The sequence below is a fragment of the Somniosus microcephalus genome, unplaced genomic scaffold (assembly GCF_052327205.1).
Source record: "Somniosus microcephalus isolate GS21.2 unplaced genomic scaffold, FLI_Smic_1.0 unresolved_chr1, whole genome shotgun sequence".
Taxonomy (NCBI): domain Eukaryota; kingdom Metazoa; phylum Chordata; class Chondrichthyes; order Squaliformes; family Somniosidae; genus Somniosus; species Somniosus microcephalus.
In genome coordinates, this window is record NW_028225179.1 from 151,169,311 (window position 1) to 151,313,489 (window position 144,179).

The 144,179-nt window shown below is 48.2% G+C and overlaps 1 protein-coding gene across 1 annotated transcript; it reads right to left on the reverse strand.

Annotated features, from left to right (window-relative positions):
- Positions 1 to 63,995: 63,995 nt before the first annotated feature.
- On the reverse strand, positions 63,996 to 120,923 carry LOC147096256 (butyrophilin subfamily 1 member A1-like). Its single transcript, XM_085975112.1, has 8 exons — positions 120,747 to 120,923; positions 118,724 to 118,809; positions 115,782 to 116,129; positions 99,902 to 100,186; positions 90,386 to 90,514; positions 80,708 to 80,734; positions 78,540 to 78,566; positions 63,996 to 64,591 (listed from the first exon to the last, which is right to left on the reverse strand). Exons 2-8 carry the CDS (start codon positions 118,779 to 118,781, stop codon positions 64,059 to 64,061), a joined length of 1,407 nt encoding a protein of 468 aa, XP_085831238.1. The 5' UTR covers positions 118,782 to 118,809; positions 120,747 to 120,923; the 3' UTR covers positions 63,996 to 64,058.
- Positions 120,924 to 144,179: the final 23,256 nt, after the last annotated feature.

Below are 144,179 nucleotides of genomic sequence, written 5' to 3' on the forward strand. Positions count from 1 at the left end.
TACAGATTACTACTCAGTGCTATATACAGGTGTGGTCACTGCCAGTACTACAGTATACATGAGCTGTAGAAAGTAGTTCCCCCCTTAAAGGTATATACATTACACTATCTTTCCATGTTAAACTGGGTTATCGGCCGGCAGGGGTTTCCCATCAGTGTACTTGTCACAGGTCCGCCTCCCACCGCCCCCACAGCTTTTGTCGTTGATTTAATTTACCCTGCCTGATTCTAATGCCACATATTCTGCCTTGAATGTAGTGTTGTGTTCCAAACTCCTCCCAGTTTAGCACAATTTGTATCCTTTCCTGCCAGGTCAAAGTCACCGGCAAAATGAATAGAGGTGAAAAAATCTCGAACAAGCTGAACTTTACACAAAATATATATTTTTTAAAACAGCCTCAAATCTGGCTGTCTGCAGTGGCCCTGAAACCACTCCCACAAAGACGAGTGAAATTTAAATCCAAGCTACCAAGGTTAAAAACAAACTATCAACTGTGTGGACACACCTTCCTTACTCTAGGTACTCTTGTACCAGAGGTATTGGCCGTTCTGTGCTCTCAGTACCTTTACAGCATCTATTTAACTGTTACCTTTTACAGCAGTTGTACGGCGGTGGCTCAATATATTTTTCAATAATTTCTAATCCTCTGTGTTCACATAAAGTTTTAGAAATTTGACAGAAAATTGTACTTTTTTCTAAGCAGGGAACGATTCTGTATCTTATGTTAGACGTGTAAAAACCTCACTCTGAAGAGAATTAACAGTTTAAACGCAAGGATCAGTGCTTGGGCCTCAGGTATTTACAATCTATATTAATGACTTAGATGAAGGGACCGAGTGCAATATATCCAAGTTTGCTGACGTTACAAAGCTAGGTGGGAAAGTAAGCTGTGAGGAGGACACAAAGAGACTGCAAAGGGATATAGACAGGTTAAGTGAGTGGGCAATAAGGTGGCAGATGGAGTATAATGTGAGGTTATTCACTTTTGTAGGAAGAATAGAAAAACAGAATAATTATTAAATGGTGAGAAACTATTAAATGTTGGTGTTCCGAGAGATTTAGGTGTCCTCGTACAGGAAACACAGAAAGTTAGCATGAAGGTACAGCAAGCATTTAGGAAGGCAAATGGCATGTTGGCCTTTATTGCAAGGGGATTCACAGAATCACAGAAACCCCACAGTGCAGATAGAGGCCATTTCGGCCCATCGAGCCTGCACTGACACATATCCCACCCGATCCCCGTAACCCCACGTATTTAATCCCCCTAACACTAAGGGTCAATTTATCATAGCCAATCAACCTAACCCGCACATCTTTGGACTGTGGGAGGAAACCGGAGCACCCGGAGGAAACCCACGCAAACACGGGGAGAATGTGCAAACTCCACACAGTTTGGAGTACAAGAGTAAGGAAATCTTACTACAATTGTACAGGGCCTTGGTGAGACCACACCTGGAGCACTGTGCACAGTTCTGGTCTCCTTTATCTGAGAAAGGACATACATGCCTTAGAGGCGGTGCAACAAAGGTTCACTAGATTGATTCCTGGGATGAGAGGGCTGTCCTATGAGGAGAGATTGCGTAGAATGGGCCGATACTCTCTGGAGTTTAGAAGAATGAGAGGTGATCTCATTGAAACATGTAAGATTTTGAGGGGGATTGACAGGGTAGATGCTGAGAGGTTGTTTCCCCTGGCTGGAGAGTCTAGAACTAGGGGGCATAGTCTCAGGATAAGGCATCGGTCATTTAGGACTGAGATGAGGAGGAATTTCTTCACTCAGAGGGTTGTGAATCTTTGGAATTCTCTACCCCACAGGGCTGTGAATGCTGAGTCGTTGGGTATATTCAAGGCTATGAAAGATAGATTTTTGGACTCTAGGGGAATCAAGGGGTATGGGGATCAGGCAGAAAAGTGGAGTTGAGGTTGAAGATCAGCCATGATCTTGTTGAATGGTGGAGCAGGCTCGAGAGGCCATATGGCCGGCTCCTGCTCCTAATTATTATGTTCTTATAGATGCTCTTGGCCAGAGACCTGTAGAAATGATGCTGCCTCCTGGCCCTGGGGCATCCTGACTGCTGCCCAAAAAACAGCAGACGAAAGGCCTTTGGTTCCAATGGGAGAACCAACAAAAAATGAGCTTACTTACCTGTTCGGGTCCTACAGGATATTGTCTTCTCAGACCAATTCCTGCAACTACACTTCATCCTGGAAAGTCCAACAGAGTCATAGATGCAACTAGAGGGGAGATATTCTGCCGAGCTCATACCTGTCCCCAAATATCCTTTCCCCCTCTGGGACTGGGTGGTGCAGTGGGTCAGACTACTGTCATTTCCCCCTCTGGTACTGGGCGGTGCAGTGGGTCAGACACTGTCCTTTCCCCCTCTGGGACTGGGTGGTGCAGTGGGTCAGACACTGTCCTTTCCCCCTCTGGGACTGGGTGGTGCAGTGGGTCAGACACTGTCCTTTCCCCCTCTGGGACTGGGTGGTGCAGTGGGTCAGACACTGTCCTTTCCCCCTCTGGGACTGGGTGGTGCAGTGGGTCAGACACGGTCCTTTCCCCCTCTGGGACTGGGTGGTGCAGTGGGTCAGACACTGTCCTTTCCCCCTCTGGGACTGGGTGGTGCAGTGGGTCAGGCACTGTCCTTTCCCCCTCTGGGACTGGGTGGTGCGGTGGGTCAGGCACTGTCCTTTCCCCCTCTGGGACTGGGTGGTGCAGTGGGTCAGACACTGTCCTTTCACCCTCTGGGACTGGGTGCTGCAGTGGATCAGACACTGTCGTTTCCCCCTCTGGGACTGGGTGGTGCAGTGGGTCAGACACTGTCCTTTCCCCTCTGGGACTGGGTGGTGTAGTGCGTCAGACACTGTCCTTTCCCCCCTGGAACTGGGTGGTGCAGTGGGTCAGACACTGTTGTTTCCCCCTCTGGGACTGGGTGGTGCAGTGGGTCAGACACTGTCCTTTCCCCCTCTGGGACTGGGTGGTGCGGTGAGTCAGACACTGTCCTTTCCCCCTCTGGATCTGGGTGGTGCAGTGGGTCAGACACTGTCCTTTCCCCCTCTGGGACTGGGTGGTGCAGTGGGTCAGACACTGTCCTTCCCCCCTCTGGGACTGGGTGGCGTGGTGGGTCAGACACTGTCCTTGCCCCCTCTGGGACTGGGTGGTGCAGTGGGTCAGACACTCTCCTTTCTCCCTCTGGGACTGGGTGGTGCAGTGGGTCAGACACTGTCCTTTCCCCCTCTGGGACTGGGTGGTGCAGTGGGTCAGGCACTGTCCTTTCCCCCTCTGGGACTGGGTGGTGCGGTGAGTCAGACACTGTCCTTTCCCCCTCTGGATCTGGGTGGTGCAGTGGGTCAGACACTGTCCTTTCCCCCTCTGGGACTGGGTAGTGCAGTGGGTCAGACATTGTCCTTTCCCCCTCTGGGTCTGGGTGGTGCAGTGGGTCAGACACTGTCCTTTCCCCCTCTGGGACTGGGTAGTGCAGTGGGTCAGACATTGTCCTTTCCCCCTCTGGGTCTGGGTGGTGCAGTGGGTCAGACACTGTCCTTTCCCCCTGAAGGACTGGGTCGTGCAGTGGGTCAGACACTGTCCTTTCCCCCTCTGGGTTTGGGTGGTGCAGTGGGTCAGACACTGTCCTTTCTCCCTCAAGGACTGGGTGGTGCAGTGGGTCAGACACTGTCCTTTCACCTCTGGGACACAAAGGTCATGAACACTGTATTTTGACCTGTCACATTTATATAACCCCATGGCAGCACCAACAAATCTCTGAAACCATGACTGCACATCTGCAAGAAAATATTTTGGGATAAAGATAATTTTACCAACCCAAGCAAGGCACCGTATCTCAATAGGCACATTTGTAATCCTGATGTTCCGCCACTCCATTGTCATATACTGTGACTGTTCCTATTTTCAATGGGATTTTTCAATGTAGTACTTCTCGTACATGCACAGGTTAATTATTTTTTACATTTTCTACAAAGTAAAATTTGCAGAAAGCTATGGAGGAAATTCTGGAAACATATTTGGAACAAAAATGTAACTGACAGGAATCCCTGACTATGATTTGAGATTTGTGAGAGAATAATAGTCGCATTATATCAAACAACTTGATAATGAATTGTTATTGCCAAGAAATAGCCTGATAAGAGCCTTAATATATAGAGAAGAATGATAATGAGAAGATTGTCATTTAAAATGTTATCAGAGGGGATTTCAAATAATCAGGGATTCTGATAGCAAGTGGTATAAGAGGGTAATTATCAGACTGCATAATGAAAGGATTATGATCTCAGCTATCTGATAATAAATGTGTTTTACTGTATTTCTTACCATTGATTTCTGTTTTTTAAATGTTCTAAATATACAGTGGGGCCTCCATTATCTGCACTCCTATTATTCACAATCCCAATTATCCAGCATTAACAAGATCTGTTGCAGAACAAAGCCTTGCTTGAGACATCAACCAAGGACACAGTTTCTCTTGTTATTTGTCTTTCATCTTGTTTCCCTAGTGAATAAAACTGCATCATATTTCTGAGACTATTCTCTTCATTCCTGTTTTGTTTATTCATTCTTGGGATGTGGGCGTCACTGGCAAGGCTGGCATTTATTGCCCATCCCGAGTTGTCCTGAGAAGCTGGTGGTGGGCATTCTGCTTGTAGCACTGCATGTGATTTGACACAACTGAGTGGCTTGCTAGGCCACTTCAGAGGGCTGTTAACTACATTGCTGTGGGACTGGAGTCACATATCGGCCAGACCGGATAAGGACGGCAGGTTTCCTTCCCTAAAGGGTATGAGTGAACCAACTGAAGTTATACAACAATCCAACAGCTTCATGGTCACTTTGACTGACACCTTTTTATTTCTAGATTTTTTAAACTGCGCTGGTGGGATTTTAAACTCACGTTCTCTGGATTAGTAGTCCATGCCTCTGAATTACTAGTACAGTAACAGAACCACTGCACTCCTGTACTTGGTGCCAAGGGTAATACTATGCCAAAGTTATTCTTGCACTAACTGAGCAAAAGCAACATTTCCAATTATCTGCTGATCTCCACTATCCACTGGGGAGCCTCTGTTGTGGTGCATCATGAAGATTCCATTATAAATCATACTGATGATAATAACCAATTAATAAAGCAAATGTTCCCCAAGTGAAGATGGTCTTTATTCACAAGTGACTTGTAAACAATGAGTTATAATGGACTTTTCAGAGGAATTAGTGCAGTGGGTCAGACACTGTCCTTTCCCCCTCAGGGATCGGGTGGTGCAGTGGGTCAGACACTGTCTTTTCCCCCTCTGGGGCTGGATGGTGCAGTGGGTCAGACACTGTCCTTTCATAAGAACATAAGAAATAGGAGCAGGAGTAGGCCAATCGGCCCCTCGAGCCTGCTCCGCCATTCAATAAGATCATGGCTGATCTGATCCTAACCGCCAATCCACTATCACAGAACCATCTCCTGAATCTAACAGAATTAGACACACGAAATAGGAGCAGGATCAGGCTACACGGCCCCTGGGCCCGCTCCGCTACCCACAGGGCCATGACCGATCTGAACCTAGACTCATGTCCAAATTCCTGCCCGCTCCCCATAACCCTTAATTCCCTTTACTTCTAGGAAACTGTCTATTTCTGTTTTAAATTTATGTAATGATGTAGCTTCTACAGCTTTTTGGGGCAGCATATTCCATGGACCTACCACCCTCTGAGTGAAGTAGTTCCTCCTCATCTCAGTTTTGAAAGAGCAGCCCCTTATTCTAAGACTATGCCCCCTAGTTCTAGTTTCACCCATCATCGGGAACATTTTCCCCGCATCCACCCGATCCAACCCCTTCACAATCTTATATGTTTCAATAAGATCGCCTCTCATTCTTCTGAACTCCAATGAGTAGAGTCCCAATCTACTCAACCTCTCCTCATATGTCCATCCCCTCATCCCCGGGATTAACCGAGTGAACCTTCTTTGTACTGACTCGAGAGCAAGTATGTCCTTTCTTAAGTATGGACAACAAAACTGTACGCAGTATTCCAGGTGCGGTCTCACCAATACCTTGTACAACTGAAGCAATACCTCCCTATTTTTATATTCTATCCCCTAGCAATGAAAGCCAACATTCCATTGGCCTTCTTAATCAATTGCTGCACCTGCATACTAACCTTTTGAGTTTCGTGCACCAGGACCCCCAGATCCCTTTGTACTTCAGTACTTTCATGTTTCTTGCCATTAAGATAATAACTTGCTCTACGATTTTTCCTGCCAAAGTGCATAACCTCACACTTTCCAGTATTGTATTCCACCTGCCAAATCTCTGCCCACTTACTTAGCCTGTCTATGTCCCCTTGCAGGTTTTTTATGTCCTCCTCACTCACTACTTTCCCCCCCATCTTAGTATCATCTGCAAACTTTGATATGTTACACTCGGTCCCCTCCTCCAAATCGTTAATATAGATTGTAAAGAGTTGGGGACCCAGCACTGACCCCTGCGGAACACCACTAGTTACTGATTGCCAGTCTGAGAATGAACCATTTATCCCAACTCTCTGCCTTCTGTTAGATAGCCAATCCTCTATCCATGCCAGAATATTACCCCCAATCCCGTGATTTTTTATCTTAAGCAATAATCTTCTATGTGGCACCTTGTCAAATGCCTTTTGGACGTCTAAATACACTACGTCCACTGGTTCCCCTTTATCCACCCTATATGTTACTTCCTCAAAGAACTCCAGCAAATTTGTCAAACATGACTTCCCCTTCATAAAACCAGGCTGACTTTGTCCTATTAAATTATGATTATCCAAATGTCCTGTTACTGTCTCCTTAATAATGGACTCCAAAATTTTACCTACCACAGATGTTAGGCTAACCGGTCTATAGTTTCCAGCCTTCTGTCTACTGCCCTTTTTAAATAAGGGTGTTACATTAGCAGTTTTCCAGTCTGCCGGGACCTTTGCCGAGTCCAGGGAGTTTTGGAAAATTATTACCAATGCATCCACAATCCCTACCGCCACTTCCCTCAAGACCCTAGGATGTAAGCCATCAGGTCCAGGTGATTTATCCGCCTTGAGTCCCATTATTTTACCGAGTACCACTTCCTTAGTGATTTTGATCGTGTTTAGCTCCTCCCCCCCCTTTAGCCCCCTGTTTGTCCAGTGTTGGGATATTCTTAGTGTCTTCTACTGTAAAGACTGATACAAAATATTCATTCAGTGTTTTTGCCATCTCCATATTTCCCACCATTAATTTCCCAGTCTCATCCTCTAAGGGACCAACATTTACTTTAGCCACCCTTTTTCTTTTTATACAGCTATAAAAACTCTTACTATCTGTTTTTATATTTTTTGCTCATTTACTTTCATAATCTATCTTCCCTTTCTTAATCAATCTTTTTGTTATTTTTTGCTGTCTTTTAAAGTTTTCCCAATCCTCTATCCTCCCACTAGATTTGGCTACCTTATATGCCCTTGTTTTTAGTCGAATACTATCCTTAATTTCTTTACTTAGCCACGGATGGCTGTCTTTTCTTTTACACCCTTTTCTTCTCAGTGGAATATATTTTTTTGGAAGTTGTAAAATAACTCCTTAAATGTACACCACTGATCATGTATCGTCTTACCCTTTAATCTGTTTTCCCAATCCACTCTACTCAATTCCGCTCTCATACCTTCATAGTCTCCTTTATTCAAGCTTAGCACGCTTGTTTGAGATCCAACCTTCTCACCCTCTAACTGAATATGGAATTCAACCATGTTATGGTCACTCATTCCAAGGGGATCCTTTACTAGGACATTTTTAATTAATCCTGTCTCGTTACACAGGACCAGATCTAAGGTTGCTTGCCCCCTGGTCGGTTCAGTTACATACTGCTCAAGAAACCCATCCCTAATACACTCAATGAACTCATCCTCAAGGCTGCCCTGCCCAATTTGATTTGTCCAATTAATATGATAGTTAAAATCCCCCATAATTATAGATGTTCCCTTATTACAAGCCTCAACTATTTCCTGATTGATACTCCGTCCAACAGAGTTGCCACTGTTCGGAGGCCTATAGACTATGCCCACTAGTGTTTTTTTCCCCTTATTGTTCCTTACCTCCACCCAAACTGTTTCATTATCCTGATCTTTTGGCCCAATATCATTTCTCCGTATTACAGTGATTCCTTCCTTTATTAACATAGCCACCCCACCTCCCCTTCCTTCCTGCCTGTCCTTCCTGATTGTTAAATAACCTGATATGTTTAATTCCCAGGCATTGTCACCCTGCAGCCATGTTTCTGTAATGGCCCAAGATCATACCCATATGTAGTTATTTGTGCCATTAACTCGTCTATTTTGTTACGAACGCTACGTGCATTCAGATAGAGAACTTTCAAAGATGTTTTGTGACACTTAGTTCCTGCTTTTGCCCTTTTTATTACTTTACCTTTTAATCCATACCTTCTGCCTCTTCCTGACACGCTCTGGTTTTCAATTTCCCCACTGCTACCTAAGTCTATGACCTTCTCTGTTGTCGTTTTTATTATTTGCTCTCTAGGAACCTCCCCCCACTAGTTAGTTTAAAGCCCTCTCTGCAGCCCTAGTTATATGATCCACCAGGACTCTAGTCCCAGCACTGGCCAAGTGAAGCCCGTCCCAACGGAACAGCTCCCTCCTGCCCCAGTACTGGTGCCAGTGTCCCAGGAAGCAAAACCCATTTCTCCCACACCAGTCTTTGAGCCACGCATTTAACTCTCTGATTTTATTTGTCCTAGCCAAATTCGCTCGTGGCTCAGGTAATAATCCATTACCCTTGTGGTTCTGCTTTTTAATTTGGCCCCTAGCTGCTCAAACTCCCTCAGCAGAACCTCTTTCCTTGTCCTGTCTATGTCGTTGGTACCAACATGGACTATGACAACTGGATCCTCCCCCTCCCACTCCAAGTTTCTCTCCAGTCCAGAGGAGATGTCCTTAACCCTGGCACCAGGCAGGCAACACAGCCTTCGGGACTCTCGCTCGCGGCTGCAAAGAACTCTATCTATCCCCCTAATGATACTCTCCCCTACCACTACAACATTTCTTTTAACTCCCCCCACTTGAATGGCCCCCCGCTCCACGGTGCTGTGGCCAGGTTGCTCATCCTCCCCGCAGTCCCTGTTCCCAACCTCACAGGGAGTAAGAGCCTCGAACCTGTTCGACAAGTGCAAGGGCTGCGGCTCCTCCAACACTACCTCCTGGATTCCCGTACCTGCCTCACTTCTAGTCACACCATCCTGACCCTGGCCACGGACTACATCTGAATTAATTAATCTAATTGGTGTGAATACCTCGTGATACACAGAGTCCAGGTAACTCTCACCTTCCCTGATGTGTCTCAGTGTTTGAAGCTCGGACTCCAGCTCTTCAACACGGAGCCGGAATTCCTCGAGCAGCCAACACTTACTGCAAATGTGATCACCGTGAGCATCAATGGTGTCCACCAGCTCCCACATATTGCAGCAGCAACACATCACCTGATCTCCCATTCTATGTAATTAATTAAATTTATTAATATTATTCTTAAATACCCTCTGCCCCGATTTTGGATGGTGAATGTCATACCTTAGAAACTATAAACCAAAGAGATTTAAGCTTCAAAAGGGAGAAATACTCACCAACCAATCACTTACCCGCTTTCTGGTGACATCACACTTGGATTACTTTTTACCTCTTTCCTTCCCTCAGAGTTCCCAGACTGGAGATTGGTACGCCTTACCTGGTCTCTGGGGCCTTTTATAGCCCCGCTCTGCCGCTGAGTTCCCGCCGATGCACTGAGGCCTTACCTGGTCTCTGGGGCCTTTTATAGCCCCGCTCTGCCGCTGAGTTCCCGTCGATGCACTTAGGCCTTACCTGGTCTCTGGGGCCTTTTATAGCCCCGCTCTGCCGCTGAGTTCCCGCCGATGCACTGAGGCCTTACCTGGTCTCTGGGGCCTTTTATAGCCCCGCTGCTGCCGCTGAGTTCCCGCCGATGCACTGAGGCCTTACCTGGTCTCTGGGGCCTTTTATAGCCCCGCTGCTGCCGCTGAGTTCCCGCCGATGCACTTAGGCCTTACCTGGTCTCTGGGACTTTTATAGCCCCGCTGCTGCCGCTGAGTTCCCGCCGATGCACTTAGGCCTTACCTGGTCTCTGGGGCCTTTTATAGCCCCGCTGCTGCCGCTGAGTTCCCGCCGATGCACTGAGGCCTTACCTGGTCTCTGGGGCCTTTTATAGCCCCGCTGCTGCCGCTGAGTTCCCGCCGATGCACTGAGGCCTTACCTGGTCTCTGGGGCCTTTTATAGCCCCGCTGCTGCCGCTGAGTTCCCGCCGATGCACTTAGGCCTTACCTGGTCTCTGGGACTTTTATAGCCCCGCTGCTGCCGCTGAGTTCCCGCCGATGCACTTAGGCCTTACCTGGTCTCTGGGGCCTTTTATAGCCCCGCTGCTGCCGCTGAGTTCCCGCCGATGCACTGAGGCCTTACCTGGTCTCTGGGGCCTTTTATAGCCCCGCTGCTGCCGCTGAGTTCCCGCCGATGCACTTAGGCCTTACCTGGTCTCTGGGGCCTTTTATAGCCCCGCTGCTGCCGCTGAGTTCCCGCCGATGCACTGAGGCCTTACCTGGTCTCTGGGGCCTTTTATAGCCCCGCTCTGCCGCTGAGTTCCCGCCGATGCACTTAGGCCTTACCTGGTCTCTGGGGCCTTTTATAGCCCCGCTCTGCCGCTGAGTTCCCGCCGATGCACTGAGGCCTTACCTGGTCTCTGGGGCCTTTTATAGCCCCGCTGCTGCCGCTGAGTTCCCGCCGATGCACTGAGGCCTTACCTGGTCTCTGGGGCCTTTTATAGCCCCGCTGCTGCCGCTGAGTTCCCGCCGATGCACTGAGGCCTTACCTGGTCTCTGGGGCCTTTTATAGCCCTGCTGCTGCCGCTGAGTTCCCGCCGATGCACTTAGGCCTTACCTGGTCTCTGGGGCCTTTTATAGCCCCGCTGCTGCCGCTGAGTTCCCGCCGATGCACTTAGGCCTTACCTGGTCTCTGGGGCCTTTTATAGCCCCGCTGCTGCCGCTGAGTTCCCGCCGATGCACTTAGGCCTTACCTGGTCTCTGGGACTTTTATAGCCCCGCTGCTGCCGCTGACTTCCCGCCGATGCACTTAGGCCTTACCTGGTCTCTGGGGCCTTTTATAGCCCCGCTGCTGCCGCTGAGTTCCCGCCGATGCACTTAGGCCTTGATGTAAGAAAAAGGAGGCTTACCATCAAGTAACTTTAAAGTAAGCTTTAAGTAACTTATAAACACACTATATACAAGAGAGGTCTTTACCATGCCTCTGGTAGAAGCCTCTTACAATACTGAACAGACCAGTATTTATACCAGTCCAACAGGAAGTGACACATGACAGGAAGTGAGGTATGTATACAGTTCATAGTTCACAGTTCACAGTTCACAGGAAGTGATGACATAACTTCCCGGAAGTTATTATTTTTATCACATTCTTCCCTCCTGCAGGTTTAGGAGGCTGTGGTCTACCATTTGGTCCGCAGCCGCCGAACAAGGAAGAGTCGCACCCGTTTGGATTCCCGTCGTAGAGGGTCGCTGGTCCGCTTACATGCGGTTGGCCATTGGCCAGAGTCCGTGTGGCCTGGATTGCCCTGTGAAGGGTCGGGGAGATCATGGCTTCGAGTACGAGCCCCAATAGGTTCAAAGTCAGACTGCCTCTGTTCAGAGGGAGGTGCAGAGCTGGTCTGTGGCAGACCAGTACTTTCATGCGTGGTACTGGGAGGGTCGCAACCTTGAGCACGGGGTTCTACCGGCACCAAGCTAGTTGGTGTCCGATCAGGATCCTGGAGAGGGGTACCCGATAGGTCCCAAGAGTTTCCTGGTGAAATGCCATCACCCGATGTCCCACTAGGTCCTGGTGGGCAGGGAGCCAGATCCCGTAATGATACGGTAGATTCTCGGCCGTCGGAATATCGTATGTTTGCATAGGTGGGGTTGGCATCGGTTAGTTCGACCTCGTCTACAAGAGGGTCATTTTTAGACGTCCGAACGTATCTTCGGAGTAATACAGGTCCAGGAGTAGTTAGCCATGATGGGAGTGATGTCCCATGAGATGAGCGACGCTGGAATCCAAAGAACCGCTCATGAGGTGTAGTATTTGTGGCTGTAGAAAGCAGGGACCGTATAGAGTGCAATGCATCCGGAAGCACTGTTTCCCATTGCTGGTCTGGTAGGCCCCGAGATCTTAAAGCGAGACGTACGGAATTCCAGATGGTACCGTTATACCTCTCTACCTGCCCATTTCCGATGGGATGGTATGGTGTTGTTTTGCTTGTAGCAATTCCCCGTTCTGAGAGGTAGTCCTTGAGTTCCCTCGACATAAAGGATGGACCCCGATCTGAGTGAATATAAGCCGGCATGCCACAGAGAGAAAATACCTGCTCAAGGCAGCAGATTACTGTGGACGCCAGCATATTGGAGCAGGGGAAGGCAAACGGAAAACGTGAATATTCGTCGATCATGGCGAGCAAATATGTGTTCCGAGTTGAAGAGGGCACTGGGCCCTTAAAATCGATGCTAAGTCGTTGCATCGGTTGGGTTGCATGTATGAGTATACCATCTGAGGGGCGGAAGAACTGAGGTTTTAATTCCGCACAAAGCCGGCATTCTGAGCATATTTTCTTTACATCTCCAGTGGAAAAAGGGAGATTCCGTGATCGTACGAAATGTAGCATGCGCGTAACGCCAGGATGGCACAAACCATTGTGGACATCCATGAGGGTGGAGGATGACATAGTGGAGCAGAATGCCCGTGTGAGGGTGTCCGGGGCCACATTCTCCTTGCCAGGCCGATAGAGAATGGTATAACCAAAAGAGGCCAGTTCCATCCTCCAAAGTTGTATTTTATTATTCTTAATTTTGGTTCGTTTTCGATTATCGAGCATGAAGGCGACTGATCGTTGGTCCGTGATCAATGTAAAGTGCTGGCGAGCTAGAAAATGGTTCCACTTCCGTACTGCCTCTATGATGGCTGTGGCTTCTTTCTCAACCGGAGGATAATGTAGCTCGGCACCTTGTAAGGTCCTGGACATAAATGCTACAGGACGACCTTCCTGATTCAGAGTAGCCGAGATCGCCACCTCCGAGGCATCACATTCAACCACGAAAGGGAGATTCTCATCAATGGAGTGAAGAGCCGCTTTCTCCAACTGTTTTTTGAGAAGGTTAAAGGCTGCAACAGCCGCTGTTCCCAGTGGAAATGATCTAGCATGCAGCAAGGGTTGGATTTTGTCCGAAAAATGAGGAATCCATTTAGCGTAGTATGCAAACAGACCGAGAGCCCGACGTAAAGAAGCCGGATTCTTAGGTGACGGGAGCTCTTGGAGCGGGCGAAGTCTTTCTGGGTCTGGCTTAATGATACCATTGCCTACGCAGTAGCCAAGGATGTTGATGGTCGGTTGCGACTCAACAGATTTGGATTCATTCAGGGTCAAATTACGGCGATGGAGGGCATCCCGAAATTTTTGGAGGTTGGAGTCGTGTTCCTGTTGATCGTGACCTGCAATGGTAATGTTATCAAGATAGGGAAAAGTGTCCCTTAGGTTTTCCTGCTTAACCAGGCCATCCATTGCCCGTTGAAAGACAGCCACTCCATTAGTAACCCCGAATGGGAGGCGACGAAATTGGTACAGCCGTCCATTAGCCTCAAAGGCTGTGTACTGCTTATCTGAGACCTTCAAGGGTAACTGATGATAGGCACTTTTTAAATCGTAAGTTGAGAACACTTTGTATTCGGCCAGTTTATTAACCATATCATCAATGCGTGGCAATGGGTAGGCGTCCAAGTCGGTATATTGATTGATGGTTTGCGAATAATCGATGCATAGTCGCTGTTTGTGAGGTTTTAGAGGGTTCTTGACAATGACGACTTGAGCCCGCCAGGGCGACGAACATGGTTCAATTATATCCTCTGCTAGAAGTCGAGAGATTTCAGCCGCAATAAAAGATTGGTCTTCCTGATTAAAGCGCCGCGATTTCGTTATTATCGGTTGGCATTGAGGCGGAATACTGGCAAATAATGAGGGTTCATCAAGTGAAGCTGCTGATAATGCACAAAATGGTAATTTAGACGGTATATTAGAAATAGTAAGTCCGGGTTTGGATCCACCAAACTCAATGGTGAGTTTCTTATGCTGTTTTTGGAAGTCCAGTCCTAAGAGGAGATCACTACATAAGTCCTTGAGCACCGAAAGTCGGGTGGAGGGATACATACGACCATGAAGTGTCATATCAACAACACAAAAGCCGGAGATTCTGGTATTAAGTGATGACTGGGCCATCGCAATTGCCTGGTCCGATGGGAAGACATGTAGTTTCAATTTCACAACAATCTGTTCCTTAATGAAACTATCAGTACTTCCTGAGTCAATTAAGGCATCTAAGGTATGCCCTTTAATTGAAATTTTTGTGGCAGCATGAGACAGGTTCTGTGGGCAAGCAGCTGTAATTGGTGTCGTTGCACAGAGAGTGGCTAAAACTCTCGGTGTGCTTCTTCGGGAGAGAGCTCGAGAGGAAGCTTGATAGGTCCTAGCTGGAGCATCTTGATAGGCCCTAATTGGGGCAGTTCGGTAGGCCTTAGCTGGATTGGCCCTCGTAGAGGCCCTTGATAGGCAAACTTTAGCAAAGTGTCCTTTTTTCCCGCAATAACTGCAGATTGCATTGCGAGCAGGGCAGGTTTTCCTAGGGTGAAAAGCATCTCCACAAAAGAAGCATTCCTTCCTAGATTGCCAAGAGGCTGCTAAAGTGGGGTCGTCCTCCTCTTCTTCATCAGAATTATCAGAATTAGATTCCCCCATGATAGGGTTCACCTGAGACCGCTTGAATTGTCTGGTTGCAGCTACAGCAGCAGATCGAGATCTGGGCAGCTGATAGAGGTCTGCATTTCTCTTTGCCAAATCCAGTGAACAAGCTAGGTCAAAAGCTTTTTGTAGCTCAAGTGTTTTACTTTCTAGTAGACGCTGGCGTATAAATGGAGAGGCAATCCCGCAGATGAAAGCATCACGAATAATTTCTTGGCGGTACAGCTCAGCTGAGGCTGCCTGAAAGTTACAATCTACGCTGAGCCTGCGAAGTTCTTGCAGGAATTCGTCAATTGATTCCCCTGGCCCTTGTCGGGCTGTGGCCAGTAGATGTCTAGCATAGACCTCATTTGGGGCCTTGGCATACAGTTTCTTAAGTGCCCGAATCACCTCATCGTAATTATCCCATTCATCAACATATTCGAACACTTTTGGGGTCACATAATTGATAAGTATCTTCAATCTAGCAGGAGCATCCGCTTCACATTCATCCAGAAAATTCTCAAAAGTACGGTACCAATGCTTCCATACCCTGCCAGCTGCTGGTGCATTCGGGTCCAAGTCCAGACGAATAGGTCTAAGGATTTTCTCCATGATGGGTGGTTCCCTGGATCCTTAATTCCGAGTTTGTCCGAAGGTCTAGTATTCGTGAGTGTAAATACTAAGTTACTTAAATTGATGTAAGAAAAAGGAGGCTTACCATCAAGTAACTTTAAAGTAAGCTTTAAGTAACTTATAAACACACTATATACAAGAGAGGTCTTTACCATGCCTCTGGTAGAAGCCTCTTACAATACTGAACAGACCAGTATTTATACCAGTCCAACAGGAAGTGACACATGACAGGAAGTGAGGTATGTATACAGTTCATAGTTCACAGTTCACAGTTCACAGGAAGTGATGACATAACTTCCCGGAAGTTATTATTTTTATCACAGGCCTTACCTGGTCTCTGGGGCCTTTTATAGCCCCGCTGCTGCCGCTGAGTTCCCGCCGACGCACTGAGGCCTTACCTGGTCTCTGGGGCCTTTTATAGCCCCGCTGCTGCCGCTGAGTTCCCGCCGACGCACTGAGGCCTTACCTGGTCTCTGGGACTTTTATAGCCCCGCTGCTGCCGCTGAGTTCCCGCCGATGCACTTAGGCCTTACCTGGTCTCTGGGGCCTTTTATAGCCCCGCTGCTGCCGCTGAGTTCCCGCCGATGCACTGAGGCCTTACCTGGTCTCTGGGGCCTTTTATAGCCCCGCTGCTGCCGCTGAGTTCCCGCCGATGCACTGAGGCCTTACCTGGTCTCTGGGGCCTTTTGATACGCTTATCAATTACTTCATAAAAGGTGATGAGTCGAAGAAGAGATGATGAGTCGAAAGAAGAGATGAATAAGGCTTTTATTAGCTAAGAAGAGACCATGCTTCTTCGTGAGTGACTGAACAAGTCTGAACGAAACCCACACAGTGGTGGGTGGAGTCAGCTGAGGCATGCCTCCATACACAGCGCCACCCAGAGGTGGCAATATACAATACAGTGGTTTACCACATTCACCCCTTGTTTAATGTGAAGTCCGGCGGGGTGAAGGGTACTACAAGTTAAGTCTATCAGGAGGCCTTGTCTGACGTCCTGATCGTCGTGGTGGCGGCGATGGTGTTGCAGCATCCGACGTCGGGTCTGGTGTCTGGGTGGTTGGCGAAGATTCCTGGGGCTTTGGCATGCCGTCTGCAGGGGTTGGGTTGGGAGGGGTGGTGGGGGATAACAGTGGTAAGGGGGATAACAGTGGTAAGGGGGATAACGGTGGTAATTCAGGGGTACCCGAGGGTGCGAGATCTCGTATGGAGACCGTGTCCTCCCGCCCGTCTGGGTATGTCACCCAGGCATACTGGGGGTTGGCGTGTAGGAGGTGCACCCACTCGACCAGGGGGTCCGTTTTATGCGTCCTCACGTGCCTCCGCAGTAGGACGGGTCCAGGAGAAGTCAACCATGCCGGTAGCGAGGTTCCCGATGTAGACTTCCGGGGGAAAACGAACATTTTCTCATGAGGGGTCGCATTAGTGGCAGTACAAAGCAGTGACCGAATGGAGTGAAGCGCTGCAGGGAGGACCTCCTGCCAGCGGGAGGTCGGAAGGCCCTTAGATTTTAGTGCTAAGAGGACTGCCTTCCAAACCGTCGCGTTCTCCCTTTCCACCTGGCCGTTCCCCCAGGGGTTGTAACTGGTGGTCCTGCTCGTGGCGATACCTCTTGTTAGCAGGTACTGCCGAAGTTCGTCGCTCATGAACGATGAGCCCCTGTCGCTATGTATATAGCTGGGGAACCCGAACAGAGCGAAGATGTCATTCAGACACTTGATGACCGTGGTACTGGTCATGTCTGGGCAAGGGATGGCAAAGGGGAAACGGGAGTACTCATCAACTATGTTGAGGAAGTACACATTGCGGTCAGCGGAGGGGAGGGGCCCTTTAAAATCGACGCTCAGGCGTTCGAAGGGGCGGGTGGCCTTGATCAGGCTTGCTCTGTCCGGCCTATAGAAGTGCGGTTTGCACTCGGCGCAGATTTGGCAGCTCTTGGTCATGGTCCTGACCTCCTCGATGGAGTAGGGCAGGTTACGGGATTTGATAAAATGGAAAAACCTGGTGACCCCCGGGTGGCAGAGGTCATTGTGGAGGGACTGCAGCCTATCACTCTGCGCGTTGGCGCATGTACCACGTGATAGGGCATCTGGGGGCTCATTGAGTTTCCCTGGCCGATACAAGATATCATAATTGTAGGTGGAGAGTTCGATTCTCCACCTCAAGATCTTGTCGTTCTTGATTTTACCCCTCTGCTTATTATTAAACATAAAAGCTACTGAACGCTGGTCAGTGAGCAGGGTAAATCGTTTCCCGGCCAGGTAATGCCTCCAGTGACGCACCGCTTCTACAATAGCCTGGGCCTCCTTTTCGACGGAGGAGTGTCTCGTCTCGGGGCCCTGGAGGGTCCTTGAGAAAAAGGCCACGGGTCTGCCCGCCTGGTTAAGGGTCGCGGCTAGGGCGAAGTCGGAGGCATCGCTCTCCACTTGGAAGGGGATGGACTCATCCACCGCGTGCATTGCGGCCTTCGCGATATCGTTCTTGATAAGAGTGAAGGCTGCACACGCCTCTGGTGTCAGGGGGAAGGAGGTGGCTTTGATGAGGGGCCTGGCTTTGTCTGCATAGAGGGGCACCCACTGGGCGTAGTAGGAGAAAAACCCCAGGCATCTCTTCAGTGCTTTTTGGCAGTGGGGAAGGGGTAGCTCCATTAGGGGGCGCATTCTGTCGGGGTCGGGCCCGATGACTCCGTTCTCCACCACGCAGCCGAGGATGGCCAGGTGCTTGGTGTGAAACATACATTTTTCCTTATTGTACGTTAGGTTCAGCCGTTGGGCCGTACGGAGGAAATTTGCTAGATTAACGTCGTGGTCCTGCTGGTCGTGGCCGCAGATGGTGACGTTATCCAAATAGGGGAAGGTTGCCCGCAGCGCGTTCTGGTCAACCATTCGGTCCATCTCCCTTTGGAAGACCGAAACCCCGTTGGTGACGCCGAAGGGGACCCTAAGGAAGTGGTAGAGGCGGCCGTTTGCCTCGAAGGCAGTATACTGGCGGTCCTCATGGCGGATGGGCAGCTGGTGGTACGCTGACTTAAGGTCGATGGTGGAGAATACTTTGTATTGCGCAATCTGATTGACCATATCAGATATGCGAGGGAGGGGGTACGCGTCCAGCTGGGTGTACCGGTTTATGGTTTGGCTGTAGTCGATTACCATGCGGCGTTTTGCAGTGGTTTTAACGACTACAACCTGGGCTCGCCAGGGGCTAGTGCTACCTTCGATAATGCCCTCCTTCAAGAGCCGCTCCACCTCAGAGCTGATAAAAGCTCTGTCCCCGGCACTGTACCGCCTGCTTTTGGTAGCGATGGGTTTACAGTCGCGGGTGAGGTTAGCGAACAGGGGAGGGGGGGGGACTTTTAATGTGGAAAGGCTGCAGGTGGTTTGCAGCGGGCGATTTAAAAGTTGTTGGTTGCAGACTGTGAGTGGGGGGAGGGGTCCACCGTATGCTAGTGTGACACTCTTAAGGTGGCACTGAAAATCCAACCCTAGCAGGACGGCAGCGCAAAGACGGGGCAGGACTAGCAGTTTAAATTTTTGATATTCAGTGCCCCCTACTGACAGGGTCACCACACAGTAGCCGCTGATATCCATTGACTGGGACTTGGACGCCATAGAAATGCGATGGTGCGTTGGCAGAATCGTGAGGGAGTGGCTACGTACCGTGTCGGGGTGGACGAAACTCTCTGTGCTCCCGCTGTCGATCAGGCAACTGGTGGCGTGGCCGTTTACCGCGATATCCATCATGGAGCTGGATAGATGGTGAGGGTGGCCTTGATCCAGCGTCACGGAGGCCAGTATGTGGCTTAGTGAGTCACTATAGTCATCCGCCGAGACGGTGGTCGGTTCCGGTGACGAAATGGCGGTTGAGTGCGTTGGATACGATGGCGGCGGATGCCATGCGGCCGGGGGTACACAAAATGGCGGATAAGATGGCTGCTCCCACGGCCCGCACGCTGCGCTGCTGGCTGGCTTCCCCTTGCAGGCGTTAGCGTAATGGCCTTTCTTCCCGCAGCCCGAGCAGGTAGCTGTCTTAGCTGGGCAGTGCGCTCTGGGATGTTTTAACTGGCCACAGAAATAGCATTTTTGGGCCTGGTTACTGGGCATCGAAGCAGTTCTTACCGGAGGCTGCTGTCTCGGTTGGGTCGCTGCAGCGGTTGGTGCCGGGGGCGGCGGTCCCGTGTCCCACGGTTTCGATTGCCATGTCTCGGCGCCGTTACGGGGGTATGCCTCGAGGTTTCGGTGGGCCTCCTCTAACGAGAGCGCAAGGGCAATGGCCGTCTTCAGGTCGGGTTCCTTGCTTTCTAGCAGTCTCTGCCGGGTGTGGTCTGACTGGAGGCCCCTGACGAAGGCATCACAGGCGAGTCCCTGCGCGTGCTCCACAGCCGTTACCGCTTTACAATCGCAGTCTCTGCAGAGTGCCAGTAGCGCCCGTGCAAATGCCCCTACCGATTCTCCCGGTTGCTGCCTGCGGGATCCCAAGAGGTGTCGGGCGTAAATTGTGTTCACTGGGCGCGTATATTGCCCTTTTAGTAGCTCGAGGGCCGCCACGTACGTATTAGAGTCCCGGATTAGCATATATACTTGATGGCTCACCTGGGCGGTCAAAATTTTCAGTTTGTGATCCTCCTCTGTAACCTGTGAGATTGCGAGGAAGGATTCAAAGCAGCTCAGCCAGTGTTCAAACTTGGCTGATGCACCCACATCTTGAGGGTCGAGGTCCAGGCGTGGTGGTCTGAGGGCTCTCAGCAATGTCTGCTGTATCCGTTGCTGTTGTTGCTCCTCAGGTGTCGCCATTTAACTTTTAGCTAATAAAATTGATACGCTTATCAATTACTTCATAAAAGGTGATGAGTCGAAGAAGAGATGAATAAGGCTTTTATTAGCTAAGAAGAGACCATGCTTCTTCGTGAGTGACTGAACAAGTCTGAACGAAACCCACACAGTGGTGGGTGGAGTCAGCTGAGGCATGCCTCCATACACAGCGCCACCCAGAGGTGGCAATATACAATACAGTGGTTTACCACACCTTTTATAGCCCCGCTCTGCTGCTCGAGATTCCCGCCGATGCTGTGAGGCCTTACCTGGGTCTCTGGGCCTTTTATAGCCCCGCTCTGCCGCTCGAGATTCCCGCCGACGCTCTGAGGCCTTACCTGGTCTCTGGGGCCTTTTATAGCCCCGCTCTGCCACTCGAGTTTCCCGCCGACGCTGTGAGGCCTTACCTGGTCTCTGGGGACTTTTATAGCCCCGCTCTGCCGCTCGAGTTTCCCGCCGACGTTGTGAGGCCTTACCTGGTCTCAGGCCTTTTATAGCCCCGCTCTGCCGCTCGAGTTTCCCGCCGACGCTCTGAGGCCTTACCTGGTCTCTGGGGACTTTTATAGCCCCACTCTGCCGCTCGAGTTTCCCCCTCTGGGACTGGGCAGTGCAGTGGGTCAGACACTGTCCTTTCCCCCTCTGGGATCGGGTGGTGCAGTGGGTCAGACACTGTCCTTTCCCCCTCTGGGACTGGGTGGTGCAGTGGGTTAGACACTGTCCTTTCCCCCTCTGGGACTGGATGGTGCAGTGGGTCAGACACTGTCCTTTCACCCTCTGGGACTGGGTGGTGCGGTGGGTCAGACATGTCCTTTCCCCCTCTGGGACTGGGTGGTGTGGTGGGTCAGGCATGTCCTTTCCCCCTCTGGGACTGGGTTGTGTGGTGGCTCAGACATTGTCCTTTCCCCCTCTGGGACTGGATGGTGCAGTGGGTCAGACACTGTCCTTTCACCCTCTGGGACTGGGTGGTGCGGTGGGTCAGACACTGTCCTTTCCCCCTCTGGGACTGTGTGGTGTGGTGGGTCAGACATGTCCTTTCCCCCTCTGGGACTGGGTTGTGTGGTGGCTCAGACATTGTCCTTTCCCTCTCTAGGGCTGGGTGGTGCAGTGGGTCAGACACTGTCCTTTCCCCTCTGGCACTGACAGTGCAAGATGTGCAATGATATCATTCAAAGTAATTCACTTAATGTGCTAAATACAGCTCTGGACATCTCTGCACTGTCCTGTACCGATGTTCTCAAACATAGAAAGCTTAAGTAAAAGGGCGGATTTTCTTCAGATAATTTTCCTGGCCGTCAGTTTCCAGGATGATTGGAATTGAAAGTGGCGTGGGTACTAATTGGGTGGGCAATCTGCTCTGCCAGTTTACCACCCAAACAGTGAAGGTGCAAATTGCCCTCAACTCTGCTGATTTTGTGTGCTAAGGTATCTTATCAAACCACTAAAATTTGAGAATATCCCATCTAATTGATCCACATCTATTCTCACTTTACCAAAGAATTTTATTATGTTGCTTGGGCATAAATTGCTTTTGTAAATCTATGTTGATTTTTTCTAATTTTATATCAAGGTGGCTTTCCACGTCCCTGTCCTTGGTAATTGATTGTAGAATTTTCCCACGTGAGACTGATTGGTTTATAGTTGCTTGAATCTCCCTACTCCCTTTACCAGCAAGCCCCCTAAATGTTTCTGCTAGCTGCCAGCTCATCGTTGCGTTCTTTAAGAACCCATGGGTGGATCCCATCTGGACAAGCACTTTATTTACTTGGATCTTATTCAAGTCGCAGTTAGCAGCTCAGTAGTAATGCTAATTCTATTACACGCCTCAATCTGTCTCTCCTGGAACATCCATTGTGCATCTCTCCCATACTGTCTTTTTCTCTTGTAAGGACTGAACTTGCACATTTTCAGTTACGTTCCTATCTGCGCAAAACTTGACCCCTCTTTCTATAGACAGTGACCCTACACACTCTTGTTGTCCACCCACTCCACCTTTTCGCTATTAGTTTTAATTTCCTTTGTAATACTAATTTCATAAGCTTGCCTTCCTCCTTTAACGCTCCTTTTCATTAATGCAGTGCCTTTCACGACCTCAGGATGTCCCAAAGCACTTCACAGCTAATGAAGTATTTTTGAAGTATAGTCACTGTTGTAATGTCAGATTTGCGCACAGCAAGCTCCCACAAACAGCAATGTCATAATGATCATATAATCTGTTTTAGTGATGTTGGTTGAGGGATAAATATTGGCCATGACACCAGAGAAAACTCCCCTGCTCTTCTTTGAAATATTGCCCGAGGATCTTTTACATCCACCTTAGAGAGCAGATGGGGCTTCGATTTAATGTCTCACCTGAAAGGCAGCACCTCCAACAATGCAGCACTCCCTCAGCACGGCACTTAAGGCTAAAGGGATCAAGGGATATGGGGAGAAGGCAGGAACAGGGTACTGAATTTGGATGATCAGCCATGATCTCATTGAATGGCGGAGCAGGCTCGAGGGGCCGAATGGCCTACTCCTGCTCCTATCTTCTATGTTTCTATGGCACTGGAGTGTCAGTTTGGATTATGTGCTCAAGTCTCATGGAGTGGGACTTGAACCCATGACTTTCTGACTCAGAGGCGAGAGCGCTACACACTGAACCACGACGGACACCTCTGAGGCTGTTATTTTTGCGGCCCTACTCCGCTGCTGCAAGTGTTGGGATGTCCAGGGATCAATCTGGTCTGATGTTGACCCCGTCCCAAATCCTGGTAGAAGAGGTAGGTACTGTATCGCATCAATCAGGGCCAGTGATCTCCTGGACTTGTTTTGATCGCCTAAGGGGATCGGAGACGAATTTTCCGAACTCTTTCCTCTCTAATTGGCAGTGGGTTTTTATCTGGTCTTCCGCCCCTCCCAGGAGATCACATGGCTTTTGGGTAGAGTGGGGAGAGGTGGGGAGGGTATATATTGTGATGAAAGCCATCACATTTGTGTGAGACAGGTTGGATGGACCAATGGGTCTTTTTCTGTTTGTATGTATGTGATTACAGACTGTACCAATGGCTTGTGTTAGAAACTACACTGACAGTGGTCACTATCACTGACTACTGGTAGAGCTGGTACAAGATGTGAAGTATGCAGAGAGTTATGACTTATTGACCTTTTGAGTCATGCATGGAAACAGCCACAAATGCTGTGGCTACAAGATCAGGTCAGAGGCTGGGTATTCTGTGGCGAGTGTCTCACCTCCTGACTCCCCAAAGCCTTTCCACCATCTACAAGGCACAAGTCAGGAGTGTGATGGAATACTCTTCACTTGCCTGGATGAGTGCAGCTCCAACAACACTCAAGAAGCTCGACACCATCCAGGACAAAGCAGTCCGCTTGATTGGCACCCCATCCACCACCTTAAATATTCACTCCTTCTGCCACCAGCACACCGTGACTGCAGTGTGTACCATCTACACGATGCACTGCAGCAACTCGCCAAGGCTTCTTCAACAGCACCTCCCAAACCCACAACCTCTGCCACCTAGAAGGACAAGGGCAGCAGGCACATAAGAACACCACCACCTCCAAGTTCCACTCCAAGTCACAGACCATCCTGACTTGGAAATATATCGCCGATCCTTCATCGTCGCTGGGTCAAAATCCTGGAACTCCCTCCCCAACAGCACTGTGGGAGTACCTTCAGCACACAGACTGCAGTGGTTCAAGAAGGCGGCTCACCACCACCTTCTCAAGGGCAATTAGGTATGGACAATAAATGCTGGCCTTACCAGTAATGCCTACATCCCATGAATTAATAAATATTTTTTTTGAAAAGCCTATTTTGACAAATAAACAGGAACACTTTTATTTCCAGAAATATCTTAAAACAAAGGACTATGATGTACTATGATCAATCAGGGTGTTCTTGGACTACTAATATTTAGTGTCAGATAGTAGCTGCTTTATGATGTGGTAGATTGCATTAATGCTTTGGGTTTGAACAGGAGTGTTTTGTTGATTGGCAGACTGTCACAGTGATTAAAGTCTAGAGAGGGATGTAATAATGCTGGAAAAAGCATTCCGAGAACTTTGATTGAGGATATTTCACCAGAGACAGGTCACCAGGGCAATTCTTTCACAGGTGAAAAGCTGACACCTCTCAACTATCTGTGATATGCAGAACTTGAGTAAATCTTTGCTGTGATGCAAATCAGCAATTTATTATTTAGGATTGGATCTTAAATCTTGTTTTTTTGGATTAGGACTATGAATCCTACCTAGCTTGCCCTAAACCTCCTCCCAGGCTACCTCTTGCCCTAGCCCTGTTCCCGCATCTTTATTTAGTTTCTCTCCCATCTCCCCTCATTCCCTCTCTGAGCTCATCTTGTCCATGTGACTCAACTCCTGCTCTCTTGACCCTATTCCCACTAAACTTGTGACCACCCAACTTCCCTTTCTGATGCCATTACAAAGTCGTTGAACATGTTGTTGCCTCCCAAATCTGTGCCCATCTTTCCCAAAACTCCATGTTTGAATTTTTCCAATCAGGTATCGCTCCCTGGCACATCACTATAAACAGCCCGAATTAAAGTCACAAATTACATCATCTGGGATGGTGCAATTTCTGTCCTCAAACTCTCTTTCTGCCTTTGACAGGATCGACCACATCATCTTCCTCAAATACCTCTTCTCCACTGTCCAGCTCAGTGGGACTGGTTCCACTCTTACCTATTCAATCATTGTCAGAGCATCTCCAGCAACGACTTGCCTTCCTGCCCTACACCATTACCTCCAGAGATCCCAAGGATCTCTCTTTGGCTCTCTCCTCTTCCTCATTTACATACTGCACTATGGCAACATCATCTGAAGTCATGAGGTCAACGTGTACACTGATGATGACATCCAGCTCTACCTCTCTACCATCTCTCTTGCTCCCTCCACTGGCTCTGTGTAGTCAGACTGCTTGTCTGGCATCCAGTCTTCGATGAGCCACAATTACCTCCAGTTAATCTTTGGGAAGACTGAAATCATCATCTCCGGCTCCCACCACAAACTCTTGCCATCAATTCCATCCACTGATTTAGCAACTGTCTCAGGCGGAACCAGAGTGTTCTCAGTTTTGGCATCCTATTCGACTCCGCGTTGAGCTTCCCACCCCATATCCCCTGTGTCAAAGATCGTTTGCTTCAACTCCAGCCTCAGCTCATCTGGTGCTGAAATTCTCATCCATGCATTTGTCACCTCCAGACTCAACTATTCCAATGCTTTCCTGGGTGGCCTCCCATCCTCCACACTCCATAAACTTCAGCTCATCCAAAACACTGCTGACCATATCATATCCCACGTAAAGTCCTGATCATCTATCAGTCCCGTCCCCCCTGCCCTACACAGGCTCCTGGTCCCCAGCGCCTCCAATTTAAAATTCTCACCCTCAAGTTGAAATCCCATAATGGTCTTGGCCCTCTGCAAGTTCCTCCAGTCCTACATCCCCTCAGAACTCTCTGTTCCTCCAATTCTGACCTCTTGAGCATCCCCACCTTCGACTAACATTGACAGCTGTGTCTTCAGCTGTCTAGGCCCCAAACACCCTAAACTCCTCTGCCTTGCCATTACCCTCTCCTCCTTTAAGGCCCTCCTCAAAATCCACCTCTTTGACCAAATGTTTGTTAACCCCTCCTAATAACTCTTTGGCTTAGCATCCACTTTTGTCTGATTATGCATTTGTAATGTGCCTTTGATGCTTTTCTACATTAAAGGTGTTATATAAATGCAAGTTGCTGCTGTTTTGTATGGAAACATGCACAACCCTCCCTCAGACCATTATCATTGCCCTCTCATCCAAACCCCTCTACTCCCTACTACAAAAGCAAAATACTGCGGATGCTGAAAATCTGAAATAAAAATGAAAAATGCTGGAACTACTCAGCAGGTCAGGCAGCATCTGTGAATAGAGAAGCAGAGTTAACGTTTCAGGTGGATGACCTTTCATCAGAAATGGAAAAAGTTGGAGATGGAACAGGTTTTTAAGCAAGTGTAGGGGAAGGGAAGAACAAAAGGGAAGGTCTGTGATAGGATGGAAGGCAGGAGAGATTAGTTGAGTTAGAAATCTGTACACTTTTTTCTTAAATGCTTCAACTAATGCATTCACTACACTAGCTGGAAGACTTGGGTTTACAGGGCATAATTTCAAAGTTTGCAGATGATACGAAACACAGAAATGTAGTAAACAGCGAGGAGGATAGTAACAGACTTCAGGAGGAAATGGTGAAAAGCTAGAAGCAGTGGAGGTCCAATGAGACTTAGGGGTGCATGTACATAGATCATTAAAATGCCATGGACAGGTACAAAAAATAATCAAAAAGGCTAATGGGATGCTGGCTTTTATATCTAGAGGACTAGAATACAAGGGGGTAGAAGTTATGCTACAGCTGGACAAAGCCCTGGTTAGACCACCCCTGGAGTACTGTGAGTAGTTCTGGGCACCACACCTTAGGAAGGATATATTGGTCTTGGAGGGAGTGCAGCGTAGGTTTACCAGAATGATACTTGGACTGCAAGGGTTAAGTTACAAGGAGAGATTACACAAACTAGGGTTGTATTCCTGAGAATTTAGATTAAGGGGTGATTTGATCGAAGTTTTCAAGATATTAAGGGGAACTGATAGGGTAGATAGAGAGAAATTATTTCCACTGGATGGGGAATCTAGGACGGGGGACATAGTCTAAAAATTAGAGCCAGGCTTTTCAGGAGTAAAGTTAGGAAACACTTCTACACACAAAGGGCATTAGAAGTTTGGAACTCTCTTCCGCTAACAGCAGTTGATTCTCAATAGTGAGGGGTGCAGACAGGTGTTTCTGCAGCCACAGGCGTGACTCCGGGATGGTTTGTTGCCTCCCTGGTGCCAGGGTCAAGGATGTCACTGAACGGCTGCAGGGCATTCTGAAGGGGGAGAGTGAACAGTCAGAGGTCGTGGTTCACATTGGGACCAACGGCATGGGTAGAAAGAGGGATGAGGTCCTGCAACAAGAATTTAGGGAGCTAGGTAGCAGATTAAAAAGCAGGATCTCAAAGGTTGTAATCTCTGGATTACTCCCGGTGCCACGTGCTAGTGAGTATAGGAATAGGAGGATAGAGCAGATGAATGCGTGGCTAAAGAGTTGGTGCAGGAGGGAGGGCTTTAGTTTCCTGGATCATTGGGTCTGCTTCTGGGGAAGATGGGACCTGTACAAGTCAGACGGGTTGCACCTGAACGGGAACGGGACCAACATCCTTGCGTGGAGGTTTGCTAATGCTGTCGGGGGGGGGTTTAAACTAACTTGGCAGGGGGATGGGATACGGAGTGGAGCACAGGGGGTGATGCACAGCCAAATATAGAGGAAAATACAAGTCAGTCTGGAAGACAGAGCAAATATGTAATGGCACAAGGGAGTATGGCAAGGCTGGATGGCATTTATTTTAATGCAAGGAGTCTTGCGAGTAAGGCAGATGAATTGAAGGTGTTGATGAACACATGGGAGTATGATATTGTTGCTTTCACAGAAACATGGTTGAGGGAGGGGCAGGACTGGCAGCTCAATATTCCAGGGTATAGAATCTTCAGGCGAGACAGAGGGGGATGTAAAAGAGGAGGGGGTGTCGCAATATTAATCAAGGAGTCAATTACTGCAGTAAGGAGGGATGATATCTTAGCAGGATCCTCTAATGAGGCCATATGGGTAGAACTTAAAAACAAAAAGGGGGCAAGCACTTTGCTGGGAGTGTACTATAGGCCCCCAAACAGTCAGGGGGAGATAGAGGAACAGATATATAGGCAAATCTCAGAGAAGTGTAGAAATAATAGGGTAATAATAGTAGGGGATTTCAACTTCCCCAATATTAACTGGGATAGTCAGAGTGTGAAAGGCTTAGAGGGTGCAGAATTCTTAAAGTGCATCCAGGAGAGCTTTTTGAGCTAGCATGTAGAAAGTCCTACAAGAGAGGGGGCGGTACTGGACCTAATTCTAGGGAATGTAGCCGGGCAAGTAGTAGAAGTGTCAGTTGGAGAGCATTTTGGTGACAGTGAGATTTAAGGTAGTCGTGGAAAAGGACAAAGATGGACCGGAAATAAAGGTTCTAAATTGGGGGAAGGCTGATTTTAATATGATAAGGCAGGATCTGGCCCAAGTGGACTGGGATCAGCTACTTGTAGGAAAATCCACATCAGAGCAGTGGGAGTCATTCAGAAAGAGAGTACAGCGCCAACATGTTCCCGTAAAGGTCAAGGGTGGGACCAACAAGTCCAGGGAACCCTGGATGTCAAGGGATATACAAGAATGCATTAGGAAAAAAATGGAGGCTTTTGGCAGATACAAAAGACTAAAAACAGTGGAAGCCCGAAAGGAGTATAGAAAGTGCAGGGGTGTACTTAAAAAAGAAATTAGGAGAGCGAAGAGGGGGCATGAAAAAAACACTGGCGGGCAAAATAAAGGAAAATCCCAAGGTGTTTTATAAGTATATTAGGGGCAAGAGGATAACCAGAGAAAGAGTAGGGCCCATTAGGGACCAAAGTGGCAATCTGTGTGTAGAGCCGGAAGATGTAGGTGAGGTTTTAAATGAATATTTTGCATCTGTGTTCACTATGGAGAAGGACGATGTAGGCGTAGAAATCAGGCAGAGGGATTGTGATATATTTGAACAAATTAGCATTGAGAGGGAGGAGGTACTAGCGGTTTTAGCGGGCTTAAAAGTGGATAAATCCCCAGGCCCAGACGAGATGTATCCCAGGCTGCTGTTGAGGCAAGGGAGGAGATTGCAGGGGCTCTGACACAAATTTTCAGAATCTCTCTGGCCACAGGGGAGGTGCCAGAGGACTGGAGAACAGCTAACGTAGCCTCGATAAAGGATAGATCATCTTGCTGAAACGTCATGATTTAGTGACAATGGGCTTACATCGGGGGGGGGGGGGGGGAAGATTGGCAAACAAGGAGGGCTCGTCGAGCGAAGCCGCCAAAAGCGCACAAAACAGTACTTTGGAAATAGTAAGCTCCGGCTTTGACCCTCCAAACTCAAAAGTGAGTCTTTTGTGTTGTTTCTGGAAATCCTGTCCCAGGAGCACATCACTGCATAGGTTTTTGAGCACCCCGAGCCAGGTGGAGAAATAAGTGCGGCCATTGAGAATAAGGTCGACAAGACAAATGCCGGAAGAGTTGGTGGTCAGTGTCATCAGAGCCATTGCAATTTCCCTGTCCGAGGGGTAAATATGCAGTTTTAATTTTCTGACAGCCCACTCACTAATGAAGCTGTCAGAGCTGCATGAGTTGATTAGTGCACTCAAAATGTGTCCATTTACCTAAACCTTCGTGGCTGCATGGGACAGACTTTGGGGAAAAACAGCTGTGATGGGAGGAGGGGCAGTTTTACCCTTGACAGCTGTAACCTTAGTTGTGGTTCTTGGGGGAGGAGCAGTTTTATAGATTGCAGTTGCAACCTTAGTAGTGGCTCTTGGGGGAGGAGCAGTTTTATAGATAGTAGCTGCAAAACTAACAGGGGCTCTCGACCGGTATACCTTAGAAAAGTGGCCTTTCTTACTAACAGAGGCTCTTGACTGGCATACCTTAGAAAAGTGACCTTTCTTACTGCAATGATTGCAGACTGTGTTATGAGCAGGACAAAATTTCCTATAGTGGAATGCACCGCCACAGAAGGAACACTTCCTTCCAGATTGCCAAGATGCTGCTAGGGCAGGGTCGTCATCAGTGAAGGTCTCTAGGGTAGGGTTGTCATCAGCCAGGTTGGAGTCATCATCAGTGAGGGCTTCCGCCCGATGCCTATTGAAGGAGTCACTAAAAGTGATAGCAGCAGCCCGTGCACGTGGTGAAAGATAGATATCTGCATTCCTCTTTGCTAAGTCCAGAGAACATGCCTGGTCATAGGCAGCCTGTAACTTGAGGGTTTTATTCTCCAGCAGACGCTGACGTATGAAGGGAGACGCAATCCCATTAATAAAGGAATCACGAATTAACTCCTGATACTGCTCAGCTGTGACAGCTTTAAGATTACAATCCTTGCTGAGCCTGCGCAGTTACTGAAGGAATTCGTCAAGTGATTCCCCGGGTTGTTGTCAAGTTGTGGCCCGTAGATGCCGAGCAAAAATTTCATTTGGGGACTTAACATATAGTTGCTGCAGTATTTGGATAGCGGCGTCATAGTCTACACAGTCTTCGATATAGTCAAACACATGAGGGGATACATAATTGGCAAGCATTCGTAACTTATTAGGAACATTCTCACCACACTCCTCAAGGAAGTTGCTGAAGGTACGATACCAGTGTTTCCATACCTTAGCAGCTGTAAGTGAATTCGGGTCCAGGTCGAGACGGGCGGGTCTGAGTAGTTTCTCCATGATGGATCGATTACTTTGACCGAGTTCCCTTCTACGGTTTGAGTCGTAGCCGTCTGTTCCCAAGACCACTCAGAGCGTGGAGCAGGTCAGTTGATTAAATTGATGTAAAAAGACTACTGAGCACTTGGTTTGAGTATAAAACAAGGCTTTAATCAACTGTTTCACAACCATGAGATACTAGTTACATCACTAGTTCCTGGTTACAAAAACGTCCTGAGCAAGCTGGGCCCATGCCCGAGTATTTATACTCCTTGGACAGCGTCACCAGCTGGCCGCCCAGTGTTACTTCATGAGTCATTTCTTCATGAATGATAAGATTCATGACACTTGCTATTTTAGATACTTTTAAATTTTGAAAAAGATGCATTTATGCAACACGTTGAATGTAGACAAAAGTCCCAAGGGGCTTCATAAAGGCACAAGGGAAAACCAACAACTAGCTAAAGAAGCAAATATTAGGAGGGGTGACCAAAGGCTTGGTCAAAGAGGTGGGTTTTAAGAAAGATCTTAAAAGAGAGAGAGGTGGAGGGGTTTAGTGAGGGAACTAGAGCGTAGGACCTAGGCAGCTGAAGGTACCGTCTCCTATAATGGAATGAAAGGAAGGGGGATTCACAAGTTTGAGTGGAGATCGCACCACTGAGGAAGCTGATAATGGAGTGAGGTGGGAATACAGTGAGAACAGTACTCCTAAATCCCAAATTTGATTTGAGTGGGAATTAGGAGCGGAGGGAAAGGAGGAGCAGAGTAGTTTAAGTGAAATTATATATTGCTAAATATAAACTTAAAACATAACTATAACTTAACTACCATGTACAGCAAGATTGGCTCTACAAGATGAGAGAATGCTGTGCAGTTCCTGATGTGTGGGAGCTTTGAGTAGCAGATGCTGACTCGGCCAAACACATCTGTAGGAAGTATCTCCAAATAGATTGGATTCAAGATCTCGGAACTTGCGGTGAAATTGGAGACATCCGATATATCAGGGAGGGAGAGAGGCAGTACGTCTGTATGGCTACAAGGGGATTGCTCGATCCAGTTATGAGGAACAAATTAGTTCAAGGAGCCGAGTGCCATCAATCAACATTTAGTGCTCAAGTCCTGGTGTGGGAGGAGGAGTCGCTGGTTAGCACCCAGGCTGGGGCTCTTTTCTCTAGAAAAGACTGAGGTGAGATCTGACAGAGGTTGTTAAGATTATGAAATGGTTTGCTAGGGTAGACGTAGAGAAGATGTTTCCATTAGCGGGGTGACCAAAGCAAGGGGCCATAATTATAACAGAGCCACCAATAAATCCAATACAGAATACAGTAGAAATTTCTTTACCCACAATGGTTAGACTGTGCAACTCGCTACCACAGGGAGTGGTTGTGGCAAATAGCATAGATGCATTTAAGGGGAAGCTAGATAAACACATGAGGGAGAAAGGAATAGAAGGATATGGTGATGGGGTAAGATGAAGAGGGTGGGAGGAGGCTCGTGTGGAGAATAAACACCGGCATAGACCAGTTGGGCTGAATGGCCTGTTTCTGTGCTGTAAATAATATGCAATACTCTGTAATAGAAATCCATCACTTAGGCTACCCTCTGACACCCGGAGTAACCCCACCACTGTTCAGGCCGAGACCAGTTAACTCAGTACAGGTGGGGGCCCTCTCTGCTCTGCATGGCTCAGTACCACACCAGGCTGTACATTTACCCACTGAGCCATCAGGGTCACACACGAGGAACGCCAACACCTAAACTGTAATCAAATACACTGTAGTAGGAACTGATCCAATCAGCACAGAGAGACGCCATAATCTCCTCCTCTCTCGAGAAGTAAACTATAATGGAACCTGGACCATCTGCTCTGATGGAGGGGACCCCAATAGATAGTGGAAATGGGCGGATAATCCAGGCCCCCATACTTACTCTAACTCTGAGTTTTTTACCCTTTGGTTTACTTTGATTCTATAATCAAGTCTCAGCGTATGCACACAAGATATTTCCATTATAAATGCAAAATGCATTTTCTTGAAATAAAGTGTTGCCAACCTGACTCTGCGGGAGTCAGACATGAAATTCGTATTCCCTCTAGTATCTTGAATTGATCTCAATACAGGAATAGTAAATTCAATCAGGTACTGGCCATCCAGATAACAACTACTTATCCTGCTGGGCCAGTAACCCGGAAGAAAAGTCCTGCCTGAATTGTCTGATCAGTCGAGTATTTCAGCAGTTTGTTTTTGGTATCCCCGCAGTACCTGGTTCTACCAGCAGGAGGTGATACTGCACTGTAAAACTTTACAGATTTTTGTACTCGAGTAACAGCACCTCATAGAGTCATAGAGTCATAGAGTAATACAGCACGGATAGAGGCCCTTCGGCCCATCGTGTCCGCGCCGGCCATCAAGCCCTGTCTAATCTAATCCCATATTCCAGCATTTGGCCCGTAGCCTTGTATGCTATGGCATTTCAAGTGCACATCCAAATGCTTCTTAAATGTTGTGAGGGTTTCTGCCTCCACAACCCTTTCAGGCAGTGAGTTCCAGACTCCAACCACCCTCTGGGTGAAAAAGTTCTTTCTCAAATCCCCTCTAAACCTCCCGCCCTTTACCTTGAATCTATGCCCCCTTGTTATTGACCCCTCTACTAAGGGAAAAAGCTCCTCAGCATCCATCCGATCTATGCCCCTCATAATTTTGTACACCTCAATCATGTCCCCCCTCAGCCTCCTCAGCTCCAAGGAAAACAAACCCAATCTGCCCAGTCTCTCTTCATAGCTGAAGCGCTCCAGCCCTGGTAACATCCTGGTGAACCTCCTCTGCACCCTCTCTAACGCGATCACATCCTTCCTGTAGTGTGGCGACCAGAGCTGCACACAGTATTCCAGCTGTGGCCTAACCAGTGTTTTATACAGCTCCATCATAACCTCCTTGCTCTTATATTCAATGCCTCGGCTAATGAAGGCAAGTATCCCATATGCCTTTTTTACCACCTTATCCACCTGTTCCGCCGCCTTCAGGGATCTGTGTACTTGCACACCCAGATCCCTCTGACCCTCCGTCTTGCCTAGGGTCTTTCCATTCATTGTGTATTCCTTTGCCTTGTTAGTCCCCCCAAAGTGCATCACCTCGCACTTTTCCGGGTTAAATTCCATTTGCCACTGTTCCGCCCATCTGACCAACCCATCTATATCGTCCTGCAGACTGAGGCTACCCTCCTCGCTATTTACCACCCTACCAATTTTTGTATCATCCGCGAACTTACTGATCATACCCTTTACATTCATATCCAAGTCATTAATGTAGACCACAAACAGCAAGGGACCCAGCACCGATCCCTGTGGTACCCCACTGGCCACAGGCTTCCAGTCACAAAAACAACCTTCGACCATCACCCTCTGCCTTCTGCCACTAAGCCAGTTTTGTATCCAATGTGCCAAGGCACCCTGGATTCCATGGGCTCTTACCTTCTTGACCAGTCTCCTGTGCGGGACTTTATCGAAGGCCTTACTGAAATCCATGTATACCACATCCACTGCGTTACCCTCATCCACACACCTAGTCACCCCCTCAAAAAATTCAATCAAATTAGTCAGACATGATCTTCCCTTGACAAAGCCATGTTGACTATCCCTGATTAATCCTTGCCTCTCCAAGTGGAGACAAATTTTGTCCCTCAGGATTTTTTCCAATAATTTTCCTACCACTGATGTTAGGCTCACTGGCCTGTAGTTCCCCGGTTTTTCCCTACTACCCTTCTTGAATAATGGTACTACATTAGCGGTTCTCCAGTCCTCTGGCACATCCCCTGTGGCCAGAGAGGTCCTGAATATATGTGTTAGAGCCCCCGCAATCTCCTCCTTTGCCTCACACAGCAGCCTGGGATACATTTCATCCGGGCCTGGGGATTTATCCATTTTTAGGCCAGCTAAAACCGCTAATACCTCCTCCCTCTCGATGTTAATATGTTCGAGCATATCACAGTCCCCCCGCCCTATTTCTATGTCTACATCGTCCTTCTCCATAGTGAAAACAGATGCAAAAAATTCATTTAGAACCCCTCCTACATCTTCCGGCTCCACACACAGATTGCCACTTTTGTCCCTAATGGGCCCTATTTTTTCCCTAGTTATCCTCTTACCCTTAATATACTTATAAAACATCTTCGGATTTTCCTTTATTTTGCTCGCCAGTGTTATTTCATGGCCCCTCCTTGATCTCCTAATTTCTTTTTTAAGTATCCCCCTGCACTTTTTATACTCCTCTAGGGCTTCCTCCGTCTTTAGCCTTTTGTATCTACCAAAAGCCCTCCTTTTTTTCCTAATCCATTCTCGTATATCCCCTGACATCCAAGGTTCCCTGTGGTTTTTGGAACCACCCTTGACCTTTACGGGAACATGTTGCCATTGTATGATCTCAATCTCCCTTCTGAAAGCCTCCCATTGCTCCGATGCGGATTTTCCTACAAGTAGCTGATCCCAGTCCATTTTGGCCAGATCCTGCCTTATCCTATTAAAATCGGCCTTCCCCCAATTTAGAACCTTTATTTCCGGCCCATCCCTGTCCTTTTCCATGGCCACCTTAAATCTTACCATATTATGGTCACTATCACCAAAGTGCTCACCTACTAGCACTTTTTCCACTTGGCCGGCCACATTCCCTAGAATTAGGTCCAGTACCGCCCCCTCTCTTGTAGGACTTTCTACATGCTGGCTCAAAAAGCTCTCCTGGATGCACTTTAAGAATTCTACACCCTCTGAGCCTTTCACACTCTGACTATCCCAGTTAATATTGGGGAAGTTGAAATCCCCCATTATTATTACCCTATTATTTGCACATTTCTCTGAGATTTGCCTACATATCTGTTCCTCTATCTCCCCCTGACTGTTTGGAGGCCTATAGTACACTCCCAGCAAAGTGCTTGCCCCCTTTTTGTTTTTAAGCTCCACCCATATGGCCTCATTAGAGGACCCTGCTAATATATCATCCCTCCTTACTGCAGTAATTGACTCCTTAATTAATATTGCGACACCCCCTCCTCTTATACCTCCCCCTCTGTCTCGCCTGAAGATTCTGTACCCCGGAATATTGAGCTGCCAGTCTTGCCCCTCCCTCAACCATGTCTCCGTGATAGCAACAATATCATACTCCTATGTGTTTATCAACACCTTCAGTTCATCCACCTTATTTGCAAGACTCCTTGCATTAAAATAGATGCCATCCAGCCTTGCCCTTATATATTTGCCCTGTCTACCAAGCTGACTTGTTTTTTTCTCTATAATTGGCAGCACATCCCCCCCTATTTCAGCTCCCCTCTGTATCCCGATTAGGCACTTTACAGCCTTCCAGACTCAATATCGAGCTCAACAACTTCAGATCATAACTTCGGCCCCTATTATAATTTTTATCCACACTTTTGGTTTGTGACTTTTCCTTTTTTTTTCTCTCTCCCACATGGCAGCTGTCTCTCACTCTGCCAGCGCATTTCACACTTCATCTAGAGCCATTGTCTGTTTCTTTACCTGTCCTATTACCATCTCGTCTCACCTTGAATATCTTTTAATGTCTCTTCTTTCATCCCCTCCCCCATTTCCCAGCCCCAAACTGCCTCTTGTTTCATTTCCTGCCTTTTCTCTCAGTTCTGCAGAAGGGTTTCGACCCGAAACGTTGACTCTATTTCTCTCTCCACGGATGTTGCCTGGCCTGCTGAGTTTTTCCAGCATTTTCTGTTGTTATTTCGGATTTCCAGCATCCGCAGTATTTTGCTATCAGATTTTTGTACTGATCTCTTCCTATCTTGACTCTATTTTTTCTCCCCTTGACAAGTCTCTTCCCACCTACATTCGCAACTCTTCCGACGCCCTCCGTCACTTTAACAGTTTCCTGGCCCCGACCGTCTCTTTTTCACTATGGACGTACAATCCCTCTACACCTCCATCCCCCACCAGGACGGCCTGAGGGCGCTCCGCTTCTTCCTTGAACAGAGGCCCAACCAGTCCCCATCCACCACCACTCTCCTCCGCCTGGCTGAACTTGTTCTCACATTGAACAACTTCTCCTTTGACTCCACTCACTTCCTCCAAATTAAAGGTGTTGCTATGGGAACCCACATGGGCCATAGCTATACCTGCCTTTTTGTGGGATATGCGGAACACTTTGTTGCAGTCCTACTCAGGTCCCCTCCCTCACCTCTTTTTCCGGTACATTGATGACTGTATCGGTGCCATTTCCTGCTCTCGCCCTGAACTTGGAATTTCATTCACTTTGCTTCCAATTTCCACCCTTCCCTCACCTTGAAAAGGTCCATCTCCGACTCTTCCCTTCCCTTCCTCGACTTCTCTGTCTCCATTTCTGGAGATAGGCTATTGACAAACATTCACTATAAGCCCACTGACTCCCACAGCTAGCTGGACTATACTTCTTCCCACCCAGCTTCTTGTAAGGACTCTATTCCATTCTCCCAGTTTCTCCATCTCCACCGCATCTGTTTTGACAATGCAACCTTCAATACTAGTGCTTCCGATATGTCTTTCTTTTTCCTCAACTGAGGAATCTCCTCTACCGTGGTTGACATGGCCTTTGACCGTGTCCATTCCATTTGCCACACTTCTGCTCTCACCCCTTCCGCTCCCTCCCAGAACCACAATAGGGTTCCCCTTGTCCTCACCTTTCACCCCACCAGCCTCCACATTCAATGGATCATCCTCCACCATTTCTGTTGGATCTGTGATTCAGAGGATATGCTGTTATTAAATAATCACACGGATGCTGTACATTAACAATAAACAGGTCTTTACTGGAGGAGGGTAGTCTCAAGACTGGGGGTACAGAGGCATGCACAAAGCTTATATACCGGTGTGGTCACTGCCGGTACAACAGTATACAGGAGCTGTAAAAGTAGTTCTGACTTAAAAGGCACATACACTACAATTCCTCCCCTTTTAGATTAGTAGTACCCCTAATATTCAAATAAAAATTAACATTTCAAGATGTACGTTAAACAACAAAAGTCCATTTATAGATTCAGTCTTTGGGGCGGCTTCCTGACCCTTTCGGCATAGCGCCTTTCCGGAGGTTCTTGTTCTTGGTGCAGAGGCGATTCTGACCCCTTTTCATCGGGTAGTTCATCGGGTTCCACTGCTACTGGGTCTGAAGTAGATGCTACCGGTATGTCAGGTTCATCCCCAGGTACTCGAGACATGGGGTTGACGCGTTCCTGCGACGCTAAGATCTGATTGACGTGGCATCTCACAATGTTCTCCCCGACATCCACTGTGTACATTAATGGCCCCTGCCTTGTACATATCGTTCCGGGTTGCCATTTCTCTGTTCGATAGTCACGGGCCAAGACTGGTTGCCCTACATTGAAGCTCCTGGTCGGCTTCTCATTGATGTGCTGGAATTGTTTGTCCTCAACATTTCTTCGCACATTTGGTCTGAGCAAGTCCAGACGAGATCTCAACCTTCGGTTAAAGAACATCATGGCCGGGGTCTGGTTGGTAACTGCATGTGTCGTGTTTCGGTAGGCTAATAAGAAATTGTCCATCTTATGCTGTAGTGGAATTTCATCGTCGCACATGGCCTTTATCGCCTTCTTAAAGATTTGTACGAACCGCTCAGCCAATCCATTTGTGGCTGGATGATACGGGGCGGATGTGTAATGCCTTACCCCATTCCTTTTCATAAATTTTTGGAACTCGTCGGACACAAACTGTGGTCCCATTATCAGAGCAAATCTGCTCTGGCAACCCGTTTCTGGCAAATATGGTCCGTAGGACTGCAATCGTTTTCTCTGTAGTGGTTGAAGACATTTTTATCACCTCAGGCCACTTCGAATGAGCATCCACTGCTATTAAGAACATTGAGTCCATGAATGGACCAGCGAAATCAATATGCACCCGCTGCCATGGAGTGGACGGCCACTCCCATGGGTGTAGAGGGGCATGTGGTGGTGCATTTTGGACCTTCTGGCATCCTAAGCAGCTCTTAGTTAGGTCTTCGATTTGTTGATCGATTCCCGGCCACCACACATAAGCCCTAGCAAGGCTTTTCATTTTCACTCCCCCCAGATGACCTTCATGTAGCTCATTTAGCACTCTCTCCCTTAACTTGGGTGGAATCACCACTCTGGATCCACACATCACTGCCCCCTGGCATACTGACAGCTGTTCTCTTCTGGATGAGAATGCTGGCAACAGTGAGTCGCCATGTGTTGGCCATCCCCTCACCGTCAATTCATATACCCGCAACAGCGTCGGATCATTGCGGGTCGCCTTCTCTATGTAACCCCTTCACGGTTCTCTAGATATATGTGAGATGTGGTCTCTGTTGTAGACAGTATTCTATAGTCCAGTAAGGAGATCACTACTACAATGGCTTAATTCTAATTATCTTACTTTATAGTTTTAACGTCAGACAGTATAAGAAGATTACGGGTCAATGACCTAAATTAGACATTTGCATACATTAGAATGAATCTAGACATAATAAACATACATTCTCCATTTATATGGATTCAAAGGAGAATCTGTCCCTGTGTCCAAATTCGAGTGCACTCTTTCGTTGGCGCGCTTAAGTTGGAGCTCATGGTATGTATAATGTCTGCAAGACTTATGACTCCGAACCCCTTCGTTGAATTCTCTTCACGATCACTGAATCCCACTTTGAGTTCTGGATGCAGAGCTACTAATACGAAGGGCGGCGGCCGAGTTTGGAAGCCCGCGACGGGATGCAGCAGCCATTTGTCTCCTGAGCCCTCTTTTCAGAGCTCCTGCCCTCTCCTCTTCCAGTCACTCTCTGCAGCTTTTCCCGCTCGAAAAACCCGACTCCACCCCTTCCTCCTGGGGTTTCTGCCTGGAGACTGCGCAGTCTCACTGTCTGCAACAGTTGATACTGGTGCAGAATTATGCAAAGTCTGCTCTTAGTCACATTGTGTCCTTAAAAGTTCTTGCCGTACCTTCACATGGGCAACTTTAACCCAGGGGTTTATAACAATGATAATACAGTGTCTAAGTTAAAGATTGATAACCATACTTAGCGTACATAACATTTCCAGTGGGTATTACATCTATATCCACGTTTGTTACTGGCAATCGTTCAATTATTGACGAATAAAATATCTCGATAGGGTCCACTGCTGGTGCTTCCTCCACAGTAGGCAGTGGCAGGCACGATAGCCCATCAGCGTTTCCATGCTGTTTCGTGCCTTTATATTCTATTTCATATTGATTCGCCCCTAGAAACAGGGACCATCTTTGTAACCGCTGTGCAGTCATCACTGGAATGCCCTTCTTAGGATTAAAGATGGAGACAAGTGGTTGGTGGTCAGTCAGCAAGGTGAACTTCTGCCCATGCAGATAGTGGTTGAATTTTTTTACTCCCCATACGAGGCTGAGGGCCTCCCTGTCAATCTGGGTGTAGTTGCGCTCGGCTGAGGTTAGTGACCGAGACGCAAAGGCTACTGGCCTCTCCAACCCGTCTGGGAATTTGTGCGACAGCACCGCTCCAATGCCATAGGGTGATGCATCACATGCCAAACGAATTGGTAGTGCTGGGTTGAAATGGGCCAACACCTCTTGATGCGATCAATTCTTTACACTTCTGGAAAGCTCATCTACATTCGTCATCCCACTTCCATGGTACCCCTGTTTGCAGTAGGGTGTTCAGCGGGTGTAATACCGTAGACAAATTTGGTAAGAACTTGTGGTAGTAGTTTACCAGCCCGAGGAACGACCTCAGTTGTGACACATTTTCCTGTGCTGGAGCCTTGACTACTGCCTCAATCTTGTCAGGGGACTTATGTAACCCCTCTTCATCGATGACGTGGCCACAATACGAGATCTGTTTCTGGAAAAACTCGCACTTGTGGCGATTAGCTCGTAGCCCATACTCCTTTAATCTGGTGAGCACCTTCTCCAAGTTGGCGAGGTGATCACCGTCATTTTCGCCCATGACCAAGATGTCGCCCAAATAACACTGGGTCCCTGGAATCCCTTGAAGAACTTGATCCATCGCCCTTTGCCAAATAGCCGGAGCTGATGCTACTCCAAACACCAGCCGGTTGTATTGATAGAGACCTTTATGAGTGTTGATCGTAAGGTATTGTTTCGAAGCTTCTTCTACCTCCATTTGCAAGTACGCCTGGGCTAGATCAATTTTGGTGAAGCGTTTACCTCCAGATAGCGAGGCAAAAATATCCTCAATTCGTAGAAGCGGATATTGTACCGTGTGAAGGATTGGGTTCACTGTCACCTTAAAATCCCCACAGATGCGGACCTTCTTTTGTTCCCCAGGTGTATTACTCAACGGCCTCTTCATTACAGGAACGATGGGTGTAGCCCACTCGCTCCAGTCCACTTTGGACAGTACTCCTGAACATTCCAACCCTTCCACCTCTGCTTCAACAGCTGGTCTGATCGCATAAGGCACTGGTCTGGCCTTCAGAAACTTTGGGCTTGCATTTTCCTCTTGTGATAAACCACTGTTATTGTATCCTACTGTTATCGTTATTGCATATTGTTACCTCTGGTTGGCGCTGTGTACCAATGCATGCCTCAGCTGGCTCCGCCCACATGACCAGGTATAAAGGTGGGTGTTTCGGCAACCCACTTCCTTCTTGGAACCAGTTGGCCACGAGAGGCATGCTCTGTTCTTTAGTTAATAAAATTGATACGCTTATCAATTACTCCATAAAAGGCGATGAATTAGGAAAGTAATGAAGAGGTTTCGGTGGGCCGCATCTAACGAGAGCGCAAGGGCTACGGCCGTCTTCAGGTCGAGCTCCTTGCTTTCGAGCAGTCTCTGCCGGGAGTAGTCGGACTGGAGGCCCCTAACGAAGGCATCACAGGTAAGTCCCTCCGCGTGCCCCGCAGCCGTTACCTCCTTACAGTCGCAGTCCCTGCAGAGTGTCTGCCTCTTGGGATCCCGCAGGCAGCAACCGGGGGAATCGGTAGAGGCATTTTTACGGGCATTACAGACACTCTGCAGGGACTGCGACTGTAAGGAGGTAACGGCTGCGGGGCACGCGGAGGGACTTACCTGTGATGCTTCGTTAGGGGCCTCCAGTCCGACTACTCCCGGCAGAGACTGCTCGAAAGCAAGGAGCTCGACCTGAAGACGGCCGTAGCCCTTGCGCTCTCGTTAGATGCGGCCCACCGAAACCTCTTCATTACTTTCCTAATTCATCGCCTTTTATGGAGTAATTGATAAGTGTATCACCTCTATTTTAATCGTTGCTGTTATTCCTTTTAGTGTTCCTAGTCCCTCCTGGAACACTTCTTTTGCGTCAGTTAGCATTTTTGACAGTCGTCCAGGTGTGACGTCGTCATCCTTTTTGGCCTCAACCTTCAGTGCCTGTATGGAATGCCAATCTAATTGTATCTTCCGGATCCATTCACATCCTAGCAGTGGTGGTCCTCCATCTGGCAATACATATATATCCATTTTAGGTATTTCCTGGCCTTTATATATCACTTTCACCCTTATTTTTCCTTTGGGGTAGACTTTTTGCCCCATATACGTCTTCAAGACAATCTCGGTAGCTTTCAAGGGTATGTGTGAAAATAGCCGCTTGTAGTCTCTTTGATTTATGACTGTTAGAGCTGACCCTGTGTCAAATTCCATTTTCACTTGGACTCCGTCTATCTTGAGTGTAACCCAGATAGTCTGGTAATCCTCCATTTCGGTTACCTTATGTTGTTTCAGACAACCCAGCTCCTTGCTTCCGGAGTCTGTGTCACTTTTCTGTTCGTCTGAACCACTGTCCATCACCTGGTGTACTTTTTTGTACTTCTCCTGTGGAGATTTCTTACTGTTGGTTTTCTTCCCAGACCTGCAGACTCTTGCTATGTGTCCTGCTTTCCCACACTGTCTGCACACTTGGTCCTTGAACCAACAATCTTTCTAGTCATGTGTTGTTCTGCCGCAGCGATAGCACTTCCCTGTTCCATAGGACATTTCATTGGTGCCATATTCTTGCGGTCTCCGTTGTATCTCTGCAGCGCCCCTTGCGGCTGCTTCATGTGATACTGCCATACTGAAAGCTTTGTCCAGCGTAAGATCCTTTTCCGACAGAAGCCGTTTCTGGGTTCCTTCACTCTGTAGCCCACACACAAACTTGTCCCTTAACGTATCTGCTAGTCCCGCTCCAAACTGGCAGTGTTTCGATAGCTTGCGCAGTTCCGTTAGGTACTCAGCATTACTTTCGTCTTTGTGTTGGTTCCTTTTATGGAACTTAAATCGTTCTGCTATCAGCAGCGGTGTGGAGTTTAAGTGGTCCTGTCGGATTTCTACTATGCTTTCAAAATTCTTGTTTACCGGCTTCTCTGGGGTTATTAGATTTCGCAGTAACCCATAAGTTTTTGCACCCATGGAATTTAACAGAACCAGTGCTTTATTAGCAACTGGCACTTCATTCGCCCTGCAGTACACCTCAATACGTTCCACATATGTCGCCCAATCTTCGACTTCATTGTCGAATGTAGAGATACTGCCACTCTTCGGCATCCTTGGGTGTGAGTTAACTGTCAAAAATGGTGCCTCCCGCGCTTCCCCTTCTTCTCCGCTGGCACAAAATGGCGTCTCCCGCGCTTTCCTTTCTTCGCCCCGTGGACCCTGTTCAGCCCGTGAGCCCTGGCTGTGCTCTGCGCGTTCTTCTTTTTATATTTTTCAACGCCGCTCAGTCTAGAACCCAGCTGTTTCTTTACCCTCTCTCCGGTTTGTTTTCTTTTTCTCGACGCCGCTCGGTGTTCAACCCCCGGCTGCGCCCTTCACCCTCTGTCTTACCCCGTCGATGCTGCTCGGCTTTCTCTCCGCCGTCGGTCGGCTCCAGCCGCCGCTGCTCGGGAAGGGTCTGCGCTGGACCTGTCGTCGGTCTCTTGCTGCTCGTCGTGGCTGGGGAACCAAGCCCGGCTCTCCACAGCCTCCCCTGCGAAGTTCAATCTCTGCCTGACGGTTGGGCGGTTGCTCGTGGTCGACGCCCGTGTTCCTGGCCTCGACTACTTTAAAAAAAAAATTATGTTGCAGGTAGATTCGAATCGACACTCATCGCCACTGTTGGATCCGTGATTCAGAGGATATGCTGTTATTAAATAATCACACGGATGCTGTACATTAACAATAAACAGGTCTTTACTGGAGGAGGGTAGTCTCAAGACTGGGGGTACAGAGGCATGCGCAAAGCTTATATACCGGTGTGGTCACTGCTGGTACTACAGTATACAGGAGCTGTAAAAGTAGTTCTGACTTAAAGGCAGATACACTACAATTTCCGCCACCTCCACCGTGATCCCACTACCAAACACATCTTCCCCTCCTCTCCCTTCCAGCATTCCGAAGGGAGCGCTCCCTTGGTGACACCTGGTCCACTCCTCTATCACCTCCAACACCCCTTCCCACGGCAGCTTCGCATGCAAGCGCAGGAGATACCACACCTGCCCTTTTACCTCCTCCCTTCCCACTGTCCAGGGCCCCAAACACTCCTTCCAGGTGAAACAGCGATTTACTTGTACTTCTTGCAATTTAGTATACTGTATTCACTGCTCACGATGTGGTCTCCTCTACATTGGGAACCTGAGAGTGGATTCAGAAGGGAGAGAAGCAAAGCTGGAAATGGAAGGCAGAAAATTAGTAAGCGAGTTTGGAAGGCAGAGGAAACAAAGGCTAGAAAATAGACAACAAGGGAGTTTGGCAGTGCTCAATGGTACATACTTCAACGCAAAGAGTCTAGGGAATAAAGCAGATGAGCTGAGGGCACAGGTAGACATGTGGGAGAATGATATTGTAACTATTACTGAGACATGGCTGAAAGAAGGGCAGGAATGGCAGCTCAACATTCCTGGTTACAGGGTTTTCGGACGAGATAGAAAGGGGGATAAAAAAGGAGGGGGGGGTCGCAATATTGATTAAATAAACAATTACAGCTGTGAGGAGGGAGGATATCTTAGAAGGATCATCAAATGAGGCCATATGGGTTGAACTGAAAAACAAAAAAGGTGCAATCACACTGCTGAGAGTGTACTATAGGCCTCCGAACAGTCAGAGGGAGAGAGAAGAGTAAATATGTAGGCAAATCTCTGAGATGTGCAAAAATAGGGTAGTAATAATAGGGGATTTCAACTTCCCCAATATTAACTGGGATAAAATTAGTGTGAAAGATATAGAGGGAGCAGAATTCTTAAAATGCATTCAGGGGAACTTTTTTAGCTAGTACGTAGTAAGCCCGACAAGAGGGGGTGTAATCAAAAGAGGAACAAGAGGGGGCGGTTCTGGACCTAGTTTCAGGGAATGAAGCTGGGCAGGTGGAAAGGGTATCAGTGGGAGAGCATATTGGTGATCGTGATCATAATTCCGTTAGATTTAGGGTAGTTATGAAAAAGGACAAGGATAGACCAGAAATAAAAGTTCTCAATTGGGGAAAAGCTAATTTTACTAAGCTAAGAGGTGATTTAGTCAAAGTGGACTGGAGACTGAAACTTGAAGGTATATCAGTGTCAGAGCAGTGGGAGGCATTCAAGGAGGAGATAGTGAGGGTTCAGAGCAAGTATGTTCCCTTAAAGAAAAAGGGTGGGACGAACAAATCTAGAGCTCCCTGGATGTCAAGTGGCATGCAGGGTAGAATAAAGAAAAAAAGGGAAGCTTATAAGATACCGAGGACTCAATACTGCAGAAAGCCGGGAGAAGTATAAAAAGTGCAGGGGGGGAATTAAAAAGGAAATTAGGAAAGCAAAGAGATGGCATGAAAAAATATTGACAAGTATAATCAAGGAAAACCCAAAGATGTTTTATAAATATATTAAGAGCAAGAGGATAACTAAATTAACAGTAGGGCTTATTAGGGACCATAAAGGTAACCTGTATGTGGAAGCGGAAGACATAGGTATGGTCCTTAATGAATACTTTGCGTCTGTTCTCACAAAAGAGAGGGGTGATGCAGACATTGTAATCAGGGAGGAGGAGTGTGAAATATTAGATGAAGTAAACATAGTGAAAGAAGAAGAGAAAAAGATTGGTGAAGTCAAGCGTAGGTCCCTTGCAGTGAGAAGCAGGGGAATTTATAATGGGGAACAAAGAAATGGCTGACCAATTAAATACATACCTTGGTTCTGTCTTCACAAAGGAGGACACAAATAACTTCCCAGAGATGTCGGGGAACATAAGGTCTAATGAGAGGGAGGAACTGAATGAAATCAGTATTTGTAGGGAAATGGTGTTAGGGAAATTGACGGGATTGAAGGCTGATAAATCCCCAGGGATTTATCGGCCTGGGGATTTACATCCTAGGGTACTTAAGGAGGTGGCCCTAGAAATAGTAGATGCATTGCTGGTCACCTTCCAAAATTCGATAGACTCTGGAACAGTTCCCATGGATTGGAGGGTAGCTAATGTAACCCCACTATTCAAAAAAGGTGGTAGAGAGAAAATGGGGAATTACAGACCGGTAAGCCTGACATTGGTAGTGGGGAAAATGCTAGAGTCCATTATAAAAGATGTAATAGCAGAGCACTTGGAAAACAGTGACAGGATCGGACAAAGTCAACATGGATTTACAAAAGGTAAATCGTGCTTAACTAATCTACTGGAATTTTTTGAGGATGTAACTGGTAGAATAGATAAGGGAGAACCAGTGGATGTGGTGTATTTGGACTTTCAGAAGGCTTTCGATAAGGTCCCGCATCAGAGATTGTCATGTAAAGTTAAAGTACATGGGTATGGGGGTAAGGTACTGACATGAATAGAGAACTGGTTGGCAGACAGGAAGCATAGAGTTGGAATAAATGGGTCTTTTTCCGAGTGGCAGGCAGTGACTAGTGGGGTGCCGCAGGGATCGGTGCTAGGACCCCAGCTATTCACAATATATATTAATGATCTAGACAAGGGAACTAGATGTAATATCTCCAAGTTTGCAGACGACAGAAAGCTGGGTGGGCGTGTGTGCTGTGAGGAGGATGCCGAGAAACTCCAGGATGATTTGGACAGGTTGGGTGATTGGGCAGATGCATGATAATGTGGATAAATGCGAGGTTGTCCACTTTGGTGGCAAAAACAGGAAGGCAGATTATTATCTGAATGGCAATAGATTGGGAGAAGGGGAAGTGCAACGAGACCTGGGTGTCCTTGTGCACCAGTCGCTGAATGCAGGTGCAGGAGGCGGTTAAGAAGGCAACTGATATATTGGCCTTCGTAGCGAGAGGATTCGAGTACAGTGGATGTGGTATACATGGATTTCAGTAAGGCCTTCGATAAAGTCCCGCACAGGAGACTGGTCAAGAAGGTAAGAGCCCATGGAATCCAGGGTGCCTTGGCACGTTGGATACAAAACTGGCTTAGTGGCAGAAGGCAGAGGGTGATGGTCGAAGGTTGTTTTTGTGACTGGAAGCCTGTGGCCAGTGGGGTACCACAGGGATCGGTGCTGGGTCCCTTGCTGTTTGTGGTCTATATTAATGACTTGGATATGAATGTAAAAGGTATGATCAGTAAGTTCGCGGATGATACAAAAATTGGTAGGGTGGTAAATAGCGAGGAGGGTAGTCTCAGTCTGCAGGACGATATCGATGGGTTGGTCAGATGGGCGGAACAGTGGCAAATGGAATTTAACCCGGAAAAGTGCGAGGTGATGCACTTTGGGGGGACTAACAAGGCAAGGGAATACACAATGAATGGTAAGACCCTAGGCAAGACGGAGGGTCAGAGGGATCTGGGTGTGCAAGTACACAAATCCCTGAAGGCGGCGGAACAGGTGGATAAGGTGGTAAAAAAGGCATATGGGATGCTTGCCTTCATTAGCCGAGGCATAGAATATAAGAGCAAGGAGGTTATGATGGAGCTGTATAAAACACTGGTTAGGCCACAGCTGGAATACTGTGCGCAGTTCTGGTCGCCACACTACAGGAAGGATGTGATAGCTTTGGAGAGGGTGCAGAGGAGATTCACCAGGATGCTACCAGGGCTGGAACGCTTCAGCTATGAAGAGAGACTGGGCAGATTGGGTTTGTTTTCCTTGGAGCAGAGGAGGCTGAGGGGGGACATGATTGAGGTGTACAAAATTATGAGGGGCATAGATAGGATGGATACTAAGGAGCTTTTTCCCTTAGTAGAAGGGTCAATAACTAGGGGGCACAGATTCAAGGTAAAGGGCGGGAGGTTTAGAGGGGATTTGAGAAAGAACTTTTTCACCCAGAGGGTGGTTGGAGTCTGGAACTCACTGCCCGGAAGGGTTGTGGAGGCTGGAACCCTCACAACATTCAAGCCGCATTTGGATGAGCACTTGAAATGCCATAGCATACAAGGCTACGGACCAAATGCTGGAATATGGGATTAGATTAGACAGGGCGTGATGGCCGGCGCAGACACGATGGGCCGAAGGGCCTCTATCCGTGCTGTATAACTCTATGACAGGAGCAAGGATGTCTTGCTGCAGTTGTACAGGGCCTTGGTGAGACCACACCTTGAGTATTGTGTGCAGTTTTGGTCGCCTTATCTGAGGAAGGATGTTCTTGCCATGGAGGGAGTGCAGCGAAGATTCACCAGACTGATACATGGGATGGCAGGAATGACATATGAGAAGAGATTGGGTCGATTGGGCTTATATTCGCTGGAGTTTAGAAGAATGAGAGGGGATCTCATTGAAACTTATAAAATTCTAACAGGACTAGACAGACTAGATGCAGGAAGGATGTTCCCGATGGCGGGGGAGTCCAGAACCAGGGGTCACAGTCTAAGGATAACGGGTAAGCCATTTAGGACTGAAATGAGGAGGAATTTCTTCACCCAGAGAGTGGTGAACCTGTGGAATTCTCTACCACAAAAGGCAGTTGAGGCCAATTCATTAAACATATATACTGTAATACATTGAGAGTATGCTTCATGATATATATATATTTAATAGGTTTTACTGTGTGTGTGTATATATGTATAATATTTAGTGTGTTTTACATATAATACATTTTACAATATACTGATCATTATTTCCTCGTGTGCAACTCTGAAATACTGTTTGAAAATTAGCTGAGTGCAGTTGCTCCCTCAGCTGGACATGTTTTACATTTACTTCTGAAACAAGCCTTGATGTGATAGTAATAACATCACTGAAGAGTCAAATTATTGCTGTAATATTTACACCATTTCACTAAAATGAGCACCAAAAAACTTTTTTTCATTTAATTTTTTTTAATGATTTATTTCTGCTCACCCCAACTTCCCTGTTTACTCCCGTTCTGTCTGCCTTCTCATGTTCTCTCTTTTATTTCACCGGTAACTTTATTGACGGTGAGCTAGAGCTGTTAAAAGGGATTAGGGTGGGGGATTGAGGAATTCTAACAGGACTGGACAGACTAGATGCAGGAAGGATGTTCCTGATGGCCGGGGAGTCCAGAACCAGGGGTCACAGTCTAAGGATAAGGGGTAAGCCATTTAGGACTGAAATGAGGAGGAATTTCTTCACCCGGAGAGTGGTGAACCTGTGGAATTCTCTACCACAGAAGGCAGTAGAGGCCAATTCATTAAATATATTCAAGAAGGAGTTAGATATATTTCTTAAGGTTAAAGGGATCAAGGGATATGGGCAGAAGGCAGGGACAGGGTACTGAGTTTGGATGATCAGCCATGATCTCATTGAATGGCGGAGCAGGCTCAAGGGGCCGAATAGCCTACTCCTGCTCCTATCTTCTATGTTTCTATGTTTCTATTAAGGGGTTTAGCATCCTTGAAAGTGGATAAATCCCCAGGCCCGGATGAAATGTACCCAGACTGTTACGAGAAGTAAGAGAGGAAATAGCAGAGGCTCTGACCATCATTTTCCAATCTTCTCTGGCTACGGTGTGGTGCCAGAGGGCTGGAGGACTGCTAACGTGGTACCGTTGTTTAAAAAGGGAGAAAGGGGTAGACCGAGTAATTACAGGCCAGTCAGCCTAACCTCGGTGGTGGGTAAATTATTGGAAAAAAATTTGGAGGGACAGGATAAATCTTCATTTAGAAAGACAGATTAATCAGGGACAGTCAGCGTGGATTTGTTAAGGGAAGGTCGTGTCTGACTAACTTGATTGAATTTTTTGATGAGGTAACAAGGAGGGTCGATGAGGGTAGTGCGTTTGATGTAGTCTATATGGATTTTAGCAAGGCTTTTGATAAGGTCCTGCATGGAAGACTGGTCATGAAAGTAAAAGCCCATGGGATCCAAGGCAAAGTGGCAAGTTGGATCCAAAACTGTCTCAGAGGCAGGAAACAAAGGGTAATGGTCGATGGGTGTTTTGTGACTGGAAGGCTGTTTCCAGTGGGGTTCCGCAGGGCTCAGTACTGGGTCCTTTGCTTTTCATGGTATATATCAATGATTTGGACTTGAATGTAGGAAGTATGATTAAGAAGTTTGCAGATGATACAAAAGTTAGCTGTGTGGTTGATAATGAAGAAGGAAGCTGCAGACCGCAGGAAGATATCAATGGTCTTGTCAGGTGGGCAGAACAGTGGCAAATGGAATTCAATCCGGGGAAGTGTGAGGTAATGCATTTGGGGAGGGCTAACAAGGCAAGGGCACACTGTAAATGGTAGGACTCTGAGAAGTGCAGAAGATCAGAGGGACCTTGGAGTGCATGTCCACAGATCCCTGAAGGTAGCAGGACAGGTAGAGAAGGTGGTTAAGAAGGCATACGGGATACTTGCCTTTATTAGCCGAGGCATAGAATATAAGAGCAGGGAGGTTATGCTTGAACTGTATAAAACTCTAGTTAGGCCACAGCTAGAAGCATGCAGTTCTGGTCACCACATTACAGGAAGGATGTGATTGCACTAGAGGGGGTGCAGAGGAAATTTGAGGATATTGCCTGGGCTGGGGAATTTAGCTATGAGGAAAGATTGGATAGGCTGGGGTTGTTTTCTTTGGAACAGAGGAGGCTGAGGGGAGACCTAATCAAGGTGTATAAAATTATGAGGGGCCTAGATAGAGTGGATAGGAAGGACCTATTTCCCTTAGCAGAAGGGTCAATAACCAGGGGGCATAGATTTAAAGTAATTGATTGGAGGTTTAGAGGGGATTTGAGGAGGAATGTTTTCACAGAGGGTGGTGGAGGTCTGGAACTCACTGCCTGAAAGGGTGGTAGAGGCAGAAACTTTCATCACATTTAAAAAGTACTTGGATATGCACTTGAAGTGCCGTAACCTACAAGGCTACGGACCAAGTGCTGGAAAGTGGGATTGAAGGGATATTTACTAGTCCTAGCCCCTTTGGGGCTATCCCGGATCAGGCATATTTCTCAGACGTTCACTTTCAACTAGAGTTTGAGGTCGTCGAATCCTAAAGATGCTTAATTGAGTCTAAAGGTCTGGGCTATCTCTCCCTAAAGGAAAGGAACTCGAGAATGTTACCGTCCTCCAGATAGCATTTTTAATAAGTTTAGCTAGACTGTAACATCCCGGATATTATGAGGATCCGGAGGACTCCTTCAGAATTCTGTAACTCTTCACCAGAGTGTACAGAGATTGAGTTTGCGAGTTATTTATACAGAAGACTTATGTGAGACAATTCTAAAAATAGAGATTTATTAAAAGAACCGACATGCAATTTACAGTTGGTGAATCAGTCAATTGCAACGTTAACAATTCTAAAAAGAGAAAAAATACTATCTTATTACGAGAATCTTAGTTTTAAAACTTAACTTCGCTACAGTATTAGTTCTTAAAAGTTTTCTATACAGGATATCCATCAATATCAAATACCTTTGATCCCCGAGGTACAAAGAGTTGGAGACCACAGAGCCGCCTCTGTAGCCGAGAATTGGTTTGCCCGATTAAAGCGAGTCTGATATCCCATTTGAAACTTCAATATTTATACCCTTTCCAGTTGTATTTCCTTTAATGTTTCTGCTGACGCAAGTTAATTTTCCCTATTCATCTTTCTGCCGACCTCTGCAATTCTTACTGCTACATCAGCTTGTAATATTCCAGAATCTTGTCTCATCTCCAGGTGTTCTGGGGTCACCATATAAAATGGTGTGAAGGGTAGGTGTTCCTTATTTTATGTCATCTTTACAAAGTTTAAATTAAAACACCTTAATCCAGTATGGACCATTGTTTTTGTTTCCAAAGGTCAGCCTGTTGGAGCCATGCACCTTCTGTTTCAATAAGGTTATTTATTTAGGGCCAACAACTGTCTTATCTCAATAGCCAGAATTGTTTCATAGCTATTTCATAGTTAGGTTTCTAAATTTCCAATAAGACCAGAATTCTTTCATATGATAGTGTATTTTTCTGAATAGGTTATATGGCTTATTCCTTCACAGGATTAGGGTGGATAGCTCTTGGTCACTGGCATGGACAAGATGGGCTGAATGGCCTCCTTATGTGCTGTAAATTTCTATGATTCTATGATTGGGGAGACCAAACGCAGATTGGGTGACCACTTTGCGGAACACCTCCGTTCAGTTCACAGGCGTGACCCCGAGCTTCCAGTTGCCCGTCACTTTAATTCCCCACTCCACTCCCATTCTGCTCTCTCCGTGTTCCAATGAAGCTCAATGTAAGCTCGAGGAACAGCACCTCATCTTTCGATTAGGCACTTTACTGCCTTCTGGACTCAACATAGAGTTCAACAATTTCAGACTATAAACTCGGCCCCTATATTTTCTTTTTTCTCTCACATGGCAGCTGTTGATGATTCTGCCATTGCCATTTACACCTCATCTAGAATCATCTTTTGTTTCTTAACTTGTCCCATTACCATCTCCTTTTGCCTTGCACCATCATCGCTTTTGTCTTTTAATCTCTCCTGCCTTTCATCTTATCACAGGCTTTCCCTTTGTTCTTTCCTCTCCTCCCCCCTGTCCCTGCCCCACGCTTGCTTAAAAACCTGTTACTTCTCCAACTTTTTCCAGTTCTGACGAAGGGTCATCAACCGGAAATGTTAACTCTGTTTCTCTCTCCACGATGCTGCCTGACCTGCTGAGTGTTTCCAGCATTTTCCGTTGTTGTTTCAGCTCTTTGTACAGCTCGCCATCACCATCTCCTGGCTGAAAGTGGCACTACAATCAACTGCAAGGGAACATTAAACACTCTGGGACGATAGCAAAATACTGCAGATGTTGGAAATCCGAAATAACAACAGAAAATGCTGGAAAAACTCAGCAAGTCAGGCAACATCCGTGGAGAGAAATTTGAGTTGACCACTCCTTTCCTTTCCCCCCCCCCCCTTTCCTTTTGTTTCTCTCTCACACCTGGCAGCTATCTTTTGCCCTGCCAGTACACTTTACACCTAATCACAGCCTATTACCATCTCGTCTAGCTTCTAATCTCTTTTACTTCTTTTGGTTCTTTTATTCTTTTGTCCGATCGCAGCCCTGCCTTCGATCTAGTTCCTTTTCTCTCCAGTTTTGAAGAAGGGTCAAACCCGAAACGTCAACTCAAATTTCTCTCCACGGATGTTGCCTGACTTGCTGAGTTTTTCCAGCATTTTCTGTTGTTATTAAACACTCTGGGGTGAATTTTCACTTTTACCACCGAGAAAAAAACAGGCATTAGTTGATCGGCCGCCCGTTTTACAGCCCGAATGGCAGTAAAAAAGTGAACATTCAGCCCTTTAAACTGAAGATGTGCAAATTCCCCGTCTTCTTGAAGAGAGATAGTTCGTCTATTTCTCATCACTAATGGTGCTGAATAACTGAGGAATGTGGAATGTCCTCATTTTCAGGGCACAACTTATACCTGCTTTTTAATCCAAAGGAGTGGGGCAGTGATGAGAAAGGGTTGGGATGGAGTTGCTGTCGGCTTTTACTTTTTAATTAAGTCTTCTGTCATTTCTATTTGTATTGGGATTTTACAATGTATAATTTGGAAATATTGTGACTCCTGACAATGAAATGGAAACTACCGGAAGCTGCGCAGAGCCATTCTGCGCGTAACTGTCAGGTCCCAAATTTTAAAAATAACATTCACAACAGGCGGAAGATCTGAGAAGTGCTGAAGCACATCATTAATAAAATTTCATTAATGTTAGAGATTCCCAATCCCACGACTGTTACAGGAATCTCTGAATGTTTCTAGTCTCAGAAAAGTAATTTGTAAAATATTTTAAAAATCCAACTATCCACAGGCAAAATAGACGGTGCTGGAGCCAAGCTATCCCTCCCCTGAAAACTGCCAACTCTGACCAATCACAATTTAGTGCACAAACAAGTAGCTGGTATCTGAATAAATTCTACAATTCACACAATTAATAAATTAAACTACAACTGAACAAGATTTTTTTTTATCGGCTTCTTTATTCCTCATTTTGGGAAGTCCAGTGACAGCAAACAAAAACAAAAAACTGGAACTGGAACTGGGACCAAGTGCAATGTTTCCAAGTTTGCTGACGATACAAAGCTAGATCGGACAGTAAGCTGTGAGGAGAACACAAAGGGGGGGATTTTAATTCAGGGGCGGGTTGGGGGTTGTGTAATCCGCATTTCGTGTTATCCACCCGAATCTAAATTGATGTGGGAGATGGATGCGAATTTAACTTAATTGGCCAATTGAGTTCCAACGTGTGGGAACCCATGGCCAATGAGTTTTTCCAGTCTGAAAGTCGCCTCCGATCACGTCATCATTGCTGCTGCATTTAAGTTCTGCAACAAGCCTTGCTTCTTCTGCAGACTGCCAACCTTTTGACCTTTCATGCTACAGGGACCTGGAAGCAGATTGACCAGCGAGAGACCTAGGTCTGCTCCAAGGTTTGACGGCGTTGCCCTGCAGGCTTCAGTTGAGGGAGCAAGAGCTCACAAGGAGGTGCTCTTCCCTTCTACAGGGAGGAAGAAACCTCCCCAGCAGACCAAGGCTGGGTGGATCCAGGTGGCAGAGGAGGTCAACTCATTATCAGTTTCCCGCAAAACGTGGATTCAGTGCAGGAAGAGATTTTATGACCTTCTGCGCACTGGAAAAGTGAGTATGCATTTCCCATCACCCTCAATCTGATCCCCATTGCCTTTCCTCACCAGCACTCAACTTTAGCAATCTCTTCCTCCACATCCCACTTGACACTGACATCCATGCACCCTTACCCATTCCCTTTCTCTCTATGGTCACATTCACCTAACTATTCGACTATGCAGCCCTCACACTCCCTATCACTGTGATGTTATGAAAACAACTGACAACACACAGGGAGGGCCCTTGGTCTTGCCACCTCACTCCATCTTTGTCTCCTAAGTATGTATGCTATGGAATCTCTATACTCACACCTTCATTCTCACTCAACCTCCACTCGTCTCCCTCATTGCAGGAAAAGAGAGCTCACAATAAGCGAGAAAGAGCAAGGACAGGAGGAGGGCCACCCTCAGTAGCCCACCTCACCCGCTGGGAGGAGATGGTCCTGGAGATCGTAGGAGTGGAGGAAGATACGCAAGTGGGGGACGGACAGACGGGAGCATCACAGCAAGCTGGTGACAGAAGAGTTTTCCATCTCTCTCATTGACATTGCATGACTCTCTGATAATGATTCTGAAGCTCTAACAGATAGACTTATGGGCCTAGAAATTCAGTTGTTTGCGCCAGCCGCTAGCGCCTTAGGAGGAGGAGATGTTGGGTGCTAGGCGGCTAGCGGCCGGGCGCAGCGCGATCTGCGCCTCTCCCCAACTTCAGTAAAGATTTAGCGGTGGCGCAAAGCCTTTGCGCGCGCTCAGCTGCGCGCGCAGATCCCGACGTCATTTCATCGTGCAACGCCCTTTGTTCGCCCCAAACCGGAAATTCAGTGGCGCCGGCCTATTGTGCGCCTGGCGCCCCTAGCGACTGGTAGAGGGGAACGGTTCTCAGTCGATGCGGGGCGCGCAAATTAAAGGGCACTCGTCCTGCAGTAGAAAAGGCAGCCATTTTGCAACACTCCTTCTTTGTGAGAGACGGATCTTTGCAGAGAGACAAAGGTAGAGAGCTTTCTGGTTTGGCTCAACACTCGCACAGGTACTTGTGGCTTCAGGCCACAGCTTTCCACTTGTCTTTAACTTCAGTGTCATATCATTGATTGCAAACATATAATGGGGGCTGCAATGGGTGCAAACGTTGGCCTTCTCCATTGCATTCAAAGGGCTCACAGACGCCGTGAGAGAGTGGCAGTCATGGCCAGACGGAGAGGGGGCAACAGGCATCGGCAAAGGAGGCCTTACCCACCCAGGGTATACCGCCAGCAGTTCTCATATCTGAACATGTCTGACGAGCAGTGTGTTCGGAGGCTGCGATTCAGAAGGGCGGTGGTCACTGAGATCTGCCACCTGCTTTGCGGAGATCTGCAGTCACATCTGAGGAGCAGGACGTCTCTGTCAGTGAAGGTGACGGTGTCTCAACTTCTATGCCACCGGCTCCTTCCAATCCGCTACTGGGGACATTTCCAACATCTCCCAGTTTGCCGTGCATTGCTGCATCCGCCAGGTGACCAATGCCCTTTTCAGAAGGAGACGTCAGTTCATCTCCTTCTCCATGGCCCTTGTCAAGCAGCAACAGCGTGCAATGGGCTTTGCAGCATTAGCGGGCTTCCCCATGGTGCAGGGCGCCATTGACTGCACGCATGTGGCTTTGCGGGCACCTCTAGAGAATGCCGAGGATTACCGCAACCGGAAGGGCTACCATTCGCTCAACGTGCAGTTGGTGTGTGACCACAGGCAGCTCATCCTAGCTGTCAATGCCCGCTTTCCAGGCAGCAGCCACGATGCCTTCATCCTGCACCAGACTTCTGTGGCAGACATGTTCCAGGCCCAGCCTCACCCATGAGGATGGCTTCTCGGGGACAAAGGCTATCCTTTGTGCACATGGCTGATGACCCCGCTCCGTGCGCCCAGCACCCCTGCTGAAGAGGGATACAATGACAGCCATCAAGCAACCAGGAACATCATTGAGCAAACAATCGGCGTCCTGAAGCAACGGTTCCGCTGTCTGGATCGTTCCGGAGAAGCCCTACAATATTCGCCTGAGCGAGTCTCCCATTTCGTGGTCGTGTGCTGCATGCTGCACAACCTGGCTATCCGCAGGACTCAGCCACTGCCACCAGAGATTGGAGGACCACCTGAGGAGGAGGAGGAGGAGGACCAGCACAGGAGGGAGGCAGAAAGTGCAAGGGCCGCCCGTCGGCGGCTTATTGAACGTCGGTTCTAGGCCTCCTCTCAGGGAATGGCTTGTGCCAATATCACCAGATGAATGTAGCCGCTCCACAAGCCCTCAGCCGAGCAGGGCAACCAGGACTTGCAAAATAAAGCATGGACAGTGCGATTTAAGAACATTTATTACTTGGAAACCTCTGCCCTTCCCACATTACAAACTAATGGAGAGAAGCCCCCTCAAAAAACACAAAACGACCAGTCTCGGCCTTTGAATGTGAAACAAAACATTTGGCCACAACTTCTACTTTTTGGCCTGCGAGGGTGATGCCTTTCGCATCTGTGACTGGCCCCTGCCCGCCCTGCAGCTCCTCCTCAATGGGACCCCAGTGGCTGCAGCAAGGCTGGGGGAAGGCTTCTGAGGGTCACATAGCGAGACGGCAGATGCCCTTGGGGGTCGGCCTGGACCAGGTCTGGCCCTGGAGGGGCCGGCTGCTGACTGGTGCAACTCTGCTTGTGCGGCAGCACTCTGTCCAGCGGCTGGTGGCAGCTGCAACGGAGGAGTGGCAGTGTCGGCTGCAGGAATGCTGCCAACCTGACAGATCACAGGTACTCCCTGGTCACCTGAGACAGTGGCACTCGCACGGGCCAGCACTGCAGCATGCGCAGCAATCTGCTGAAGCACAGACTGCTGGGCTGCTGCGGCGCGGCGAGTGCCCTGGCGATGCCTGGCCGATCCAGCGAGGGTGGCAGCAGTTAGTGCCCGTGTGGCCCTGGTCTGTGTCCGCATGACACCAGCCAGTGAATGGACGGCACGACTGAGCACTTGGCTAGAAGCCGCCTGTGCTGCCCCGAATTCCTGCACACTCCTTGACAGCGACTCTATGGAGTCAGGCATCCTTGCCACTGCAGCCATGAGCTCAGTGTGCCTGCGCTCAGCCTGGGCGGCCATTTCCTCTAGGAGCCGCACCTCCTCTGCGCTCACCGTCGCAGGACTGGAGGCCGCACTCACCCTCCGGGGAGAAGTCCGCCGAGCTTCCCCACCCCTCCCGCGTTGCTGCAGGCCGCTGGGCCCCGGAGCTTCACTCTCCTGCGACCCTTCCCCCCGGCTCCCCTCCAGGGAAGACGTGTCCCCATCATCGCCACGGGCTGCCTCGGCTGAGGGTGGCACTGATGGGCCGGCTTCCTCTTCCTCCTCCTCGAATTCTGAATCACTGACAGTGGCAGCTTGAGGGCCCGCCTCCTCACCTGGCGATTGACCATCTGAAAGCAGGGAGGCACAAGAGTTGCTTTAGAGTGAGGACAGGGCGGCAGCGAGGGAGGCATGAGTGCTGCCATGCACTGCATTGGTCGGACAGTGGCAAAGGATGCTGTTCTGAGGCGCAAGTGGAAAGAGAGAGGTCAAAAAGGTGATGCCCTTACCATTGGGGCCCAGAACAGGGTCGGCATCTCCACTGGCGACAGGGCCAATCAGCCGGCCTGCCATAATGCGCTCCAAACGCTGGTCGAGGTCGGAGAGCTGTTTGAGGTCAGGACGGCCTCCCCCGGTCTCACGCTGCTTCCTCCGGTTGTGCGCCACCTTGGCCTGCAAGAGAAAGGACGGCCTCTAAGTACAGTGTGAAGCCCTGATCTTGTCTGCACTGCCTCCCATGGTGGACTAGCCCCAACAGTGTGAAGCCCTGATCTTGGCTGCACTGCCTCCCATGGTGGACTAGCCCTGACAGTGTGAAGCCCTGATCTTGGCTGCACTGCCTCCCATGGTGGACTAGCCCTGACAGTGTGAAGCCCTGATCTTGGCTGCACTGCCTCCCATGGTCGAATAGCTTGTACAGTGTGTAAAGTGCTGAATGTGCAAGTGATTTTCATGACAGTCCCATAGCTGCTGGATGAGGGCTGGCCATTAGGGCTTTCCGGTCCCTTTGCCCATAAACTGAGGTGCACATGCAGGGATGAGGAGGACACTGGAAAGGGTACTCACCCTGACAACCCGAGTGAGGTCATTGAACTTTTTCCGGCATTGCACAGGAGTCCTGGCAACCACGCTGTTGGAGGTCACCCTGTTTGACACCTCCCTCCAGGCTTTTCGATAGGCGCTGGGCAGCGGCCTCCTGCCACCTTCAGGGAACAGAACATGGCGCCTGCGCTCCACTGCACCAACCAGCACCCTCAGGTCACCGTCGCTGAAGCGCTGCGCTCTCTCCCTGGCCTCCTCCATAGTCCTGGGCGTTGCACAGATGAAGCAGAAGTGGTCAGGCCTTGCTTCAGGGCTGTAGTGTGCAGGGCGTGGCAGGCAAACAAATCCACCCTCCCCCTTTAAGAGCTGTCTGCCGTCAATCTGCAACTCGCCACACCTGCGCTGCGCCTGCCCTCGGGGGTATCGCCCCGGGCCGCCGGCTTAGCGCCTAATGATAGTCGTGCATCGCCTGTTTTAGCGCAGCAGCAACCTCTTGGGTCGATGCCACTGAATATCGGCGAAGGTGGCGCGAACTTGCGCCGGGCACAAAACTTTAGCGGCCGCCCAGCTGTAGCGCCCCAAACGTGGCTATACTGAATTTCTAGGCCATGATCATCTGCAATATGCAATGTGCATGTAACCTTGGCATCACATCTCTGACTCTTTCCTTTACTCCCCCACAGGACCATCGCAAACACCCGTCGCCACTAGCCAGGAGGAACAGCCTGAGCATCCAGACTCCTCAGAGGAAGCTGGAAACCTCTGAGGGCGCAGCGTCAGCAGAATTCAGCGCACCCAGCACCAGCGCAGACACTCACACCTCGGTGGAACCTTCGGGACATAAGAGTAGTGTTGTCACCTGGTGTATCACAGCTCACAAATGAGCATCAGCAGATTGTGGAGACAGGGACAGCAGTGGAGAGTTCTAGTTGGAGGGCGCAGGACTCTGCCAGCTCGGCTCAGCTGCATGTCGACCCTCTGCCTCTGGGTCCATCCATAAGATCAGCGGTGCTGGAACTCCAGGAACAGATGCAGGAGTCTCCAGCAGGTTTTGTCTCCAGGGTCGCTGCGAGTGTGGAGCGAATGGAGGAGTCCATAGCGAACATGAGCAGAGTCTTTGTGGAGTCATTGGCGCATGAACGCATCACCATGGAAAGGATGGCAACCTCCATGGAGGTGATAAGCACCAGAGTGCAGAAAACATGGTGAGTGTTCAGAATAGAATGACATCTCTGGAGGAGCGATGGTCATCTATTGAACAGAGAAACCAGACCTTCATGGAAGTCCTTCTGAGTAGGACTGCCAGTGCAGATACGGGTCCCCATGGCCCCCCTGATGTGCAGCAAGGTGCTCTCAAGCCACTTGCAAGCGCTGAGGGGGACCTGACCCATGAGAGGGAAGTTGGTGGCAGACATCAAGGAAGTCGGGGCTCCTCTCCAAGCGCTCACACTTCCATGCCACTGCAGAGCCCTCGGTCAGAGCCACACCAGAGTCCACACCCAACTGAGATCGGCGTTTCAACCCCTGCACAGCCGCAGGAGCAGCAGACTGTTGCCAAGCCCTCACAGGTTCGCAACCCCAGAGGTTGCCCGCCAAAGGTGTCGAGACAGGAGCAGCAGGAAAGTGAGCAAGGGGCCTCCACATCTGCTGAAGCCACAGGGGAAGCATCACGTAGGAGCATGCGTAAGAGAAAGATACTGCACAAATAGTCACAAGGGTAGTCACTTGGGTGAAATTTGATGTTTTATGTGAAAAAGCCATCAGATGAATAATGTAAATAAAAAATCTGATGGCTACTGCTGTATTGTGGCGTGTGTAATTTCGCGAATGGGACTTTCACACTGAGGGCTTAGGATTACTTGCAATTGTCAGTATGGTGGTCAAATTGCTAGGAATCCACTGGTTCTTGGCCATTGTCGATGCTCAGGTAAGAAGCTGCGAGGCAAAAGTGCTTGATTGGCTAGGCTAAGCAAATCTGGCCAAGATGAGTGCGTTCCTTGCATCCCGGGCAGCAATGTTCTCACGTACTGCTGCCGCTGGTTGATGGGCCTCTGCAAGATGTTTGTTTTCGCTCTCCTCCTCCCCCTCCTCCTCATCTGAGGCGGATATATGAGGAGCCACTTGGTCCTCAGGAATCTGCAAGCCACGACGCTGTGCCATGTTGTGAAGTGCACAGCAAACCACAACACTTCTGGAGACCCTGGCTGCTGAGTACTGCAGGGCTCCATCTGATCTATCCAGGCATCTGAAGCGCATCTTCAGCAAACTGATGGTTTGCTCGATTATGGCTCTGGCGGACATGTGGCTGGAGTTGTAGCTCTCCTCAGCTTCGTTGGATGGGCTCCTCAACGGCGTCATTAGCCACGTCCTCAGGGGATAGCCCTTGTCTCCAAGCAGCCATCCGTTAAGTTGGTCTGGCGGACTGAATAGCGGAGGCACACTAGACTGGCACAGTATGAAGGAGTCATGGCAACTGCCAGGGTACTTGGCACAAACATGCAAAATTTCCTTCTTGTGGTCACACACCAGCTGAACATTAAGGGAGTGGAAGCCCTTGCGGTTGACAAAAATACCTGGATTGCGATGGGGTGCCTTAAGGGCCACATGTGTGCAGTCAACGACACCCTGAACCCTTGGAAAGCCTGCCAGATTAGCTAATCCAACCTCACGCGCCATGACACTTGCTTGATCCTTGGTGAAATGGATGTGATTGTGCGCAATGGCAAAGAGGGCATCGGTTACCTGCGTGATGCAAGTGTGTGCGACTGCCTGGGAGATGCCGCTGATGTCTGCTGCTGATCCCTGGAATGAGCCGGAGGCAAAAAAGTTGAGTGCGGTGGTGACTTTGATGGCCACTGGCAAGGGTTGTCCACCTGGTCCTCTGGCCTGCAGGTCTTGTTGCAGCATTGCGCAGATGTCACCCACTACCTCTCGCGAAAGTCAGAGCCGCCTTTGGCACTGCTGCTCAGACATGTTGAGGTAGCTGACCCTGTGTCTGTAGACCCTGTTTGGGGGGTATCTCCTGCGCCGACGGGCTTCCATGCACTGGCCCCTTCTGGCCTGTGCAGCTTCAGGTGAGTGAGCAGCAGCTTGGCGCTCCTGCTGGTGCTGTTGGTGCTGCTGTTGTTCCTGGTTCTGCTGGTGCCGCGGCTGGTCTTCGTCCTCATCTAATGTCCAGAAGGGAAGGAAATAAATGGCTCCCATACTTCTGGTATATGAGGAAGCGCTCAGTGAAGGTGACGAGAGGGGTTTCCCAGGAGGTCACACTGGAGATGGGTGTCAGGCTCCAAACTTCCACAGCTGTGGTTATGTCTTCCAAAAGTTCCCCCAGACCTGAGACAACAAAGTCCTGCCACCTGCAAATGATGGCTGATCAAATCTCCTCTTCAATGTTTGAGCTGCAGCTGATAGTCAGCAATCCAATTGTGCTCCCGCCAGGTTTCACCGTCGTGTTTCACACCAGGCGTGTTTCACGTGGGAAAAGGGTTAAAATCACAAAGGCCTTTCAAAATGGCATTATAGAGGCAATTCAGTGCTTGTTAAGGGCCTTAACGGCCTATCCCGCCTCTTGGAGGCGGGACGGAGACGGGACCATTAGACACAAATTAATGAAAATTGCTTGGAGGCGGGACGGTGTCGGGGGTCGGGCCCGCCCGCCAGTTTTTGCAATTTTAACCCCCACACGCCTCCAATCCCACCTCCACGGCCCAATGAAAATCCTGCCCAAAGAGTCTGCAAAGGGATATAGATAGACTAAGTGAGTGGGCAGTAAGGTGGCATAATGTAGGGCAATGTGAGGTTATTCAATTTGGTAGGAAGAATAGAAAAAACGATTATTTTTTAAATGGTGAGAAACTTTCAAATGTTGGTGTACAGAATTTGGGTGTCCTCGTACAAGAAACACAGGAAGTTAGCATGCAGGTACAGCAAGCAATAAGGAAGGCAAATGGCATGTTGGCCTTTATTGGGATGAGAGGGCTGTCCTATGATGAGAGATTGTGTAGAATGGGCCGATACTCTCTGGAGTTTAGAAGAATGAGAGGTGATCTCATTGAAACATACAAGATTCTGAAGGGGATTGACAGGGTAGATGCTGAGGGGATGTTTCCCCTGGCTGGAGTGTCTAGAACTAGGGGGCATAGTCTCAGGATAAGGGGTCGGCCATTTAAGACTGAGATGAGGAGGAATGATGAGGGAAAGCAAATTGTGTGGAGTACGCAAAGAATCTCCAAAGCAATATAGATAGGCTAAGTGAGTGGGCAAAAATCTGGCAGATGGAGTTTAGTGTGGGAAAATGCGAGGTTATCCACTTTGGTAGAAAAATAAAAAAGCAAATTATTATTTAAATGGGGAGAGATTACAAAATGCTGAGGTACAGAGGGATCTGGGGGTCCTTGTACATGAATCACAAAAAGTTAACATGCAGGTACAGCAAGTAATTAGAGAAGCAAATGGAGTGTTGGCCTTTATTGCAAAGGGAATGGAGTATAAAAGTAGGGAAGTCCTGTTACAACTGTACAGGGCATTGGTGAGACCACACCTGGAGTACTGCGTACAGTTTTGGTCTCCTTATTTAAGGAAGGATATGCTTGCATTGGAGGCAGTTCAGAGAAGGTTCACGAGATGAAGGGGTTGTCTGATGAGGAAAGGTTGAGCAGGTTGGGCCGATACTCATTGGCGTTTAGAAGAATGAGAGGGGATCTTATTGAAACATATAAGATTCTGAAGGGGCTTGACAGGGTAGATGCAGAGAGGATGTTTCTCCTCGTGGTGGAATCTAGAACTAGGGGGCATAATTTCAGAATAAGGGGGCACCCATTTAAAACAGAAATGAGGAGGAATTTCTTCTCTCAGAGGGTTGTGAATCTTTGGAATTCTCTTCCCCAGAGAGCTGTGGAGGCTGGGTCATTGAATATATTTAAGGTGGAGATAGACAGATCTTTGAAAGGTAAATGAGTCAAGGGTTACGGGGAGCGGGCAGGGAAGTGGAGTTGAGGCCAAGATCAGGTCAGCCATGATCTTACTGAATGGTGGAGCAGGCTCGAGGGGCCAAATGACCTCCTCCTGCTCCTATATCTTATGTTCTTATGAACTTCTTCACTCTTTGGAATTCTCTGCCCCAGAGGGCTGTGAATCATGAGTCTTTGAGTATATTCAAGGCTGAGATAGATAGATTTTTGGACTCTAGGGGAATCAAGGGATATGGAGATCAGGCAGGAAAGTGGAATTGAGGTCGATGATCAGCCATGATCTTATTGAATGGCGGAGCAGGCTCGAGGGGCCGTATGACCTACTCCTGCTCTTATCTCTTATGTTCTTAGTTTGTTGGCAGCAGTCGTGTCAATTTGGAAATTACATTTTCTAACACCGACCCCTGATCTTTGCTACTGACCCTAATCGCGCGGGGTCAAGTCATTGTTATGTCCTGGATGATGCGGGCTGGCCTGAGGCCCCGCCCCTTTTACAGAAACTGATCGGAAACGGAGCAGATTCTCAGACACCTGTTCACATCCCAAGTATAGAAGAAAGGATAAAGTTTCTCTGTGAATTTATTCCCAGTGAAGGTGTGGAGATGGGACTTGGTGTCCACACTGTAAAATGAAACAGTCCCGGACTCATAACAGAGATAAACTCCCACCTTCCCGGGGATCGGACCGGCGGGGAGAGAGGATTGAGGGGAGGAGTTTACATTAAACCAATACCCAAACCGCTCGATGGTCCAGAATCCAGTCTCCGGGCTCAGTCTGACCGCTCTCGTCCTCTCCACAGACTCTGCGGCTACTCCCAGGCTCCAGCCCCGATTCCTCGCCACCTCCACCTCCCAGCAATGTCTCCCCGATGTGAAACCCTTCAATCCCAGCACACAGTACCAGAATGTAAACTTCTTCTTGGTGTCAGGGAGATTCCTCCGGGTCCCGATCAGTCGCACACTCTTCAGATCCTCAGCGACCTTGAGCCGTGGATTTGCTGTTTCCACATCCAGGGTCACAGAGACTGGGAGAAAAAGCAGTGAATTAGAGAGATTCACCGGGGATTAAAGAGCGACTCACTGGCGATCGTGAGCCAGTGTCGCTCGGGGTCGGGGGGGAGAGAGTCGCTCGGGGTCGGGGGGGAGAGAGTCGGTCGGGGTCGGGGGGGAGAGAGTCGGTCGGGGGAGAGAGAGTCGGTCGGGGGAGAGAGAGTCGGTCGGGGTCGGGGGAGAGTGTCGGTCGGGGTCGGGGGGGAGAGAGTCGGTCGGGGTCGGGGGAGAGAGAGTCGCTCGGGGTCGGGGGAGAGAGAGTCGCTCGGGGGAGAGAGAGTCGCTCGGGGGAGAGAGAGTCGGTCGGGGTCGGGGGAGAGAGAGTCGCTCGGGGGAGAGAGAGTCGCTCGGGGGAGAGAGAGTCGCTCGGGGGAGAGAGAGTCGGTCGGGGTCGGGGGGGGAGAGTCGCTCGGGGTCGGGGGGGGGGAGTCGCTCGGGGTCGGGGGGGAGAGTCGCTCGGGGTCGGGGGAGAGAGAGTCGCTCGGGGTCGGGGGGGAGAGAGTCACTCGGGGTCGGTGGGGGAGAGAGTCACTCGGGGTCGGGGGCTCGGGGTCGGGGGAGAGAGAGTCTCGGAGAGAGTCACTCGGGGTCGGGGGGAGAGAGAGTCACTCGGGGTCGGGGGGAGAGAGAGTCACTCGGGGTCGGGGGAGAGAGTCACCGGGTCGGGGGGAGAGAGAGTCACTCGGGGGTCGGGGGGGGAGAGAGAGTCACTCGGGGTCGGGGGGGGAGAGAGAGTCACTCGGGGTCGGGGGGGAGAGAGAGTCACTCGGGGTCGGGGGGAGAGAGAGTCACTCGGGGTCGGGGGGAGAGAGAGTCACTCGGGGTCGGGGGGAGAGAGAGTCACTCGGGGTCGGGGGGAGAGAGAGTCACTCGGGGTCGGGGGGAGAGAGAGTCACTCGGGGTCGGGGGGAGAGAGAGTCACTCGGGGTCGGGGGGAGAGAGAGTCACTCGGGGTCGGGGGGAGAGAGAGTCACTCGGGGTCGGGGGGAGAGAGAGTCACTCGGGGTCGGGGGGAGAGAGAGTCACTCGGGGTCGGGGGGAGAGAGAGTCACTCGGGGTCGGGGGGAGAGAGAGTCACTCGGGGTCGGGGGGAGAGAGAGTCACTCGGGGTCGGGGGGAGAGAGAGTCACTCGGGGTCGGGGGGAGAGAGAGTCACTCGGGGTCGGGGGGAGAGAGAGTCACTCGGGGTCGGGGGGAGAGAGAGTCACTCGGGGTCGGGGGGAGAGAGAGTCACTCGGGGTCGGGGGGAGAGAGAGTCACTCGGGGTCGGGGGGAGAGAGAGTCACTCGGGGTCGGGGGGAGAGAGAGTCACTCGGGGTCGGGGGGAGAGAGAGTCACTCGGGGTCGGGGGGAGAGAGAGTCACTCGGGGTCGGGGGGAGAGAGAGTCACTCGGGGTCGGGGGGAGAGAGAGTCACTCGGGGTCGGGGGGAGAGAGAGTCACTCGGGGTCGGGGGGAGAGAGAGTCACTCGGGGTCGGGGGGAGAGAGAGTCACTCGGGGTCGGGGGGAGAGAGAGTCACTCGGGGTCGGGGGGAGAGAGAGTCACTCGGGGTCGGGGGGAGAGAGAGTCACTCGGGGTCGGGGGGAGAGAGAGTCACTCGGGGTCGGGGGGAGAGAGAGTCACTCGGGGTCGGGGGGAGAGAGAGTCACTCGGGGTCGGGGGGAGAGAGAGTCACTCGGGGTCGGGGGGAGAGAGAGTCACTCGGGGTCGGGGGGAGAGAGAGTCACTCGGGGTCGGGGGGAGAGAGAGTCACTCGGGGTCGGGGGGAGAGAGAGTCACTCGGGGTCGGGGGGAGAGAGAGTCACTCGGGGTCGGGGGGAGAGAGAGTCACTCGGGGTCGGGGGGAGAGAGAGTCACTCGGGGTCGGGGGGAGAGAGAGTCACTCGGGGTCGGGGGGAGAGAGAGTCACTCGGGGTCGGGGGGAGAGAGAGTCACTCGGGGTCGGGGGGAGAGAGAGTCACTCGGGGTCGGGGGGAGAGAGAGTCACTCGGGGTCGGGGGGAGAGAGAGTCACTCGGGGTCGGGGGGAGAGAGAGTCACTCGGGGTCGGGGGGAGAGAGAGTCACTCGGGGTCGGGGGGAGAGAGAGTCACTCGGGGTCGGGGGGAGAGAGAGTCACTCGGGGTCGGGGGGAGAGAGAGTCACTCGGGGTCGGGGGGAGAGAGAGTCACTCGGGGTCGGGGGGAGAGAGAGTCACTCGGGGTCGGGGGGAGAGAGAGTCACTCGGGGTCGGGGGGAGAGAGAGTCACTCGGGGTCGGGGGGAGAGAGAGTCACTCGGGGTCGGGGGGAGAGAGAGTCACTCGGGGTCGGGGGGAGAGAGAGTCACTCGGGGTCGGGGGGAGAGAGAGTCACTCGGGGTCGGGGGGAGAGAGAGTCACTCGGGGTCGGGGGGAGAGAGAGTCACTCGGGGTCGGGGGGAGAGAGAGTCACTCGGGGTCGGGGGGAGAGAGAGTCACTCGGGGTCGGGGGGAGAGAGAGTCACTCGGGGTCGGGGGGAGAGAGAGTCACTCGGGGTCGGGGGGAGAGAGAGTCACTCGGGGTCGGGGGGAGAGAGAGTCACTCGGGGTCGGGGGGAGAGAGAGTCACTCGGGGTCGGGGGGAGAGAGAGTCACTCGGGGTCGGGGGGAGAGAGAGTCACTCGGGGTCGGGGGGAGAGAGAGTCACTCGGGGTCGGGGGGAGAGAGAGTCACTCGGGGTCGGGGGGAGAGAGAGTCACTCGGGGTCGGGGGGAGAGAGAGTCACTCGGGGTCGGGGGGAGAGAGAGTCACTCGGGGTCGGGGGGAGAGAGAGTCACTCGGGGTCGGGGGGAGAGAGAGTCACTCGGGGTCGGGGGGAGAGAGAGTCACTCGGGGTCGGGGGGAGAGAGAGTCACTCGGGGTCGGGGGGAGAGAGAGTCACTCGGGGTCGGGGGGAGAGAGAGTCACTCGGGGTCGGGGGGAGAGAGAGTCACTCGGGGTCGGGGGGAGAGAGAGTCACTCGGGGTCGGGGGGAGAGAGAGTCACTCGGGGTCGGGGGGAGAGAGAGTCACTCGGGGTCGGGGGGAGAGAGAGTCACTCGGGGTCGGGGGGAGAGAGAGTCACTCGGGGTCGGGGGGAGAGAGAGTCACTCGGGGTCGGGGGGAGAGAGAGTCACTCGGGGTCGGGGGGAGAGAGAGTCACTCGGGGTCGGGGGGAGAGAGAGTCACTCGGGGTCGGGGGGAGAGAGAGTCACTCGGGGTCGGGGGGAGAGAGAGTCACTCGGGGTCGGGGGGAGAGAGAGTCACTCGGGGTCGGGGGGAGAGAGAGTCACTCGGGGTCGGGGGGAGAGAGAGTCACTCGGGGTCGGGGGGAGAGAGAGTCACTCGGGGTCGGGGGGAGAGAGAGTCACTCGGGGTCGGGGGGAGAGAGAGTCACTCGGGGTCGGGGGGAGAGAGAGTCACTCGGGGTCGGGGGGAGAGAGAGTCACTCGGGGTCGGGGGGAGAGAGAGTCACTCGGGGTCGGGGGGAGAGAGAGTCACTCGGGGTCGGGGGGAGAGAGAGTCACTCGGGGTCGGGGGGAGAGAGAGTCACTCGGGGTCGGGGGGAGAGAGAGTCACTCGGGGTCGGGGGGAGAGAGAGTCACTCGGGGTCGGGGGGAGAGAGAGTCACTCGGGGTCGGGGGGAGAGAGAGTCACTCGGGGTCGGGGGGAGAGAGAGTCACTCGGGGTCGGGGGGAGAGAGAGTCACTCGGGGTCGGGGGGAGAGAGAGTCACTCGGGGTCGGGGGGAGAGAGAGTCACTCGGGGTCGGGGGGAGAGAGAGTCACTCGGGGTCGGGGGGAGAGAGAGTCACTCGGGGTCGGGGGGAGAGAGAGTCACTCGGGGTCGGGGGGAGAGAGAGTCACTCGGGGTCGGGGGGAGAGAGAGTCACTCGGGGTCGGGGGGAGAGAGAGTCACTCGGGGTCGGGGGGAGAGAGAGTCACTCGGGGTCGGGGGGAGAGAGAGTCACTCGGGGTCGGGGGGAGAGAGAGTCACTCGGGGTCGGGGGGAGAGAGAGTCACTCGGGGTCGGGGGGAGAGAGAGTCACTCGGGGTCGGGGGGAGAGAGAGTCACTCGGGGTCGGGGGGAGAGAGAGTCACTCGGGGTCGGGGGGAGAGAGAGTCACTCGGGGTCGGGGGGAGAGAGAGTCACTCGGGGTCGGGGGGAGAGAGAGTCACTCGGGGTCGGGGGGAGAGAGAGTCACTCGGGGTCGGGGGGAGAGAGAGTCACTCGGGGTCGGGGGGAGAGAGAGTCACTCGGGGTCGGGGGGAGAGAGAGTCACTCGGGGTCGGGGGGAGAGAGAGTCACTCGGGGTCGGGGGGAGAGAGAGTCACTCGGGGTCGGGGGGAGAGAGAGTCACTCGGGGTCGGGGGGAGAGAGAGTCACTCGGGGTCGGGGGGAGAGAGAGTCACTCGGGGTCGGGGGGAGAGAGAGTCACTCGGGGTCGGGGGGAGAGAGAGTCACTCGGGGTCGGGGGGAGAGAGAGTCACTCGGGGTCGGGGGGAGAGAGAGTCACTCGGGGTCGGGGGGAGAGAGAGTCACTCGGGGTCGGGGGGAGAGAGAGTCACTCGGGGTCGGGGGGAGAGAAAGTCACTCGGGGTCGGGGGGAGAGAGAGTCACTCGGGGTCGGGGGGAGAGAGAGTCACTCGGGGTCGGGGGGAGAGAAAGTCACTCGGGGTCGGGGGGGAGAGAAAGTCACTCGGGGTCGGGGGGGAGAGAGAGTCACTCGGGGTCGGGGGGAGAGAGCCACTGGGGGTCGGGGGGAGAGAGCCACTGGGGGTCGGGGGGAGAGAGCCACTGGGGGTCGGGGGGAGAGAGCCACTGGGGGTCGGGGGGAGAGAGCCACTGGGGGTCGGGGGGAGAGAGCCACTGGGGGTCGGGGGGAGAGAGCCACTGGGGGTCGGGGGGAGAGAGCCACTGGGGGTCGGGGGGAGAGAGCCACTGGGGGTCGGGGGGAGAGAGCCACTGGGGGTCGGGGGGAGAGAGCCACTGGGGGTCGGGGGGAGAGAGCCACTGGGGGTCGGGGGGAGAGAGCCACTGGGGGTCGGGGGGAGAGAGCCACTGGGGGTCGGGGGGAGAGAGCCACTGGGGGTCGGGGGGAGAGAGCCACTGGGGGTCGGGGGGAGAGAGCCACTGGGGGTCGGGGGGAGAGAGCCACTGGGGGTCGGGGGGAGAGAGCCACTGGGGGTCGGGGGGAGAGAGCCACTGGGGGTCGGGGGGAGAGAGCCACTGGGGGTCGGGGGGAGAGAGCCACTGGGGGTCGGGGGGAGAGAGCCACTGGGGGTCGGGGGGAGAGAGCCACTGGGGGTCGGGGGGAGAGAGTCCTTGTACATGAATCACAAAAAGTTAGCATGCAGGTACAGCGAGTAATTAGGAAGGCAAATGGAATGTTGGCCTTTTTTGCAAAGGGAATGGAGCATAAAAGTAAGGAAATCCTGCTACAACTGTACAGGGCATTGGTGAGACCACACCTGGAGTACTGCATACAGTTTTGGTCTCCTTATTTAAGGAAGGATATACTTGCATTGGAGGCAGTTCAGAGAAGGTTCACGAGATGAAGGGGTTGTCTTATGAGGAACGGTTGAGCAGGTTGGGCCTATACTCATTGGAGTTTAGAAGAGTGAGAGGGGATCTTATTGAAACATATAAGGTTCTGAAGGGGCTTGACAGGGTAGATGCAGAGAGGATGTTTCACCTCATGGGGGAATCTCAAACTAGATCATTTCAAAATAAGGGGGCACCCTTTTAAATCAGAAATGAGGAGGAATTTTTCCTCCCAGAGGGTCGTGAATCTTTGGAATTCTCTTCCCCAGAGAGCTGTGGATGCTGGGTCATTGAATATATTTCAGGTGGAGATAGACAGATTTTTGAATGGTAAGGGAGTCAAGGGTTATGGGGAGCGGGCAGGGAAGTGGAGTTGAGGCCAAGATCAGATCAGCCATGATCTTATTGAATGACGGAGCAGGCTCGAGGGGCCAAATGACCTACTGCTGCTCCTATGTCTTATATTCTTATGTACTCTCTGCTTTCTGTCTTGAAGCCAACTAGTTATCCATTCTGCTAGTTGTCCACTGACTTTGCATGCTCTGACCTTATTCATTAGTCTATTATGTAATACCTTATCAAAGGCATTTTGAAAGTCTAGATGAATTATATCTACTGCATTACTCGTCTATTTTCTCTGTTACCTCTGCAAAAGAATTCCATGAGGTTGGTCAAGCAAGACTTTCCCTTTTGAAATCCATGCTGACTATTCATTATTATATTTCTGGTTTCTAGAGGTTCTATTTTCTACTTTAGAAGGGATTCCTTTATTTTTCCTACCACCGATGTTAAGCGGACTGGTCTACAGTTCTCTGGACATGTTCGCTCTCCCTTCTTAAATATAGGTATTACATTAGCTATCCGCCAGTCCTCTGGCACTACACCTTGTTCTAATGAATTATTAAATATGTGTAGTAATGCCTCTGCTATCTCTTCCCTAGATTCTTTTAAAATGCACGGATGGAATCCGTTCAGACCAGGAATATTATCCTCTTTGAGTTTGATTAGTTTATTTAATATTTCTCCTTTTTTTATTTTAAATGCAGTTCTCTCATTTCTAACATCATCATTCGATGTCCACCTGTTCTGTTTCCCTGGTAAATACTGAAGCAAAGTAATTATTTAATATTTCTGCCATCTCTCTATCGCTGCCTGTGATATTATCCTGTCCATCCCTTAGTGACCCTATTCCCATCCTGACTTTCCTTTTCTTATTTACAAGCCCGTAAAATATTTTACTATTTTGTTTTATTGACCTTGATGATTTAATTTCATAGTTCCTTTTTGCCTTTCATATTATTTCAAGTTCTCTCCTAATCTCTTCATATTCTCTCTTGTCATGCTTTCCCCTGCTGTCCATGTACTTAGTGTATGCCTCTTTCCTTAGCCTTAATTTTCCCTCATGTCTTTATTCATCCATGGTGTGACTTTAAGGCCTAGAAATTCGGTTTTGGCGCAGCGAGGGCTTTAGCGCCGGAAGTTAGTGCCGGCGCTAAGTCCCCCTGCGCGTGCCAAAAATTCAGTAGCGCCGCGCCCAAACGGCTGCTGGCACTACTGAGGGGTCTCAGCGCCTCAAAACTGGCGCCACGCGCCGCATTGCGGCGCTATTCCGGCGCTGCGGCGCCCGCTGCGGTGCGGCAGGCTCGGGAAGTGCAGGCCTCCTCCTTCCGTTAAGGAGGAGCTGCCTGCACCCGGCCGCGGCCCGCGATAATCTTTTTAAAAATGAGCCCGGCACCTCGGACAAGTGCCGGGCTTGCTTCTGTTCCGGGGGGGCGGGGGGGGGGGAAGTCCGGGGAGGGAGCTGCGGCCAGGCGGCCGGCGGGAAAGCGGCCGGCCGCCGCGGGGCCTTTAATGCGCCGGCGCAAAGTTCTGGAAGGCACCTCTGCCAGAACGTTGCTTGCGGCTGCCACGGGCGAGGCGGCCGCAACTCAATTTCCGAGTTCGGGCGGGTTACCATGGCAACCGGGACGCTGCGCACACCGATGACGTCATCGGTGCCGGCGCAGCGCTACCGGCCTAACGCCGATTTAGGGCCCCTGTCAATTTCAAAACTGGCCATAACTTCGCCGCTAGGCCCTCTAGCGCCTCAAAAGTGGCGCTAAGGCCAGTGAATTTCTAGGCCAAAGTGTTTAGCTTGTTCTTGTTTATTAGCAGAATATATTTTTCCCCAGACACTGTTGAACACCATTTTAAATATTTCCTACTGCTGTTCTACATCATTGTTTGCCAATATTTGTGTCCATTTTATTTTCCCAAGATCAGGTGATGTGTTGCGGCTGCAATATGTGGGAGCTGGTGGACACCATTGATGCTCACGGTGATCACATTTGCAGTAAGTGTTGGCTGCTCGAGGAACTCCGGCTCCGTGTTGAAGAGCTGGAGTCCGAGCTTCAAACACTGAGACACATCAGGGAGGGGGAGAGTTACCTGGACTCTGTGTATCAGGAGGTAGTCACACCAATTAGATTAATTAATTCAGATGTAGTCCGTGGCCAGGGTCAGGATGGTGTGACTAGAAGTGAGGCAGGTACGGGGATCCAGGAGGTAGTGTTGGAGGAGCCGCAGCCCTTGCACTTGTCCAACAGGTTCGAGGCTCTTACTCCCTGTGAGGATGGGAACAGGGACTGCGGGGAGGATGAGCAACCTGACCACAGCACCGTGGAGCAGGGGGCCATTCAAGTGGGGGGGGGGAGTTAAAAGAAATGTTGTAGTGGTAGGGGATAGTATCGTTAGGGGGATAGATAGAGTTCTTTGCAGCCGAGAGCGACAGTCCCGAAGGCTGTGTTGCCTGCCCGGTGCCAGGGTTAAGGACATCTCCTCTGGACTGGAGAGAAACTTGGAGTGGGAGGGGGAGGATCCAGTTGTCGTGGTCCATGTTGGTACCAACGACATAGATAGGACAAGGAAGGAGGTTCTGCTGAGGGAGTTTGAGCAGCTAGGGGCCAAATTAAAAAGCAGAACCACAAGGGTAATAATCTCTGGATTATTACCTGAGCCACGAGCGAATTTGGCTAGGACAAATAAAATTAGAGAGTTAAATGCGTGGCTCAAAGACTGGTGTGGGAGAAATGGGTTTTGCTTCCTGGGACACTGGCACCAGTACTGGGGCAGGAGGGAGCTGTTCCGTTGGGACGGGCTTCACTTGGCCAGTGCTGGGACTAGAGTCCTGGCGGATCATATAACTAGGGCTGTAGAGAGGGCTTTAAACTAACTAGTGGGGGGGAGGTTCCTAGAGAGCAAATAATAAAAATGACAACAGAGAAGGTCATAGACTTAGGTAGCAGTGGGGAAATTAAAAACCAGAGCGTGTCAGGAAGGGGCAGAAGGTATGGAGTAAAAGGTAAAGTAATAAAAAGGGCAAAAGCAGGAACTAAGTGTCACAAAACATATTTGAAAGCTCTCTATCTGAATGCACATAGCATTCATAACAAAATAGACAAGTTAAAGGCACAAATAACTACATATGGGTATGATCTTGTGGCCATTACAGAAACATGGCTGCAGGGTGACAATGCCTGGGAATTAAACATACCAGGTTATTTAACGGTCAGGAAGGACAGGCAGGAAGGAAGGAGAGGTGGGGTGGCTATGTTAATGAAGGAAGGAATCACTGTAATAGAGAGAAATGATATTGGGTCAAAAGATCAGGATAATGAAACAGTTTGGGTGGAGGTAAGGAATAATAAGGGGAAAAAAACACTAGTGGGCGTAGTCTATAGGCCTCCGAACAGTGGCAACTCTGTTGGACGGAGCATCAATCAGGAAATAGTTGAGGCTTGTAATAAGGGAGCATCTATAATTATGGGGGATTTTAACTATCATATTAATTGGACAAATCAAATTGGGCAGGGCTGCCTTGAGGATGAGTTCATTGAGTGTATTAGGGATGGGTTTCTTGAGCAGTATGTAACTGAACCGACCAGGGGGCAAGCAACCTTAGATCTGGTCCTGTGTAACGAGACGGGATTAATTAAAAATGTCCTAGTAAAGGATCCCCTTGGAATGAGTGACCATAACATGGTTGAATTCCATATTCAGTTAGAGGGTGAGAAGGTTGGATCTCAAACAAGCGTGCTAAGCTTGAATAAAGGAGGCTATGAAGGCATGAGAGCGGAATTGAGTAGAGTGGATTGGGAAAATAGATTAAAGGGTAAGACGATACATGATCAGTGGTGTACATTTAAGGAGTTATTTTACAACTTCCAAAAAATATATATTCCACTGAGAAGAAAAGGGTGTAAAAGAAAAGACAGCCATCCGTGGCTAAGTAAAGAAATTAAGGATAGTATTCGACTAAAAACAAGGGCATATAAGGTAGCCAAATCTAGTGGGAGGATAGAGGATTGGGAAAACTTTAAAAGACAGCAAAAAATAACAAAAAGATTGATTAAGAAAGGGAAGATAGATTATGAAAATAAATTAGCAAAAAATATAAAAACAGATAGTAAGAGTTTTTATAGTTATATAAAAAGAAAAAAAGGGTGGCTAAAGTAAATGTTGGTCCCTTAGAGGATGAGACCGGGAAATTAATGGTGGGAAATATGGAGATGGCAAAAACACTGAATGAATATTTTACATCAGTCTTTACAGTAGAAGACACTAAGAATATCCCAACACTGGACAAACAGGGGGCTAAAGGGGGGGGAGGAGCTAAACACGATCAAAATCACTAAGGAAGTGGCACTCGGTAAAATAATGGGACTCAAGGCGGATAAATCACCTGGACCTGATGGCTTACATCCTAGGGTCTTGAGGGAAGTGGCGGTAGGGATTGTGGATGCATTGGTAATAATTTTCCAAAACTCCCTGGACTCGGCAAAGGTCCCGGCAGACTGGAAAACTGCTAATGTAACACCCTTATTTAAAAAGGGCAGTAGACAGAAGGCTGGAAACTATAGACCGGTTAGCCTAACATCTGTGGTAGGTAAAATTTTGGAGTCCATTATTAAGGAGACAGTAACAGGACATTTGGATAATCATAATTTAATAGGACAAAGTCAGCATGGTTTTATGAAGGGGAAGTCATGTTTGACAAATTTGCTGGAGTTCTTTGAGGAAGTAACATATAGGGTGGATAAAGGGGAACCAGTGGACGTAGTGTATTTAGACTTCCAAAAGGCATTTGACAAGGTGCCACACAAAAGATTATTGCTTAAGATAAAAAATCACGGGATTGGGGGTAATATTCTGGCATGGATAGAGGATTGGCTATCTAACAGAAGGCAGAGAGTTGGGATAAATGGTTCATTCTCAGACTGGCAATCAGTAATTAGTGGTGTTCCGCAGGGGTCAGTGCTGGGTCCCCAACTCTTTACAATCTATATTAACGATTTGGAGGAGGGGACCGAGTGTAACATATCAAAGTTTGCAGATGATACTAAGATGGGAGGGAAAGTAGTGAGTGAGGAGGACATAAAAAACCTGCAAGGGGACATAGACAGGCTAAGTAAGTGGGCAGAGATTTGGCAGATGGAATACAATACTGGAAAGTGTGAGGTTATGCACTTTGGCAGGAAAAATCGTGGAGCAAGTTATTATCTTAATGGCAAGAAACTGGAAAGTACTGAAGTACAAAGGGATCTGGGGGTCCTGGTGCACAAAACTCAAAAGGTTAGTATGCAGGTGCAGCAAGTGATTAAGAAGGCCAATGGAATGTTGGCTTTCATTGCTAGGGGGATAGAATATAAAAATAGGGAGGTATTGCTTCAGTTGCACAAGGTATTGGTGAGACCGCACCTGGAATACTGCGTACAGTTTTGGTGTCCATACTTAAGAAAGGACATACTTGCTCTCGAGTCAGTACAAAGAAGGTTCACTCGGTTAATCCCGGGGATGAGGGGATGGACATATGAGGAGAGGTTGAGTAGATTGGGACTCTACTCATTGGAGTTCAGAAGAATGAGAGGCGATCTTATTGAAAGATATAAGATTGTGAAGGGGTTGGATCGGGTGGATGCGGGGAAGGTGTTCCCGATGATGGGTGAAACTAGAACTAGGGGGCATAGTCTTAGAATAAGGGGCTGCTCTTTCAAAACTGAGATGAGGAGGAACTACTTCACTCAGAGGGTGGTAGGTCCATGGAATATGCTGCCCCAAAAAGCTGCAGAAGCTACATCATTACATAAATTTAAAACAGAAATAGACAGTTTCCTAGAAGTGAAAGGAATTAAGGGTTACGGGGAGCGGGCAGGAATTTGGACATGAGTCTAGGTTCGGATCGGTCATGGCCCTGTGGGTAGCGGAGCGGGCCCAGGGGCCGTGTAGCCTGATCCTGCTCCTATTTCGTGCGTCTAATTCTGTTAGATTCAGGAGATGGTTCTGTGATAGTGGATTGGCGGTTAGGATCAGATCAGCCATGATCTTATTGAATGGCGGAGCAGGCTCGAGGGGCCGATTGGCCTACTCCTGTTCCTATTTCTTATGTTCTTATGTTATGTTCTTATTCTCAGCCCCGCAAAATTGGCTTTTCTCCAATCTATTACCCTGGTTTTCATCATACTTATGTCTTTCTCAATTATTATCTTAAAGCGTATTATATGATGGTCACTATTGCCTAGATGTTCCCCTACTTTTACTTCTTTTATCTGCTCTGGTTCATTCCCCATTACTAGATCCAACAGTGAATCCTCCCTTGTTGGGCTTCTTACATATTGGGTTAGAAAGGAGTCCTGTACATTGTAGGAACTCCATTCCCTTATCCCCTTTACCTACCTCTTCTGGCCAATTAATATCAGGGTCGTTGAAATCCCCCATGATTATTATTCTATGTTTTTTACTAATTTCCGTAATTTGTTTGCATATTTCTTCCTCCACTTCCCTTCCACTATTAGGTTGTCTGTAAACTACCCTTATTAGTGTGATTGATCTTTTCTTATATTTTATCTCTATCCACATGGATTCTATTTTTGTCTTGCTGATTGCGGATAGCCATGTCACTTTTTTTTACTGCCATTATGTTATCTTTAATAAGAACAGCTACTCCACCTCCCCTTTTCTCCTCTCTATCTTCTCTAAATATGTTATACCCTGCAAATGTTTTATTCCCGGTCCTGATTTTTCCATAGCCATGTCTCAGTAATCTCTACTATCTGGTTCCTTGCAACATATTATTGCCTCCAGTTCCCCTGTTTAATTGTGGACACTGTGTGCATTGCTGCACAGACAGTTTAACTCATTTTTAATAGCAGTTCCTCTCACTTTATTGTTAACCATCTTTTTACACTCCTGTTCTATAACTCTATTTATTCCCTGGCCATCAATGTCCTCCCTTACTTTATTCTTTCCTATGCTCTCCTTTTCTCTTTTGCTTATATTTAGGCTGGTTTCATTTTTTGTAGATCCCTCCCCCCGTTTTACTAATTTAAAGCCTTTGCCACCTCCCTGTTCACCTCCTTGTCCCATCCCATTTCAGGTGGAGGCCGTCCCATCGGTACAGCTCCTTCCTGTCCCAGTACTGGTGCCAGTGTCCCATGAAAAGCAACCCCTCTTTCCCACACTAGCCCTTTAGCCACAATTTGACATCTGCCCCTGCACCCACCTATTGTGGATAGCAGTCCAGGAGACCACTCGGGCCACAACTGCTCTTGCAATTCCAGAGGATGCAGCCGAGCCCTGGCTGGGCCTGCCCAATGGAGAATGAGAGTCCCCCACAATGAGCAGGTTAGCACAACTCTTGCTATTAGCTGCAACAGATGCATTCCCCTCTGTGGCGAAGTACAGCCCTCCACACAACAAGCGGGCATGAAGTGCATTGGAACGTTTCCCAATCCGAGCAGGTGATGTTCACCTTCTGACCAGAACTGGGAAAAATATCAAGCAACCTCGGGTCTGATTCTGGATCGATCAGCACTAACTGTCCCTCCCAGCACATCAACCCACCCATTGACCACAAAGGGCAATGACCCCAACTAACATGACCACTGGCTGTGCAGGGCGTCCTGCCCCACTCCCACACTCAACTAATCCCCAGAAACCAAGACCAACAAGTTGCCTCAACCTCTTGACCTAATCATATCAAGAAAGCTGGATGTATTAATGCACTCATCCCATAAGCATTGCGCAATCAAAATGTACCTGGGGTACAATGGCTTTACAAATGTGTATACCGAAATATTCAATGGCTTCCTAAAATACACACATAAATGTGTGCCTAAATGTACAATAGTCTCAAAATATACACATGAATGTGGTACCTTTTATGTCCGTATGAAAAACATCTTCCAGCTGGAATAAAGCAGCTCCATTCGGAAAATAAATGTTTGTTCAGGAGATGCAGTCGGATGAGCTCTTGCAGCATTGACTTTAAAGTGTTCAGAAACTGTGCTTCCATTTTTATTATAAATTAGGGGACAGTTTTATTGAATTGTATAACAGTTCTGTACTCACCATAATCTATTTCCACGTCGTCGTAACCTGCACAAAACAAAAATATTTCACATCTTACACTTCTTGCTGACTGTCAGTTAAAACTGTCAACTGTATCTTCACAGATTGGGAACAAGGAACAAGGAATCCCCTCACTCAGTCTACACCATCACTGCTGGGTTAGAATCCAGTGATCAACAATACAGATCAAATGTTCTGTTCATCTCAAAATAATCATCCCATTAAATTCAATGAAAAGACTGAGCTGCAGATTGAAAACTGAGACTGGAATATTGGGAACACCAAGAAAACAAAGGAAATAATCGTGGACTTCAGGAAGTCCAAAGGCGGAAGTCACACCCCCATCCACATCAATGGGGCGGAGGTGGAAAGGGTGGCCAGCTTTAAGTTCCTCGGAGTCCACATCACGGAAGACCTCTCCTGGTCCCTCAACACCTCCTCGCTGGTGAAGAAGGCCCAGCAGCGCCTATATTTCTTGAGGAGGCTGAAGGGATGTAATCTGTCACCCCCGATCCTCTCTAACTTCTACCGCTGCACTATAGAGAGCATCCTGACAAACTGTATCACGGTATGGTACGGCAGCTGTAGCTCCCATGACCGGAAAGCCCTGCAGCGGGTAGTCAAAACTGCCCAACGCATTACCGGCACCCGGCTACCGACCATAGAACATATATATCAGAAACGCTGCCTACGGAGGGCACGGTCCATCATCAAAGACCCTACCCACCCCAGCCACAGTCTGTTCACCCTCCTACCATCTGGAAGACGCTACAGATGCATTCGCACCCGTACGACCAGATTTAGGAACAGCTTCTTTCCCAGGGCTGTCATCCTACTGAACTCCACAAATAAACACTAAAGCCTGCACATCTGCCGATGCACTTTATTATGGTCATATTTATGCTAATATATATGTACAAATGTATGTTGAAATGTTTAAGTGTCCTAATCCAAATTGTACACTCTCGGGAGCCGCAAGCCTACATTTCGTTGTACTGCACTTGTGCACTAACAATGACAATAAAAGTTGATTTGATTTGATTGGGAAGGGTTTACAGCATTTACATCTCATGTGAGCAGCCCACGATTATTACATTCCAACTCTGCGCCAATCACACGTTGGGAGATGAAAGCCAGACAGCTGAACCCAACCGTAATGTTGCCGTCACTTCCACCTGTTTCTAGCATGTTTTAAAGCAGTTCCTCGTGACAACATGCAGCCTGGACTGACAGTCAAATGGAGGCTGCAGTGAGTGGCCTCTTTTTCTATTTTTGAACGGGTAACTGAGGAAGGAAGAGAAAATTGAGTGGGAGGGTCCCATTCTGCTCAAGTTAAGTTGTCTTCTGGCAGGTTAACCAACCAGCAAAATCTCTACTCCCTCCACAAAGAAAATAATAACCAGACAAGCCTAAAGAAAAAGAGAAAACATGCAAAAATATATAAAAAGATGCCACAATATATATTATATAATAATTTTTGGTGTAATTATGAAATAATTTGCCGATTTCATTGATGCGGAACATTCCGCCGTTTCACACAGCATTCTGATCCCACACGTGAAGTGTATTTTTCAAGAACAGGCAACAAAGAATAATTAAATACTGATAGCAAAAACTCTTAATTGAGAAAGGACAGGATCTAACCCACTGCACCGTGGGGTTCCAGAGCAGAAAAGGGCAGTATCTAATCCACTGCACTACCCAGTCTCAAAGGTGAAAGGGTAGTGGGTGTAAAGCTGGTGGCTTGTGTGGAGAAAAAATACCAAAGGAAAGTTGATGGTTCTGTGATAGGACGTTCCAGTATTTGACAGTGCCTAATCTAATGCACCAAACTGTTTCAAAAATGAAAGCACAGTGTCTAACCTCCGTACCACACACTCCAAGAGGTGAAAGTTCAATGTCTAACCCTCTGCACCACCAATCCCAGAGGTGAAAGTTCAATGTCTAACGCACGGCACCAACCAGCAGGACGTTGTTCTAACTAAACAAGGTGTGAGGGTCACAGGAATGTAAAATGGTCAAGGCCATTGGTATAGGCTTTTCATGGAAAACAAATGGAATTGTAGAACTCTATCGTCAAAATTCCTGGATTCCCATGCAATGAAACTGCAATTTTCTTATTCAGTCACTGTAAATCGGAGCCCTGAAATGGTTCCTAAATAGCTTACCTTCCAAAGTGCAAAACAGTTGTAGTTCTAAAAATCAAGAACACAGGGATGTGTTAGTGCGAGAGATTCTGCAGCTACTGTCACACCCTGTAAAGGAACACTGGCTACACAAACACAACACAACTTAATATGCTTCCTAACTAAATATGAAATTAAACTCTTAATCTAGATTAATAAAGAAAAAGTGTGATAATACTAACAAATAATTGATCACATTTTAAAAGTCTAAGGGGGCTAAATTCAGTTGGTTTGCGCCTCCCGTTAGCACCCTAAGGGGGCGCTATTTCAGCAGGAGGTTAGGGGCAGCTGGACGCTATTTCCGCCAGGGTCAGGGGGACCTACCTGCGGCCGGGGCGACGCTAGTTAAAGGGGAGGTGGCGGGCGACCATTTTTGTTGTTGGCCGCCTGACAGCGCCTGCCCCCGTTGCTGTCCCTGGCCCTGTGAAGCCCCCCCACAGGGTGCCGGCTGCTCTCCATGAGCCCGGCACTCCTCTTGAATGCCGGGCTCGTTTGCCGGGACTCCCGATCCCTGGTGGCCCAGCTGGGCACCGGGATGCGCTGTGCCAGGCCCCTCCCCTTTAATAAGGGAAGGTCTGCAGTACTGCGGCGCTATGTGCTGCAGCGCCACACGTGGTGCCGCGATACTGGCTCGCAGCACTCAAGAGGGACGCGGGGCGCTCCTCCCTCTCGGGGCGCTACCTGGAAAAAAATCGGCCGCGGGGGCGCTAACTTTTTCGGGTCGCTACCCAATTTTTACCCCTAACTCTCTGAAGTTTAAGATCTTGACTGAATTTACAATTGATGTTTTTCATCTTTCACCTGATGTTCCAGTGATGGTGTAAAGGGCTGTATCTCAGCAACAACTCATTATTGGTTCAGCTAATAAAACATGGGCTGCTGCTCCAGACCCAAAACCATCACTTCTATTTCCCCTTTTTTTCCTTCACCCTGCAAGGCCGTATTTCCTATTTTCATGCCTCCTTTCATTTCTCCCCTCTTGGGTACTCTGCCAAAATCAGTACCCAACCCTTCAGCACTCCTGAACCTTGCTACTTTTCTGCCACCATCCTAGGCTTCACTCCATTTCAGATAAGCCTAGAGCTTCCATTTGTGACTCTCTTGGCATCCTCCGAAGGGCTCATTGAGGCACTCGTCACTGCCTCCATATGAGGAGCAACCTCAATTGCTCCATCCTACTCTCTCGGCAACCTTCCCACCCAGCGTGCCCGCTGGGGGCTAATCTTGCCAATCTCTTTCCCGTCCCACTCAACAACAACAACAACTTGTATTTATATAGCAACTTTGATGTAGTAAAACGTCCCAAGGTGCTTCACAGGAGTATTATAAGAAAAAGTATTTGACACTGAGCCACATAAGGAGGAATTAGGGCAGGTGACCAAAAGCTTGGTCAAAGCGGTAGGTTTTAAGGAGCGTTTTAAAGTAGGAGAGAGGTGGAGAGGTTTAGGCAGGGAATTCCAGAGCTTAGGGCCCAGGCAACAGAAGGCACGGCCACCAAAGGTTGAGGGATTATAATCAGGGATGCTCAAGAGGACAGAATTAGAGGAGCGCAGATATCTCGGTGGGTTGTGAGGCTGGAGGAGATTACAGAGATAGGGAGGAGCGAGGCCATGGAGAGATTTGAAGACATTTGAACTCACCCCTCCCAATGCGGACCCTGGGGACTCTGCCATCGGCATCCCCCTCCAGAATGTCCAATTACTTGTGAACAAGGCCCTTGACATCCAGGAGCTTATTGTGGATGGTTGCATCGACATCCTGGCCTTCACAGAAACTTGGCTATGGGGTGATGACACCTTCCCCCTTATTGAAGCCTCCCCGCCTGGCTATACCTTCCATCATTTGCCCCGTCCAGACCACCGCGGTGGCAGTGTGGCTTTTATCACCAAATCACAGCTTAGTCTGTCCCCCTACTCCGCCGGCACTTTCTCCTCCTTTGAGCAGCTAACCTTGATCCACCCTTCTCACCTCTCCTTTAAAATCCTTGTTCTCTACCACCTACCCAGGTATCATGCCAAGTTTCTCACAGAGATACCTTCACTCCTTCCTCCCTCAGCCTCTGCACCAAGCGATTTCTCATCCACAGTGATTTCAACCTCCATCTCAACTCATCATGCTCTCTCTCCCGAATTCCTCCCTTAATCTCTCCCTCCATATAAACTCCCCTACCCATATTCATGGCCACCCCCTCGACCTTGCCGACTCACGAGGCCTCGCTACTCCCATCATGTCAATCACTGATCAGGCAATCGCTGGTCAATTCCTTGTATCCCTCTCCACTCACATCCCCCTTCCTTCCGTGTTTGCTCCCAGAAAAACTATCCCCAAGTTACTTACAATGGCACTTTCAAATTCCCAACTGTCTAGCCTTTGGCCTCCCATTCGCCATGACATTTCTGCAGCTACCGGTCTGCTCAATTACACCCTCACTTCCACCTTTGATGCCTTTGTCCACATTAAAACCTTTACTGTTTCTCACCCTGGTCCTTCGCCCGGTATGATCCCCATCTCTGGTCCCTTAAGTCCAAGGAACGCAGATTTTAAGTTTATGGCGGACAACTGGTTTAGGATCATCCTGGAATGAAAAGACAACCCCCTCCCCGCCCGACTTCTCCTCTCCACTACAAACCGCCTTCTGAAACACCTCTCCCATGCCCCCTCCACCCTTATCTCCAACAACAAATGAGCAATGGCAGGTGGCAAATAAGCAACGGCAGGCCTACAAGGTGGAGAGACTTCGGGTACAAACCAAGCATTTCCCATGAGGAGGAAAAATTGGGCATAAAACCTAGAGCTCCCAGGATGACAAAGGAAATAGAGGTTAAAGTAAAACAGAAAAAAGGAGGTTTATGACAAATGTCAGGTACAAAATACAGTCGAAAACCAGGCAGAATATAGAGAGTGCAGGGGGAAATTGACAAAGATTTAAGAACGGCAAAGAGAGTATGAGAAAAATTCATGGGTAACACAAAGGGGAACAAAAAATCTTAAAGAAACATATAAAAAGTAAAAGGATTGTTAAAGGAATGGTAGTGTCGATTAGGGGCAAAAAATTTAATCTTCTTGTGGAGGGAGAGGGCATGACTAAATTACTGAATGAGTACTTTGTATCTATCTTCACTAATGAAGAGGATGAAGTTAATGTCGCAGTAGGGGAGGGGGAGGGGGGAGTAGAGATATTGGATAGAATAAAAATAGATAGAAAGGAGGTGCTAAATAGGTTGGCATCACTCAAAGTTAACAAGCCAGATGGAATGTATCCTTGGTTGCTGAGGGAAGCTAGGGTGGAGATAGCAGTAGCTCTGACTACAATCTTTCAATCTTCCATGGATATGAAACTGGAGCTAAAGGACTGGAGGATTGCAAATGTTACATCCCTGTTCAAAAAAGGGGAGGGGGGATAAACCTGGTAACTATAGGCCAATCAGTGGTGGGTAAACTACTAGAGACCGTTGTCAAGGACAAAATTAATTCTCAATTGGAGAAGCATGGATTAATAAGGGACAGCCAGTGCGGATTTGTTAAAGGCAAATCGTGTCTGACTGACCTGATTTGATAAAGTAATAGAGAGATTTAATGAAGATAGTGCAGTAATGTATATGTAGACTTTCAGAAAGGTATTTGATAAAGTACCACGTAACAGACTTATTCAGAAAATAGAAGCGCTCAGTATTAAAGGGATGGTGGTAACTTGGGTATGTAATTGGCTAAGGGATAGGAGACAGAGAGTAGTGGTGAACGGATATTTTGGGGGTCAGTATTAGGAACATTGCTTTTCTTGTTATATATAAATGATCTGGTATAGGGAGTAGAAATTTAAAATTTGCAGATGATACAAAACTTGGCAACATAGTAAATAGTGAGCAGGACAGTAGCAGACTTCGGGAGGGCATAAATAGACTGGTGAAATGGGCAGACACATGGCAGATGCAATTTAATGTGGATAAATGTGAGGTGGTGCACTTTGGGAGGAACAACATGGAGAGGCAGTATAATGTAAATGGTATTAGTTTGAGAGGGAAGCAAGAGCAGAGGGACCTGGGGGTGAATATTCACAAATCTTTGAAGGTGCAGGGCAAGTTGATAAGGTGGTTAATATACCGTATGGAATACTTGGCTTTGTAAATAGGAGATTGAATGCAAAAACAAGGAAGTTATGCTAAACCTTTACAAACCACCGGTTAGGCCTCGGCTGGAGTACTGTGTACAATTCTGGGCACCACACTTTAGGAAGGATGTCAAGGCCTTGGCGAGGATACAAAGGATGTTTACCAGGGTGATACCAGAGATGAGGGACTTCTGTTACGTGGAGAGATTGGAGAAGTTGGAATTGCTCTCCATAGAGCAGAGAAGGTTAAGGGGAGACCTAATAGAGATATTCAAAATTATGAGGGATTTTGATTGAGCAAGTAGGGGAAAAAACTGCTTCCTCTGGCAAGTGGGTCAGTGATCAGAGATCATAGACTTAATATAATTGGCAACATAACTAGAAGGGAAATTAGGAGAATTTTTTCACACAGAGGGATGTTAAGATCTGGAACGCACTACCTGGAAGGGTGGAGGAAGCAGATTCCACAGGAACTTTCAAAAGGTAATTGGACAGGTACCTGAAGATGACTATTTTGCAAGGTTGTGGGGAAAAAGGTGGAGTGTGGGATTGGACAGCTCTTTCAAAGAGTCGGCGCAGGCATGCCAGGCCAAAGGGCCTCCTTCTGTGCTGTACGATTCTATAATTCTAACAAGTGCGAGGAGCTCATGGACTTCTTTGTCACCAAGATTGAGACCATCTGTTCAGCTGCAATTGCCACTTCCCTCCCTTCCCCTAGCCCACCATGCCAAACTTCCCCTAAGGCTCCCCCCCTGCCCTAGCCCTGAACTCACATCTTTCTCTCGTTTCTCTCCTATCTCCCCTCATGCCCTCTCCGAGCTTACCTTGTCCATGAGACCCACCTCCTGCTCCCTCGACCCCATTCCCACCAAACTGACCACCAAATTTATTTTCCTGGCCCCCATATTATCTGATAACATTAACGGTTCCCTCCTCTCAGGTACTGTCCCCCTCCCCTTCAAATCTGCCATCATCACCCATCTCCTAAAAAAAAAAACCATTGACCCATGGTCCTTGCAATCTACCACCCCATCTCCAACCTCCTTTTCCTCTCCAAAGTGCTTAACCACATTGTAGCCCGCCAACTCTGTGCCCACCTTTCCCACAACTCCATGTATGAACCCCTCCAATCATGTTTCCACCCCACCATCCCACTGAAATGGCCCTTATCAATGTCACAAATGACATCCTACATGAACATGGTAAGTGATCCTTCCTCATCCTTCTCGACCTGATTGCAGCCTTTGACACGGTTGACCACACCATACTCCTTCAATGCCTCTCCTCCTTCATCCAGCTGGGTGGGACTGCCCTCCTGCTCTGTTACCTCTGAAATCCCTCATGGATCTATTCTTGGCTGCTCCTATTTCTCACCTACATGCTGCCCCTAGACGACATCATCTGAAAGCACAGACGACACCCAGCTCTACCTCACCACCACCTGTCTCAACCCCTCCACTGTCTCTGATTTGTCACGCTGCTTGTCCAACATCCAGTCCTGGATGAGCAGAAATTTCCTCCAACTAATTATTGGGAAGACGGAAGCCATTGTCTTTAAACCCCACAATCAACTCCATTCCCTAGCCACTGACTCCATCCCTCTCCCTGTCACTGTCCAAGGCTGAGCCAGACCATTCGCAACCTTGGCATCCCATTTGACCCTGAGGTGAGCTTCTGACCACATATCCGCTCCATCACCAAGAACGCCTACTTCCACCTCCATAACATCGCTGGTTTCCGTCCCTGCCTCAGCTCATCTGCTGCTGAAACCCTCATCCATGCATTTATTACCTCTAGACTTGACTATTCTAATGCTCTCCTGGTCATCCTCCAGTCTTTCACCTTCCATAAACTTGAACTCAACCAAAACTCTGCTGCCCATACCCAAACTCACACTAACTCCCATTCATCCATCATCCTGTGCTTGCGGACCTACATTGGCTCCCGGTCCAGCAACACCTTGATTTTAAAATTCTCATCTTTGTTTTCAAATACCTCCATGGCCTCGCCCCTCCCTATCTCCTTAACCTCCTCCAGCCCTTTGAGGTCTCTGCGCTCCTCCAATTCTGGCCTCTTGTGCATCCCCGCTTTTAATCGCTCCACCATTGGCGGCTGTGTCTTCAGCTATCTGGGCCCGAGGCTCTGGAATTACCTCCCTAAGCCTCTCCTTCTTTAAGGCACTCCTTAAAACCTCTCTCTTCACCTGTCCTAATATCTCCTTATGTGGCTTGTTATCAAATTTTGTTTGATAATGTTCCTGTGAAGCACCTTGGGATATTTTACTAGATAAATACAAGCTGTTGTTGTTTCAATGAGAGAAGAGGGGATCACAGCCAGCAAGGATTACAGTATCTGCCCACAAATAAAGTAAATGCATCAGCAGGTTATAGATTAGCTGTGTGTGTATGTGATTGTTATGTAGCACTATTACAATAACCACCAATACAGGGCTGAAGCGGGGGAAATCAAGCTGTAAAACCTATAAATTTACCAGCAATTTTCCTGAGACTCTGATAATGCAAAGTGATGCCATTACTTAACCGCTGAAAGCTGTAAATAATGGGTGTGTTAGCTGCCAAAATTAATTAAAAATGTGCAACTCTCCAGAGTTCAAATGGTTCATGATTTAGTGAGTTCAGCTATTTACCTGTTCGTTCATTTGAGCTTCCCCAGGCCAGAAACTGGTAACTACTGGACCAGGCACCTTCTCTTGATCACCATCCAATGCCCCAAACAGAAGTGCATGTTTGAATGGCAAATGAAAACCGAATCAGGTTTGGCTGTAAAGGGCTCCAGATCCAACAGCCCTATTCATCCATTCAACCCCAGACTTCGACAGATTCCCCCTTTTCACTCACTGAAATTTACTACATACATACGAACATATGAATTAGGAGCAGGAGTCGGCCACTCGGTCCTTCGAGCCTGCTCCGCCATTCAATAAGATCATGGCTGATCCGATTACTCCACATTCCCGCCTACCCCCGATAACCTTTCACCCCCTTGCTTACCAAGAATCTATCTACCTGTGCCTTAAAAATATTCAAAGACTCTGCTTCCACCGCCCTCTGAGGAAGAGAGTTCCATAGACTCATGACCCTTAGAGAAAAAATTTCCCCTGATCTCGGTCTTAAATGGGCAACTCCTTATTTTTAAACAGTGACCCCTAGTTCTAGATTCCCCCACAAGAGGAAACATCCTCTCCACATCCACCCTGTCCAGACCCCTCAGGATCTTATATGTTTCAATCAAGTCACCTCTTACTCTTCTAAACTCCAGCGGATACAAGCCTAGCCTGTCCAACCTTTCATCATAAGACAACCCGCCCATTCCAGGTATTAGTCTAGTAAACCTTCTCTGAACTGCTTCCAACGCATTTACATCCTTCCTTAAATAAGGAGACCAATACTGTACACAGTACTCCAGATGTGGTCTCACCAATGCCCTGTATAACTGAAGCATAACCTCCCTACTTTTGTATTCAATTCCCCTCGCAATAAACAATAACATTCTATTAGCTTTCCTAATTACTTGCTGTACCTGCATAGTAACCTTTTGCGATTCATGCACTAGGACACCCAGATCCCTCTGCATCTCAGAGCTCTGCAATCTCTCACCATTTAGATAATATGTTTCTTTTTTATTCTTCCTGCCAAAATGGACAACTTCACATTTTCCCACATTATACGCCATTTGTCAGATCTTTGCCCACTCACTTAACCTATCTATATCCCTTTGTAGCCTCCTTATGTCCTCTTCACAATTTACTTTCCTACCTATCTTTGTGTCATCAGCAAATTTAGCAACCATACCTTCGGTCCCTTCATCCAAGTCAATTATATAAATTGTAAAAAGTTGAGGCCCCAGCACTGATCCCTGTGGCACAACACTCGTTACATCTTACCAATCAGAAAATGACCCATTTATGCCTACTCTCTGTTTCCTGTTAGCTAGCCAATCTTCTATCCATGCCAATATGTTACCCCCTACACCATGAGCTTTTATTTTCTGCAATAACCTTTGATGTGGCACCTTATCAAATGCCTTCTGGAAATCTAAGTACAGTACATCCACCGGTTCCCCTTTATCTACAGCACATGTTACTTCCTCAAAGAACTCCAATAAATTGGTTATACATGATTTCCCTTGCACAAAACCATGTTGACTCTGCCTGATTACTTTGAACTTTTCTAAGTTGAAGTAATTAAAATTTATAATTAATATCATTAAATGTTAGACATAGGACCTAGGTAGAGGAAAAATATGTATTCAGTAAGTAAAGTATGTAATGTGTGAATCGTAAAATGGCTGACAGCTAAAAACCGTTGGGAAAATCTCACAGTCACTAATCACAATCTGCTTGCTTTGCAGAAGTAACTTGAGCTTAAGGAAGAATATGTATTCAAAGTAACTTGAGCTTGTTAAGGAAGAATATGTATTCAAAGTGACTTGAGCTTGTTAAGGAAGAATATGTATTCAAGGTGACTTGAGCTTGTTAAGGAAGAATATGTATTCAAAGTAACTTGAGCTTGTTAAGGAAAAATATGCATTCAAAGTAACTTGAGCTTGTTACCAGAACAGGAACTGTTATCTTAAGAAAACATGTTACTGAACAAACCATCTGACCAGAGACAAAGGGTGGTTGTTGCAGCAATAGACTAAGCCAAGGCCGCAGTCACAGAAGGTCCCGGAACCAACTGATAACAGAAATGTGATTAATGTCATGCTTTATATTTGCCATTCAGACATTGATAGCTTTGCACCCGCCCTGAGGGCAGGGTATGACTTTTGTGTATAATTGTGAATGTCGCTAGGGTGTCGGGGAGTCGAATCTGAGAAGGGTCTCAGAAGGTCTCCCCAGGCCTGTGAAAATTAAAGGATCATTTTGAACCATCACTCGAAGTCTGTCATCTGTACCCAGCTAAGCGTCGACCTTGTATATCACTTGGTCCGCTTTGGCTTACATCATAAGTGCCCTGCTTTATGTCTTTAATAACAGCTTCTAACATTTTCCCTATGACATTTTCCCTACCTGATTTATATCCTTTCCACCTCCTGTTTAAATATTTCCCAATGCTGACCAACAGTTCAAGTTAACAATTTATCTTCTTTGCAATCTGGGCAAGGTCCCCTTTATATTATTACAAATTGCATTTTTCAGTCTAGTACCCTTGTACTCAACTTTGCTTTTCCTTTACTAAATCCAATTATATCATGCTCAATGTTTCTCAAATGTTCCCCTACATTTAGGTCTTTCTCCTCCCTTTATAACCCAGAGCCAGGTCAAGTAATACTTCTTTCTTTATCGGAGTAGCAGCATATTGATTAAGAAATCATTCCTGAACACACCGAAATAAACTTCTACTTTTTCACCAAATTGTTCCTATTCCTGTCTAATTTTTGGGTGATTACAATCTTCTACTATTATAATTCTATTGTTATTATACATCCGCAATTTGTCTACAGATTTCAAACTCAATTCACGTACACAAATTTCATATTTTATAGGCTTTATGAATACAATAATGTTGAACTATTATTTGTGCTCTTACCTTTAATCTTTTTATCTTCTTTTCTGTGGACCATTATATCAACAGCAGCAGCCGTAATCACAAGGCCTGCAACCGCCCCAAAAATTACAAGCCAGATGTTGAACATGTTGACTATAGGGAAGAACTCATCTAAGGTAAAAACACAGAATCAGTACCTGATTTGCGGTGCCCAATACCATATAAAAAACACTGGGTTCTTGTTCCAAAATATTATTCATAGGTCTTCACCAATCCTCAGCAGTAATGTCCAGTATTGACTCCCATCCGAATTATATTGGTAAACAATATTTGTGACAACAAGGACTTATATTAATATAAAAGCAAAATACTGCGGATGCTTGAAATCTGAAATAAAAACCAGAAAATGCTAGAAATACTCAGCAGCTCAGGCAGCATCTGTGGAGAGAGAAACATTATATTAATATGGTGCCTTTAACAAGAGAAAAACTTTCCAAGGCACTATATTAACATAATAATTTCTTGTTAATGCAAGTGGTGCGAGGACAAACAAGTTAAAAGAGAGGTGACCAAAAGCTTTGTCATAGATGTGAGTTTTAAGGAGGGTCTTAAAAGGAGAAGATGGAGGTGGAGAGGTTGAAGGCTTTGGAGAGGGAATTCTAGAAATGGCACCGAGGTGGCTGAAGGCATAGCAGCCAATGATGGGTCAAAAGAAAAAGGGAATGCACAAGAATCAAACTTTACAGATGAGAAGACGGATATTAACCCTAAAAGTGCAGTAACAAACTTAAAAGGAATAAACAAATGAACTAAGTGGACTGTACAGATTTGTAGAACAATTACATTGGCCCAGTAATTCCTGTCACAACGCGTGAGTAAGGACGGGGTACTCACGCGTGTGCCAGGAGGAATTGACGGTTTTCAGCATGCACAGCGCATGCGCTGAAAACCGGCATTTCCTGTCCTCTGACCCAAGGGGTTAAGAGGCTGAACGCATGCACGGTATCGGGCAGCGTGTGCGACTTGGATTTCCTGTATTTTTACAGATTTGCGCATGTGTAAAGGCCTTCGGTTTTTATGCATTGAAAAACCACACGTAAGTACTTAGTTTTACAGGTAAGTGGTCTTTTAGTACAATTTAGAATTTTTTTTTTCCACAGGTTTATTATTTTTAAAGAATCTACAGTAAGGTAAGTTTAGTTTTAGACGCTATTTTTTAAAAATTTATTTTTTCCAAAAATTTGATTAATTGTTTAAAATAGTTTTTTAAAAGTTATTCATAGTTAATTTAATTATTGGGATGCTTTTTAAAATTTTATTTAAAGTTTAAGTAGTGTTTTGGGGTGCAATACTTTTCATGAGTTTGACAGTCTTTACTATCAAACTTATGAATGAAGTTTCCCCTCCCCTGATTGGCTGAACAGTGCTCACCTGATCCCAGCCGGCACATCGCACTAACTACACCGCTGGGTCAGGTTAGCACAGCGCGCCGGGATCAGAAACTGGCCACTGACAGGAAATCCACTGCGGGCCAGATTTCAGATGTCGGCGCGCAGGGTGAGCGCACATCGGGGGCTTGCACGCGCGGCAAGCCCCCGACAGGAATTACTGGGCCATTATATCACTGGAGAATCCTGCAATGCTTGCATACTGTAAGAAACATAAAACCCTAAAGAAAGTTGCAAGTTATAAGGGCCTAGAAATTCAGCGGGGCGCCAGCCTCGCCAGGGCGCTAAAAGTAGCGCCCCGGAAGTAGTCGCGGCCGCCCACCGGAAATTGACTTTGCACGCCCCAGAGGGAAGCACGGCGCTACTCGAGGCGCCCCGCATCCCTCTTGGGGCGCTGCAACTCAAAATCGCTGCACAACGTGCCGCAGCGCCACACGCTGCGGCACGGCGCGCTGCGGTACTGCAGGCCTTCCTCCCCTTCTTAAAGGGGAGGGGCCTGCTGCAGCGCGATCAAAGATCGCGAGTGCCGGCAAAAGAGCCCGGCACCGAGGAGAAGTGCCGGGCTCTTGGGACACAAACAGCACTCCGTGGGGGGGGGGGGTGCTCAGGAGGCCGGGGACGGTGGTGCGGAGAGGTGCTGGCAGGCGGCCAGCAAAAAAAATGGCCGCTCAGCACCTCTACCGCCGCAGGTAGGCCCCCCTGAACCGGTCGCAAATAGCGACTGGCGTTAAAGCAGGGGGTGCCACTAAATTTCGCGATCGGGGCGGTAGCGGGGCACTGCGCACACCAATGACATCATCGGTAGCGGTGCAGCGCTAACGGCTAGCGCCACCATTAACGTCCCGCTAAATTTAGCGGGAGGCGTGGCCAGTGGCTACCGACCCACTTAGCGCCCTCTTAAGGCGCTAACGGGTGGCGCAGCCCACTGAATTTCTAGGCCAAGGTGTTTAATGATTCCATAGGAAATAGATCTGTAGCCCACTGACTTATCACCCAGAAAGAATTCCAATCACATCAGATAAGAATGTAAGAAGTCACACAACACCAGGTTATAGTCCAACAGCTTTATTTGAAATCACAAGCTTTCGGAGCGCTGCTCCTTCGTCAGGTGAAGTGGAGAAATGCAAGTCCACCCCAGTCCAACTCCGGCATCTCCACACCATCAGATAAGAACAGAGAGAGAGGTCTTAGGTCAACATAAGTACAAGCAGGCCTCCCAAACAGACATAGCGAGACTGATAAGGGAGACAGCAGGGAACCAGTCAGCAGAATAAGCAAAACATTCTTAACCATAATAAAACATTTAGCACAAAAGATAAGAAATAACTGAATTCCAGCTCAGGAAATAAGATGGTCAGAAAGTATCTTTGCCCTGGTAATAAAAGTCAGGAGGTGGATGAAAAACGATTGATATCTGTGATTCCAGCCCACCTAAATAAGATATAAAAATGGGCAAGAGAGAGAGAGAAGCTAGCTGTTAAGAGGAAAGACTTCCTTGGAGTGGATGAAATGCTAGCGTCGGCTTAACACGCTGTACGAAAGGCTTGATATTTAAAGATATCTAGTAGACGAGAATCATATACATATAAATTCAAGTGTAGCCATTGACCAAATAATATTACCCATAATTACTCCTGGGTAACTAAAAAAGCTAAGACTTGTTCAAAATGTAGCTGAACAGTCAAAAGCAGTTTTGCCTAAGTTTTGATAACAAACAGCCACAGACTGCGAGTGAAGGTTAAATCATTAAATAACATACTATGATGCTAAGTAGAACTTAGATTTCACTTAATAAAACTAATTGCATCAATATTTAAAGAATAATTAGTATAAGGACATAAAATGAGAGAGCTCATGGAGATATGGTATTTATCTGGTAGATTAAAGTGAGATAGTCTGGATACCTCAAGACTAGTGAAACAGCGCTGATATGGGCCCTTGGTATAAATGCCTTGTACCAGGGAAGCTAGAAATGAAAGAGATAAAGTAAATTCCAATGGGGTGAAAAACTATAAACAAGATAACACTGAACATGACAAAGTTGGTGGAAAAATACTGGAAAGGCGGGATGCTACCTTAGTCTGAGTGACAATGGTATTTTGACCATTAGAACTAATTAAAAAAGGTGATTTTGTTAAAGACCATATATGGACACTGGCCAAACCAACTTTTGATAAAAGGGTTAAAACCTCGATACCCAAAGAATAACTTCACACAGACGTACTGCAAGGACAAAGGAACAGACTTAAGACGACATCATCTGTGTCCGAGAGGTTCCAGAGACCTAGGGCTGCGAGCTACTCGTTAAAACTATCGCCTAATATTAAGTATATTACGCTGTATGCTTAATAAATCTTGATCTATTGCTCAAACATACTGGCTGCTGCCTATTGGTGTCTTGTCCAAGAACTCAGAGATCGTTAAGATCTTACAACTCTGATTAGGCTCAACCTCTGAGGTGGATATCCACCCTGGCTGATAGCCTAACACCTCCAACAGCTCGAGGAGAGAACCAAGAGAAGTGACCGTCATCGCAGACAGAGACATCCGTCAACATTCATAGACGTCCATCCATCCACCATCCATCCGGTCATTTTGTTCTGGCACGGGGCCGTAGATCGCTTTCATCTGTCACGGGTTGTATGTCTACTATATCTATTTAAATCGCATGTAGTATCTGATTATGCTTAAACTGTAGCTCTCTAATAAAAAGCCTTACAACTCCCAAGACCCTTTGGATAATGTGTGTGTGATCTGTGATCCAAATCTTACAATACCCTTTGTAGGATCATTTTCCCTAGGAGAACTTCATAACAGAAGTGATGCAAATTCTCCAATAGTTGTCAAACAAACTGGGAACGGTAGCATAGGGGTTATGTTGCAGGACTAGTAATCCAGAGGCTTGGACTAATGATCCGGAGACATGGGGCTGGATTTTCCTCCAGCAGTCAGGAAGGAGGCGGGACTACAACTTTCGGGTTTTAGTCCCGCCTCCATCGACGTCCGACCAATCCGCGCGATTTTCCCTTGATTGACCTTGTTAAGCCCGCCCAGCGGGCTCAGCAGGCCAATTAAGGGCCACCCGGCAACAGGTGACGTCACAGTCTGAAATTTCATCTGTCAGGACGTGCTGACAGATGAAATATCAGTGTTTCACAGCTGTTTGAAGCTGTCAAACACTGACAGTCTGAGTTCTAACCTGAGTCCTTCTACACAGACTCAGTTAGACCTCATACCGGCGCTGAAAGCTGAAGGCTGTCACTTTTGACACCTTGCGGCCATTCTGCTTTCAGCGCCGGCTGAGTGATGGGCTCCCGAAGCCTAGAGGAAGGAAGGCTGTAGAGGTAAGTACAGGTAATTTAAACTTCTTTACACAATTCAAACACACCTACCTTTATACTCATGCACCCATCACTCACTTCAACACCGACATCGCGACCCCTCCAAGTCCCTCAACCCGACGGCCCGCCTGCTCTAACCTGGCGTGGTTTGGAGCCGTCGGGAAACCCAGACGACACCCCTCAAAATAGGGATTAGGCTAAAAACTGCCTGTTAACAGGCAGTTAATTGGCACTAATCCCGTCCCGCCTCGGGTCGGCGGGTCCCAGCCTCCTCTGAAACTTACGTGGAGGCGGGTTTTGGGCGGGATGGTGTCGGGACCCCCGAATTCAGGGTTTTTGCCCCCCCGCATGCCTAAAAGCCCGCCTCACGGCACACTGAAAATCTAACCCATGAGTTCAAATCCCTGGGGAATTTAAATACAGTTAATTAAATAAATCTGGAATCATGGAGCACAGGATGGTGACCATGAAACTACTGGATTGTTGCAAAAACCCATCTGGTTCACTAATGTCCTTCAGGGAAGGAAATCTGCTGACCTTACCCAATCTGGCCTATATGTGACTCCAGACCCACAGCAATGTGGTTGACTCTTAGCTGCCCTCTGAAATGGCCTCGCAAGCCACTCAGTTGTAACAAACCACTACAAAGAACAACGGTTCAAGAAGGCGGCTCACCACCACCTTCTCAAGGGCAATTAGGGATGGGCAATAAATGCTGGCGATGCCCACATCCCATGAACAAATAATTTTTTTTTTTTTTTTTTTTAAAAACACCCTGTAACAAGCATTCTGTTCTCATGCAGGAAAACAATGCACACAATTTGCAGGAATGACAAGCTACATGAGAAGGGACAGCAGATATTTACCCATTGACTCAACAGCTGGAGGAGGCAATTGAAATACTGGGATCCCACTCAGCATGGCAATAGGGGAAGGAGACATGGGACGTCCTTGTCCCACAGTTGGTTTGTGCAAACAAGTACTAATGTTCAGATATTAGACAACGATCTCAGTGGTCCTGTCATGAAAAGAAGAATGCTAGCAGAGCATCAGTCTCATACAAAAGCACTGCAAAGCCTCTCTGAAAATGTACAGCAAAAGGTAGGGCCAGCAACAGAGTGCAAGGCCCTCTTTAGCAGCAACATCAGAGAGGGCTTCTCAACAATTCAGAGCAGCCTCAAGTGAGTGGCACCTGCAGGAATCTGATGATGTCCCACAGAACACAGAGGCTGAGACATCACCTCCAATGTGCAGGAGTTGACCGGTAACATTCAGATGATGAAAATGGAGATTGCAATAAATACTGGTTAACCAAGATCTCCAGTGCACCATTTTGAAAGGTTTGCAAGATATTCAGGATACTTTCTCCCAGGGATTAAGGAATATTAGTAATCCCATCAGGTCCATTTTCCTACAGATCATTGGCAACCAATATCCTGATTCTATGCCTAGTGGGAGAGCAAGAGATGACTCTGGGGATTATGCTCTCCTTCAGAACAGCAGCACCAGAGTGCTCTTTGCCCAGCCTTCTCAGATGCTTTCACAGGTGGAAGGAAGTCAGCAGCTCAAAGGCTTGAAGGGGAACTTGGAGGTGTTGCCCTCGTCCTTCAGGTGATGGAGGTCAATGGTTTGGGAAGTGTGCAGCAATGGTACGCCGGTGGTGGAGGGAGTAGGTGCTGAAGTTGGTGAATGGGGTGCCAATCAAATGGACTGTTTTGTCCTGGATGGTGTTGAGCTTCTTCAGTATTACTGCAGCTGCACCCATCCAGGCGCTAGACAATATGACATCACACTCCTGGCTTGGGTCTTGTCGGTGGTGGAGAGGCTTGGGGGAGCCAGAAGTTAGACACTTGCTGCAGAATACTTATCCATGGCATTAATGTGGCTGCTCCTGTTGAATTTCTGGTAAATGGTGACCCCTAGAATGTTGATGGTGGGGGATTCGGCAATGGTAATGCCACTGAATGTCAAGGGGAGGTGGTTCGACTCTCTTGTTAGAGATGGTCATTGTCTAGCACTTATAGCAAGTAATATTCGCACCACATATTAGTTCAAGCCTGGATGTTTGCCAGCTCTTGCTGCATGCAGGCATGGACTGCTCCATCATCTGAACAATTGCAAATGCAGCTATGTAATCACCTGCAAACAGCCCTGCTTCTGACATTATGATGGAGAGAAGGTGATTGATGAAGCAGCTGAAGATAGTGGGACCTAAGACACTGCCCTGAGGAACTCCTGCAGCGATGTCCTGGGGTTGAGATGATTGACCTCCAACAACCACAACCATATTCCTTTGTGCCAGGTATGACTACAGCCCAGGAAAGCTTTCCTCTGATCTCCATTGGCTTCACTTCTCTCCTTGGTGCCTCACTCAGTTAAATGCCACCTTGATGTCAAGGGCAGTCATTCTAACTTCACCTCTGAAATTCAGCCCTTGGGTCCATGTTTGGGCCAAGTCTGTAATGAGGTCTGGAGCTGACTGGTCCTGGCAGAATGCAAACTGAGCATCGGTGAGCAGGTTATTGGTGAGTAAGTGCTGCTTGATAACACTGTTGATGACAGCTGAGGAACGGCAGTAGATGGTAATCAGAAGGTGGATTCCTTGCCTAAGATATTAAGGGGAACTGATCAGGTACATGGAGAGAAACTATTTCTGCTGGTTGGGGAGTCTAGGACTAGGGGGCACAGTCTAAAAATTAGAGCCAGGCCTTTCAGGAGTGAAGTTAGGAAACATTTCTACACACAAAAGGCGGCAGAAGTTTGAAACTCTCTCTGCAAATGACAACTGATGCTAGATCAAATGTTAATTTTAAATCTGAGATTGATAGCTTTTTGAAAACCAAAGGTATTAAGGGATATGGGCTAAAGGCGGGTATATGGAGTTAGGTAACAGATCAGCCATGATCTCATTGAATGCCTAGGTCGCAGCAGAGAGGTCTGTCAGGTTTTATTCTTGTTCTCCTTTCTAGTGCTTTCATTCAACTGAGCGGCTTACTAGGAGATTTCAGAGGGGACTTAAGTGACAGCCATATTGGTGTAGGACTGGTGTCGCGTATAGGCCAAACCGGGTAAGGACGGCAGGTTTCCTTCCCTAAAGGACATTAATGAACCAGGTGGGTTATTCTGACTATCCGCCTGCTTCACGGTCACTTTTATTGATACCAGCTTTTTCATTTCCAGATTTTTAAAAACTGAAATGACATTTTACCATGAAATGAACGGGTGCATTGCCAACATCCTCCTGACCACAGCATGGGCACATACCAAGAAAACAAATATTGGTCCCATTAATTGGAAGTGTGGTACTTCAGCAGAATATCTTCAACCTGGTGGAAGGTGTGTACACGATATCTCAACACTACCAGCCACCCTGATGCTCCAGATGTACAACTCCAATGTTGATACCAGGTTTAGTCACCAACAACTGGTTAATTAGGTCCTCGTGCTTTGGCAAAGAATCACGCCATCTGTGTAGCTGATTCTCCTTCCACATGCTGAGTAGGTCGGTAGAGGCTAGGGGCCTCCGTCCATGCAACCATTTCCTCCTTTTTGCCACAAATCTGTGATATCTTGAGACACAGTATATATATATATACACATATACATACACACACATACAGCACAACATGGCTTCCGGTAAGAACTGCACTGCACTTTAAAAAATGTTTTTAAAAGAACTGTACTGCATATGGCTTTATTATTATATACATCAGTAGTCCACCAGGTGGCTCTATTACAAAATCTACCTCACAACTTGGTCATGCTTCTTGCAATGAGTCAAAGGAAGCCCCCCTGCTGCATCCCAAGGAGTTGTGAGCATTGAATGATAACACTCTGGACACATGAGAAATACCAGGGGCCACAAACTATCACAGACCCTGTTCCATCACCAGAATTTCGGTGTGATAGGGTAGAACGTCAGCCTGCCGATACAATATGCCGAGTCCATCCCAAATCCCAGGGTTGGGATCATTTACATGTGGGGCTGGGCGTGCTCCGACACCATTTCTAAACATTAATGGGGCATGTGCCCCATGGGGAACGAGGAATTTCCAAACAGCTCCTTGCTGCTGCCCTAAAGGGACTTTTCATTCCAGCTGGAGGTTATGTGTAATCATGTACTGGGGGCGTGAGGTAGAACAGGCTGCATTTCTGATGGGTTTTGTCAGCTTACCAGTCCCATCTGTTCTGCTGAGGGGGGGGAGGGGCGGCTGGGGCTAGTGGTTGAAATTCCCTACTTCTGAGAATATCAGGAAAAACTCCGCTGCACCCATCCCCAGACAAAGGGTCACAGACTTTGCTATCATTCCAGTGATAAAGACCAAAGTGCTCTTTACCCCCTCTCACGCTGGCCCTGCAGTACTGTGTCCAGGTTAAGGTTGGCATTCACCTGGATCCCAGGTACAGTTATCAATTGACATTTGGAGCAGATGCCATTTGTAGCTTACAATAATATTCAAATCCTTTCTTCAGTCATACAAAACCACAATACCCAGTGTTCTTGCCCCTAATCTCTATCCAGTGATCACTGTTGGAATATGGACATGTGGATATTGGGTGAGGACACATCAGGCTCATCTGCAGTGTCGCAGATAGTCCACGAGCTTGCCAACTTTCTAGGTTCAAATATGAAAAACTGCCCCTTGGGCATGGTCCACAGGAGGACCAGTGCTTGTGGATCCACACCCAGTCTAAGTTAGTGCCTTCAGGAGAGGAGAAATTTAGTCAGGATTTTTTTTATATAAAACGATTTCTAAGCTCTCACATACCTGATATCTGGAGATGGGCCTCTCGTTTTTTGTTCAATAACCGGTTTTGAATGAAACATGAAAACTTGTTTACAGAATCACTTGTCACATCAATATGACTCTGGACAGCAATGAGGCCCCTGGAGTCCTTTATGAAATCTGTTTCGGACTGTGCGGTCACATCTTGTCCATTCCCATCCACCCACCATAGCTCTGGCTCAGGATACCATCCATCTGATTTACACACAACACGAACTCCTTGTTTGTTGTTTTCCTCCAGGTGAATCCAAGGCCGGTGTCCAAAACCTGCAATTAGGATTTCATCAGTAATCAAAAATATTACTCATTTTTATTGTTAAATGTGCAATTGCAACAATCTACAATAATTTTAGTCTGTTAAATGTTAATATAGGATGACCTATTCCTCCATTGACTGACCCAAGTATTAAAATCAGTGGGGGTAATTTTAACTTTGCCGATAGTGTAAAACAGACAATATCGGATTGGCCTCATGATGTGACAAACTCTTCTTCCACCACCACGTCTGTGCCTTCTCTTTCAGGCAGGAGCAGTTGTCTGTGAATCTGAATCAGACCACTTTTCCTGTCTCCAGCACTCTCAATCATTCTGGACTCCTTCATCTTGCCTTCACTCAATCTCTTCATCAACAACTGCTGCTGTGATATCAGCAGTTTCTGTTTCTTTAATTTATTTCCCTCTTCACTTGTAGCTTTCTGTTCCATTCCAGATACCATCAAACACACCATGAAAGAGGGCACTGATGTTGTCTGGCAGAAGGGCCTCTGACAGGCTGAGGCTGAACATCAATTGTCTGACGACTCCCCCCATCTAACTACAGACCATGACCCCACGACCAAACACCAAATCATAATCTCCCAGTGTTACCAAACTCATCCCTTCCAGAGACCTCCCTCCCCCACCCCATCATGCTTCCAATCTTATTGTTCCCCAACCCCGCAGCCAGTTTCCAATTCCTCCCCAAGATACACAAATAGCACTGTCTTGGCAGATGGATGATTGAAGCTTGCTGCTGTCCCACTAGACCAATATCCTCTGACCTTAACTCTTGTCCAGTCTGTACCCACCGACATCTGTGACTCTTCAGATACCCTCTGCCACTGACGATTTCACGTTTTCCACCAATCATTTCCTTTTACCATGCACAATCCCTCAAAACCTCCATCCCTCACCAAGTATGACTCCAGTCACAGAAAAATTTCCAGTTTATCCGCATTGACTTCTGTTTTACTTGTGCTCTTTGGTGCCACACTTAGCCGAATGGTGCCTTATGTCAAGGGTTCCAGAAGGAGCGGGAGCAGAGCAGGATAAAAGCGACACCAGCGAGGAGACCCGAGACCCGAAGGAGCAGGAGATGAGCGGGATAAAAGCGGCACCAGTGAGGAGGCCCGAGACCAGAAGGAGCAGGAGATGAGCGGGATAAAAGCGGCACCAGTGAGGAGGCCCGAGACCAGAAGGAGCGGGAGATGAGCAGGATAAAAGCGACACCAGTGAGGAGGCCCGAGACCAGAAGGAGCGGGAGCAGAGCAGGATAAAAGCGGCACCAGTGAGGAGGCCTGAGACCAGAAGGCGCAGGATAAAAGCAGCACCAGCGAGGAGGCCCGAGACCAGAAGGAGCGGGAGCGGAGCGGGATAAAAGCGGCACCAGTGAGGAGGCCCGAGACCAGAAGGAGTGGGAGCAGAGCGGGATAAAAGCGGCACCAGTGAGGAGGCCCGAGACCAGAAGGAGCAGGAGATGAGCGGGATAAAAGCGGCACCAGTGAGGAGGCCCGAGACCAGAAGGAGCGGGAGATGAGCGGGATAAAAGCGGCACCAGTGAGGAGGCCCGAGACCAGAAGGAGTGGGAGATGAGCGGGATAAAAGCGGCACCAGTGAGGAGGCCCGAGACCAGAAGGAGTGGGAGATGAGCGGGATAAAAGCGGCACCAGTGAGGAAGCCCGAGACCAGAAGGAGTGGGAGCGGAGCAGGATAAAAGCGACACCAGTGAGGAGGCCCAAGACCAGAAGGAGCGGGAGCGGAGCGGGATAAAGGCGGCACCAGTGAGGAGGCCCGAGACCAGTAGGAGTGGGAGCGGAGCAGGATAAAAGCAGCACCAGTGAGGAGGCCCGAGACCAGAAGGAGTGGGAGCGGAGCGGGATAAAACCGGCACCAGTGAGGAGGCAGAGAACCACCAGCGAAAATAACAACAAAAGCAACTACTACAAAACAGCTACAGTGACGTCTCAACCAGGGAAGGAGCTGATTGGTGAGTAGCTGGTAAGTGTGTCTAGTTAATAGTCTACAAAGTAAAGGCATGGCAGGGCAGCTCAGCCCCGTGGAATGTGCATCCTGTGCCAGGTGGGAAGTCCTGGACGCTTCTCGTAGCCTGGATGACCACGTGTGCGGGAAGTGTCATCAGCTACAGCAGCTCGAGCTGCGGGTTTTGGCGCTCGAGCGGCGGCTGGTGTCACTGCAGTGCTTCCGCGAGGCTGAGAACTTCGTGGATGGCACGTTTCAGGATGTGGTCACCCCGCAGCTTAAGAATGTGCACGGAGAGAGGGAATGGGTGACTGCCAGACAGAAGAGGAGGACCAGGCAGGTAGGGCAGGAATCCGCTGAGTGCATCTCACTCACTAACCGGTTTTCAGTTCTGAATACTGGTGGGGGCGATGGTTTCTCTGGGGAGTGCAGCCAGAGCCAAGTCCATGGCATCATGGGTGGCTCAGCTGCATGGGCGGGGGGGAAGGAAGAAGAGTGCAGGAGCAACAGTCATAGGGGATTTGATAGTTAGGGGAGCAGACAGGCGTTTCTGTGGCCATAGACGTGACTCCAGGATGGTATGTTGCCAGGGTCAAGGATGTCACTGAGCGGCTGCAAGACATTCTGAGGGGGAGGGTGAACAGCCAGAGGTCGTGGTCCATATCAGTCAAACAATATAGATAGAAAGAGGGATGAGGTCCTGCAGGCAGATTTTAGGGAGCTAGGAAAGATATTAAAAAGCAGGACCTCAAAGGTAGTAATCTCTGGATTACTCCCGGTGTCACGTGCTAGTGAGTACAGAAATAGTAGGATAGAGCAGATGAATGCGTGGCTGGAGAGATGGTGCAGGAGGGAGGGCTTTAGATTCCTGAGGCATTGGGACCATTTCGGGGGGAGGTGGGACCTTGTAGGATTCTCAAAATTTACAGATCCCCCATTATGAAAGAAAAACCATATTAAAGTGATTTTGGACCCTTGGTAAAAACTTCAGGTGGATAAAGGGCCCAACAAGGAGATTCAAGATCAGAAATCAGACTTGGCATTTTAAAAGAACATGTTCAGGCATGTTTTGGGAAAAAGGCTGCAACAAAGAATTTGGGATCTACCTATGTAGTAGCCAGTTTGAGTATTCAAGGTAATCAAACTGTCTGGGGGAACTGTAAAACGTAACTCAGCCCCTATCAAGAGATTTACATGCTAACAATAGCTCCACGGAAGAACCGCCTCACAAGACCCATCCAAAAACATGCATAAAACAAATCGTTTAGCCAACCTACAAAGAATCTCAGGCCCCACAGGAAACTCAAAGCTTGAGGACAATTCACTACAATTAGATAAGAGCTCAACAGCTCAGTAAAACCATCCCGAAACTACTTCTCACATTTTTAACGACTCCAACAACTCAGGAAACCGCTTAAACAATTTACACAACTTAATATTAACGAACCCGCCAAAATCTAACAAAAGACCTGAACAGATTTGGCGCGCAGATTAGCAGGCCTCGTTTTGTACAATTGGGGGCCTATTCAACAGTTAAAGGGGTATTCATCTCAAGGTACGTTCAAGTTCAGCAAGGCGGAGTTCACAGGACAGTACAGGAACATCACACAGGAAACAGCAACAGTTCCAAGTTCAAGGAGAGCCATCGCCGAGCAACATCGAGGTCGAGGAGCAAACATCTTGAAGCAGTTCTCTCTCGAAGAAGTAACACACCAATGGACACCTCACGACATCAAGGGCCCCACGAAACAACCAACCGAATGTTACCCACAGCCAACCGGGTAATATTGGGCCACCGCGACCAACAAAAAACCAACTCGGAAGAAACCGAAGATCCGCAAGTTTTTCCACTCTACAATCTATCCTGACTCACCCCGGGTAAGATTTTATCCAAAAAGACTCTAGGCCCTATTTCTAGCCAAAGAAAATTGGGTACTCACCTGATAAATCCAATACGCACCCTACCGCATCAGCGGACTCGCGAAGACTGACCAGCTACGCAGGTGAAGTCCTCTACCGGGGTACGGCAGGCCCCAACTGACACATCTAGTGAACCCCGAAATCGCGAACCAGCTCAACTGTCAAGGAGTCATTTTGGTGAACATTATCCCTGGTCCTTCAGAGCCTAACTTAGCTAGTAAGGTGGGATTGGGAGGGGTGAGAGATTTGTCTACTGCAATTTTTCCCTCGTGTATGTCGAAGTTTTTTCCCCATTTTATTAGAGTGTTACTGTTGTGTTGTATTTTCTTTTCTCAAATAAAAATCAAAGTTCTCGATTGGGGAAAAGCTAATTTTACTACGGTAAGATGCAATTTAGTCAAAGTGGACTGGAGACAGAAACTTGAAGGTAAATCAGTGTCAGAGCAGTGGGAGGCATTCAAGGAGGAGATAGTGAGGGTTCAGAGCAAGTATGTTCCCTTAAAGAAAAAGGGTGGGACTAACAAATCTAGAACTCCCTGGATGTCAAAGAGGCATACAGGGTAGGATAAAGAAAAAAAAGGGATGCTTATGACAGATACCGAGGGCTCAATATTGCAGAAACCCGAGAGGGGTATAGAAAGTGCAGGGGGGAAATTAAAAAGCAAATTAGGAAAGACAAGAGAGGGCATGAAAAAGTATTGGCAAGTAAAATCAAGGAAAATCCAAAGATGTTTTATAAATACATTAAGAGCAAGAGGATAACCACACCTGGCGTACTGTGTACAATTTTGGTCTCCTTACCTAATGAAGGATATACTTGCCATAGAAGGAGTGCAACGAAGGTTCATGAGATTGATTCCTGGGATGGCGGGACTGTCGTATGAGAAGAGATTGAGTAAACTAGGCCTGTATTCTCTTGAATTCAGAAGAATGAGAGGGGATTGTGATGAAATATTTCCATTCATCACTGCCTGTGACTGAGATCGGTTTCAGTGTCATTTCCCTTCCCCCAGACCTCATTGTATTGTGTACTGGAATGTGCTGTATTGTATACTGGAATGTGCTGTGTGTAGGGCTCCGCCCATACCTGGCCCCGTTTGTAAGCTAGCTTCAGTCTAGCCCCAATCTCCAGAAGGACGACATCTCTCTCGCTTACGTGTTTCGTTCTAAGTTAATAAAAGCCTTGTTTTGTTCTGCTACCTTCGAGTCTCGGAATTACTGAGGCACATCAATTTTATTAACTTAGAACGAAACAGGCTCCTGAAAGAGCACATTCCAGCATACAATACAGCACATTCCAGTACACAATACAATGAGGTCTGGGGGAAGGGAAATGACACTGAAACCGATCTCAGTCACAGGCAGTGATGAACGGAAATATTTCATCACATTCACCCCTTCTATAGATTTAGTCTGTTCGGGGGTTTGATAGTCCTCTGCGACCGACGTGGCTGTTGCGGTGCCGCGGGTGTCGGCTGGGTGTCCCCGGTAGCCTCCTGGGTCTCTGCCGGGGGTGCCGCCAGGGTTGTTGAAGGGGTAGTTGGTGGGGGTGCCGTTGGTCGGTGTTCTTCCGGGGGTGATGAAAGAGTAGTGGGTGGGTAAGAGTTGCTGTGATCGTCGTTGCCGCTATTGCCGTGGTTGTTGTCGATGCCGGCTGGGGCGACGTCTTTTATGGACACGGTGTCCTCCCTTCCGTCGGCGTGCCGGACATATGCGTATTGGGGGTTGGCGTGGAGTAGGTGTACTGGCTCCATGAGAGGGTCCGTCTTGTGGCCCCTCACATGCCTTCGCACGAGTACCGGACCTGGGGGGGAGAGCCATGACGGCATGGATACGCCTGAGGTGGATTTCCGGGGAAAGACAAACATTCGTTCATGAGGCGTGGTATTAGTGGCCATACACAATAGCGACCGTATCGAATGGAGCACATCCGAGAGGACTTCCTGCCAGCAGGAGATAGGGAGGCCCTTGGTCCTTAGAGCTAGAGTGACTGCTTTCCATACTGTCCCGTTCTCTCGCTCCACTTGGCCGTTACCCCAGGGGTTGTAGCTGGTGGTACGGCTCGTGGCGATCCCCCTGGACAGCATGTACTGGCGTAGCTCTTCACTCATGAAAGACGCCCCCCTATCCGTATGGATGTAGCACGGCATACCGAACAGGCAGAACAGGCTGTTGAGGCATTTAATGACCGTGGCGCTGGTCATGTCTGGGCAGGGGAAGGCGAATGGGAACCGGGAGTATTCGTCCACAATGTTCAGGAAGTAAACATTGCGGTCGACGGACGGGAGGGGGCCCTTGAAATCTAAGCTGAGCCGCTCAAAGGGCCGTGTAGCTTTGATTAAGTGGGCTCTATCTGGGCGGTAGAACCGAGGCTTGCACTCAGCACAAGTGCGGCAGTTCCTGGTCAGGGACCGAACTTCCTCAATCGAGTAGGGTAAGTTACGGGACTTTATGAAGTGGAACAGCCGCGTGACCCCTGGGTGGCAGAGGTCGTTGTGGAGGGTCTGTAGCCGATCCCCGGTGGCGCTGGCACACATCCCTCGTGAGAGGGCGTCAGGGGATTCGTTAAGGGCCCCTGGCCGGTAAATGATGTCGTACTCGAAGGTGGAGAGCTCGATCCGCCACCTAAGAATCTTATCATTTTTAATCTTCCCCCTCTGTTTATTATTGAACATAAACGCTACCGACCGCTGGTCGGTAAGTAGGGTGAAGCGTTTGCCGGCTAGGTAGTGGCGCCAGTGGCGCACTGCCTCCACGATGGCTTGGGCCTCCTTTTCCACGGAGGAGTGTCTGATCTCGGGCCCTTGGAGGGTCCTCGAGAAGAAAGCTACGGGTCGCCCCGCCTGGTTGAGGGTGGCCGCCAAGGCGAAGTCAGACGCATCACTTTCCACTTGAAATGGAGTGTTCTCGTCCACTGCCTGTAGCGTGGCCCGCTCAATATCCTGCTTAATGCTTTTGAAGGCGGCGTGGGCCTCAGCAGAGAGCGGGAAAGAGGATGCTTTCAAGAGGGGGCGGGCTTTGTCGGAGTAGTTGGGGACCCATTGGGAATAATAAGAAAATAACCCCAGGCATCTTTTCAGGGCTTTGGGAGTGTTGGGCAGGGGCAGCTCCGGTAGGGGGCGCAATCGGTCGGGGTCTGGTCCGATTTCCCCATTCTCCACCACGCTGCCTAGTATGCAGAGGCGCGTGGTGTTGTAAACGCACTTGTCCTCGTTGTAGGTGAGGTTGAGTTTTTGTGCGGTTTTCAGGAACCTCTCGAGGTTCGAGTCGTGATCCTGCTGGTTGTGACCGCAGATGGTGACGTTGTCGAGGTAGGGGAAGGTTGCCTGCAAGTGGTGGTCATCGACCATGCGGTCCATCTCCCTCTGGAAGACCGAGACCCCATTCGTCACCCCAAAGGGGACTCTGAGGAATTGGTAGAGGCGTCCGTTCGCCTCGAAGGCGGTGTACGGGCGGTCCTCTGGTCTGATAGGGAGCTGGTGGTACGCTGACTTGAGGTCGATGGTGGAGAACACCCGGTATTGGGCGATTTGGTTCACCATTTCTGATATGCGGGGTAGCGGGTAGGCGTCTAGTAGGGTGTACCTGTTGATCGTTTGACTATAGTCGATCACCATCCGTTTCTTCTCGCTACCCCTTACCACTACCACTTGGGCACGCCACGGGCTGTTGCTGCGTTCAATACTCTCGCTTACGTGTTTCGTTCTAAGTTAATAAAAGCCTTGTTTTGTTCTGCTACCTTCGAGTCTCGGAATTATTGAGGCACATCAGGGATCTTATTGAAGCATACAAAATTATTACAGGGCTTGATAGGGTGGATGCTGGGAGAATGTTTCCCTTGGCTGGGGAGTCTAGAACCAAGGGCCACAGTCTCAGGATAAAGGGTAGGCCATTCAGGACTGAGATGAGAAGAAATTTCTTCACACAGCGGGTGGTGAATCTTTGGAATTCTCTACCCCAGAGGGTTGTGGAGGCTCAGTCATTGGGTATATTCAAAACAGAAGTCGATAGATTTCTGACTAGTAAGGGCATCAAGGGATATGGCGATAGGGCCGGTGAATGGAACTGAGGCAGAAGATCAGCCATGATCTCATTGAATGGCGGAGCAAGCTCGAAGGGCCAAATGGCCTACTCCTGCTCCTATTTCTTATGTTCTTAAAGTAAGAGTAGGGCCTATTAGGGACCATAAAGGTAACCTGTGTGTGGAGACTGAAGACATGGGTATGGTTCTTAATGAATACATTGCATCAGTTCTCACAAAAGAGAGGGACGATGCAGACATTGCAATCAGGGAGGAGGAATGTGAAATATTAGATGAAATAAACAGTGAAAGAGGAAGTATTAAGGGGTTTAGCATCTTTGAAAGTGGATAAATCCCAGGCCCGGATGAAATGTATCCCAGACTGTTAAGAGAAGTAAGAGAGGAACTAGCAGAGGCTCTGACCATCATTTTCCAATCCTCTCTGGCTACGGTGTGGTGTCAGAGGACTGGAGGACTGCTAACGTGGTACCGTTGTTTAAAAAGGGAGAAAAGGGATAGACCGAGTAATTATAGGCCAGTCAGCCTAACCTTGGTGGTGGGAAAATTATTGGAAAAAATTCTGAGGGACAGGATAAATCTTTATATAGAAAGACACGGATTAATCAGGGACAGTCAGCATGGATTTGTTCAGGGAAGGTATTGACTGACTAACTTGATTGAATTTTTTGAGGAGGTAACAAGGAGGGTTGATGAGGGTAGTGCTTTTGATGCAGTCTATAAGGATTTTAGCAAAGTTTTTGATAAGGTCCCACATGGCAGACAGGTCACGAAAGTAAAAGCCCATGGGATCCAAGGCTAAGTGGCAAGTTGGATCCAAAACTGTCTCAGAGGCAGGAAACAAAGGGTAATGGTCGACGGGTGTTTTGTGACTGGAAGGCTGTTTCCAGTGAGGTTCCGCAGGGCTCAGTACTGAGTCCTTTGCTTTTTGTGGTATGTATATATGTGATTTGGACTTGAATGTAGGAAATATGATTAAGAAGTTTACAGATGATACAAAAATTGGCTGTGCAGTGGATAATGAAGAAGAAATCTGCAGACTGCAGGAAGATATCAATGGACTGGTCAGGTGGATAAACAGTGGCAAATGGAATTCAATCCAGACAAGTGCGAGGTAATGCATTTGGGGAGGGCTAACAAGGCAAGGGAATAAACTATAAATGGTGGGACACTGAGAAGCGCAGAGGATCAGAGGGACCTTGAAGTCCATGCCCACAGATCCCTGAAGGTAGCAGGACAGGTAGATAAGGTGGTTAAGAAGGCATACGGGATACTTATATTCTATGCCTCAGCTAATAAAGGCAAGAGTGGGGAGGTTATGCTTGAACTGTATAAAACATTAGTTAGGCCGCAGCTAGAATATTGCATGCAGTTCTGGTCACCGCGTTACAGGAAGGATGTGATTGCACCAGACAGGGGGCAGAGGAAATTTACGAGGATATTGCCTGGGCTGGGGAATTTTAGCTATGAGGAAAGATTGGATAGACTGGGGTAATTTTCTTTGGAACAGAGGAGGCTGAGGGGAGACCTAATTGAGCTGTATAAAATTATGAGAGGCCTAGACAGAGTGGATAGGAAGGAAGTTTTTCCCTTAGCAGAAGGGTCAATAACCAAGGGGCATAGGTTTAAAGTAATTGGTAGGAGGTTTGGAGGGGATTTGAGGAGAATTTTTTTCACCCAGAGGGTGGTGGGGGTCTGGAACTCACTATCTGAAAGGGTGGTAGAGGCAGAAACCCACATCACATTTTAAAAGTACTTGGATATACACCTGAAGTGCCATGACCTACAAGGCTACGGACCAAGTGCTGAAAAGTGGGATAAGTGTGGATAGCTCTTTGTAGGCTGGCGCGCACAAGAGAAGCCAAATAGCCTCCTTCTGTGCTGTAAATTTCTATGATATGATACTCACTCTCATTTCACCTGTGGAATTCATGTTGACGACTCCTTCCATCAGTTTACTGATGATTGGAAGTAGGCTGATAGGGTAGTAATTGGCCAGGTTGGATTTGTCCTGCTTTTGTGGACAGGACATACCTGGGCAATTTTCCACATTGTCGATTGTCCACAATCAAATACCGATAGAAAACCGGCATTGTGGGCCACACTTTGGCCAGGATATTGTCCTGGCAAAGACGTATGCCTATGTCATGGAGGTTTACTTTACATGGGGTGTAAGTCAAGAGGAAGTATAGGGATTGTGGTAAACCACTGTTATAGTTATCACTGTATATTGTTCTCACTGTTCTCACTGTCACATCACTACACGAGGTCGCCTCTTGTCGCACTGTTATACCTGGGCTGACCACCTCCGACTCCGCCCATTACCTGCCCAGGTATAAAGGTAGCTGACTGGCTAGTATTCCTCCCTGTTGGATCGGATCACCCACGAGGGTGGGCTCTGTTATTTAGCCAATAAAAACCTTCAGTTACGTTCTTAACTCGTCGCCTTTTATTGGACTAATTGATAGGCATATCAATTTTATTGACTAAATTTTAAAGATGTCTGATAATGAACAGCAACAGCAAGGAGCTCACCCAGCAGCACAGCAACAGCAGCCTCCAGACAACGGGCCACACCAGCCGGCTTGGCTGCAAGCCTTGAAACCACCATACCTGGATCTAAACCCACAGGCACCAAACTCAGCCAACGACTTCAAACACTGGCTGGACTGCTTCGAATCGTACCTGGAGGAAGCCGTCGTCCCTCAGAGATCCAAACTAAGAGTCCTGAAAGCCCAAGCGAGCCCGAGAGTATATACACTCATCCAGGACATGACTACGTACGACGACGCCATCAACCTACTGAAACAGCAGTACCGGAGCCCGGTAAACTACATGTACACTAGGCATCTCTTAAGATCTCGCCAGCAACAGCCAGGAGAATCGATAGCTGAATTTTCACGAGCGCTGAGACAACTCGGCAGGAACTGTGACTTTAAAGCGGTGACGGCTACTGCGAACATGGAAGACAATGTCCGCGACGCCTTGGTGAGAGGCCTACGTTCCGACTACACACGGCAAAGACTGCTTGAAGCTAAGGACATAGACCTGGACAAGGCCGAAGCCCTCGCCCTCACCCTAGAGGCCACCCAGCAAGACCAGGAAGCGTTTGCCAGGTACTATTCGCGACCCTGGGACTCGGGCCCGACCCCCACCCCACCACCCTTCACAGCGCTGCCCCCGGGACCTACCTCAGCGTCTGCATCACGGATCCAACCGGGCCCGCTAGCCCCGGTACCGGCCCCGACATCAGGCAACCCCGATCGGGCCGCTGGCTGCTTCTTTTGCGGCCAGGAGAAGCATCCGAGGTCGCGCTGCCCAGCCAAAAACTCGACCTGCAAAACCTGCCTCAAGAAAGGCCACTTCTCCAAGGCCTGCAGAAGCAAATCCTCAGAAGCCAGCAGTGCCTCATGCGAACCCTGGGGGCGGCCATCTTTGTGCGGGGCAGCCGAAGCCTGCAGAGCCTCATGGGAAAACCAGGGGCGGCCATCTTTGTGCGGGGCAGCCGAAGCCTGCAGAGCCTCATGGGAAAACCAGGGGCGGCCATCTTTGTGCGGGGCAGCCGAAGCCTGCAGAGCCTCATGGGAACAGCAGGGGCGGCCATCTTTGTGCGGGGCAAACGATTTAAACAGAGCCTCATGTGAACTACGGGGGCCGCCATCTTCGCCGCCATCTTGTCATGACAACGACGCGCTCATCTACACCCTAGCTTCCGTGACCCTGGATCAAGCCCGCCCGCACCACCTGGCCAGCTCAATGATGGACATCAAAGTCAACGGCCACGCCACGACCTGCCTGTTCGACAGCGGAAGCACGGAGAGCTTCATCCACCCAGACACAGTGAGCCACTACTCCCTCCCCGTCCTGCCAACGCGCAGCCGCATCTCGATGGCATCGAGGTCGCACGCCACAGACATCAGCGGCTACTGTGTCGTGACATTGTCGGTTAAAGGGACAGAGTATAAAAATTTTAAACTCCTCGTACTCCCCCAGCTGTGCGCTGCCGTCATACTAGGGCTGGACTTCCAATCCCACCTCCAAAGTGTAACCCTAGCATACGGTGGACCCCTCCCCCCACTCACAGTCGACAACCAGCGAAAGTTAAACCGCCCACCGCGTAACACCTGCAGCCTATCCACCCTCAAGGTACCGCCACCTTCCCTGTTCGCTAACCTCACCCCCGACTGCAAACCTGTCGCTACTAAGAGCAGGCGGTACAGCGCTGGGGACAGAGCCTTCATTAGCTCTGAGGTGCAGCGACTCCTGAAAGAGGGCATTATTGAGGGGAGCAGCAGCCCCTGGCGTGCCCAGGTGGTGGTAGTCAAGACCGGCGACAAAAATCGCCTGGTTATCGACTACAGCCAGACCATAAACAGATACACCCAGCTGGACGCATACCCCCTCCCCCGCATATCGGACATGGTCAATGAGATTGCACAATACCGCGTATTCTCGACCATCGACCTCAAGTCGGCCTACCACCAACTCCCCATCAGCCCGGAGGACAGCCAGTACACCGCCTTCGAGGCGAATGGCCGCCTCTACCAATTCCTTAGGGTCCCCTTTGGTGTCACCAACGGGGTCTCGGTTTTCCAACGGGAGATGGACCGGATGGTTGACCAGAACGGACTACAGGCCACTTTCCCCTATCTCGATAACATCACCATCTGCGGCCGCAACCGGCAGGACCATGACGTGAATCTGGAGAAATTCCTCCGTACGGCCCAACGGCTGAACCTCACCTACAATAAGGAGAAATGCGTGTTTAACACAGCGCGCCTTGCCATCCTTGGCTGTGTAGTAGAGAACGGAGTCATCGGCCCCGACCCCGAAAGAATGCGCCCCCTCATGGAGCTACCCCTCCCCCACTGTCCAAAAGCACTTAGGAGAACCCTGGGGCTTTTCGCCTACTATGCCCAATGGGTACCCAATTATGCGGACAAAGCCAGACCCCTCCTGAAAACCACATCCTTCCCCCTCACGGAAGAGGCGTGCGCGGCCTTCTCCCTCATTAAGGGAGACATAGCCAAGGCCACAATGCACGCAGTGGATGAGTCAATCCCCTTCCAAGTGGAGAGCGATGCATCCGACTTCGCCCTAGCCGCTACCCTTAACCAGGAGGGTAGGCCGGTAGCCTTCTTCTCAAGGACCCTACAGGGCCCCGAGACCCGACACTCGTCGGTCGAGAAGGAAGCCCAGGCAATTGTGGAGGCAGTACGGCGCTGGAGGCACTACTTGGCAGGCAAACGATTTACCCTCCTCACCGACCAACGCTCGGTTGCCTTCATGTTTAATAACAAGCTGAGGGGCAAGATCAAGAACGACAAAATCTTGAGGTGGAGAATCGAGCTTTCCACCTATGATTATGAGATCTTGTACCGGCCCGGTAAACTGAACGACCCCCCTGATGCTCTTTCACGCATTACATGCGCCAGCGCGCAAAGTGATAGACTTCAGACCCTCCACAATGACCTCTGCCACCCCGGAGTCACCAGACTCTACCATTTCATTAAGGCCCGCAACCTGCCATACTCCATCGAGGAGGTCAGGACCATGACCAGGAACTGCCAGATCTGTGCTGAGTGCAAACCGCACTTCTATAAGCCGGACAGAGCAAGCCTGATCAAGGCCACCCGCCCCTTCGAGCGTCTGAGCATCGACTTCAAGGGGCCCCTACCATCATCCGACCGTAATGTGTACTTCCTCAACATCGTTGATGAGTACTCCCGTTTCCCCTTTGCCTTCCCCTGCCCAGACATGACCAGTAACACGGTCATTAAATGCCTGAACAAACTCTTCGCCTTGTTCGGGTTCCCGAACTATATACATAGTGACCGGGGCGCCTCCTTCATGAGCGAGGAACTCCGTCAGTTCCTATTGGAGAGGGGTATTGCAGCAAGCAGGACCACCAGCTACAACCCCCGAGGGAACGGCCAGGTGGAAAGAGAGAACGCGACGGTATGGAAGGCCACCCTCTTAGCCTTAAAGTCTAAGGGCCTCCCAACCTCCCGCTGGCAAGAGGTCCTCCCGATTGCGCTGCACTCCATCCGGTCACTACTTTGCACTGCCATTAACACCACCCCCCATGCTCGAATGTTTGTCTTCCCCAGGAAGTCGACTACGGGAACCACCCTACCAACCTGGCTGACCTCTCCGGGACCCGTCTTGCTGCGAAAGCACGTGAGGGCCCATAAAACGGACCCCCTGGTCGAGAAGGTGAACCTCCTGCACGCCAACCCCCAGTACGCCTATGTGGCTTACCCAGACGGACGGGAGGACACTGTCTCCTTACGAGACCTCGCACCCTCACCCCCCCCTCCCAACCCCCCGAGTCCAGCCGAGGTAGACGGCATGCCGGAACCCCACGAGCCTTTGCCGACTACGCAGACACCAGCTTTAACACCGGATAATGTAACACCGCCGCTGCGATGATCGGAGAGGCTAACGAAGCCTCCGGACAGACTGACATACCAGAGCTGGTAATACACTTCACCCCGCCGGACTCTAATCTAAACAAGGGGTGAATGTGGTAAACCACTGTTATAGTTATCACTGTATATTGTTCTCACTGTTCTCACTGTCACATCACTACACGAGGTCGCCTCTTGTCGCACTGTTATACCTGGGCTGACCACCTCCGACTCCGCCCATTACCTGCCCAGGTATAAAGGTAGCTGACTGGCTAGTATTCCTCCCTGTTGGATCGGATCACCCACGAGGGTGGGCTCTGTTATTTAGCCAATAAAAACCTTCAGTTACGTTCTTAACTCGTCGCCTTTTATTGGACTAATTGATAGGCATATCAGGGATTTCTAGCATCACCTCTTCAAAGTTGGCACCAGTAACTTGTGGACACACAAAGCACCTTCCCCCTTTCCACTGGAATTTTGCATTGTCTGCAAAATGAGGCAGAGAGGCCTCAGAAATGCCATACAAGGCCCATGAATTTCCACCCCATTATATTTAAAATATGAACTGTGCAACTGAATTATATTAACGGAGTGATTAGCGACACAGTGTGAATACTTCTGGTTTTCTGTCGACCCAATGACATTACCCTTCTGTATATGCACCGGGCCACCTGATATCTTTCTCTGTACATGGGCAAAAGGTTTCCACTGGTGACATCATGCCAGTTCATGGGGTTTATATTTGAATGGGCTCACAAGTGAATTGCTGTGTAGGCCTGGTGTTGTCTGAACTCGGGAGTGTTAGCGCTGTGCATTGTCTGAACTCTCGAATGATAGCATATGCGCTGTCTGAACTCTGAAGGATTATGCCTGCAGTGCCTCTAGACATTGGTATCTCTGCATAGTCGAGCAGAGTTTGAAGTCGTCACTGCCTGCCTGGAGCGTGATCAAAATCCTGGCAGAATACTGGGTGAGTGGTGTCCAATTACACCTCCCACTTCCCTGTGTTGTCTCTACACGAGGGGACATGACCTTATTTTAATTGAAGAGTGGTATATATTTCCAGTCTGTGCCAAAGATAGCAGTTTGAATTATTAGAAAAAATCGTGAATTTTCCAGTAAATTGTTCTTGGTTTTCATTTTCAAATAACATGGAGCTTTCTAATTGTCATTCATGATTTAAAAAGATGCTGAAATTTGAATATTGTGCTGCATACCCATCACCCATTAGTAGTTTCCAACTAGAGGGACTAACCTCCAACTCGTAGATCTATCACTGCTTCCGCATGGTATGTTTTGGAGTCAATGAAACACGTGTAGCTCCCTTCATCTGATGCTCTTATCTTCCTCAGTTTGAGAGAGGCATTTCCACGGGGAAACTCATCTTTAAAAAGTTCCGTCCTCCCTTGATAAGCTTTGTCCTGCACATCAGGTCGATCCTGTCCACCAATGTATAAATGTACTGGCGAAGCAGAGTCTGATGTCGACCATCGAACCTCCAGGTTATCCAGAGATATATCTGGTTCCAGTTGGCACTCTAATACAACATCTTCATCTACAGTGACTATGATGGGATCGTCTGGTACAAGCACACGGAATCTCTCTGGTAAAATATAACATTTTAAACAGCGTCAGCACTCTTACTGTAGGAACAGATTTAAACTTCAGGGAGATATTTCAAAGGAAACAAATAAAATTCAATTTTTAGTGTGACTAATTCTTCCAAAAATCATTAATCTGGAAAATAAATTTGCAATAATTGCAAAAAAAGGGACAGAACATTATAAAAACAATAACTGTTCCCTCTTGTATTATCTACACATTTACTGGCTCACTAAATACAGTGTATATAAATAGGTAGGGGTGATAAAAGGGTATTCTGACCATCAATCTCAGAATTGTACTCAGGTAGAATGGTACTATGGTGGAAGTTAGTTAAACTCCCTCTCTTAGGATATTTGGGTTTGAGGAAGCTGGGAAGGCGGCGAGAGATTGTTTAAATCTTTCGTAATTTTAGTAGCCATTTATGAGTAACAAGAAGAAATGAATCATGAATAGGATCCTGGCAGTTTCAGGCAGCATGAAACTGCTAAATGATTTGCACCGGGGGAAAGCAGCAAGTCACGATTTTCTCATCACCTAATGCAACAACCCTACTCCAGCGATTTCTGGGTAACTCAGTTAGTGTTTACACTTCTACTTAACATGGAAGAAATTCCAGGTGGTGGCACTGACTCTGAAGCAATTCCCAGGCACAAGAAGCAGTATATTCAGCTCCATTACTGGTATTCCAAGCAGACTTTTTGACTGAATGAGACATTCAGCTGACTTGTTTCCAGATTAATAGCGTTCCTCAGTTCAGCTCCTAATTCTGAACAAACAGCTTCTCCGTATACACTTCAATTTTCTTCACGATTTTTTAAACCCACTTTTAAGCTGATTTTTGCTACATTCGAGGCTGACTTCAGTACTTGAGCTGACACTTCAGTGCAGTACTCAGGGAGTGTTGTATTGTTGGAGCTGCTGCCTTTTTGATGAGACATTAAACCGAAGCCCAGTCTGTCTGCCTGTTGGTGGGTGTAAAGGATCCCGTAACACTATTTAAAGAAGAATCGTGAATTCTCCCAGTGTCCTGCCCAACATTCCTCCCTCAACTCACACCAAGAACAGATTATCTGGTCAATTAACACATTTACTGTTTCTGTGACCTTACTGTGTACAAATCGGCTGCCACATTTGCCTACATTGTTGGGTTTGTTTTCTCTGGAAAAGAGGAGAAATTGGGTCATTTAACTGAAGTGTTCAAGATTATGAAGGGAATTTTCAAACTGGTTGTTCCTGATTAAATCGTTCAACATACTGAAGACTTTAATGCTCAGGACAGAAATGTGGATTTAGGAGTACAAGGAAAGGCAGGTGGAACTTTTTTCACCCTTGGAGTAAGAGAGCCAGGGCAATAATGAGAAGAAAGAAAAACTACAAATGATGGAAATCTGAAACAACAGAACATGCTGGAAATACTCAGCAGGTCCATCAGCATCTACAAAGAGAAAGGACAAGCTCAGGTGTTGTGTGTGTATACCCGTTGTCATGGCCTTCCCTAATAACTCACTCCACATAGAGTTGTGTAAGAAGAAGCTAGTGAACGCCATTGAAGCAGACTGTATAATGGCTTCAAGAGACATTTCTGGAGAGGGATTAGAGTGAGGGATGCATAGGAAGAGGGGTAGGTGGGTTTCATCCATGAAAAAAGGCCCTTGTTTGGGCCTGATGGCCTTTTCCTGTTTGTGGAAACTCATACTATAAATGAGCTAAACGGATGACGATACACTTGTTTCAAAACAAGGGGCTCGATCTTGCCACCCATGGGGAGGCGGGTATGGAGGTGGGACTGCTGGGAAAATGGCAGAATCAGGGGGCAGGTGCCCAACCCGCCCCATGTCATCTTGCCAGGAGGCGGGTAGCCGACCCACGCTGGGTCCCATCTCCTTGGAGGCAGGAAGGGGATTACTGCCACTTATCTGCCTGTTAACAGGTAGTTAACGGGCAGATAAAAGGATTATCCCCATTTTACCCACACAAGTGCAGGCTTACCAAAGGCTCCTAACCCCGCCAGGGTCACTGAGGCGAGCAGAGGGTCTACGGGGGTCAGTGGGATGCAAAAGTGTGCTGTGAAGGTAAGTGATGGGTGCAAGTGTGGAAAGGTGAGTATGTGAGGTAAGTGGAAAATTTTAGTAAATGTTTACTTACCTTCGTTTCTTCCTGCAGACTTCAATCGGTGGGTATGCGGAGAGTCTCGCACCTCCACAGCAGAGATGACAGATGGCCGTTGCATTCTCCAATGCAGCAACCATCTAATTTCTGCTAAATAAAGAGGTTTGATGTGTTTTGAATTCAAGAACTCATCAAACTACAGAGAATGTCAGTGTTTGACAGCTTCACAGAGCTGTCAAACGATGACAATTCTGAAACGTCATACGTTGACGTTCTCTGTAACTGGCTTTCCCTTAATTGGCCTGCTAAGCCCGCTGGGCGGGCTTAACAAGGTCAATATAGGGAAAATAGTGTGGGTTGGCCAGAAGTTGATGGAGGCGGGACGGAAACCGACAAGTGGGAGTCCCACCTCCAAAAGCTCCCCATTGGCAAAGTCCTGCCCTAGGTGTCAGTAAGATTGACATTAACCATTCCATTCCTTACCCAACATTACAGGATGGAGACCAAGTAGGAACACAAAACTGAAGCATCTTCCTTTCATCTTTGTGAAGAACTGATTGGTTTTTCACCTGAAAAGATAATTTCTTGTTATATTTCTTAAGAGGCATTGCTGCAGCACTGAAATTAAGTGTATTAGTGCACTCTTTGAATTCCGTTCTCTGCTCTTATAACTGAGGCGTAACCCATTTAAAATAAGTCAGTTAACACTTCTAGTCAAATAATGGAGAGTGGAATTTCAAGCAAACACCTTAAACATTTGTACGACAATATCCCACTGCATAATTTCAGGGTTGACATTTGTTACTTGTGCCTTGCCCATGTTTTTGAAGTTCGTTTTTTTCTAACTATTCTATTTAAAAAGTTATACAATTTACAAACTTCCTAGTTTTAGAAAAGTAGGCACATTCCTCAGCAAGATGATTCTCATAAATATTGCAGAGAAACACTGAACGAGAAAGAGGTCCAGGAGTATTACAGTGGATAAAGCTGTGAAACCATCATCATTGTTTTAAACTGCAGGAAAAAGGTTGATAACCTAACTATAAGGATATTGGCCCAGAAATTCGGGTCTCCACGGGTGAGTACGCGCTGGGTACTCACGGGTAGACCCAACGAAAGTGCCGGTTTCGTGCATGCACTGCGCATGCGCGGGAATCTGGAACTTCCGTTCCCTTAAAGGAAGGGTTTCAGAGGTCGAACGTGTGCGCCGGAGAGGCGGTGCGTGTGCCTGGAACTTACGGTTTTTTTGCAGGTTTCTCCAGGAGGGTAAGTCTCCAGGAGTTACACTTTTATAAAGCAGGCACAAGGCCTGCTTTTAACAAGGTAAGTGGTGAATTAATTAAAATTAAAACATTTTTTCCACAGGTTAATTATTTTTAAATACTTTAAAAGAAAGGTATGTTTATTTTTAGCCCCATTAGAAAATGTAATTAATTTTTTTTTAATAAATTATTGTTTAAAATTATTATTTTATGTAATTTATAGTTATTTTAAAAATGTGATTTAAAAAAAAAATTATTTGAAGTTTTAGTTATGTTTTGGGGCTTATAGTATTTATAGTTTTGACAGCTCTTCCTGTCAATTTTATGAATGGGCATTCCCTGCTACCATTGGCTCTCCATGGCCCACGCGGTCCCAGGGGACGCTTCGAACTAACTGCGCCCCTGGGATACGCAAGCATTGCGCGCTGGCAGTTGGAGGAGGCCCAGGATCGGTATCCCACGCGGGCCCACAACACAACGGCCGGCACGCAAGGTAAGTGCAGGTCGGAGGCTTACACCCGCGGGAGGCCCCCGACCCAAATTTCTGGGCCATTGTTGCCCTTCAGAAGGTACAGAAAGAAACAACAAAAACGATTCCAGGCATCAGAAATTTACACTGTGAGGAAAGGTTGAAGAAGTTGGAGTTGTTTCCTTTGGAAATGGGGAGACTTTGAGGTGATGTAATTTCATTTTACAGGACTAAAAAGAAAATTGAAAAAACTCATTGAAGCAATTCAAATACCATGGGGCACAGGTTAGTATTAGAAAGTTAGGAGTATAAAGCAAAATCACTCTGGACCACTTCATTCAAAAGGTAAGAGTATTGTAGAATAGGTACCAGAGAAGCGGGTACAGTGATGTCATGGTTATGATATTGGCCTCCCAATCCAGAAGTTTGGACTAATAATCCAGAGAATGATAGTTCAAATCTCACCATGGCAGTTTGAGAATTTAATTCATTTTTTTTTAAGCTATGGAAATAAAAAGCTGGCATAAGTAAAAGTGAACATGAAACTGTCAGATTGTTGTAAAAACCCAAATGATATCCTAAGGGAAGAAGACCAGCCGCCTGCTGCCCCTGGTCTGGTGAAGAACTGAAGATTCTCCCCCTGGACCCGCCCTCAAGGGCCTGAATAACGGATTTCACGCTCACTGATCCCCGGTGATAAATCCGAAAGTGAACCCTTTATCCCAGTGATTCTCACCAACTCCCGGTGTGGTGAAATATTCCGGAGCCCACTGACCTGTCCAACACTTTGAACAGCCGCGTTCCTTCTCACCGGGACACTCCTGACCCAGAACTTGCTGCCGGCACCTTGTCCCCGCTCATCTTCGGTGAGTTTGTAACCTGTGCACAGGAACAATTTGTAATAAGCGGGATCAGAGCGGGCCACTCTCTTTAATGTGTGTGGTAAACCACTGTATTGTATATTGCCACCTCTGGGTGGCACTGTGTATGGAGGCATGCCTCAGCTGACTCCACCCACCACTGTGTGGGTTTCGTTCAGACTTGTTCAGTCACTCACGAAGAAGCATGGTCTCTTCTTAGCTAATAAAAGCCTTATTCATCTCTTCTTTCGACTCATCATCTCTTCTTCGACTCATCACCTTTTATGAAGTAATTGATAAGCGTATCAATTTTATTAGCTAAAAGTTAAATGGCGACACCTGAGGAGCAACAACAGCAACGGATACAGCAGACATTGCTGAGAGCCCTCAGACCACCACGCCTGGACCTCGACCCTCAAGATGTGGGTGCATCAGCCAAGTTTGAACACTGGCTGAGCTGCTTTGAATCCTTCCTCGCAATCTCACAGGTTACAGAGGAGGATCACAAACTGAAAATTTTGACCGCCCAGGTGAGCCATCAAGTATATATGCTAATCCGGGACTCTAATACGTACGTGGCGGCCCTCGAGCTACTAAAAGGGCAATATACGCGCCCAGTGAACACAATTTACGCCCGACACCTCTTGGGATCCCACAGGCAGCAACCGGGAGAATCGGTAGGGGCATTTGCACGGGCGCTACTGGCACTCTGCAGAGACTGCGATTGTAAAGCGGTAACGGCTGTGGAGCACGCGCAGGGACTCGCCTGTGATGCCTTCGTCAGGGGCCTCCAGTCAGACCACACCCGGCAGAGACTGCTAGAAAGCAAGGAACCCGACCTGAAGACGGCCATTGCCCTTGCGCTCTCGTTAGAGGAGGCCCACCGAAACCTCGAGGCATACCCCCGTAACGGCGCCGAGACATGGCAATCGAAACCGTGGGACACGGGACCGCCGCCCCCGGCACCAACCGCTGCAGCGACCCAACCGAGACAGCAGCCTCCGGTAAGAACTGCTTCGATGCCCAGTAACCAGGCCCAAAAATGCTATTTCTGTGGCCAGTTAAAACATCCCAGAGCGCACTGCCCAGCTAAGACAGCTACCTGCTCGGGCTGCGGGAAGAAAGGCCATTACGCTAACGCCTGCAAGGGGAAGCCAGCCAGCAGCGCAGCGTGCGGGCCGTGGGAGCAGCCATCTTATCCGCCATTTTGTGTACCCCCGGCCGCATGGCATCCGCCGCCATCGTATCCAACGCACTCAACCGCCATTTCGTCACCGGAACCGACCACCGTCTCGGCGGATGACTATAGTGACTCACTAAGCCACATACTGGCCTCCGTGACGCTGGATCAAGGCCACCCTCACCATCTATCCAGCTCCATGATGGATATCGCGGTAAACGGCCGCGCCACCAGTTGCCTGATCGACAGCGGGAGCACAGAGAGTTTCGTCCACCCCGACACGGTACGTAGCCACTCCCTCACGATTCTGCCAATGCACCATCGCATTTCTATGGCGTCCAAGTCCCAGTCAATGGACATCAGCGGCTACTGTGTGGTGACCCTGTCAGTAGGGGGCACTGAATATCAAAAATTTAAACTGCTAGTCCTGCCCCGTCTTTGCGCTGCCGTCCTGCTAGGGTTGGATTTTCAGTGCCACCTTAAGAGTGTCACACTAGCATACGGTGGACCCCTCCCCCCATTCACAGTCTGCAACCAACAACTTTTAAATCGCCCGCTGCAAACCACCTGCAGCCTTTCCACATTAAAAGTCCCCCCCCCTCCCCTGTTCGCTAACCTCACCCGCGACTGTAAACCCATCGCTACCAAAAGCAGGCGGTACAGTGCCGGGGACAGAGCTTTTATCAGCTCTGAGGTGGAGCGGCTCTTGAAGGAGGGCATTATCGAAGGTAGCACTAGCCCCTGGCGAGCCCAGGTTGTAGTCGTTAAAACCACTGCAAAACGCCGCATGGTAATCGACTACAGCCAAACCATAAACCGGTACACCCAGCTGGACGCGTACCCCCTCCCTCGCATATCTGATATGGTCAATCAGATTGCGCAATACAAAGTATTCTCCACCATCGACCTTAAGTCAGCGTACCACCAGCTGCCCATCCGCCATGAGGACCGCCAGTATACTGCCTTCGAGGCAAACGGCCGCCTCTACCACTTCCTTAGGGTCCCCTTCGGCGTCACCAACGGGGTTTCGGTCTTCCAAAGGGAGATGGACCGAATGGTTGACCAGAACGCGCTGCGGGCAACCTTCCCCTATTTGGATAACGTCACCATCTGCGGCCACGACCAGCAGGACCACGACGTTAATCTAGCAAATTTCCTCCGTACGGCCCAACGGCTGAACCTAACGTACAATAAGGAAAAATGTATGTTTCACACCAAGCGCCTGGCCATCCTCGGCTGCGTGGTGGAGAACGGAGTCATCGGGCCCGACCCCGACAGAATGCGCCCCCTAATGGAGCTACCCCTTCCCCACTGCCAAAAAGCACTGAAGAGATGCCTGGGGTTTTTCTCCTACTACGCCCAGTGGGTGCCCCTCTATGCAGACAAAGCCAGGCCCCTCATCAAAGCCACCTCCTTCCCCCTGACACCAGAGGCGTGTGCAGCCTTCACTCTTATCAAGAACGATATCGCGAAGGCCGCAATGCACGCGGTGGATGAGTCCATCCCCTTCCAAGTGGAGAGCGATGCCTCCGACTTCGCCCTAGCCGCGACCCTTAACCAGGCGGGCAGACCCGTGGCCTTTTTCTCAAGGACCCTCCAGGGCCCCGAGACGAGACACTCCTCCGTCGAAAAGGAGGCCCAGGCTATTGTAGAAGCGGTGCGTCACTGGAGGCATTACCTGGCCGGGAAACGATTTACCCTGCTCACTGACCAGCGTTCAGTAGCTTTTATGTTTAATAATAAGCAGAGGGGTAAAATCAAGAACGACAAGATCTTGAGGTGGAGAATCGAACTCTCCACCTACAATTATGATATCTTGTATCGGCCAGGGAAACTCAATGAGCCCCCAGATGCCCTATCACGTGGTACATGCGCCAACGCGCAGAGTGATAGGCTGCAGTCCCTCCACAATGACCTCTGCCACCCGGGGGTCACCAGGTTTTTCCATTTTATCAAATCCCGTAACCTGCCCTACTCCATCGAGGAGGTCAGGACCATGACCAAGAGCTGCCAAATCTGCGCCGAGTGCAAACCGCACTTCTATAGGCCGGACAGAGCAAGCCTGATCAAGGCCACCCGCCCCTTCGAACGCCTGAGCGTCGATTTTAAAGGGCCCCTCCCCTCCGCTGACCGCAATGTGTACTTCCTCAACATAGTTGATGAGTACTCCCGTTTCCCCTTTGCCATCCCTTGCCCAGACATGACCAGTACCACGGTCATCAAGTGTCTGAATGACATCTTCGCTCTGTTCGGGTTCCCCAGCTATATACATAGCGACAGGGGCTCATCGTTCATGAGCGACGAACTTCGGCAGTACCTGCTAACAAGAGGTATCGCCACGAGCAGGACCACCAGTTACAACCCCCGGGGGAACGGCCAGGTGGAAAGGGAGAACGCGACGGTTTGGAAGGCAGTCCTCTTAGCACTAAAATCTAAGGGCCTTCCGACCTCCCGCTGGCAGGAGGTCCTCCCTGCAGCGCTTCACTCCATTCGGTCACTGCTTTGTACTGCCACTAATGCGACCCCTCATGAGAAAATGTTCGTTTTCCCCCGGAAGTCTACATCGGGAACCTCGCTACCGGCATGGTTGACTTCTCCTGGGCCCGTCCTACTGCGGAGGCACGTGAGGACGCATAAAACGGACCCCCTGGTCGAGCGGGTGCACCTCCTACACGCCAACCCCCAGTATGCCTGGGTGACATACCCAGACGGGCGGGAGGACACGGTCTCCATACGAGATCTCGCACCCTCGGGTACCCCTGAATTACCACCGTTATCCCCCTTACCACCGTTATCCCCCTTACCACTGTTATCCCCCACCACCCCTCCCAACCCAACCCCTGCAGACGGCATGCCAAAGCCCCAGGAATCTTCGCCAACCACCCAGACACCAGACCCGACGTCGGATGCTGCAACACCACCGCCGCCACCACCACGATCAGGACGTCAGACAAGGCCTCCTGATAGACTTAACTTGTAGTACCCTTCACCCCGCCGGACTTCACATTAAACAAGGGGTGAATGTGGTAAACCACTGTATTGTATATTGCCACCTCTGGGTGGCGCTGTGTATGGAGGCATGCCTCAGCTGACTCCACCCACCACTGTGTGGGTTTCGTTCAGACTTGTTCAGTCACTCACGAAGAAGCATGGTCTCTTCTTAGCTAATAAAAGCCTTATTCATCTCTTCTTTCGACTCATCATCTCTTCTTCGACTCATCACCTTTTATGAAGTAATTGATAAGCGTATCAATGTGGAGTTAATGGACACACAACAGGAAGGGGAAACAACAGCCGCGAGGGGGGGAGGAAACGAAAGTAATTTTAAGTTCCACAAAATGGATACAATAATGGGCGGGACCGAGAGAGTGAAACTCTGCGAGGGACAGGTGGGCGTATCGGTATAACTGCAACTCATTGAGGTATCTGCAGCTCCAAGTTGCCTTTTCTTAATGAAACTATCAGGAGACACTGAGTCATCAAACGAAAAACCAAACATAAGTGTCCCCCTTTAGAGGGGCGCAACTAATAAAGAACTGAAGCAAAAACAAATGAACTTAAATAATATGGTGTGGAGATGCCGGTGTTGGACTGGGGTGGACAAATGTAAGAAGTCACACAACGCCAGGTTATAGTCCAGCGGTTTTATGTGAAATCACAAGCTTTCGGAGCGCTGCTCCTTCGTCAGGTGAAGTGGAGAGATGCCCCAATTGTCTGTTTTCTTGCTCACTGCTCCCCTGTGTAGAATGTGTCTCCTGGTTCTGTATCGTAGATGCAGTATCCAAGTCCCAGTTTCGAGGTTCATTCCCACAGTCCAAGAGCAAGGCGAGGCTCTTGTCACTCATGGGGGTTTCGAGCAGGCGAGAGAGAGAGAGAAAATGGCAAAGCTGCCTTCTTTATATCCTAAAAGTTCACTCTCCTTTGTGAACTTTTAGGATATAAAGAAGGCAGCTTTGCCATTTCTCTCTCGAAAGCTTGTGATTTCAAATAAAACTGTTGGACTATAACCTGGTGTTGTGTGACTTCTTACATTAAATAATATTGTTTGCTTTACCCACCACGCCCTCCAGTCCCTGCGGTGCCCACCGGTCTCAGAAGGCCTCAACATAAGAATCAGGAGCAGGAGTCGGCCCCTCGAGCTTGCTCTGCCATTCAATAAGATCATGGCTGATCCTCGACCTCAACTCCACTTCCCCATATCCCTTGATTCCTCTGGAGTACAAAAATCTATCTATCTCGGCCTTGAATATACTCAACGACTCAGCATCCACAGCACTTTGGGGCAGAGAATTCCAAAGATTCACAACCCTCTGAGTGAAGAAATTCCTCCTCATCTCGGTCTGAAAAGGCCGGCCCCTTATCCTGAGACTATGCCCCCTAGTTCTAGACACTCCAGCCAGGGGAAACAATCTCTTGGCATCTACCCTGTCAATCCCCCTCAGAATCTTATATGTTTCAATGAGATCACCTCTCATTCTTCTAAACTCAAAGAGAGTATCGACCCATTCTTCTAAACTCCAGAAAGTATAGGCCCATCGACTCAATCTCTCCTCAGGACAACCCTCTCGTCCCAGGAATCAGTCTAGTGAACCTTTGTTACACCGCTTCAACGGCAAGTATATCCTTCCTTAATAAAGGAAACTATGATGGTCTGAGGAGCGAGTTGGGTAGGATTGAGTGGGGAATGGCGCTCAAAGGGTTGACGGTGGATAGGCAATGGCAAACATTCAAAGACCAAATGGATGAGCTACAGAATTTGTTCATCCCAGTTTGGCGTAAAAATAAAACAAAAAAGGTGACTCGACCGTGGCTAACAAGGGAAATTAGGGATAGCATAAGATCCAAGGAGAGAACATATAAATTGGCTAGAAAAAGCAATAATCCTGAGGATTGGGAGCAGTTTAGGAGTCAACAAAGGAGGACAAAGGGATTAATTAAGAAAGGGAAAATAGAATATGAGAGTAAGCTAGCAGGGAACATAAAAACTGACTGTAAAAGCTTTTATAAATATGTGAAGAGAAAAAGATTAGTGAAGTCAAGCGTAGGTCCCTTACAGTCAGAATCAGGGGAATTTATAATGGGAAACAAGGAAATGGCAGGCCAACTAAATGCATACTTTGGTTCTGTCTTCACAAAGGAGGACACAAATAACCTCCCAGAGATGCCGGGGAACATAGGGTCGGATGAAAGCGAGGAACTGAAAGAAATCAGTATTTGTAGGAAAATGGTGTTAGGAAAATTGATGGGACTGAAGGCCAATAAATCCCCAGGGCCTGATGGTCTACATCCCAGGGTACTTAAGGAAGTGGCCCTAGAGATGGTAGATGCATTACTGATCATCTTCCAGAACTCGATAGACTCTGGAACGGTACCCATGGATTGGAGGGTAGCTAATGTTACCCCACTATTCAAAAAAGGTGGTAGAGAAAAAGCAGGGAATTATAGCCTGACATCGGTAGTGGGGAAAATGCTAGAGTCTATTATAAAAGATGTAATAGCAGAGCACTTGGAAAGCAGTGACAGGATCGGACAAAGTCAACATGGATTTACAAAAGGTAAATCATGCTTGACTAATCTACTGGAATTTTTTGAGGATGTAACTGGTAAAATAGATAAGGGAGAACCAGTGGATGTGGTGTATTTGGACTTTCAGAAGGCTTTCGATAAGGTCCCACACAAGAGATTAGCGTGCAAAATTAAGGCACATGGGATTGGGGGCAAGGTATTGACTTGGATAGAGAACTGGTTGGCGGACAGAAAGCAAAGAGTTGGAATAAACAGGTCATTTTCCGAGTGGCAGGCAGTGACTAGTGGGGTACCGCAAGGATCGGTCCTAGGACCCCAGCTGTTCACAATATATATTAATGATCTGGACAAGGGAATTGGATGTAATATCTCCAAATTTGCAGACGACACAAAGCTGGGCGGGAGGGTAAGCTGCGAGGAGGATGTCGGGAAACTCCAGTACGATTTGGACAGGTTGGGTGATTGGGCAGAAACATGGCAAATGCACTATAATGTGGATAAATGCAAGGTTATCCACTTTGGTGGCAAAAACAGGAAGGCAGATTATTATTTGAATGGCAATAGATTGGGAGAAGGGGAAGTGCAAAGAGACCTGGGTGTCCTTGTGCACCAGTCGCTGAAGGTAAGCATGCAGGTGCAGCAGGCGGTTAAGAAGGCAAATGGTATGTTGGCCTTCGTAGCAAGAGGGTTCGAGTACAGGAACAAGGATGTCTTGCTACAGTTGTACAGGGCCTTGGTGAGACCGCACCTTGAGTATTGTGTGCAGTTTTGGTCACCTTACCTGAGGAAGGACGTTCTTGCCATGGAGGGAGTGCAGCGAAGATTCACCAGGCTGATACCTGGGATGGCAGGAATGACGTATGAGGAGAGATTGTGTCGATTGGGCTTATACTCACTGGAGTTTAGAAGATTGAGAGGGGATCTCATCGAAACCTATAAAATTCTGTCAGGTCTGGACAGACTAGATGCAGGGAGGATGTTTCTGATGGCCAGAGAGTCCAGAACCAGGGGTCATAGTCTAAGGATAAGGGGTAAGCCATTTAGGACTGAAATGAGGAGGAATTTCTTCACCCAGAGAGTGGTGAACCTGTGGAATTCTCTGCCACAGAGGGCGGTGGAGGCCAGTTCATTAAATATATTCAAGAAAGAGTTGGATATATTTCTTGAGGCTAAAGGGATCAAGGGATATGGGGAAAAGGCAGGGACAGGGTACTGAATTGGATGATCAGCCATGATCACATTGAATGGCGGAGCAGGCTCGAAGGGCCGAATGGCCTACTCCTGCTCCTATCTTCTATGTTTCTATGTTTCTAAAACTGTGCACAGTACTCCAGGTGTGGTCTCACCAAGGCCCTGTACAATTATAGCAAGACTTCCTTACTCTTATACTCCAACCCCCTTGCAATAAAGGCCAACATGCCATTTGCCTTCCTAATTGCTTGCTGTACCTGCATGTTAACTCTCTGTGTTTTTTGAACTAGGACACCTAAATCAAGCATACCGAGAGGCAGGCAGCCAAAGCGACACCCTACCCTCAATGCTGCCTGCTCCCCACAGGCCGCCACCAACCTGTACCTGTGGATGGCTACCTGGTGTTACCTGGGTTCAGGGGAGGTTTAAATGGTTATAGCAGAAGAGGAGGGAAGCATGGAAAAGCTCGTGAATCGGAGAACAAAAGTACAGCTATCAGTTGGATTTTCATCGCTGCTGTTTTTCATCAGATAAAGTGTATCTAAACCGGTTTCAGGAAAACCTATCCAAATGGTGCAATCATGCAACTGACTCACCAACATCTTCTCTTAGGCAGTCTCTCAGAACAGAGGATGACTTGCTTCCACACTAGAAATGAGTTCTCAGGTGACTGATGAGTCCAATGCAGGACCTACAGTCTCTGTCACAGGTGGGGCAGACGGTGGTTGAAGGGGCGGGTGGGTGGGGTGCTTGGGTTGATTTGCGCTGCCTGCGCTTGGCTTCCGCTTGCTCCCGGCGAAGAGGCTTGAGGTGTTCGGCGCCTTTGCGGATGCTTCTCCTCCACTTTGTGCGGTCTTGGGCCAGGGATTCCCAGGTGTCAGTGGGAATGTTGCACTTTTTCAAGGAGGCTTTGAGGGTGTCTTTGAAGCGTTTCCTCTGCCCACCTGGGGCTCTCTTGCCATGTCGGAGCTCTGAGTAGAGCGCTTGTTTTGGGTGGAGCATTGGAGCATTTGGGGTGTATACCCTTCCTCAGAAGTGGAAGAGAAACAAGACCCCATAAGACAGGAGATAAAGAATCAAAAGCATACACTACGGATGCTGGAAATCTAAAAAAAAAAACAGAAAATGCTGGAAACACTCAGCAGGCCAGGCAGCATCTGTGGAGAGAGAAACAGCATTAAGGTTTCAGATCGATGAGAGCAGGAAGTGGCACAGGCACAGTCATCAATGTCCCAGAAAAAGCTCAGGCAGGTGGCCCAAGTAACACTGGAACAAAAAATGTTCTACCTATCCCACAAAAAGACAGGTATAGCTAGCACCCATGTGGGTTCCCGTTGCAATACCTTTTATTTGAAGGAAGTGTAGCCAGTTCCTGCAGCAAGACCGGGAGAGAGAGGCATAGATGAGGCAAAAAGGAAAGCGGTACAAGAGTTACCGATACCGGAGGATGTTTCGGCTTTAAGGTCATTTTTAGGACTGACGGGATATTGCCGTGAGTTTATAGAAAATTATGCAGGTATAGCTAGACCTTTGTACACATTAACACGAAAGTCAGTCAAATGGGAGTGGACGGAGGTATGTCAGAGGGCTTTTTACACACTTAAGGAAACAGCCCCAGCCTTGGGAGCGACAGACCCTACACAGAATTTCGGGTTAGAATGCGCAGCTACAGAAGCTAGTTTAAGTGCAGTACTGTTACAATCAGCCCATGGGAAACTTAGACCAGTAGCGTACGCTTCTCAGACATTAACTCCAGTAGAAATGGCATACTCATCATGTGAGAGACATCTGTTAGCTAAATATTGGGCAGTTAAACACTTTGCTGTACTTACGGGAACTGCCACGGTAAACCTGAGAACGGGACACACGCCAACGAGATTATTGATAGATGGGAGAATTAAAGAAGGGACGGTGTCCAGCAGTGCTTTTAGTAGCTGGACCATGTTATTGGAGTCATATGATCTGAAGGTGGAACCGTTGAACCACCTGACCCTCGCCGTAAATATGGGGTACATGGGAAAACCCCATCAATGTACCGTAGAGGGGGTGTGGGAAATAGAAGGAGGATTTAAGAAAGGCATTCACCCGCAGGGGAGAGACTTCTTTGTAGATGGATCCAGTTGTATGGAAAATGGAGAAAGACAGATGGGATGTGGGGTTTGGGATCGGAGTAATGAGATAGCCGTGTCATTGAGATTACCGAATCATCTGAGTGCACAGCAAGCAGAGTTGGCTGCTGTTGCATGTGTAGTAACCCACCCAACTGAGTTCCCACCACCATATACTATCTGTTCGGATTCTATGTTTGTTTGTAATTCACTGGCCGAGTTTCTAGCGATTTGGGAAAAGCGAGAATTTAGATCAGCAGACGGGAAACCACTCTTAAGTGGCCCTAATAACAACAGAAAATGCTGGAAAAAATCAGCAGGTCAGGCAACATCCGTGGAGAGAAATTTGAGTTGATGTTTCGGGTCGAAACCCTTCTTCAAAACTGGAAAGAAAAGAAAATAGATCGAAAGCAAGACTGCGATTCAACAAAAGAAGAAAAAGAGACAATAAAAGGTATTCGAAGCCAGACGAGATGGTAATAGGCCCGTGGAGACAAAAGGCAGCTGAGATTAGGTGTGAGGTGTACTGGCAGGTAAGAGACAGCTGCCAGGTGAGAGAGAGAAACAAAAGGAAAGGAGGGGGGGGAAAGGAGGACCCACAACAAAGGGGTGGAAAAAGTTATCAGTAAAAAAGTAATAGGGGCCAAGGTTATGATCTGAAATTGTTGAACTCGATATTGAGTCCGGAAGGCTGCAAAGTGCCTAATCAGAAGATGAGTTCTTGTTCCTCGAGCTTACTATGTTGCAGACAGTGCTGCAGGTGATCAGGAACAATGAAGGGAAATATGACTATTTTATACACAAAGTGAAGGCTCACTCTAAGGCAGAGCCAAGATGGGAAAGAAACAGGAAAGCAGACATGCTAGCAAAGAAAGGCGCTGTAGGCGGAGTGCCTTGGGATCCCATGGAAGGAATGGGAGAAATAGCAATGTTGGCAGCGGTTGAGCCAGTGAGAGTGAGTGATCTTACGGAAGTGCAAAAGGCGGATCCAGTACTCAGGGAGGTATTAGGCAAACTAGAAAAGGGGGAGACTGTTGAGGGACCCTATGGAAGACCGGAAGTGGGAATAGAAGAAGGGATGTTGTTTAAGAATGATAAATGGGTGGTGCCCAGAGGGAGGATCTTCTCCAATTAGTACATGGGGGACCGGGAGCAGGGCATCCTAGTGTAGAGGAAACATGGAGAAGAGTAAATGCAGTGGGATGGTGGTCTCATCAGTGAGAGGATGTGGAGGATTTTTGTCATAATTGTCTGATTTGTGCGGCCAGTAATCCAGACCCACATGGGAGAAAGGTACCTTTGGGGCACACCCGAAGGTCAGAAGGGCCTTGGCAGTGTGTGCAGATAGATTTTATAGGACCTCTCCCAACTTCCAGCAGAGGGACTAAGTACTGTTTAGTTCTGGTAGATAACTTCACCAAATGGATTGAGGCGTTTCCATGTAAGGCGGCTACTGCCCTAACTACAGCTAAAATCCTGGTGAAGGAGGTATTCGCTAGATGGGGACTACCATGGATCGTGGAATCAGATCAGGGAAGTCACTTTACTGGAGAGATAATGCAAGCGACATTGAAACTGCTACGTATTGTAGGGAAATGGCATGTAAGCCATAATCCGTAGTCCTCGGGGATTGTAGAGCGCATGAATAGAACCTTAAAAGAAAGACTTAGGAAAGAACTGGGAGACCTGAAGAAGCAGTTAGAGGAGCTCTGTAGACAAGCTGCAGGGAATTTTGGTAGAAAACATCTAACCAATAAAATGAATTTAGAACCACATAAACCACAGGAATGGGACATAGGGGACCAGGTGATGGTAAGGAATTATGCTCAGGTAGGAATGTTTGAACCGCTGTTTAAGGGACCGTACAGTATTGTGGAAAAAGCAAGCTTGATGGTATACGTGATACAACTACCCAAGAAGATAAAATGTGGTTTCACATCAATCAAATGAAACTGTACAAACCCCAAAGGAAACAACAGAGAGCGGAAGGGACTGTTATGAGTATGATAAAATGGTGGACCATGGAAGATGAGGGTGTACCTATGGTGATACCGCCACAAAGACAGCCACAAGGGCCATCAGTATCAGTCCCTGCCCCTCGAAGAATAGCAACAGGAGGTGCCAACAGAAAGGGAGAAAGCCCAAAAGGCGCTAACCCTAGAGGCCCAAAATATAACTTGAGGCATCATAAATGCCAAGAGCACGCATGTAAATTCTGTAAATGAATAAGTTGCTTATTTAACCAATCGGAGCTGCGTAGCCTGAATAGTGAAGATGGGGCCAATGCAGAGTGAACCTTTGCCTATTTTATTTTACAGGGAAAAAGGAGGAAAAAATGAAGTGTGTTAGCACTTCTTTTGGGGGTTGTGTGACCTCTGAAGTAGATTGGTGCTCATCGAGGGTTACCTACCTGGGGATAACTGCCGAAGCTGAAACATACTCTAAAGAACTGTACTTTGCCTGTCCTTTTGACAGTAATAACAGCTCTGAAAAAGGGGCAACAGGATGCAAGGGTAATTTAGCTCTGGTAAAGGTGATAGAGGTAAAGGAAGGGAGACAAATTTGTGTAAAATGGAGCTTTGAGTCACCCGGGTCTTATGTTCATTAATAAATAGACATTCTTATTATGAACACAGCTAGCTTTTGCTAGACACTTTTATTGAGCACATGTGGACTAGGTACAGTATCTGTAGAGGCATCCATCTTGACTGCTGCCTTGTGGGTAGCCTAGTGCCTCATGGGTAATGTAGTCTTAATATACATACAGCTGGGTAGTGTAGTCTTATATACATACAGCTCTACACAGCTCTACGGCTCCACCTAGTGTCCACTATAGAATGACATGTTATTGATCATCACATCCCCCTTTCTTTGAGGCTTAACAAAATGAATATCAATCAACTTTCAAGAAAACAATAAAGATAATATCAGTAACACTTTTGTTAGTGCTCTATAAACATAAACATTTTCAAAACAGTCAACACATTTTCAAAGCTTTACATTGTACTCAAAGATTAAGTCTATCAGGCTTTTTTACTTCACGTGTGGATCTTCTCAACATGGGTAAGTCTGATGTGTCTTCATGAGATTGTTCCGGTGGTGAATGACAAGATGCAGTTGCGGCATTGTCATCAATCTGGTCTTGAATAGTCTCTTGTGTTTTTAGGAGGGAACGGCGGTTCCTCCTGAGAATCTGTCCTTCCTCAGTTCTAACAGTGTATGACCTTGGTCCTACTTCCTCAAGAACTGTAGCTTTCCTGTTCCATGCATCTGGATCCTCAATCCTGACAACATCATCCCTTGTCAATGGTTTTAGAGCTTTGGATGACTTGTCATAGTATGATTTCTGTTTCAGCTTTAACAGTTGAAGTCTCTGTCTCAGTTCCCCACTTTGCTGTTCTTTTGCACAGCAGGGTAGTGTGGTGCGCAACTTGCGACCCATTAGTAGTTCAGCAGGTGAAGAACCACAGTCCAAAGGTGAGGCTCGGTAACTCAGCAGGGTGAGACAAGGATCAGACTTGCTTTCTGTTGATTTCTTCAGTAGCTGCTTGAGAACTTGAACACCTTTCTCTGCTTTACCATTTGACTGAGTATACAAAGGACTGGATGTGATGTGCTGAAAGTCATAATGTGCTGCAAACTGTTGCCACTCCCTACAGTTGAAGCACGGACCATTGTCGCTAACGGCAATCCTGGGAATTCCATGTCTGGCGAAGATGGATTTCACATGCATTATGACACTGCTTGCTGTGGTGCTTGAGAGCAGCGCCATCTCAGGATAGTTAGAATAGTAGTCAATCACTATTAGATAGTCTTTACCATTTAAATGAAAAAGGTCCATACCAACCTTTTGCCATGGTGCTGTTGGTATGTCAGCTACTATCATTGGTTCCTTTGCTTGTTTGTTTTGGTGTTTCTGACATGTCTCACATTTGCCTATCATGTTCTCAATGTCCTTTTTTATGCCAGGCCAATAAACAGTGTCTCTTGCTCTCCTTTTGCATTTTTCAATTCCGAGGTGTCTCTCATGAATCCTTTTGAGCATGTCTTGACGTAGAGCCTGTGGAATGACTATTCTGTTCTGTTTTAGTAATAGTCCACTTGCGACACTCAATTCTGACCTTATGTGAAAATATTTTGGACAGGAACCTTTTGGCCAACCATGATGAATGTTCTCTATTACTGTTTGTAATACTGTATCTTTTACTGTTTCTTCTGCTATCTGCTTTGATTTTGTGTCTGACACGGGCAGCGCAGCAGTGACCATAATCACATGAACATCCATGTCTTCTTCAGTAGAGCTCACATGACTCATTGTGGGTGCTCGGGATAGTGCATCTGCTAACACTATGTATTTGCCTGGTGTGTAGATCAGTACAAAGTCATATCTTTGCAGCTTCATCACGAGTCGTTGAATCCTTGGAGACATCTCATTCAGGTTCTTTTTTATGATGGCAACCAGTGGGCTGTGGTCTGTCTCAACTGTGAAGGTGGGAAGTCCATATATGTAGCCATGAAACTTTTCTAGTCCAACTACCAAGCCTAGACATTCCTTTTCAATCTGGGCATATCGACACTCAGTATCAGTCATAGACCTGGAGGCATAGGCAACAGGCTTCCAATCTTCACCCTCTGCTTGTAGCAAGACCGCACCTAGGCCATCTTTTGATGCATCCGCTGACACTTTGATTCTTTTTGTTGGGTCAAAGAAGGTGAGTACAGGTGTGGTTGTCAGCACTGTTTTGAGGTTTATCCACTCTTGTTCATGTCTTTCTGTCCATGCGAACTCATTTGTTTTATGTAGCAGGTCTCGCAGACAGGCTGTCTTGGCTGACAAGTTAGGAATGAACTTTCTAATGAAGTTTATCATCCCCATGATGCGTAGCACTCCTTTTTTGTCAATGGGTCAGGGCATTTTGAGTATGGCGTTTACTTTTTCCATATCTGGCTCTATTCCTTTACCAGATAGATTATCTCCTAGGAAAGTGACTTCCTGGACGCCAAACTGACACTTGGCTCTGTTGAGCTTCAGTCCATTCCGGCGTATGCTCTGTAGCACTTTAGTCAGTCTCTCATTGTGTTCTTTCAGTGTGGAGCCCCAGATGATGATGTCATCAACATAGACCCGAACTCCTTCCAGACCTACAATTATGTTTTCCATGGCTCTATGAAAGATTTCAGATGCAGATATTATCCTGAAAGGCATTCTGAGGAAAATATACCTGCCAAATGGTGTGTTGAAGGTACAGTATTTGGTGCTCTCTTCATCCAGTTTTAGTTGCCAAAATCCTTGTGAGGCATCGAGCTTTGTAAAGTATCTGGCACCTGACATTTCACTGGTGATTTCTTCTCGCTTGGGAATCTGGTAGTGTTCACGTTTTATGTTTGCATTTAAGTCCTTTGGATCCATGCATATTCTAAGATCATTGTTCTTTTTCTTTACACATACCATGGAGTTAACCCAGTCTGTTGGCTCTTCGACTTTCCTGATGACTCCTAGTGTGGTCATTCTGTCCAGTTCATTCTTGAGCCGGTCACGCAGGGGTGCTGGAACTCTTCATGGAGCATGTACCACTGGCTGAGCATCCTCCTTTAGCTGGATCTTGTAAGTGAATGGTAGAACTCCAAATTCTTTGAACACATCCTGGAAATTATTCACTACAGAATCCACCAAGTCATCTGGTCTGCTTATGGCACAGTTTATACGGTAGACTCTCTTGACCAGTTCTAAGTCCTCACAAGCTTTGTCACCCAGTAGTGAATCAAGTCTTTCAGCCACAACAGAAAACATGAGATGATGCACTTTGTCTTTGACTGTCACTTTGAGTCTGCATACACCTAAGCTATCTATTTTCTGTCCATTATAGTCCTTCAGTAGTACTGACTTTTTCTGTATTTTGGGCTTTTCTTTCATATTGTTAATGTCACTCATACTGATTAAGTTTGCTTTTGCCCCAGTGTCTAGTTTCAAGGTAACTAATGCTCCATTTACCTGCAGTGGGATCATCCATTTGTCCTCTTTTACTGCATTAACTTTATGTTCAGCATTGTCCATTTCTGAGGGCTGCACATTTTCTGTATCCTTTTTGATATTGTCACATGACACCATTCCTACAAAAAATGTCTCACTTAAATCAGTGTCCTCAATTACATTAACTCGTTGCCCTTTCTTAGTTTTTACTTTTGAAAAGCATTGTTTGGCAAAGTGATTCTTTCCATTACACTTTCTGCACATTTTTCCAAACGCTGGGCATTGTCTTAACTGGTGTTTGTAACCACAGCGTTTACAATTAAAAATTTCATCCTCCGATTGCTTTTCATTTCTGTTCTGCCCACGTTTCTTCCCCTTGTAGGACACAGCACCGACAGCAGCATTATCACTCATTACAATCACATCATTATTGATTTCACTGAAAGTCTTCGCGTGCTTTCGAGCTAGCTCGCTGGCTTGGCATATTTTCACTGCATTTTCCGAATTTAGTTCGGTTTCTCTCAACAGACATTCCCTGACTTTTCTTATCATGAATACCAAACACAATCTGGTCACGAATCATGGATGATTTCAGCTCAGAGAAATTACATGTCTGTGCTTTCAGTTTCAGATCAGTTATAAAGCTATCAAAAGTTTCATTTTGCTGCTGTGTCCTTGAACAGAACATGTATCTTTCATAGGTCTCATTCTTTTTGGGAGAGCAATGTGCATCAAATTTTTTTAGCACATCTTCTAATTTTTCTCTGTTCTCCTCTGGATTAAATACAAATGTATTAAATATCTCTATCGCCTGTGGGCCTGCAACCGTAAGCAGCAACGCTATCTTCCTTGCGTCTGGCTTCGTACCGAATCCGATGGCTGCAATGTAGAGTTCGAATTGTTGTTTAAGAGTCTGCCAATTGTAGTCGATATTTCCTGTGTGTTTCAAACGCTCTGGTGGCTTCAAATTCTCCATGTCGCTTTTCACAATTTTCAGCAGATCTTCACCATCCTGGTACCATCTTATGTTCATTAATAAATAGGCATTCTTATTATGAACACAGCTAGCTTTTGCTAGACACTTTTATTGAGCACATGTGGACTAGGTACAGTATCTGTAGAGGCATCCATCTTGACGGTTGCCTTGTGGGTAGCCTAGTGCCTCATGGGTAATGTAGTCTTAATATACATATAGCTGGGTAGTGTAGCCTTATATACATACAGCTATATACAGCTCTACGGCTCCACCTAGTGTCCACTATAGAATGACATGTTATTGATCATTACACCGGGGTTGGTAACAAGTGCACAATACCTAAATTAACTAATGCCACAGACGTGATACCACCCACGCCAGCACCGGGAAAACCTAGTGTGTAAAGGTTAAAAGTAGAACCGGCTGTATCTGTAAGATTGTACGAAACAAATCACTCTGTGAGTGACGTTATAGTCTACTGTTGGCCGAATTGGTAGAAGTAATACGAAGGCAGATATTATTGTGAGTGTAGTGCATTTGAGAATAATGTAGCAGGAAAGAGTGCAAGTAAAGAAGTAAACCATCAAGCTATAATAATGTATCAGTTAATTACGACACCAAAGAAAACACCCAAATTAAAACAACACAAATCTCCTGAGTGTCCAAAGCAAATACCAGGACCCAACCAATCAGATTTTATAATAAAATGCACTTTACCAGATAATTCCAGTTATTTTGAATTTGACCGAGGCAAGATGGCGAGCTGGTGTAAAAGAGACACCTGAAAGCTCATAGATAAAATGCGGCAACAAGTAGTTAAAGATTTTTGGGGGGACACTGGAGATTCATGCGAATCCAGAGATTTGAAAAATCATGACGAGGTCACAATGCAAAGCCCACAAGGAAAGAGGAAGAGAAGGAGTTTGATTAATGAGATACTGACGGGAGTCAATATGGCAGGAATGGCTTATAATGGATTAGATTTAGTAACAATGGATAGTGAATTAAGGAAAGCGAAGCAGCAAATTAAAAGTATCTTACAGCAAAGCAAGAATTTAACACAACAGCAACTATACGAGGACCTGATAATGACTCTTCATTTAACAATGTTAGAAAAGTGGATCAACTCATCAAGGAAGAACGAAATGCGAGTACAGAGGCAGCTCAGAATGACGTGTGCATGATGTATGGGAGTTGGCTAGTAGAGCAAACCCACCATCATTTAGAGAAATTAGAGGAGGGACACGTACCTCATTGGATTAGCTTCTTCTTAGGCAGTCCCTCGGAACCGAGGATGACTTGATTCCACATTAAAAATGAGTTCTCAGGTGACTGATGAGTCCAATGCGGGACCTACAGTCTCTGTCATAGGTGGGGTAGACGGTGGTTGAAGGGTCGGGTGGGTGGGGTTCTTGGGTTGACGTGCGCTCCTTGCGCTTGGCTTCCACTTGCTCCCGGTGAAGAGACTCGAGGTGTTCGGCGCCTTCCCGGATGCTTCTCCTCCACTTTGTGCGGTCTTGGGCCAGAGATTCCCAGGTGTCAGTGGGGATGTTGCACTCTTTCAAGGAGGCTTTGAGGGTGTCCTTTAAGCATTTCCTCTGCCCACCTGGGGCTCTCTTGCCGTGTCAGCGCTCCGAGTAGAGCGCTTGTTTTGGGAGACTCATATCGGGCATGTGGACGACGTGACATAGAAACATAGACATAGAAGATAGGAGCAGGAGTAGGCCATTCGGCCCCTCGAGCCTGCTCCGCCATTCAATGAGATCATGGCTGATCATCCAAACTCAGTACCCTGTCTCTGCCTTCTCCCCATATCCCTTGATCCCTTTAGCCTTAAGAAATATACCTAACTCCTTCTTGAATATATTTAATGAATTGACCTCAACTACCTTCTGTGGTAGAGAATTCCACAGGTTTACCACTCTCTGGGTGAAGAAATTCCTCCTCATCTCTGTCCTAAATGGCTTACCCCTTATCCTTAGGCTGTGACCCCTGGTCCTGGACTCCCCCGCCATCGGGAACAACCTTCCTGCATCTAGTCTGCCTAGTCCTGTTAGAATTTTATATGGTTCAATGAGATCCCCTCTCATTCTTCTAAACTCCAGCGAGTACAAGCCCAATCAACCCAATCTCTCCTCATACGTCATTCCTGCCATCCCAGGTATCAGTCTGGTGAATCTTCGCTGCACTCCCTCCATGGCAAGAACATCCTTCCTCAGATAAGGCGACCAAAACTGCACACAATACTCAAGGTGTGGTCTCACCAAGGCCCTGTGCAACTGCAGCAAGACACCCTTGTTCCTGTGCTCGAACCCTCTCGCTATGAAGGCCAACATACCATTTGCCTTACCCTCCCGCCCAGCTTTGTGTCGTCTGCAAACTTGGAGATATTACATCTAGTTCCCTCCTCCAGGTCATTAATATATATTGTGAATAGCTGGGGTCCTAGGACCGATCCCTGCGGTACCTCATTAGTCACTGCCTGCCACTCGGAAAAAGACTCGTTTATTCCAACTCTTTGCTTCCTGTCTGCCAACCAGTTCTCTATCCAAGGCAGTACCTTGTCCCCAATCCCATGTGCCTTAACTTTACACGCCAATCTCTTTTGCGGGACCTTATCAAAAGCCTTCTGAAAGTCCAAATACACCACATCCACTGGTTCTCCCTTATCTATTCTACCAGTTACATCCTCAAAAAATTCCAGTCGATTAGTCAAGCATGATTTACCTTTTGTAAATCCATGTTGACTTTGTCTGATCCTGTCACTGTTTTCCAAGTGCTCTGCTATTACATCTTTTATAATGGACTCTAGCATTTTCCCCACTACCGATGTCAGGCTTACCAGTCTATAATTCCCCGTTTTCTCTCTACCACCTTTTTTGAATAGTGGGGTAACATTAGCTACCCTCCAATCCATGGGAACTGTTCCAGAATCTATCGAATTTTGGAAGATGACCAGCAATGCATCTACTATTTCTAAGGCCACTTCCTTAAGTACCCTAGGATGTAGATTATCAGGCCCTGGGGATTTATCGGCCATCAATCCCGTCAATTTCCCTAACGCCATTTCCCTACAAATACTGATTTCATTCAGTTCCACCCTTTCATCAGACCCTATGTTCCCCGACATCTCTGGGAGGTTATTTGTGTCCTCCTTTGTGAAGACAGAACCAAAGTATGTATTTAATTGGTCTGCCATTTCTTTGTTCTCCATTATAAATTCCCCTGATTCTGACTGCAAGGGACCTACGCTTGACTTCACCAATCTTTTTCTCTTCACATATCTATAGTGACCCATCCATCGGAGCTGATCAAGCGTGGTCAAAGCTTCGATGCTGGGGATGTTGGCCTGAGTGAGAACACTGACATTGGTGCGTCTATCCTGCCAATGGATTTGCAGGATCTTGCGGAGGCAGCGTTGGTGGTACCTCTCCATTGCTTTGAGGTGCCTGCTGTATATGGTCCATGTCTCTGAGGCATACAGCAGGGCGGGTATCACTGCTGCTCTGTAGACCATGAGCTTAGTAATGGAGCACCGAGATAATGCTCCTCACGTAGCCCATAACGTCTCTACGAGTAAAGCAGATAGGTGGATTCCCACTGACCTAGTGGGATGTCAGCAAGTGAGAGAGACAGTAATTTGTCCCTATAGACTACATGAACATGAAGGATCAGCATGTGGATTCTCTGGGAAGAGGGCAAATTGTACCATGCAATCTACATCAGGAAGACATGGAGTTGTTAACTCCGCTTATAGAAGGAATGGAATGTATTGTGTAACCGCTACTGTAAAATCTTTTATTTATGGAAATAATTCGACATGCCCGGTTATACAACCAACCTTTTGTATTGAGCCTGCTCATGTGGTATTGATCGGACCTAGGATCCTACAACCCTTACACCCAGGAAAGGAAACTGGTATCGATGTATCAGACCCACTCTCTAATTCAAACATGGAAGAATTTGTTAGTAAAGTTGGCTATGATATAGATTTACTTGAACCCGAAGTTCAGGCCAAAATAATTAAATTACTGAATGATCTTGATGTAACCCAGCATGTATTGTGGAACTTAAAACAAAGACAATGTGAAGTGGGGAAAGACATACAAAACATTGAAATTATCCCATGATGGAAACAATTTTGGAATTGGGGAACTACAGTCGAGATAAATCCTTGGATAAGAATCGTGTCTCATGTATTGGTTATAATCCAATTGATCATTGTAATCTATTTGTTATGTCTGGCGATGGCAGAGAAAAGACGGCGGAAGAAGAAGAGACAGCAAAAGTTGATGCGTGAGGTCTTGGCTCAGCAAGTACAGGAGAGGTTGGTTTAAAAGTGGCTGATTCCCTGAGGAGTCAGTACATCAGCCACTTGGGGGTGGGTTCCTGTAACCAATTCCTGCAGCAAGAACACATTCAACTTAAATGATACCAACATTGAAGGGTCAAATGGCTGTACTGTAAAGGCAGTTTTGTGAAATTGACCAAACATAAGAAACTGACCAAACTTCGTATCCTGGCATAACATGAGGAAAGATGAAAATGTTAAAAGGAATTTGTAATACACGCTCTGGATTAAACAGCAGAAGAACCACAGACACGACTCTATTTTTACTTCATGAATATGCTAACCAAGGAAGTGACTGAAGCAATCAAACCACACAATGGCATGTGTTTGTGTAAATTCAACTGACTATGCTGTCCAGTGAAACTCCTTGGTCCAGCTGTTAACCAGACTTACAATTGGTTCCACCGAGTCTGGAACAGCTCCCTCATCTTTTGGAAATGTTAATGCCAGATTGTCATTGGATTGAAACCCATTCACTAACCTTTCAAACTGATAAGCAACGAAGTGTCTAATCAAGACATTTTGTTGTGTGATAATGGTCGAATGTCAAACAAGACGAAGACATTTCTTTTTGTATTGTATGGTTTGAAATCGAACAGAATGGCTGAAAGATGAGATTAAGATGGTGCAATCAAAAGGGGAAGGGCTTGCGTCAATCTATTGTCACGGGGTTTTGATCTCTTTATTATAAAAGGGTGTGTTTAGAAACAGGGGGCGGCAACTTGCAAGGAAAACTGCGGAGGGTTTGATCACCGTACAGATGGAAACAGACTCCTCCACTTGATCGCCGGGGTGAATGGTGTTTGAAATTAAATAGTTAAAGGGAATGGTGTATGTTAGTATTGTTTGGAGTTATAAGAGAATAGTGCATTGACATTTGTATGTTATTCGTAGTACAATAAATAGTTAAAGGCATACTGAGTTTGTGAGCCTTGACTATTTTACTCCAAGTTCAAGTCGGATTCTGGAATTATAAGACGGGAGGTGTGGGTTCACCTACCTACAGAAGTGAGTAGATTTAAGGAAAAGTTATTCAATGTGAAACCAAGTTCAACCAGGTAGAGGAGGGTAGTCGTGGATGGGTTGGTCTGCCGTGCAAGGAACAAGAAGAGCACCTGCAGGCTGTCCTGGAGGGAGGGGTGGAGGTGTAGAGGGTCTGAACGTCGATGATGAAAAGGAAATGGTTAGGGCCAGGAAACTGGAAGTTGTTAAAGTGGCGGAGGGCATCAAAGGAGTCGCGGATGTAGGTCGGAAGAGACTGGACAAGGGGAGAATAAAGATTTGAGATAAGAAGAGAGTTTCCATGGGGCAGGAACAGGCTGAAACTGTCTACTGGGACAGTCCTGTTTGTGGATCTTGGGAAGGAGGTAGCAGCAGGTGTGATGTTGGAGGACAGTGAGGTTGGAGGTCATGGGGAAAAGAGCTCCGGAGAAGATGAGATCAGTGACAGTCTGGGAAACGATGGGTTGATGTTTGGTGGTGGAGTCATGGTCCATAGGGAGGTAGGAAGATATATCAGAGTTGGTACTCAGCCTTCGCAAGGTAGAGGTCTTTTTGCCAAATAACAATAGTGCCTCCCTCTTCAGCAGGTTTAATAACGATGTTAGGGTTGGACCCGAGAGAATGAGTGCTGCAAATTCAGAGGGAGATAGATTAGAATGAGTGAGAGGAGAAGTTGAGAAGGCCGATGTCTAATGAAAAGATCAAGAGTGGGTAAGAGACCAGAGCGTGGGGTCCATGTGGAATGAGAATTCTGAAGACAGGAGAAGGGGTCTGCTGTGCGGGAGGAAGCCTCCTGGCCAAAGAAATGGACGTGAAGCTGTAGTGTATGTACCCGTCTATCTTTAAGGGAACTATTGAATTTAACCGTTCACCTTTAAGGGAACTACTTTAGGTGTGGCACTATTTGTTTGGCTTCTGTATACTGTAATACCGATAGTGACCACACCAGTATATAAGTGTTGTGCCAGGAGTTATTGGGCAGATTCGCCCGGACCTTCGAATAGTAAAGACCTGTTTTGTTTGTTACTTCTGAAGTCTGTGTA

What these genes read in the sequence shown, in the direction of transcription:
- LOC147096256 (XM_085975112.1), bottom strand. Translation starts at nt 118,781, where the DNA reads ATGAAAGGAAGATGCTTCAGTTTTGTGTTCCTACTTGGTCTCCATCCT. An exon ending in GATAGATCTACGAGTTGGAG is followed by an intron (nt 100,187 to 115,781) that starts GTTAGTCCCTCT and finishes TCCTAATTGCAG; the next exon opens with GTTTTGGACACCGGCCTTGG. An exon ending in CGACGTGGAAATAGATTATG is followed by an intron (nt 64,592 to 78,539) that starts GTGAGTACAGAA and finishes TTTTTCTCCCAG; the next exon opens with TCTCTGTGACCCTGGATGTG.